Source organism: Stigmatopora argus, chromosome 2 (assembly GCF_051989625.1).
Source record: "Stigmatopora argus isolate UIUO_Sarg chromosome 2, RoL_Sarg_1.0, whole genome shotgun sequence".
In the NCBI taxonomy this organism is placed as follows: Eukaryota; Metazoa; Chordata; class Actinopteri; order Syngnathiformes; family Syngnathidae; genus Stigmatopora; species Stigmatopora argus.
In genome coordinates, this window is record NC_135388.1 from 17,804,065 (window position 1) to 17,948,243 (window position 144,179).

The window sequence follows — 144,179 nt, forward strand, 5'->3', positions numbered from 1 at the left end:
CGTAAACCGTGTTGTTTTACCTTGTTTTGTCGCCAGTCATTTGGTCGCCCATTGTCGCGGTGCGGGCGACCAAAAGACCGCGACCAAAAGACGGCGACCAAAAGACCACGACCAAAAGACGGCGACCAAAAGACCGGCGACCAAAAGACGGCGACCAAAAGACCGGCGACCAAAAGACCGGCGACCAATCGACCGCACACGGGTGCTTCTTGTTTTCTGCAGAAAACTCATTGGTTAAAGTGTCTGTGCTGGATCGGTTGGAACAAAAACCTGCGCCCACAGCGGCCCTCGAGGACCGGTTTGCCCACCCCTGCTCTAGGAAATAACACAATTGCAAATAGCAAAACAGAAGAGAAAATACTGCTACAAATTAGCATTCCAGTATCTGTACTGCTAATCCTCATTGGGGTTATGTGATTGATTTAGCTTTTCTCAGATGAAGATAAGCAGGAGGCTGTGTACACAATTCACTTAATTCAACCCATGACCGAATCTTCCTCCGAGGGCCACAGAATGAAAGGTTAAAAGACACAAGGACCACCTTTAAAAATGTTTTTTTAACCATGTAACACCAAAACTACACACTCACCTTCCCACTAGTGATGTCCTGTTCGATACAGTGTTATCGCCGGATACAACTATTTTTGAACTATCGGATCCGATCCAGTAGTCACGCATTTGAAGAATTATCGTGCTTTTAGGCTGCTGTAAATCAAACCTTTAGGCAAGAATGTCTGCCGAGTGGGGCTACAACTCTTTAGAAACTAATGACAGTAACATATCAGCGTGTTATTGTCGTACATTTGAACTCTCAAGACTTTTAAATAAACTCTGGACTTTAATACAAACAAAGCGATTGATCATTTACCAGTTGTTACATTATACTTTGCATTATTTTTAAAGATCTAAAAATATGGGCTTCGCATCGGGATATCTTGAGAAAAATCAGATCAGTCAGTATCCCTACTTTCCATGCACACACGACTGAATATCTGTCCAAGTTATGATGATGGCTTGGAAATGCCTCAAAAAGCAGGTACAGCATGCACTTTTTAAAAATATTTTTTTCACTTTTTTTAAATTTTTAAATGACAAAATCGCCTTGAAAAAAAGCTCATGTGAGTATGATGAGGCTTTTCCGATATATATGACAATGTGTATTATGCGATTTGGTCCCGGAGCCACAGTAACATTTGATTCATAATGTTTGTCAAAGGTTTGCTGCATTTCTTAAAATAATGGCTTCATAACTTAATTCAAATGCAGTCACATGTAGATGACTACAGTGTCTATGTGCACGGTGTTTGAATATACTTTTTAGAAGAAAAGACCTCACGAGAAATTGTGTGTTGACAGCTAGGACAAAAACCAATTTAGAGACTGGGGAACGAAGCTGGGGAAGGTTCATTTGATTTCAGTCCAGGATATTCCTGCCAGGGGATGTTGAATTTTTAGCTTTAAACAAACAGCCCAAGCGCTAAGACTCATGCACAAAATAAATCTACTTGTACCGTAATTTCTATGGAAATTCTCACCTCCCATCAGCTTCTTTCTTAATTTCTGGCTTTTGTTTGAGTCCCTTTGCAGAATCTCTTGTTCCTCTTTGGTGCAGACCTTGAATCGCAAAGGAATGTGTCAGAAAGTGATCTTTTGGATAAGGGACAATAACTAAAACAATATGGGTTTACCAGGCTACCACAGAAAAGACATGGCCCAGATCCTTCTTGCTCACATACGATGCGACCACAACTGAGGCAATTGTTGATGAGTCGGTGCTTCTGAGCAAGGCAGTCACAGCTTAGTCGTCCAGGTAGTAAAATCGTCAGCTTGTCTTGGCCCTCTTTACCGTAAAGGTTTGTGAATTTTGTTTTCTTCTTTGTTGAATAAGTACTAGGGCTTTCCTGAGTCTGTGAGTGTAGGAAATAGTAACAGAAAAATACATATAATTTAGGCACAAATGTGTTGTATGTAAATCATGGTTAATTTTTTTTCAGTATATGTATACTGACCCTCATTAGGTCAATGGGTGTTTTGACAGCCTCTGGTTCTGGGTCAGTTTGACTCACAGTCAATGCCTCTTGTTTATTCCGACCCTTCCGTTTAGACTTCTTCTGGGAATCTTGGATCATATTTTGTGAGTCTAATTTAGGGAAATATTTCAGAGATGTTTACTAATTATCTGGATTTAACAAATGTTTTAAAAGCCACTTTACCTGTTGTGGACATTGAGTCTGTGAGGAGGAAGAGACCAGCTGTATCTCCGGACTGTTTTTGCGTCTTTTTCCACTTGGATAGAAACTCTTTAATGAACTGTCCTTTCCTCCCATCTGTACCTTGGAGAAGGTCTCCCACATACTCTTCAATCTCCTCTGCATTTTCAATTGATATAATGTATCTAAACAAAGAATGGCATCACTTTAATTCACAATAACAATCATGCTAAAGGTGTCCCTCACTTTTTCAAGGATGTTCGCCTGTGTTTATTATTTGGAAATTTTACTTCTGACATCAGTGATTTAGGAAACACAGGATAAAGTGTGCGGCCCGGCAGATGAGTGGTTAGCACGTTGGCCTCACAATTCTGGGGTCCTGGGTTCGAATCCGGGTTAGTCTAGCTGTGATAAGTTTGCATGTTCTCCCTTGGCCAGTGTGGCTTTTCTCTGGGTACTCCGATTTCCTCGCACATTCTCAAAATCATGCATGGTAGGCTGGTTGGACACTCTAAATTGCCCCTAGGTATGAGTGTGAGGGTGAATGGTTGTTTGTCTCCTTGTGCCCTGCGATTGGCTGACCACCAATTCAGGGTGTCCCCAGCCTTTGGCCCGAAGTCAGCTGGGATAGGCTCCAGCACCCCCCGCAACCCTAGTGAGGATAAAGCGGTTCAGAAAATGAGATGAGATATTCAACACGTCACCATTGTCTATCATTTAATATAAATAATGAACGCGTGAATAAGTGAAAAATGACGTGGGGAAAAAGACCCATTCAGTAGCTAGTTAAGATCTTACAGTAGATCGAGGTATTATTATTTTTTGTTTTAATCGATAATAAAGTTTTATTAAGCGAGGATTTACAGAGTGAATAAGAATTTAGCTCTTTCACTAAGGCCTGTTAGCTGCCATATGTAATGGCATGCTTTCCCAAGTGAATAGAAAAACAGGAAAATTAACAGATCATCGAAGTAGGCATTACTTGATCATATAAATTATAGTATAATAGTCTACTACGGCCAAAAAGCCAGCGTGTCAAACGCAAGTCAGCTTTCGCTTTTGACAGGCTTACTTACTTGACGATGTCTTCAGATGCCTCCAAACCAAATTGCTGTTGTAATTGGTCCAAACTCCATTGCAACAAACCCTCTGCCATTTCAGCACGCCAAAAATATTAAATGAAAAAATACCAGTAAAAGATAGCTCAAAGGTAACAAACTCGACAAATAGATTCGTTTCTACTCGGTTGAATAACACACCGGCACAATGTGTAGTACGTGGGGTGCACCACAAAATGCCTTCCTGACAGAAAATACCACGACTGGATAATAGTTCTGCCCAAAAAAAACCTTCTCATATTATCTCATTTTCTGAACCGCTGCATCCTCATTAGGGTCGCGGGGGGTGCTGGAGCCTATCCCAGCTGACTCCGGGACTGTGACGGGGGACACCCTGAATGGGTGGGCAGCCAATCACAGGGCACAAGGAGACGGACAACCATTCACACTCACACCCATACAAAGGGCAATTCAGTGTCCAATCAGCATACCATGCATGTTTTTGGAATATGGGAGGAAACCGGAGTACCCGGAGGAAACCCACGCAGGGGAGAACATTCAAACTCCACACAGGTGGACATGACCTGGATTTGAACCCTAGAGCTGCGAGGCTGACGCGCTAAGCACTCGCTCCGCTGGGCTGCCCAAAATGATGATAATTTATAATTATTTGGTTGGCGACCAGCGGCCTGGCGGATGAGAGGTTGGCATGTTGGCCTAACAGTTTGGGGTCCTGCGTTCGATCCCAGGTGGGTCCCCTGTGTGGAGTTTTCATGTTCTGCTCGAGCTTGCGTGGGTTTTTTCAGGGTACTCTGGTTTCCTCCCACATTCCAAAAACATGCAGGGTAGTCTGGTTGAACTCTCTAAATTGCTCCTTGGTATGAATGAGTGTCAATGGTTGTTTGTCTCCTTGTGCCCTGCAATTGGCTGGCCACTAATTCAGGGTGGTCCCCTGCCTGGTGCCCATAGTTAGCTGGGATAGGCACCAGCACCCCCTGCGACCAGAGGATAAGCGGTGCAGAAAATGAATTAATGGTGCAAGCATTACTTAAACTAAACAAATGTGTAAAAAAAATATGACAGGACAATTTATCTTGGAAAAGTTATTCATTGAAGTTGCTTTGTGAAATACATACTAAGTCAAAGTGGATCTCTATCCAATCTGTCGCATTCCAAACTCTGAACTTTATTTTATTTTTAAGGTACTCACTGTTACCATACTAAATGTTAAAATACAGATGCAGTATATTGTCGATTATATGAATATAACTGGAGTCTATCTATATTCAACTAAAAAATGATAGACATTTAGTTTTTAAACAATGTCCATTTTAGAAGTTAGCAAAGTACCACTCGTAATCTTACACATTTCCTTAAAAAAGTGATATTGTTAAGTGGTTAATACAGCAAAATATAAAATTCCTGATTTAGTAAAAAGGTATACATGCTAATATTTGCCACATCACGGCAGTACTGGATATGTAAGTGTTAGTTGCACACTGTATTAATTGATAGGGTAAGTTAATTCTCACATATCCCCCAAAACATAGCCTTGCTTGGCAAACCATTGAGCCTTTCAGTTAGCTGCTTAACCCCTTCATTCATGCAAAAGAATAAATTGTTGAGAAAATCTCTTATAGAGATTTATGGCTGCGCTGATCAGATTATAACTCTGTTCTCTTCACTTCATACATTATTTGTCATTACCATAAAAAATAGAGATTGTTCTTTGACTCTTTCATACAATTTGGGCTAATTATACACTAAATATCAACCGACATTTTTTTAAAATCAGACTACACTCTTTAGATCACATGCTAAATTCCGATTTAAATGATACAAATGTTTATGCTGACTGTGTCATTCATTTGAATTCTCATCCTTCTAATTAGTCTCAGTGACATTTGGTACTGCCGTAAAAATCACAAAGGCGCACCCGGCAATTAATAGAAAGAAAATCACAAAGCAAAGACGGTCAATGACAGCAGCAGCAAATTTCCAATCACTGCCTGTGTTCCCTCCCTCCTGCTTGTCATGGAAGCATTTGGCGATGTAACGCACTTCACTAAGGATATTGGCAAGCTCCGGTTGAATGCTGCTGACATTGGAGCTCATAACTTTGGTGAGGAGAAGCTCATCCTCATTAGCTTTTCCAGAATCAGATGAGAGAGGGAGAATGCTCTCCAGTATGGCTTTGGTGTCCATGCTGTTGGGACTGGCCTGCACTCTGTCCTGACCTGGACGCTTCATTCGCAGAAACCAAGCACACCAATTGAAGAGGAAAATACGGACCTTTGGGATTGAACACCAGAGAATTCAATCATTAACACAAAGTACCGTAGTTCACATGAAATGAATTCAAGGAGATTATCCTGACTAGTGGTGGATAAATGCTATATTATTGGTTTAAAAAGAGTTCAAGAGTTCGTAATTTCGCACTACTGTTTTGACTGCATTTTAGGCTATTTTAATTTACAGGGTTGGCATTCAATATAAGCGAACAAATTAACAAATGCACTCTAAAATAACAGTTTGGATCAATAAAAACTAATGATTGGGGATGGGTTTCTGGTATATACATAGTTCATTGAAATGGTCACTTACCCACTTTGGCATCCCTGCACCATTAGGGTCATGGTGGTGAAATCGCAAGACCACGACCGTGGCAACCACGGAGAGTGCAACAATGACCATGGTAATGACAATATACTGAGCTACAAAGTACAGAGATAGTGGGAAAAGTTAGTTTTTCACTAGAATGGTTTGGAGCCAATTCCATATGATTTTGGCATAAAACATTTTTTTGCTTAATTTAATCATGTTATAGCCCAATTTTACTTCAGTAGTAGAAGATACAAATCAACAACCACTGCAGAATCAGGTGCGTGGAAATTTTTGGGTTTGGCATTTTCAGGAATCGGCTCAGTTTCTGAAAAATTGGACATACTTTAAAAATTGATGTTGAGCTATTTATCAGTCTTTATTAAGTCTATGCTTCCTCTAGCGATGTGATGTTGAATATGTTTGAGCACTTAACAGAAAATAGCTTTTAAATCTTCCCCAAAAATTTTTAAATGCACCAGGCAGACACATTGCAGAAATCCCCCAACCCCTTCGAAACACACACTAGCACAGAACAGTATTATGTGATATGCAAATAAGTACACAAACCCAAGCCAAATTTGACAGGGGAAGCAAGAGCAAAGCAAAGCTTTGCATTAATCTTAAATTAATGTGGTTGGCAGCAATTCAAATAAAGAGCTTGCCCTGAACCTGGGTGTTAAAAATATTGTATGGCTGCTGAAGTTATTTAAAATCCTAATAGACAACTTCACACCCCACCTACCTAGTAAAGGTGCAGAATCTGATGTGGCAGGCATCATTTTTGAGAGCAGGAGCATAAGGACTACTGAGGAGAGCAGGACTGTGATTGCTGAAAAGACAACATTCAAGTTAGCATTCAAAACATTCAAAGTCAAAATCTTTGCACCTATCTGCGGACGGAAAACAAATGTATCTCTGAATAATCATCATGATTTCTGAATAAGCCGATAATGAAGTAACAATGATAAACAAAGAAAGATCAATTGATATTTTTTGACCCAGTCTCTCCAAAGTGATACAGGGGAACAATATTTCCTTTGTTGTATGTTGTGAAAAGCCTCCCTGAGGTCATGCATATTATATTGGATTAGATTAGAACTTTATTTCATCCCGTATTTGGGAAATTTCTTGGTTGCAGTAGCAAGACAGACATAAGACACACAAGACATTGTAGACCTAGGTAACTGGATTGACCTCAGGACTTTTAGATTTACGAGTCATATATGGGAAAAGTTACAAAAGAATCTTGTGATGTTCATCAATCGATCGTCAGATGTATTGCCAATGAGTTTTTATATCTCTCCAAGGCTGTCATGTATATAAAGTATGGCTGCTTAGTTCTTTGAGTTGAATTGTTCTTCAGGACATTCATTCATTTTGGTAAAAAAAAAAGAAGAAAAGAAGAATCTTAACAGACTTATAAAAAATGTACCATGTCAAACATTAAAAACGAATATCTTATAGAAATGCTCTATAGAGATAGCTATAAATTACCTAGGCCTTACTTATCAGTCAGATAAGAACGATAGAAATTCAAAGGTTTGTTTAACCTTGATAATGTTTTACTTTGTATTTACCATGAAGTTTATCAATATATTACTGAAGGAGTAAAGTGTAATAGGCCATTCACTTTTTTGTAATATGTTTGTGATAGAAAATTTTAAAAAATACAGTTGTGTTAATCTAACATTGCTTCCTAAGAATCGTTTCGTGTTCATTTCAGGAGTGTTTAAGTAACTAACCTGGAGTGAATATGAACTCACCTAAATATAAGCCTTTTACATTACCCTTAGTCACCTTAAACTGTACATGTATGTACACTATCTTTTCCGTCAAATGTAACAGAGAAGAAAAGTCTGTTAATGCAATTTTTCTTTTAAAAGTCGGAGGAGTTAACATTTTCAGAACATGTGATGTGAATCTTTCTACTACCCAGTGAAATTTTCTCTCTGGAGTCAGCAGGCAGAAGGAAGACAAGCAGGGCCAGAATGGAAATCACGATGCAGGGGATGAGTACGTTCAGTACATAATAGAGAGACCGTCTGCGCATCACTATGGTGAATGTGACATCAGGATAGGGCTCATCTGGACAGCACTCATAATATTGGGTGTTTTTCTTTTCTGAAACCTCTGTGATACAAAACAGAAAAAAACATGTTTGAGTTTATGTGGCAAAAACTGCTTTACAGATCCTTCCCTGCATCATTAATGCATCCCATCTAGTAATCCCAACTAATCAAGGGTCGTGTTGCAGTTGTAGACTTCCCTTTATCCAGCATCTTTTTCCGGCCTACTTGAGGGACAGTTTTCCTACTAAGAACCGTCCTGATGTTGGAAAGTCTGATGGTAATTGTTGTCCAACAAACAGTATGCAAAGAAACCCATTTCAGCTTTTGGCAATTTTACTTTTCGCCATCTAATTACATTTTCAATTTATCTTGTTTGGCAGCTCGGTGGCCAAATGGTTAGCGCATCGGCCTCACAGTTCTGGGATCGAGGGTTTGATCCCACGTTCAGACCTTCCCGTGTGGAGTTTGCATGTTCTCCCCAAGCTTGGGTGGGTTTTATCTGGGTACTCCGGTTTCCTCCCAGATCCCTAAAAATGCAGTATAGGCTATATGAAAGAACACTCTAATTTTCCCCAAGGTGAGTGTGAGCGTGAATGGTTGTCTGCATCCTTGTGCCCTGCAATTGGCTGGCCACCGATTCAGAATGTGCCCTGCCTGGTGCCCATAGTTAGCTGGGATAGGCTCCAGCACCCCCCACGACCCTAATGAAGATAAATCGATTCAGAAAATGAATGAATGAATCTTGCTAAAATACTTACAGCTTTACTGTGATTCCATACCATTTTGGAAAATGAATAAGCACACATAAACTGTATGTGTCATGTCTGTATTAATGATACACAATAAGAATAGTTCTTACCAACAAGGTCCCACTCTAAACTAGGAACATATTCAGTGATCTCTGCCTTTTTCACCGATAAGTCCAGAGTTGAGCCCCCATAAGTCCAAGAGCCAAATTTGAGTTTACATTTCTGGACGTCAAAAGGGAACCAGCGGATATCGATATTGCAGGTGCTTCTGATGATTGCTGTGAAGAAAATAAATAGGAAATACAGACGAAAAAGACAGAATATGGTCATAAGAGAATATATTAATCAACACTAAAGGAAGTGATGACACATTTTGAAATTAGACTGCGTATAAGTAGCACAGGGTTTACCTAAATAATATTTTAATTAATGTATTGAAAACAAACAACAGGGAAAGGTAACTAATGGACATGTAAGAGAAGAAAACAATCAAAACTCAAATTAAAAAGAGAATAATGTGGAAATTTGGAAGTTAAAAAAAGGTACTTTGTTCTTGCAACATACAAAAGATTACAAATACAAAGTAAAGAAGAAATTAAACAGTGAGTGCCTCCAGAAATTGAATTTGACTGCTTTCAGAAAGCTCCTCTATTTATTCACTGGGGCTTTTGTTTCAAAACACAAGCACAAACAACAAAGAATGACATGCATCAGAATCATGTTTTCGTTACTTAATGCACAGTCTGGAAAAGCAAATGAATGGCATTATACTTTTCAGCAAAAGTGAAGGTTGAGTGCAATGTTCCTTACCTGGGGGTATATAAATACAGTTGCCTGAGGAGCTAACCACAATTTTGGTATGGGCAGTAGGATCAAAATTTTCATCTGCACTGTAGATCACATAGAATAACATCATTGCTCCTCGTCAAATATATATACACAGTACATAAATATACACACATACCTAATCAAATGTGTTATTGGTCCTTTAAAACCAATGTAATCAAATGGTTGTGAGCAAAAGGACAGATGCCTAAAATGTTCTAACAATTCAAATTTTGGATCTTGAGGACATCTTGTTAGTAATAAAAAACGACACCTGTTATAGAGCAGAATATCAGGCTTCCATAGGAGATTATCTGGAAATTGTATGGTATCCAATCCGTTATACTCAGATTCGTTCCACTGCAGATGATGGTCTTTCCAGCTCTGTGGAAGACATAATTAAGCCAAACTTTAACATAAAGATGAGCCAAGCCTTTTTCAAGATGTTTTGGGTGCATGAAGACAGGTGTTATTCTAGAATGCATGTTAGAAAGACCCTGAGATGTGGGGTAACTCTGTCAATCTGGTTCCACAGGACAGTAAGAGACATTCCAAAACAGATTGACAGAATGGGTTTATTTTGACATTTGTGATGCAAATCTCTGTTTATTGAAGATGATAAAGGCAACTAGCAAAAATATTTTACCTTAGGGAACAATCTCCTTCAATTGTATATTGAAACTCTTCTTATGCTCAATCAAATCTTACCAATTGCAGCCAAATATTTGTAGTCAAACCCTGGTTCTTCTCATCCTGTGGGAAAACAGACACTGTGTTTGACTGCTGTTATAATCAAAGTTTTAGATATCTAATCATGCTGGCCTAATATTTGTTTTCTTGTCCAAATTGTTTCCAAATATGAGTCCTTTAGAATTTACTTGTAGAGATATTAATAACAATAAACAAGTTACCCACCACATCCATTATCATTCTTAGGTGGATGCCGACTCCCACATTGAGGATCTGAGAATCTTCTGAGACTGGTCTCTCCAGTTTATTATAGTCGCGCAAGAGGTCTTCGAACAGTCTGGCTGTATTCCGTTCTTGCATAGAAACTAATAAACAAAGACATACAGTATTTGATGGACATGAGACAGTTATGGTAACAGTTAAAACTATTTGACATTGTTAAACACTGATTTCAGTCAGTCCAAAAAATTCATTTTCATGGAAACTATGTAAAAACAGCACAATGTGCCAATATGCGATATGTTGGTTGATGAAAAGCAGATATATTAATAAATAAAGGGGTCAGAAATTTTTAATTGAGCAGTGAATGTTCTTTATTGTCTATTTAAACTATGACTCATTGAAGGCATAGGTGTACTGCACAGTAAATGCGGGTGGAAATAGAATAATATAATCTTAAATCGGATCTGATTGATTCTTAAATATTAATGAATTCTTATTAAAATTCCATTGCTCACACGCCTAATTGAGATTCTTTGTCAGCACCCTTTCTTTAAACGATTGTGCTGGGATTCCCACTGTGAAAGGTTTTCATTGTTAATAACTCCATAGAGAGGTTATTTTGAGGTTGGCATCTTCTCATTCCTATGCTCTTTGACACATCCTGTTTCTTAAAGAAAGGAAGGGTCTGTTGCAAAGAGCATAGCTAAATCTGGCTGTATTCATTATTGAATACTATGTGGAATCAAATTTTGCCAAAGACATCTGGAAGATTACGTGATGCTAGATTTGTCAGTCCACATCCCAAGATATTCATAAAACCAGGATTGTTGCTAGTGGTAACAACCTTATATCTCACAAATTACATCTAGCACAATAGCTATACATGTTCATTTTTTTTCCTCAATCTACCAGTTGATAGAATTTGAATTTGTAGAGTATATAGATTATCTCTATCGATTGCTTTTGTTATGCAAGGACACAGAACCTTAAAAGTTAAAATACTAGTTCAATCTACAACAGTACTGCATAGTCAAGATCTGTGTTTGACCGAAAAAAAAAATCTAGTATTCAAAATTATCTCATGGCATACTACCAAATAAAAATATTTCAAAATTTGGATACAAATGTTGTATCTTATGTTGTCTAATGGGTTTAATTGTTCTTTCGGTGGCATTAATGGACAAATAGAGATCAATTTTCTTCAAAGAAAAAAATACATTTTCAAACTGTGTTCATTTCCAAGATTATCTTATAACACACACACACACACACACAAAGACAAACAGTATCTCCTAATAAATAAATAGATAAGTAAAAGTAAGCGCTATTTAACACATGAAGTGCACTACAGTGTCTGCAAGTAATAGTAACCACAAACAATAACAATACTTCTTTACAAAGGCCATTGGCGTGGATAAATAATAATAATAAACAATGAAAAATGGCTGAACAACTTTACTAGCCACCTACCTTGCAGTGTGCATGCACTCATTAATAGAAAGAGCAGAAAATAATGTGAATCCATGTTGATTGGAAATAGGAATTCAAGAAGACTGGACACAACTGAAGTGCCTGGATTACAAATAGTGTGTAAGCGAGTCTACATATTTTTCAATGGACTCCTCCTCTTCAACTTAACATGACACCCGACACAAGGAGGCCCAAAAGTCCCTGATGAAATACCAAATAAATTTCCAGCATGTTGTGTAATAGAGATGTTGTTAAGATACATAGCTAGCCTTGAGAGACTGACAAACTGTTGGAGCAGGATGCAGCTGGTTGACTTAAAGGAAAACAGATGTGGAATTCACATTCACTGTGAACCAGAGTTTATAACCATTAGTTCTGATGGCAACTAGTTATTCAAAATAAATGAAGAGATTTAATGACATAACATTTGAAGAAGGAAAAGCAACCACAATGGACTTTCCCTGACACTAACATGTTCACAATGATCACCACCTGTAACATTCAATTTGGTTAGAGAATTCCTCCCAGATGTCCATCAATCACAGCATCAGGAACCACTCCATATTTGATTTTTTTTAATGACCGGTGAGTGGACTAAAGGGGCACACCCCCAAACTGACTGTGAGTACCCTAACCATTGGGCCATAGGCATTTCATTAAATTTTCTTCATTTTCTGAACCACTTTATCCTCATTAGAGCCACGGGGGGTGCTGGAGCCTATCCCAGCTGACTCCGGGCCAGAGGCCCCAGAGCTGTGAGGCCGCCGATCATCTTTATATTGAGTAAATATTTATGTTCATGTATTATTATTATTATTTTTAATATACTATATTATTCCTGCGGCCCGGCCTGGGTTCGAGTCCAGGTCGGGAGTTTGCATGTTTTCCCTTGGTCTGCATTGGTTTTCTCCGGGTACTCCGGTTTCCTCACACATTCCAAAAACGCATGGTAGGCTGGTTGGACAATCTAAATTACCCCTAGGTATGGGTGTGAGCGTGAATGGTTATTTGTCTCCTCCTGCCCTGTGATTGGCTGACCACCAATTCAGGGTGTCCCCCGCCTCGTGCCCGAAATCAGCTGGGATAGGCTCCGGCACCCCCCGCGACCCTAATGAGGATAAAGCAGTTCAGAAAATGAATGAATGAAAAAAAATATTATTCCTTTGAAATGCTCCGCTGCATCCTTTAGGTCGCACCCGACTGCATCCATACAAACATGAAACGAGTAGAACACTTAAAATAATAATTAGAAAATATTGTACTAAATATAAATAATCACGTTTGTTACATTCAGTTTCAATAATAAGACTGAGTCTTATTGAGTCTGACTCAAGTGAAATGTGGCTCTTTATTGAATGCACTGGGGGTTGCCCTGAATAGGGTGTTTTTACAGTATGTATCGACCAATCATATTGTAAAGGGGCGTGTCCTGCCTAGAACTGCAGTGGGATTCAATCATAAAGCTTTATGACGGCAGGATGTGCGAGTTGTGTAAACTTTATAGAACGTGGTCTTCAACTTTATAATTATAATTACATTTTCATGAAGAGAAACACCAAACATGCGGACAGTCCGGAGACGTCGGGAGAAACATTTGATATGCCGAACAAATAGTCAAGATGGTAGTACCAGTCAAAATAGGTTGGTTCGAATGAAGCATTTGTCTTATGTTACCGTTCGTATAGTACAATTGAACTCACTGCGTGATCGAAGGTCAAAATTATAATACATGTTTGCATTGAATTTACTTCTGTTTTTTGCAGTAACGCAAAACCCTGCAAAGTGTGAACGAGACTAAGAATGTTATGCTAGTGTCGTTAACACAGCTCGAGTAATAAGATTGCAAACCTCTATAAACAGTTGACCATCGTGTAATTGTGCAGCTCTGCTGTTTGTCGTTCAATATGATATTTTAATATGAAGTCGTATTTGTGTCATTTATAAAATTAAAGTCCTTTAGCACGTTTGGAAGTTGACTACTATATCGTGGCCATTTTCTTTGTCTTGACAACTGTCAAGTTCCTTTTACAGGAGGAGCGTATGCAGCCGTAGCCATCGTTGTACTTTAGAATAATAAGCATTTCTTTTGTTAGTGCTTCCTTTTACTTAGCTGATAGTTTAGCTCTTGTTTGTTGTTAAAGATTGTTATTTCATGTTGTAATCACTCAGAACGTCTCATCTCATCTCGTTTTCTGAACCGCTTCATCCTCATTAGGGTCGCAGGGGGTGCTGGAGCCGATCCCAGCTGACTCCGGGCCAGAGGCGGGGGACACCCTGAATCGGTGGCCAGCCGATCGCAGGGCACAAGGAGACGAACAACCATGCACACTCACACCCATACCTAGGGGCAATTTAGAGTGTCCAATCAGCCTATCATACATGTTTTGGAATGTGGGAGGAAACCGGAGTACCTGTAGGAAACCCACGCAGGCCCAGGAACATGCAACCTCCACACAAGTGGACATGAACTGGATTTGAACCCAGGATCCCAGAATTGTGAGGGCGACGCGCTGCCGACGCGCTAACCACTCGCTCCACCGGCTCACCCTCAGAATGACCCATAGTATTTATATGTGTACACTGATCGATAGCTGCCAAAGGGGCTCTTGAGCACTTTCACAATTTCTTGGTTCCTCACAGCTCTGGGGTCCTGGGTTCAAATCCAGGTCGCTCCACCTGTGTGAAGTTTGCATGTTTTCCTTAGGCCTGTGTGGGTTTCCTTCGGGTACTCCGGTTTTCTCCCACATTCCAAAAACATGCATGGTAGGCTGATTGGACACTCTAAATTGACCCTAAGTATGGGTGTGAGTGTGCATGGTTGTCCGTCTCCTTGTGCCCTGCGATCGGCTGACCACCGATTCAGGGCGTCCCCTGCCATCAGCTGTGATAGGCTTCACGCGACCCTAATGAGGATAAAGCGGTTCAGAAAAGAATCAATGAATCTTGCTAAAATACGTACAGCCTTACTGTGATTCCATAACATTTTGGAAAATGAATAAGCACACATAACCATTATGCTTGTTTTTTTTGATACATTTACATCTGAATTTTAGGTTTTAGTTGTCGTCTTTTTGATTTTTATTTACATTGATTTGATTGAAAGCCACCTAATGTTGTAGTGGTTTACTCGCCTGACTTAGGTGTGGGCAGACGTGGGCTCAATTCCCGCTGGTGGTGGTATAAATAGTTGTGGGTGCGAATGGTCATCTGTCCAGTCAAGAGTGTAGTGTGCCTTTTGCCCAGTCATCTGGGATAGGCTCCAGCAACCCTGCCACCTTTACGAGAAGATGAATAAATGATTTGATTTAATTATTGGTCAAAATACTTCCCAACAGAAACAGCGTCACTTAAAACATACATATTTAGTCAATGTCAACTCGATTAGCTCAAAATGATGATAGAGAATGAGAAATATGTTTTAAACCCAAGTTCGTCTAAGGTAATGTATTTCTTCCGTGGCTTCCGAAGTAAAACTACATGAAGGCATTTTTACAAAGCTCAAATCCTCATCAAACCTTGGTGGTCATCTTTTTGCTATTTTTATGCATCCATCAGTTCCCAAATATTTGCCATTTTACAAGATAAACCAAGAATGGATGGGTTGAAATTTAGAGTGTTACCTATATTTGCTTATATAGATGGAAAAGAAGACTTGACATTTTTTGTGTGGAACAAACATTAAGTATGGACCTGAAGAACCAAATATAACCATTGGAATTTGTGTTTTCAGCAGTCCCATTGCTTATGAGCAGAACATGCAAGAGAAGAAAGATTTCCATTTAGACTTGTGGTTCTGCCTGACTCTTCAGAATTGGATTCTAGATTTTGGACGGCCTATTGTTATGGTAAGTAAATGTTAGTTAGTGCATGTTGCAGCAATTTGTATTATTGTTGAATTTTCTAAATTCAGTTTCTTTGTGCAACTGTACATAGATTATGCTCCCACTTGAGTGGTTCCCCCTCAACAAACCAAGTGCTGGGGACTATTTCCACATGGCCTACAATGTCATAACACCTTTCCTCATGCTTCGGGTAGGTTGAACAGATTCTCATCTGTCTTCTGATTGTAAGGTGCTGTTTAAAATGATTGTTGATGTTTTTGGTATTAATTTTCACTTATTCTTGACAGCTGGTTGAGCGCAGTCCAAGGTCGCTGCCTCGCTCAGCAGTCTACCTTTGCATCATCACTTTTGTCATGGGGGCCAGCATCCATCTGGTGGGGGACTCCATCAACCACAGACTCATTTTGAGTGGCTACAAGCTCCATCTTTCAGTCAGAGAAAACCCAATCATTAGGGACCTCAAACCTGCCTCACTGGTAAGACTCTAATTATTACCATTTTCCTATAATCTGCAAATCTTGGCTTGAAGGTGTGCACAATGCGCAATAAAATGTCATATCATTTCAAAAACTAACTATAACTACAGGCGTGCCAATAAACCTTACAGCTGAAAGCGCTAATATGATTTTGACATAACATCACATAAATCATCACAATTGGTTCAATGATGCTCAAAAACTGTGGCGCTATTACCATTACCAGCGCACCAAATAATTATTGTCTATTCAGTGCAGTTTTATGCTCTTTTAAAACGGCCTGACACACAGACCCACACACAAAAACTCGGATGTTCACCAATCCAATTAAAGTAAAAGTGACGGAAGAAAAACATATTCAGAGTATTTGAATCTTAAAACATGCCATTTAAGAAACCATTATGGATTTTTTTTAAATTACGTCTTTTAAATTATGTCCCCCATTATTAATATAAATTTATTCTTGAAATCTGTTGTTGAGTTGAGATTCCTCATTGACCGCTGCAACATATTCGCTGTGATACTGTGAATTTCAGCCTGATTTTACCATGGTGACTAAAACTGCAGATTGTTTACTTGATCAAGGAAACTAACTGCCTTGCCGTACTGACACTAGCTCATGTTGCACAAGTCCAATGTTCTAACTTTAAAACCCCTTACCACTGGCAACTATTAGATTATATTCTATTGCTCAAAGTTGGCACAAACCTGGCCAAACCATATTTATTCATTTTCCGATTCGCTTATCCTCACGAGGATTGCTGGACCCTAATCCAGCCAACTATTTGTAGTAAGCATGGGACATCCTGAAATCGATTGCCAGGCAATTGCTGAGCACAAGGAGACGAACAACCATCAATGCACACGATCATACCGACGTACAATTTGGATTGGTCAATCAGCCAACAATGCTTATTTTTGGGATGTAGGAGGAAGTTGTAGGACCCACAGAAAATCCACACTGGTGGTAGAATTTATGGGTGCATGTATCCCAAGATGCTAAACTGGTTGGCAACAGAAAAAAAGAAAAGCTTTGATGGGAAAGCAAGGAAACCATAACTACAATGTTGCATGTGTAAAAAGAAGAAGAAGCAAAAGCACAACACCCCTTTCTTAAACTAAGTCAGAACATGAGGGCTTTATGGCTTCTAGTCAAGCCTTGCCTTGTACCCTTCGTATCCGACAAATACAGGTTTTGTCCCAGTGTTTTGTTGACTTGTATTATTATTTAGCTTTTTTTTTAATTTTGGGACTTTGAGTGGTGCTTGTGCCCGGTTGCTTTGTGCCACAAATTGTGTTGATTACCAGAATCTACATGTTTAATTTAAAATTGTATTCAATTTTTTTTTGTTAGATGTCCTTGTTTTCTTGAGTTAATGTAGATTTTCCTTACAGGTTTTGATTTTTTTTAATCCAATTAAAATTCTTGTAATACTAATAGAGTGCATATAATGTTGATTAATCATTGGTTTGTCTAAAGACATACTGCAGTACACACTAAAGGACATGTTGTGTTGATTACCAGAATCTACATGTTAAATTTAAAATTGTATTCAATTTTTTTGGTTAGATGTCCTTGTTTTCTTGTGAGTTAATGTAGTAGATTTTCCTTACAAGTTTTGATTTTTTTTAATCCAATTACAATTCTTGTAATACTAATAGGGTGCATATAATGATGATTAATCATTAGCTTGTCTAAAGACATACTGCAGTACATACTAAAGGACAGGTGACAGAAATGCAGGACGCACAAAAGAGAAAGTGCTGTAGGTGTCACTGTTGCTCAAGGGAGAGAGAATGGTACTGCATTCACTTGTATTGTAAATGGGCTTGACTTGAATATATTGCTTTTCCATCTTTCAAAGTACTTTGCCACTGACTGCACATTCACCTATTGATGACACGTTTGGAGCAAAGAGGCATTCAGTATCTTGCTTGAGCATACCAAGGGCAAACATTTTAAGCACGTCTGCAAGTGCAAGGATTAAACATACACCTTGACATTGGGTACTGACCCATCTACCCCTTTGTGACTGTCTTTAATGATTCCAACCTCTTGTTTATTTACAGATTGACTCCTTTGAGCTGTTATATTATTATGATGAACACCTGGGACATTTAATGTGGTAGGTAGATAATTACAGAGAAGGAATGTATTATTCATTTGTGTTTTGACAAGTTAAGGAGACCAAAAATTAATGTACCTTATGTAACAAACATAAACAGTAAAAAACTGTAGATGCTGACAGTGCAAAGCAAAATGTAACATTCCATGTTTCGCAAGGCACAGTATAAATATGTCAAATCTCGGTATATTAGGGTTTACTGTAGTGAAATTTCAATGTTAATGATGAAAGGAATGGTGCATATACTTTATGTAACGCCTGCATTACAGGCATTACGCCTGCTTGTTATTCCCTTTAAGAGGGAAACCCTAAGTTAATTAATCTGTGTAGTTGACCTGAACCATATTTGGTGTTTTAGGTATATTCCCTTCTTTATTATTCTCTTCATCTACTTCACTGGATGTTTCACAACTTCTTCACAGCTGAACATTCCACTCAGCGGCAAGCTTTTACTTGGACCGAGTGCTGTCTATTACTGGTCAGTTGTTCTTAAGAAAAATTATACATTGATTTATCATTGTGCACTGATGTTGAGTTAGATAGACCCTCCACATACGACTATCAAGGTTTTGAATGTTAATGTTTATGACCGAAAAAGTGAGAATGTAAGAAAATGCTCGTATTTTCCATGGTAAAAATTCATCTAGCAAGTGAATTATCTCTATGCGTGCAAGTAACAACAAGAAAATACATTTTTATTTTGCAGTTTACCATTTAAATCGCTTCAGTACTCACTTTCTTTGTGATTGGAAACACCATCTGTACCATTCTTCCGCTTTGGCTGAGACTGACAGCAGTACTACTGGCTCATGTAAATGACAAACAATAAAAAGGTTGAGTTAGGTTTCAATGAATGAATAGATAAATAACTAATTTAATCTCAACTCATTGTGAAAAATGCCTCTACTGAATAATGGAATGGGAGTACTTAAAAAACAACACCATAGATTCATTTTTTATCATTATTTGTGATGGTTTTAAGTGAGTAAAGACTAAAGTAAGAATTTATTTTAATCAGCCAAAACGTATTCTTTTTATTTAGACCATTGAATTCTCACCCAAATGGCATATCTGTCAAGGGTGTAAAAAAAAGTAACCTATGTACATGATTATCCTTCTAACATTTTCACCATTACCATTAAAAACTAACATTGATAGCATGTAGGTTGACAGTGACGTAGTTGGTAGCGCGCGTCATCTTGAAATCGAAGGATCAGCGGTTTGATTCTTGTGTACGACTCCCTGCACTCGAAGGGACTGTGTATGAAGCTGAATCTTAATTTGTTCTTGGTGGCTTGGCAACACCTTACATGGCGTCAGCCATCAGTTGGTGTGGAATGTATGAGTACGAGAGAATAATCCAAAAATAATATAAAGCGCCTTTGAGTGTTTACATAAATCCAATGCATTGTTATTATTATTATTATTATTATTATCAAAAGCGATCTCTAGGATTAACTCCACAATGCTGCACCCATAGCGAGTTTATATGGTGACGCATCATCCACTGACAATTTTCCTACACTTAAAAAAAAGAGCAACATTGTTCTATATTTGTCTTAAGATAAGTGCTTGAGGTCCCCTATCCATTCCGTTTTTCATGTCTCCCTCCACCATCACACCTGAATCAAACAATCATGATTGTTATCAGGCCGGGGGGTGATTTTCCCGGGAAAAGACAGCAATGAACGTCAATGGCGTACCGGCAAACATTGCCAGAAAATGGGGTAAAATCCAGCCGAAAACAGCATTTATTGGTTAAATACAAATACTGGAACTTTTTTAGACATCAGAACCGGGCCCGGAGTATCATTTCCCCGGGAAAAAGACAGTCGATACGTCCATACGCGAAACGGCAAAAATTGCACTAAAATGGGGTAAAATCCACTTCCTAGCAGCATTTATTGATTAAACACAAATACTGGAGCTTTTCAGACATTACAACCGGGCCAGGGGGGTGATTTCCCTGGGAAAAGACAGCGATGGACGTCAATGGCGAAACGGCAAAAATTAAACTGGGGTAAAATCCACATCCTAGCAGCATTTAGTGATTAAATACAAACACTGGATCTTAAATACAAACACTGGAGCTTTTCAGATATCAGAACCAGGCCCACAATTGAAATATTTAGGAATATAGCCATATTATACTCACCAAAAATCCTTTTTAACTGTACACAATTTCCATCCTCCTTTCTTCCTTTTATATCGCCATCAAAGCTAATGTTGAAAGTCGAGCCTGTCCTGTGGTATTTCTGGCAAAGTCCATTTTGAAAATGGCTTTAAATCAACACAACAATATATTTGCTTGTGCAGCCCGCTCCAAATACAGTTTGGTAGCTCTGGCTAATGACTAGCCTCATAGTTGGTGAAAGCGATGACGTATCCCTACGCCTGCGATAAGGCAATGATGTATCCATACGCCTGCGACAATGCATTGTGGTGTTGCCAACTCAAAATCTGATTGGTTAGAGGAACAGTCTTATCAACGCTTGTTTAATGCAGCAGAGCCCGCAGAACTGATTGTGAAGGCCTTGAGGCAGATTTCTGACCCTGGCAACAAATAATGGCTGAAATGTGATTGGTTAAATGCTTCAATATGAAAACCCACATCTGGAAGCAGTGCAACCAGGGAGAAAAGCAATGAAAGGAAGCTAACAGACAATTCGGAATTATTTAATGATTATTGATTGACAAAATATAATATATGATTCAGATATTTCTCAGGACAGCAGAAAAGGCCTTGAAGGCCCTGACGGCCCGCCACTGTAGAATATTATAATTTACATTAGTAAACATTTGAATGTGTGTTTGTTCTCTCTTACGAATATTCAGGTTGACTTTATTTGATGTGATCTTCTAGCCTGAAATTCTTTCTTCCCCACTATAGGTACCTGGTCACGGAAGGACAAATCACGGGAGTCTTTCTCATTACCTTCTTTGCAATGGTAGCCTTGGTGATTCACCAAAGGAATATTGGACTGAGCCCAGACAGCAATGGGCTTTTCTTGTTCTATAGTTTCTCTCTTACTGTGCTTCTAGTAGTTCTCTGGGTTGCTTTCCTTTGGAATGACCCAGTGCTACGCAAAAAGTACTCTGGGGTACTTTATGTTCCAGAACCCTGGTCCTATTACACGTCGCATATCAAGAACATCCTCTGAAACAGATGTACCCAGGTTTGTGTATCTGTTCATTCCAACAGATGACTCAATGCCTGTACTGTACATAACACCATTTACTAAATTAGCTTGAATAATAATCCATAGTTTTTCCCTCTATTTTCAGAAGAAGAAGAAAATGCCTGTGACAAAGGAACAACATGACCTATGTTCTGGAAATTCTGTTACACCAATTTTAAAATATGTCATTTATTTTTGGGACTTTTACAATCCAATATACAATATTACTGACGGGATGTCTACGACTGGCTGGGTCATTCTGATTGTAGTCCTTGACAGGGTCACATCTACAACCCTTAATGATAGGCAACAGTTTAGCACCCCTTTGTTAAGGTATGAACAATTGTGAATACACTGCCCTAGCCGCTCACTACTGTACCGAGATCGTTTAATAAAAGAATGGAATATAAAGTCAGCTTTTTTTGTGGCAATGGAAAGAAAAGGTCCAAAACAGATGCAGACATCTTTGTGGCACACCTGCCACAACGTATTTAATTTCCCCCATTTTAAAATGTTCATGTACTTGCTCATATATTTGATAAATTTGAATTGTGCGATAATTCAGTTTGTTCAAATTAGATATATTTAATCTATTAAATGCCATTGGCACTCACTTATAGAACTACACTCCAAAAACACTAACAAACAAGCATAACATAATATTACATTCATTTTGGAGACTGGCACATCTTTGACACGACACAGGACAAAAAAAATCGAGGTCACAGTAGCTCGCTCACAAATAGTTGCTCTAAAATGATTCTTGTCAAGTAAAAATTGAATACAAATATGGTGGCATATCATCGTCTTGGCAGAAAAAGGAACAAGAACTTTGAATGCACCATAAACTCTGCATAACATTTTGCAGGACTTTTTAAGCACATGACCCATTTACCTCCTGACACTCCTCCTCTCTCGAATTAATGTTAGATAAGAATTTTGAATAGTGTGATAATTCAGTTTGTTCAAATTACATGTATTCCATCAATATGAAATGCCATGGGCACTCAATTATAGAACTACATCCCCAAAACTCTAACAAACAAGCATAACATAATGAATACTTTTTTAGAGACTGGCACATCTTCGACGTGACACAGGGCAACAAAATCGAAGTCAAAGTACCTTGCTCACAAAAAGTTGCTCTAAAATTATTCTTGTCAAGTAAAAATTGAGTACGATGGCATATCAACATCTTGGCAGAAAAAAGGAACAAGAACTTTGAATGCACCATAAACTCTGCATAACATTTATACAGGATTTTCTAAGCACATGACCCATTTAGCTCCCGACACTGTTCATCTCCTGGATTATTATTAGATATATGTATTAGTATAAGGTGAAAAACCTTTTCAAAGGTTTCCTTATTTTTATGCATCAACATTGATTTAATCTCATGGGCAGATTTTCCTTTTAATTTTTCACACAAACATTTACCAAGAACAAATCTATAGATCTCATCAACATTTGTTACACTCAGGCAGCAGAGCTTCCAACAAGACACAACCTTTTGATAAAATGGCATTTTGGGAATACTGTCATGTTGACACTCACTGTTAGGTCTTTTGTAGATTCCACCCTAAGATGCTGATTGCTAGGTGTATATACTGGATAAGGTTTAAACTGGCTTTCAGAGGGTATTTTAGTTTCTTCCAACAAAGAAAAATGGACATAAGGTCAAATTTCAGATCTTTATTGTCAATGTTCTCAAACAGAACATATAGATATGGTCTTAACTCAGTTGCTCACTTACCCTGGTGAAAAGATAAAGGGCAGAAAATATCAAGACGTTTTAAATATACTCTTTCATGTACAGCTGCTGAGAGACTGGGAATAGTGAATCTGATTTACACTCTGGGCTGCAAAAGCTGAATGTTTTGTGGTTTATTATTGATATTTTATTGAGACTACTATGAGATTTATTTTCAGATTTCAATGAATGGTTTTCTTGCTTCAGTTTTGTGGTATAATCTAAGATTTTATTTATTTATTTATTTTTACCAGCCATCGGAAGCCATGAGACTGATCGATATATTCAATATATACCTAGTACACCGGTTTATATTAGAACAGGTAGCCATTCTAGGCTTTATATAATGGTAGTCCAACATGAATGCTATATATATATATATGTATATATATCTAAATATATGTGTATATATATGGATATATATATATATACATATGTATATGTGTGTATATGTATATATGTGTATATATGTATATATGTATGTATGTGTGTGTATATGTATGTATGTATATGTATATATGTGTGTATATGTATATATATGTATATATGTATGTGTATATATATGTGTGTATATATACACACATATACATACACACATACATACATATTGTATGTAAGTACCACTACACAATGATATACACCGTCCAAGCAAGGTCAATTTATCTAAAATACTATTTGTTACTACTTTCAATTTTCTCAATTTTTAAAAACTCTAATCATTATGTTTGCTCATCTGAATTCAGTTTAAATCATTTGCTTAAAGAGAGCACTTTTTCTTGCCCCTGTTGTTTTCAATTGCTTTGAGAGGATAGAGTTAAACTTGGCTTTTATATGGGTCTGATGTGCGTTTCCACAGCAACGCATATTAAATTACACGTAGGCTTGGTTGGACTTTAAACGGGCGGAAGGACAAGCTTGAGGAAACTAATTTTCTTTTTCCTGGAACGCACTGCAAAGTACTTGAAATGGTAGGAAAATTTAAGTTGTGTTACGTTGTTGTTGTTTTTTCCCCCTAAAGACCAAGTTTTGATTTAATGTTATATATTGCAATTTCATTTCACAGGCTAAATTTTTTACACCAGTTCAAATCAACGGTAAGTGCATCACAATATAATTCTAACACCAAAGTGTTTGAATAGGACTTGCTGGTACACCTATTTGAATGTAGTATTCATTTGGCAAGTTCGACGGAGTAAAATTGAAACCAGTGGTTTAAAAAAGCCATACCGAAAAGTTGCCTTCTTCCTGAAAGTTATTTACTATTTGTTTTGATCTTGTTCTTTATAGATATGTATAGTTTACAGACACTTTAGCCTATAGATAAACTATTGATGACATTCATTGCTAAATTGTCTTGTTTACATTTTCAGAATTTAAGGAGTGCTTCTCATTGTACGACAAAAAACAAAAGGGAAGTATTGATGTCTGTGACCTGATCACAGTTATGCGCTGTCTTGGTACAAGCCCCACACTTGGTGAAATTGAAAGACAGCTTCAAGTTCACAAAATTGGTAATTACACAACCAATTCATGACTGAGTGAGTGTTTTTTAAAATATAATCTACCATTTGGATGTAATACAACTAAATATGCCTTCACTTCTAGGAGTACGGCGTAATCACATTGTCATTCATTTTGATCAACACCTTTTTAGAAAACCCACCCCTTAGATTTGCCACATTTTATCAGGAGTAAGTTACTCTTGACATTCTTTATTTAGAGCAACGGATTTGATATACTAATACAACTAAATTATTACACTTGACGTAACGCTAAAAATGTCATATGTCGGTACCGTAACAACCTTTTGATCACATTGCAAATGATTAACACCTGTTGGCAGACCACCCAAAATGACTCCCACTCCCCAGTTCGTGGAAATAAGTGCTCGGAAGTCATTCTGTTAATTATCAAAACATCCTCTTTGGTGGAGGTGTTACACTATAGGGTTAATATTCAGTTTGTTTGCCACCACATACTATTATTTCCAATTTCCAATTAGAAATAATAGTGATTCTTCCAGTCAGAAGTAAATGACACAGCATTACTGACAATTAACATTGATTCACGGCCAGCCATTCTGGTAGGATAAAACGTGTATGGCTCACAAAGTCAGCTAATGAGTTAATTTTGGATAGATGTTATGTTTTAGAAAAGTCAGGAAGCTTGGACTTCTCTACATTCCTGACCATGATGCACCGGCAAATGCAACAAGAAGACCCCAAAACAGAAATTCTTGAAGCTTTCAGGATGACTGACAAACAGAAGAAAGGACACATTCAAGCCTCAGAGCTGAGAGCTAAACTCACCATGTTGGGAGAGAAACTTACTGGCAAAGAAGGTAAAAAAAATAGTCTCCCTCAAGGACATTCCTCTAATATTTAATTTAAATATAATTAGATGCAGGGCAGCCCGGTGACTTGAGTGGTTAGCACGTCAGCTTCATTGCTCTGGGGTCCTGGGTTCAAATCCAGGTCGGTCCAACTATGTGGTGTTTGCATGTTCTCCCCAGGCATGCGTGGGTTTTCTCCGGGTACTCCGGTTTCCTCCCACATTCCAAAAGACATGCTTGGTAGGCTGATTGGACTCTCGACTAAACTGCCCCTGGGTATGAGTGTGAGCGTGAATGGTTGTTCGTCTCCTCGTGCCCCGCGATCGGCTGACCACCGATTCAGGGTGTAACCTGCCTCTGGCCCAGAGTCAGCTGGGATGGGCTCCAGCACACCCTGCGACCCTAGTGTGGATAAAGCAGTACAGAAAATGAATGAATGAATTAGATGCATACTAAAACTGTCTCAATTCAGGGGCTGCGCCCTGTTAAGTGTATATTTCGAAGGGGGGAACACTTAACTGACTTATTTTTGCTAATTTGGCCCAGAATACTATTGCTGCAGTATTGCTTTAAATGGTGGCATCTACTGGCACAATGACTTGTAAATTTATATTAAAATTTTGCAGATATTTTTAATCGTAGGATTGTGACTTCTTTGAAGATCCACACCAATATTCACTCATTATTCAATTGAAATCGGTGACTGATAATGTGTTCACTTGATGCAAAATAAAACACGACTTTCAAATGTCTGATGTTCAGATTTTAGTATTCTGTAAACGAACTACGGCAATATATGTATTTATTTGTATATATGTATGTGTATATATATTATATATGTATATATATATGTATGTATATATATATGTATATATGTACGTATATATATGTATATATATAAATATCTCTATATATAATGTACGTACGTATGTATGTATATATATATAGTATATATATATATGTTTGGTACTCCTTGATTCGACACAGAGGCTCTGTCAATTGATTTTTTGATTACATAATTAGACATTCACTTAATTATGTGAAATAATTCAAGAAGTTCTTAGAAAACTAATCTCTGTGTTCTTTTTCTAGTGGACGAGCTGTTCCAAGAAGCAAACATCAACTCAAGTGGAGTTGTGAACTATGAAGAGTTTACCGAAATGGTGACTTTACCACCCGTCGATTACTGAATTGAGTCATGGGAAGGAATTCTGCTGTGTGCACATTTTTTTTGAACTGTTTTGATACATTTTCAAAACCTTCATGGATTTTCAAGCAAACCCTAACTCAATAGAATTTTCTTTTGGAACATCATGTCTTTGAATAAACTTCAGTTCATTTCGCATTCAACAAAGCATGTCCAACATTGCACATATGAAATATGTACTTACATTCTCTGAGTGACTATATAAGAGCTCTTCAGTGGTGGTCATGGAAATAAGCAAAACATCTTGCCTATTGCTGTGTACCATCTCCATGGTTTTAAAGTTGAATACAAAATAGAATTTTAAAAAAATCTTTAGGAAGAAGTGGAGATAAGAGCAGGGGAGGATATAAACCCTAAAAAAAATGTAGCACAGCATTACAGATTAGGTACATGTCTTTGGGTTGTTTTGCATGGGAATAATTAATTATAGAATGACAATTTGTTATTACATAAGTACCCTTTATTGTAATGAATACATAAAACCAATACCTGATAAAATCATTACTATTGACAGACTTGTCACCGTGTGAGTTTTTTCTACCTTCATTGTTGCTTCATACCTGTGTTGCTTGTTGTATAGGTACCTGAGAACTTCAACCTTAAAGCGACTGACCTGGGGGAATAAAATACAAAAATGCCTATCTAATACATAATGTTAAAAGTCATGGTATCGCACACAGACTATTTGGTTCTCAGTTGACAATACACCTGTTTATTCCTTTCCGATAAAAAAAGTATATTATTGCAGACCTTTTCATTTGACAGTAAGACACATTACTGTGAATATTTGTACTTTATGCTGCATCAAAAAGCTTTGAGTAACATAGAGACGGATAATTGGGTCAGAGGCTTTGCAATTGCCAAGAACCATTTTAGAGAAAATAAAAATGCAATTTGAAAAGACAAACATTAATATGACAAGGTCTATTCATGTTAAAAAACAACAACAACAAAAATCATTCGATTGGAACTTATTTGGTTATCAAAAATTTCAGAATGATATGGAAGTTATTTAAATATGTATTAAAGGCAGTGGGCCCGCCCATACCTCACCAAAATTTAAGTGCCTATATCGCATTAAGCACCAAGTCCCTCGAGCCTAATTTGGTCAATTTGATGTTGTGAAGACATCTTTGACTTTAAAAAAAAAACTTTTATAAGCACCATTAAGCATTACAGTGGTACCTCGACATACGAGCAATTTGAGATAAAAGTAAAATTTCGGGCAAATATTCATCGTAATCCAAGTTTATTTAAATTTGTTTATGTTATGTTACGAGCGCGTTGCCGTTCAAAAAGTGTCCCCTCTCTCTTTCCGTCTCTCTCTCTCTCTTCCGCCAAATCCGTCTAATTTTAGTACTATTAAACACATTTTAGTACTATTAAACCAGCTAAGTTATTTGTTACTTTGTTAGTAGATGGCGAATTAGAACAAATAAAAATGTTTTCCCAATCCAATATCCTGTTTTGGGTGTTTTTTCAGAGGGTTGGAACAAATTAATTTGTTTTTAGTTCATTTCTATGGGAAACGTTCATTTGAGTTACGAGTAAATCGACATACAAGCTCAGTCCCGGAACGAATTAAGCTCGTATCTCGAGGTACCACTGTATTGTGAACTGTATTATTAGATATGCGCAGAACGATAATGTATTACATGAAGTAGAAAAACTGGTTATCACAAGCTGCCGCAGAACACTTTGCACTTCGCCTTTACTGAGATTTGGTTTGAAACAGAATTGTGGATTTAGGAACAAAACATGAGAAAATTTTTGAATTCGAACAAGCTGTCGAACAGGTAATGTTTGTCTCTACAATTGTTTACTGGATTGTTACATATGTGGCGAGTCACCTTTGTTTACCCCATACATTGTTTTAAGTAACTACGTGATGTTAAGGAGACACATTTGGAACATCAACACCTCCCATGGAGTTATCTCCAACAGTAAATATGTGTTTCCATATTTAATGTATGCCTTAATTAGTCTTGTATCTGCCACCAACCACAGTTATATTTGTCTTCTTTCACGTTGTGAATATAGACTGCATATTTTAAGATGGCTGCATTGAACAGTGAGCACTATCTTCTATAGGCTTTTGTCAGGGACAGTTATGCCAAGGTGGGCAATTCATTATCTACAAATCGTGTGCGGTCAATTGGTCGCCGGTCTTTTGGTCGCCCGGATCGCGACAACGGGCGACCAAAAGACCGGCGACAAAACAAGGTAAAACAACACGGTCTACGCATCAATAAAAGCCAACAATGAGCAGTTTCACTGAGCTGACGTGTGAGTGTATAAGAGTTTGTATGTACATGAGTTGTCCCCTTAGGAAGGGACGTCAGTCAGGGTCTTAACAAGTTCTCCTACAAAAAACAATAAAAGTACGGGAAATTTGGAGCTTTTCTTTAGCCTAATAATTAATAGGGCATTAAGTATGACTAAATAGTCATTTGCAGTTTGTATTTAGGGAATTTGAGCAACGATTTAAATGGTAATTATCAATAACCTTCCGGGCGACCAAAAGACCGTCGACCAAACGACTGTGTACCCTACAAATTGATAATAATTTAAATTCCCTCCATTACTAAAGTAGGTTCCAAGTGAGAGTCTGGTGAATTAATTGAATCTACAATATATTGAAGAGTATTGCCTTACTCCAACTTCAGTGGAGACGGCTGCCGCTGGACCGGCCTGACGGTTGGTTGCAGGTTTTGCAGCACTGTGCTCGCACGGTGGCCAGCTGGCAACGGCCCAACCAGCGCAGGGTCTGGCAGAAGTTCGGTGTTAAACGGTCACGGAGGCAAACTGGACCTGTTTGGACGACAGAGACAGAAATGTGCGACACAATCAAACTGAACAGATATGGATTTGGCTGCCTTTTTACGGGGCTTCCTTGTTTAACGAGACATTCAAAACAGTCTGCTGGAAGTCAAACCTGATTCTTATATTTCACCTCTAGGCTGTATCTATCAGAGAGGAAAAGAAAACATCTGTATTTCTTCTTGCTGAATGTCCCTAATGCTTAAGTTGCTGTAAAAGCTATTTTGAAAATATTTGAGGCAGGATCATGATCACAGAGTTAAGGGAGAGTTATTATCAATCCCCGACAATCCCCTGGCTATAGAGTTCTAAATTGCACAAGATTTATTATTGGAAGCAACTAAAACCACATTTTTGTGACAGTAAGCATCAAATATTTACAGTATAGATGCTCATTTGCCAGGACTTTTTTTTGTTTTGTTTACTGCTGTAACTATTCATGGGTTCTAATTTTTTAGAAAATATACCAATCCATAAATGTTTCATTTAGAAGCAATAAATACACAAGGGATCCAATTATGTGGATTCTTAGTTGTCCCTCTCATGCAACCTATATTCAGTACATTGAATATATTATATAGTACTGCAGTTCATATACTGCAGCTGACTTTCATGTGGCAGGATTGCTTGGGAGACTCGCCCGAAACATGATTGATTTTTTCAAAATTGACTCATCATAGTTAATCATGCTATGGTAGAATTGATGTTTTGACAGTTTCTCTAAAGGTGCACATACAATTGGAAATACAGACAGCAAGCCTGGGTGATTTTTTAGGGTATGATTGTGTTCCTTCAAGAATTTCGATGGCCTTTTCTGCACCATTCATTTTGAAGTTGCCGGTATTCACATCAAGTACTTGCCCTCAAAACTGCTTTCAAGAGGGCTAAGAAAAAGAATAAATTTGACTACACTTTTAAAATTCGAACTCAGGAAAGCAGAGATAAATCTTAATAGCTTTGTAAGAAGAAAACCTAGAAACTAGATCCCATTTACTGAGCGATTCTCAGTGAGCTCTGGTTTTGTAAGAAGATATGATTTTTCATTCATCATCGGACATCCGTACCGCACATTCTCGTAAGGGTAGCAGGGGTTGCTGGAGCCTATCCCAGCTGACTTTAGGTGAAAGGCAGATTACACCTTGGATAGGTCGCCACTCAATCGACAGGACACATAAGACAAACAACCATTTGTAACCACAATCTCACTGCCACCGTGTGGGAATCGATCCCATGCTGCCTTGCACCCAAGTCAGGCGAGTGAACCACTACACCATCAGGTGTTTTTTGTTTTTTTTTGATGGAAAGAGCCATAAACTGTTGCTGGAGCCTATCCCAGCTGACTTTAGGTGAAAGGCAGATTACACCTTGGATAGGTCGCCACTCAATCGACAGGACACATAAGACAAACAACCATTTGTAACCACAATCTCACTGCCACCGTGTGGGAATCGATCCCATGCTGCCTTGCACCCAAGTCAGGCGAGTGAACCACTACACCATCAGGTGTTTTTTGTTTTTTTAATGAATATTTTTATTCAATGCTCCTGCACAGATTGCAGACTTTTTTTCTTTTCATATTTCTATACAAACATTCCAAATGTAAACTATGTAAAATATGTTTCCATGAGTCTAGATGTGGTGTTTATTGAATAGCAGTTAGAACATTCTAGTGCAGTGGTCGGGAACCTTTTTGATGGAAAGAGCCATAAACTGTTCACATTTTTTAATGTTAATCCTTGAGAGCATGCTCTGAATTTAAAAGTCAACATACATGAAAATGTGTGCCTTTTCTAGTCACTTCACCACTTTTAAAGTACAAAAAGTCTCTGAATTCTTTTGACAACATTTTTACGTTGTTGCTAATCAATCAGTATCAATGAAAATATTCATGCAGAAGAGTGTAATGAAAAAAAAAGATTATAGGGCGCTCGAGGTAGTGTCAATGCCATAATACCAACATAATGCTCCTATTCCAGGCACTTTCTCACTAGCAGTTTCCATAGTTTACCACACAGGTTAGCGGAAAGCCATATGCACCCATCAAAAGAGCCATGTGTGACTCCCGAGCCATAGGTTCCCTACCCCTGTTCTAGTGTGTCACTTTATAAGTGTAATCCTGCATTAACACAACATACAACAACCCACTGACATGACATAACCACACTGAGAATTTTAGCATGGAATTTGCGACCACCAACAGACAATAAAAATTCTGACTGGGCAAACGACTGCTCTCAACGACTGAGTCGTTAGGCGTGTTCACTCTAGCAAAGTCCATAGTTCACTTTCTTTGGTCCTTGTTTTGGCCTATTCTGTTTTGAAGTTGTTCCTTTTCACAATTTTCACAAGATTCACGGGATTTTATGATAAATGCACACATGCAAAAATCGTGGCAGAGTAACTCTGACGTTTAAATTGGGCCAAGAAACACATTAGGTTGCTTCACCCCTCAATCTTATTTCACTAACTCATTTCCTCATTTTACAACAAGCCCCAGCTTTTTGATAGCGGGTCTTAAAGATACACAAACACATTTAAAGCCGAATTGAATTACATAAATTCACTATACTATTACAGACGTACAAAATCATGCAACTCCAACATGCTGCCCTCGTGCTCATAGGCTTTTCTCCTACATCCTAGTGCTAAATATCTTTAGTCTAATAAGTAATTGTATGCGGATATTCCAGCATAATTTTTATGTTGGCGTATGGCCCAACATCACGTAGAGATTCTATCTCCTCATTGCTCAGTGTTGAACCCAGACTCCTGTTAGCCAACAAAAAGTCAAAAGAATACTACTTTCTAATGCAGGGTGCTCCAAACTGGTCATCCAACACAGACAATTCAACCCAGTGGTGGGTGGGCAATTACTCCACAAAGGGCCCTGGTATGCTCTGCGTTTTCTTCCAACAGAAGCACCATGCCCAATTTAACCAATAACATGTCTGCTGTAACAAGCAACACCTGGCTGCAAAGATCTGATTACAGTGGTACCTCTACATACGAGCAGCCCTACCTACGAGCAGCTCGAGATACGAGGAAAATTTCGAGCAAATAATTATCTATAGATACGAGAAAGCCAGGTGGCCAAGACATGAGAGGCTGTTTATCATTGTAGCGCACTGTCTTTTTTGCCGCATCTGTTTCGTGTATAACAGATATCTACGAGCACTGAACGGTTTCTTCACACGTGATTCTCCTACACATGGACCAGAAAACGCAAAACGCGCATGCGCGGGCAAAAAGAGGGCTTTCTGGGTAATGAAATATACTCGTGCACACAACACCGATAGGCAATGGCACCCTTTCTCAGAATAAAACTTCATTATCCACAATCAATACGTGGGTAGGCTGAGCTGTTGTATTTTTTTAGTGTTTTTGGTGTTTTTTCAGAGGGTTGGAACGAATTAAATTGTTTTTAGTTCATTTCAATGCGAAACGTTCATTCGAGTTGCGAGAAGATCGACATACGAGCTCAGTCCCGGAACAAATTAAGCTCGTATGTAGAGGTACCACTGTATACTTGTAAGACACTGGATTGGTGAAAAGGTGTCGTATTGATCGGTTGGGCTAAAAACCTGTTCCCATTGTGGCCTTTTGTGGACTGATTGCTCACTTCTGGATTAACCAATTCCTGCTAAAAAGAGCAGCACCTGATTACATAAAAAAGAAACCTTTGAGAAAAGTTTTCAGCTTGTTTAGGTGGAATGAAATTTTGCTCCCAATATGTAATAGTTTCAAAGCCCCTGCCACAGACTATATGATATTTTATTACATAGCGTGGTGAAAGGTAGGACAAGAAATTTTCATTAGTTGTGACCATCAAGGCAGTTGGTATCAAAAAGTAGCGCTCGTCTGCTTTGATGAACACATTTGCTATGAACAAGAAAACAAATGTTTTAGTATGATTAAGTTTGTTTGCATGAGTGCATACATCTTTTCCTCGGTATGCAGGCAATGTGTAGGCCTCACACGCTGCAGGTAAAAAACGAGAGCAAGGGAGCACACATAAGAGAAAGGACACAAAGTTAAACTATTAGTCAATATTCATTAACAAATAGCAGGGGCACTATTCACCACGGCAAGCAGAAATTCTGGCACACCAGACTCCCTTGCGATATGGTCATGAGGCTTCGAGACGCCAGACTGGCTGTCAGTGTAGTATATGTCAATCAACACGAAACAACTTGAAACCCCCACCACCCAACCCACTTACCAAAATATCAGCAATGACAGTCAGCAAAGCTAGACTTAGTAGTGTAGTCTAGCATTTGTCTTTATACATGTCTATGCCTATGACAGTCGATGGCAGCAGTCGATGTGTTAAATGAGTGCTCTTATTTCTCCTAGAGAGAATGAAGGTTGCTAGAATTTGTAAGTTTTACTGCTTCAATAAAAACACCATCTGTGAATTTGCTTTGTTTCTTTTTAATAAATTGACAGTAGATGGCAGCAGCCGATCATTTGGGCGACCAAACCGCGACCAAAAGACCGGCGACCAAAAATACCGGCGACCAAAAAGACCGGCGACCACAAAAAGACCGGCGACCAATCGACCGCACACGCCAGACATGGCCGCGATAATCGAAAAATCGCGTAGTAGGGTCACCCCTTTTATAACTACTTTTTTTCTTTTCAATGCTGAGTCCTAGTAGCAAGCCGAAGACAGGGGAGTGGCTTCCGCTCACAAATTTCAACGTGGATTTTCACATTTTTACAAAGTTGAATATTTGGGGGGGGGGTTGTTGGTGAAAACTAGTCTACCAGTGAGCTATGTCGCGATGTTTTTAATTAGGTACGTTGTTGAATCATCTCAGTTCATACCAACAATGATCTATTTATTGATAATGGTCCACACTCATGGAAACAAATAAAAACATTTATACTAGTCAATAATTTAGGCTCTAACAGCAACCACTGCAATACTATATTTTACTACCGTATTTTCACGACAATAAGGCACACTTAAAAGTCTTAAATTTTCTCCAAAATAGACAGGGCGCCTTATAATCCAGTGCGCTTTATATATGGATCAATACTAAAATTGTTATCACGATAAAATAAAATAAATCAGTTGATAGGGTACACCATCCTCTACAGCTCTCACAACTACGGCAAGCAGCCCCCTACTATTTTTCCCGTAGAAAAAGTACTGCGCAGTGACTGCTGGGATATATAGTTCTTTTGTCAATACACCCAGTATGACAGCGAACACACTAATTTGGTGCTCACGGTCATTTCGGCTGTATTTACAAAAGAAATCCTGCCGCTAGATGTTGGCGTCAACAGAGCATTGAAAGCTAGACTGCGAACTATATATATCTATATTATATATGGATGAATATTGAACCGCAACATGAGATTATGGCTACGTGAGGCGTATGTCAAGCGACCGGATGGCTTTTTTCACGGCTCGCCGTCACTTTTGATTTGCGACCAAGTCACGAAAATGAACTCAGAGGTTGCCGTCATTCCCGGAGGCTTGACTAAAGAACTCTACGCTACGATTTGCGAATGGATTGTGGCCGCCTGGGCGACTGTACCTGCTTGCACGGTTGTTCGAGCTTTTGGTGGAGCCACATGGCAATGACGGTGACTCTGAGAACGAAGAGACGGGACGTTTTGGAAGACTCATTTGGACAATTGTTCAATTCGGACACAGAAAATGAGGACTTTGATGGATTTGTGGGTGATGATGACGTGAGTAAAATGGCTAAATAAAGTACAACCGAACTCAGTTTTGCTTCCGTTGCCTTTTTAAAAACATGTTTTTAGCGTGTGGGTGTAGCGTGCATGTTTAAGCTGGTGTATGTTTTGCCATGCCTGGCTGCGTCTATAAAAACAGTGCATCCTTTGTGTGTTTAAAATACAGAAATAGCACTCGTTACTGACACTGCGGCTAAAAATATGATGCGCTGTATAGTCGTGAAAATACGGTACTTCCATGAAGTAGGCACTTGAAATTATAGAAATTCATTAATAAAACCTAGCAATTATAATAAATGGCAAAAAAATAAATAGAAATAATCACCGTATTAGTGAACGGCAGTTGACTAAATCCTAAATTGTGTGTGTAGTGTGCACAAGGCGATTCACTGTCATACCAGAAGGGTCCTGGTGACATTCTTCCAGATTACACTTTTGTGTATTCTCTGGCTGCATTTCATGATCACATTGAGTTTGGTCCACCTCTTCTTCGGTCTCAGCCTTTGTATTGACACACTTGATGAGTCGCTGCTGCAGTCCACCGCCACAGGATGCTGAACACTAAAGGGAAAATGTGTCACTCAATTCTTACACAATGCTCTGAAATGATTGCAGAAAGTGCTAATTGAATTGATTATAAAAAATGTTGTGATGCCTTTCTTGTAGTTTCAATGTCATGTTAGTGCTAGTCATTCGTTGCAGTTTGATTTAAGATCCAGCTCCAAGGGAAGAAAAAAGACAACTTCAGATTCCCTACATTAGCATAGCTATTCCTGGGAGTATGGGATTTTATCTGTCGCATTGTCTGCGGAATTCAATTAATTAACTGCAGTTTACATACTGTGGAATATGGTGGATGTAAACAGCGCTTTGGGCAAAAAATAATGAACACAGACAAAAAACAACTGTTCACTCTATTTCAAATTTGTGAGTACATTATCAATAGAATGTGTTTTGCCATAATAAATTGATGTTTCAAAAGTCAAAGTTTTATCACAAATGTGTTTATGTATTCATAATAGGCACAATTCACTAAACAGGGAAACTTTGTGATACATTTCTCCAGAGCCAACAATTTATGACTGCTCCCTCACATTTGGGGGTCATAGTTAGTTGTATCTAAACCTTAGGTTGCAATGCAAAAGTTTTAAAGTTTTTAGTGTGCACAATCTTCACATAAAATGAAATGCAATCATGTTTTTGCTCATCCTGACACCATAACAATCTAAGCAGTGGCCCAGGGTCTAATTAAATGACTCATTGATTAGGATGATTATATAAAGGCCTTTCTTTGCGTGAGCTCTGGTATAAGGAGTCATGTGGAGAGGTGACGAAAAGAGCAGTGATTGAGGAAGCAGTCTTAACGGTTAGTATGCATGTGACAATCCATGCCTCAAAATGAATGAATATGAAAGATGCAGCTGGTGGACATGTATTCATGCCGTTAGAGGATTAGAAAATTGCTACAAAAACTGTTTTGCCACTGTGTTTACTCCTTGTCAAATGATCGGTTTTCAACATTCATTTTATTAACTGTTTCTATTCACTGTTCCAAGCTGTCTTTTCATAGTATTTCTTCCATACAAAAACTAATGACATTGTGAGTAGTATGTAGTGCAGGCCAGATGGTCATTATTGCTAAGTGTATCTGGTGTGCATTTCTCAGGAGTCTACCTGTTCCCAAGATCCAGTGAGCCACTGAGCACAAGGCTGAGTATTGCAGGGACGGATGTTGGTGGGTCGAAGGTCAGTGTCGCAAAGGTCCTCCTCTGGGCAGGTGACAAGTCGTTGCTGTCCTCCACCTCCACACACCTCTGAGCACTTATCACAACGAATACGTAACAATATGGTGTTTGATTAGTGTCCATGTGCTTAATGAGAAATAGCACGTATGTAATATTAAATGTCGAGAACAAAATTTGTTTTAGAAATTCACAACTACAGTAATCCCTCGAATATCACGTTTAATGTAGACCAGACATGGCCGCAATAATCGCTTCAGTGGGGAGTTCTAGCAATAAGTGAAGTCACGATAATCGAGGGAAGACTATATATTTTGTGTAAAACACAATTTTCTGCCATTTTTGCTCACGTACAACTCGGCTTTCCCTGCCAGGCGAAACTCACTTCAAATCGCACTTAAGACTTAATTCCATTTTAAATGGCTGCAGCGTTGCCTGTTTGGACACTCAAAATTGCCACTAAATATGAGTGTGAGCGTGAATGGTTGTCTGTCTCCTGTGATTGGCTAGTCACCGATTGAGCGTGTCCTCCGCCTGGTGCCCGAAGTCAGCTGGGATAGGCTCCAGCACCCTCTGCGACCCCTGTGATGATATATGGGGAAGCAAAGCTGGAGCGCGTATGTGAGATAAGCGCAGAAAATTACATTTTACACCGAATATAATTGTGAATTTCTACAAAAAAATAGCGAGAACATCTGTTCACTCGAAACGTACTTGTGAGCACTTTTGTGCTCACTAATTCATATTACATACATAGTATTTCCCATTTCACACATACGTTTGGATAAATCTAATGCCATATGATAACACGCCATGATAGTAGGTAGACACGATACAAGGCGAAAGGTAAAAAGCGGCACCCATGAAAGTTTCTATTAAAATCTTTTCTATAAGGTTGGTGGAAAAATAAGCCCTGCTCTTTCAGCGTACCTGGATGAAATGAGGCGAAAACTCATGATAGGCTCTATTCAGGCAGTAAAAAAGATCACAAGATGTCACAAAGACTTAAAAGTGATGTGATTACATGTTGACAGATACATTCGATGTTATTAAACCGCCTTTGAGGCAGATAGAGAGGGTCGTAGAGCAGGAGCAAAGTTGAATTGAATTGAACGCTATTATTTTCACTGTAAAAGTATAGTGAGATTTAAAGATTCACTATGAAGTGCACAAACAAAGACTTGGTCTGCTTTTTGTTAGTCTGTTTTGTTAGTCACCTGGCCCCAGGAAGAAGTGTACCAGTCGAGACAAGGCTGCAGGTGACAGGGCATTTGGCTTTGCGGCCTAGAGGACATTGCCCGACAATGGAAAGGCCGTAGGGTTCTGTTATCCCGCACGTCAAAACACTGCACCTCTCTGGATTTTACACCGCCTCCACATTTCGTAGAGCACTGCAAAAAAGACATGCAGTCTTAAGTTCTGAAGAGTGTCTTTGGTTTTGTAGTCCATGTCTTTCACCGGTTTATATAATATTCAGTTGGCTTTTTCCAAATACCAATGAAAGAAACCTTAGGGAGTGCTGAAGCGATAAGGAATTGGAAAAAAATAGAACAAAAAAATAAGAAGATTCTCCAGTTGAGGAATGTTACATTCAAGGATTCCAACACCTGGTGAGGAAATTATTTTAACAGCAATTCACTATCATGCTACTGAAACAATATCGCTGGTTCTGAATGGATAATAGATAATACTATATAGAGGTTAGTCAAGTAAAAATCAGCGTACTTCATAATATTCTTAAAGTCAAAGTGAGACGTAAAATACCCAACTGGCAACCAGCAAGCAGGTATACCTTCTGTACTGCATACTGAGCGACATTGTGTCTATCTACTATAATTAGTGCCTTTCTAACCTCTTAAGCAACTATTACCCAAAAAGTAAGTAACATAACATAATTTTACCAAATCGAAAATGTCAGAAATGTCAAAAATTTAAAATGGCAAAGGACGACAGAAAAATTAATGCCATATTAAATTAAGACCCATCTCACCCTCGTCCATTCACCAACTTTCCACATGGAACAGGGTCGCAGATAACAGCGCTGGGCGGGCGTAGGCCTCTTTGCTTGGTCACAATCAGACTCTGAGCCAGTGCTGCAGGCCAAAGACCTCCAGATGGCACCCAGACCACAGCTTGTGGAACACTGGCCAGAAATACAAGAATATTTTACAGAAAACAGGTGCAAGAACAGTGTGGAATTAAATGATGAAGACTCACTGAGCTCCAGTTTCCAGTGATCCAAAAGGCAGCAACTTGAGGGGCAGCTGGTGTTTGTTCTGAAATTTTCAGAACTAATGGCCAAAGATATGAAAGTTTGGTTGGTGAGACATTTGTGGTTATTTTTTGGGGGTTGGTAGGTTGAAGAGTGGCTGCAGCCTTCAACAATGGGGCCACATATGTAGAGTCTGGATCAATCCTAATACCAGATTTCACGGTCGGAAGAATTGGGATTTGATTGTAGTCATAGTGACTGAATGGAAATGATGATGGAAATGAAGAAAAATCTGTAGTAGTGCTTTCAGTAGAACCTTTAGTTAGAATCTGTTTTGATGTTGTCTGGTGTAAATCACCTTGAGGGCGCTGAAGGTATCCTGTCTTGTTTGTATGCCGCCAAAATGGAGTTACACCTGGCGAGGTGATGTCACCTGGGGCATTTCGATTACCTGACATGAGCAGATATGAAGAAAAGAGAGGAGAAGAACTCTCGGAGGGAGGTAGGGATGTCGTACTGAGGTTATTTTCTGACATTGTCGAAGCATCTTTAGAGGTAACCATGTCTGAACTGAGATGAGTCGGATGCATGTTTTCCAGTCTCAGGTCAGGTGAAAATGTAGATTCTTTACTAGTTTGAGTAAAATAGAAATCTCCTCTGGTTACTGGAACTGTGGTGCTCACAGCCTTAGCAGCAGAGATCAGTGGCATAGTGCTAGTTTGATGCCACTGTTTGGCATCCTCATCTTTACTTGTAATCGTTGAAGCAGCATATAGGGAATATACTGTGAATTCCTTTGTGGGACTTTCATCCTGTGTGGAATTGTGGTCGGTCTCTTTATCTTGCGCCTGCTTTTTACTTTTTGCAGGCACTGTGTTAGTATGATCGTGAGGAGCTCCTGTTTGATTGTTTTCAGACCACAGGGGATCACCGTATCCATATTTTTCCGAAGCATTCTCTGGTGATTGAGTGCTGGTCACAGGCAAAAGATAATCCTCAGCGAGTTCAATGTCAATATTTATAGAATGCTTTTCAGTGGGTTGTCCTCCTGCAGGGTTTGCAACGTCATGCACGTTTTCTTTGATAATGATCTGTGATTTAAAAGGTCTTGAAGAATTAAGGGGATTGTCCGCAATGGCAGTTGGCTTTCCGTCTAGCACAAGATCTTTTACTTGACTGTTCCCTGAATCGATTTCAGCACTCTCATTTGATAAGTCTTCATGAAAGTTGATGAAGTTGTAGTCATAGTAAAAGTCATCCACTTTAGGAGCATTATCTTCACTATCTAGCTTATTGTGATAATGAAAGTCTTCGAATATATTATTTAAGTTGTTTGGCTCATCGTTTTTTGATTGCAGTCTGGTGGGACTATACATTTGAGATGGTTTGGCCACAGGTAAGGAGTTAATTTCATTAACCACCTCTTTGCTTGTCCATCCACTTCCAGACCAGTCAAAGTCACCAAAATTGTCCAAAACAGGTGGACAGTCCTGGATTGAACAAGTACTAAGACTGTCAGGCTTGTTTTGTAGGTCACAGTCCACCCCAGTGTTTCTGGAGCAGGTAACAGTACGTCGACGTATTCCTCCTCCACATGTAAGTGAACACTGCATGAAAAAGGCAGTTACAGAAAACATTAGCTCAATCTCAATTTATGACAATTATTTTGGGCAAAGTGGAAGCGCATGGCGGTCACATAACCACTGGGAGTTATTATGCAAATATTTTTTTTGTGGAGAAAACAATAAAACGTTTCCTATGTCAATACTGGGAAGAAATTGTAATATTTTATTAGTGATATTACCATTAAAACTCAGACCAAGTTCAGAACGGTGATAAACATGGGGACAAGTTATCATATCTCAGTAAAAAAAAATCCTCTTTCAAAGAGCATAGAAGGGAACTGTTATATGATCTGAAGAAACTGCAGAAGAGCTTTTTCATTCCTGGGGGTGAAAGCGCTGTAGTTAAGGGCAAAGACATTTCGAAAAGCTCCGAACACGGAACTTTTTGGTTCGAAACATTAAGGCATCTGCCAGAAGAATGAGAGGCATACTTGAAAGTTACAGCATGCTGAACCATACAAAATATAAAACAATAAAAAGAAAAAATAATTCACCAGAAGGAGTAGCTCAGACATGAATGTATCATTGAACCTAATGAGATGAAGTCCTTCTAAGTCTCCAATGGGACCGAAAAATTTAACATGCTTGAATTCTCTTTGCTGACCTACATGTACGTACATTTATTTATTCTATCCCCTGCAATTATTATCAAATGTTAAAAAAAATCCCTAGGAAAGATATACATATATATACATATACATATATATATAAATATATATATATATAAATATATGTATATATATATATACACACATATACACATACATATATATACACATATACATATATATATATATATATATATATATATATATATATATATATTCAGAGCAAATTTTTGAGCTGAGATACGACACAAATTTGACATACGAGCATACGTTGCGGCCGCTAGATGGTCCTTTTCAAGCTGTGTATTTATGAAGAAAGGGAGGGGCTTCTTTTAATATGGATAAAGGAGAAACAATTAGCGGAATCTGCGAGGACTTGAAAGTAAATCAAGCAGTTGAGAAAGGGGATAGTTCAACGCCAGTCGAAACCTTCAACACGAGTTGTGGCTGGTTCAATAACTTTAAAAAACAAACTGGGGTACACTAGTTCGTGAGGCACAGGGAAGCAGCTAGTTCCGATTCGAAAGCTGCAGTGGAATACATTAACACCTTTGCCCCGGTTATAGCACAACAAAGTTACATCCCTTTTAAGTGTGTGTATAGTAAGCGAAGTTCATTTAAGTTAAAGCTTATGTTATGTTACGTAGTATCACAAAAGTGTAGCGAACAGAACGCGTCAAGTCTCTTTCCTCTGCCGTCAGCCGCTACATTTGTTTCAAAGGTAAGAACTCTGTACAATACTGCACACAATAATGTCACATTTTATTGCAGATCATAACCACTAGATATGTATTTGTTACTTTGTGAGGGTAAGTGGTGAATTAGAACAATTAAAAACGTGTTCCCATTGTAATATCCTATTTTTAGTTGTTTTTTTTCAGAGGGTGGGAACAAATTAATTTGTATTTAGTTATTTTATATAGGAAAAATTGATTTAAGATACGAGTAAATTGAAACACAAGCTCGGTACCGGAATGCATTAAGCTTGAATCTCAAGGTATTACTGAAACTAATTTCTAACTTCAATGTCGGCCAGTCAATCAACCCAGCACTTTTACAGCAGTGTATGAGGAGAGGCAAGATTTTCAACCACAGAATAGAAATCTCTGCTTCTAAGAGAGGTGATCTGAAGATGTGGAGGAATACAAAAGAATCCCATCAGCAATGCATGAAATAATTAGACACTAAGGGGATGAGTTTGATGTGGAAAAATTGTCATTTAAATTCAAAATATATGATGAAACAGGTATTGAAAATATGGTATTTTTCTAGATGATGCTCTCACTTTCAAACCTGCTTTTCTTTGGTTTATTATCAACTGCATGTTGCGAGCCATTATTGTGAAACATATTCTCGAATGCAATGGATTTCTTTGTTCAACCCAAGGTCGGCTCACACGCACTTTTATCCAATCATCTATTCTGCGACTATACTGTGCTTTGAGACTAACACCTTGCGTTTCCAACAACATTTTGCAGCCAACTGTTCAATTAGCCTGCAAAGTTTTTCCCTTTCTGTGCTATCTTCAAAACTGGAGGACACCACATAATGGAAATTCACATCCAGAGTGAGAGTACTTCAGTAAATGAACTGTTTTATCTATAATTTGATTGAAATTTTATTGCATTGAAGCTGCGACAATTTGCTGTCAAATCATTTGAACCGTAATGTAATTGTAGTAACTCTTTGCTGCCTCTCAGCCAGGACTGAGGAAAAAAGGGTAAGCAATCTCAATGGGACATTTCCTCGGTAAGACAAAAACAAAACAAAACAAAAAAAACCTATCACATGTGGTAGCAGTCCTGTAATCTTTCTGGGATAATTTTAGTATGCATAGTGAAAAACCGGACAAGGTGAATACAAAAGACGAGTAGTTAATCCTCCTTTTTCACAAGGTTAAGCGCAATATTAATACTATAATTTTTAAAGACTCAAATCCAAAAGCAGATGATAGTTAGAATAAATCAGTCTGTATTAGTAAATTCAATTCCAATTTGAAATCTTGAATGTCAAGACACAATCAAGCAGACAAAAGGAATTGTTTTGATGGCATTTTTATATTCACAGCCATATGTGAGGCCAACTTACCTTGGACCAACTGCCAGTGGTCCAATCTGATGGGCATGGGATGTGTGTGTTGCAGGACAATACAGACCCAGGTTTTGGGATGTGTTCACATTGGCTGGGCTGCAAGGCTTTCTGATCATCCACGCTGATGGGTTGTATGCACAGAACTGTCCTTTCAGCCAATCCGAGGCTGCCGCAGCTCGCCGAGCATTTCTGCCACTCACCAACCCACCACCTGTGCTCAGAGACACAGATGTAGTAAATCTGTGATAGAAACAGTCAAATTTCACAAAACACCTGAAGAGGGTGACTCATGTATTTGAAGTTCAGCAGCAAATAATTTATTCAGGAATATGAATGCTCTAGGCTAATTGCCCAATCAGTGGCGGTTCATACTGGACTTTGCATATTTCAATATATAATGTCAGTTGTGAGATAAATCTGTAGACACGACCCAAGCTCCAAATCACCCCTTTTCATACTTCTTTTGAAATGTGTCCTTATCTCCTTTGTCTTTTTAAAATGTTTTTGTCTTATGTTTTAGTATATTTCCAGCCGATGACAAATTAGAATTTACAAATCTAATTTAACAGCAAAATTGAGTACTGCAGTGTCCTTATCATAGACAAATGGAATAATGAACATTACATGCGCCACTTGTTTATAATTCCAAATTACAATGAAATTGTTCTTGACGGTTAAAAGTTGTTGCTTATCACACAACATAATTGAAATACAATAGTAAATAAAGTCATTTGGACAACTGCAAACCTGTGCAGGTTGTTTACGGCAAGTACTGAACTAAATAGAAGGGGATAGCTGAGGGGCAAACTCACGTGGCTGGACAAGGCTCTTTGTTACAGTTGTTTTGATTGTCATCTGGTCGGGTGAAAGGGTCGCAAAATGACTCATCCACTATCCCGTTAGTTCTCTCCACACAGTAAAGCATGTGCCTCTTAACACCTGGAGTAATAATAAAATAAAAGGTTTTTATGCTAGCAAGCAAATACACGTAGACGCTATTGTAAGCTCATCAAAATATCATGTTAATATTGTGAATGAGATGAAAAGACAACAAAAACCTGAATACTATTGTAATTCGTGACCAATGCACAATTAGCTTACTTCGTATTTAGTACTTAAATGGAGGCTCAACATTAAATACAATTAAATAAATAAATGAATACATATATGATTAAATAATGAGAATCATTATTTTTCAGCATTTGATCAATTCAAGATGAACTACAATATTATTTCTTACATTCCCGTATTTTAGGAACTATTCGCCACTTCTTCATATCGTCTCATTAGAAATAAATAAATCACATTTTCAGTTCATTTTGCTGCATGCATAACAATAACATTCCCACTTAGGATGCGTTCGAAGTCTCCAAAAACTAGCTGTGAGTGTTCCATTTCTTATGACACTCTTGAGTTTCGTTGGGGAAATGTCCGTGCTAGTTGTGTAGTGTTTCTTTTATTCGTTTGTGCATAAACTATTTAAATTCAGGTACATGCAAACTTGCTCTTAAGAAAAAGCCACTATACAAGGGCCATTTAAGCCTAACCACTGATTTAAACACATTTTAAAAGAATGGAAATCCCAATTTTACCATGACTCATAATAATAAAAATGCTTTATAGATGAATTGTACTATATCTGATGCTATATCTGGCTACAAAAGGAATGATTTTAAATGTATGCACTGTTTGCTGTGAGAAGAGAATGCGATGCTCATAAGGCATTTTCAACCAGAACTCAGAGAACTTAATTGTCCAGGCTGTTTCTGTCCGTTGCTTTAACCCATTGCAGAAGAACATCTAGGGCGGGTTGGGATGCTCAAACTTTATTTGCTCAAGATCAACTTTTTAAGAAGCCAACCTGCTGCAATCTACTTTTTATCAGGACCAAATCCACAGCTCATCAGTTATGTATATGTATGTTGACATACTTTTCAGCACTGCATGAGCCAATGTGTGTCTATGTCTGTGTTTACAAAAAAAACCTTCAGAACAAAGAATAAACACAATAATAGCTGCTAACCAATTTAGACACTTTTGTACTTGTGTATTTTTGTGACCACTTATTCACGTTGACTACTTATCTATATTGGTACCCGGACGTTTCGTCAACGGACACTTGGTCGACGGACACTTCGTCCCCGGACGTTTGGTCGGACGGATGTTTGGTCGCCGGACAGTTCGTCAAACAGACATTTCGTCGCCGGACAATTCGTCGCCGGACATTTCGTTGAACGGACATTTCGTCGAACGGACAATTCGTCGCCGGATTCGCTCGCTCTCAAAATTATAATCATGAGAGAGAGAGAGAGAGAGTTTACTGTTGAAAGCGATCAACCAGGTAATCTCTCGCTCTCAAAATTATAAGCATGAGAGAGAGAGAGTTTGTCATTGATTGCATTGACAATGTCAGAGCATTAATATCTAAATATCTAATATCAAAATTATCAATAAGTTGCGTATTATTGGCGTGTGTGTACATGTTATTCGTCGCCGGATTCGCTCGCTCCCGGATTCGCTCGCTCTCAAAATTATAATCATGAGAGAGAGAGAGTTTGTCATTGATTGCATTGACAATGTCAGAGCATTAATATCTAAATATCTAATATCAAAATTATCAATAAGTTGCGTATTACTGGCGTTGTGTGTACATGTTTTTCAAACTACGGCCTGCGGGCCATATACGGCCCGTTAGGCTTTTTAATCCGGCCCGCCGACGTTGTCCAAATTATAGTAAAAATCAATGACCTCATTCATTTCCCTTTTCCCTGCAATACCCTCGTTTCCCCGATAGATGAAGCACTAGTCTAGACCTTTGTTGGAGTGTAACTTGGAGAACAACAACACAGTTCCCACTGAAATGTGAGTTTCTCCACTGTTTTAAAAATAGCAACTTGCACATGTAGGCACAGCAGCAGTACAGTAGCTTAATTAACATGCCGCTCATCACTCTCAATTTAAAGACTGCTTTCTTTCGTTGAATAATAATATGCTCTTAATGTTGAATGTAAATTTGAAAATACATTTTCACCTTCAATTGTGTCTTTTTTCTTACATTTCAATCCACAGGTGAAAATCTTTTAATTTAAAACTATGTCGCCTATATTAACAATAGTCATTGTCATCAAAATTTTATCAGCAGGAATCACATAAACCTCCAAAATGATTCTAAAATCTATTTTTTCACACTGACCTAATATCACCAAGAGTTGATGTTTGGGGACCCTGAGCAACTTTCGGCTCGAGTGATGCAAAAATATATAATGTCATGTTTTTAATCGCATAATTGGCACAAATGGGACCGAGACACCTAAGCCACCACACGCTCTGAGAGCCTTAGGGAAGCTCACCGCAAATCTAAACGGGAGAGAGGCAGTAGCAAAAACCCAGAGCCTAGACAGATAGGAGGAGGCAGGCAAAGGGGAGCAGAGGATAACCCGTGAACACCCCCTGGATGAAAAGAAAGCACCTGGTATGGCACCTCCTTAGCACCTAAGAACTACTGGCCTTGAGATTAGTCGAGGAGGACAGTCAACCCGCCACCCACACACTGCTCGGGAAGGGAATTTGCACAACACTTCTAGGTATTCGCACCATTAAACAAAGATATCATTAGGAGCAACGTGGGTTTGAGTATCTTGCTCGAGCACACGTCTACAATTTCTACATGGTCACAGGGGTGACGGAGATAGTGGAATCCTGTACTTTTATTATTCAGATAGAATGAATGAAAATCCTTTGATTCATCAGCTGCAGTCCAAAAAAGTGTTTTTGATCCGCCCATGCTCATGCGCAATGTTTAGGCTAAATGTTGAGCTGCTTACAAGAGTTAAAATTATATTAATGCTTTCATGCGTGCTAGTTTTTTCCCACACTTTGAGCTCTACCTGGGGAAAGAAGGGGGAAACGTTGCACATTCGCTGACATTAGACAGCCCACTGAGTGATGCTGTGATATACTGACCTGCTGAAATCAAGCCGATGTCACACACACTTGCATAACACCTAATGGACCTATGAAATGGTCCAACTTCTAACAAGATAGGAAAAGTTTATGTATAAAGTGCAATGGTTGCCGGTCCATGGGCTATTTTAACAGAACTGTTATAAAAACCCTTAGAACCCTTTACAATAATAATATTAAAAACTTGCATAAGCGGTCTTATTTAATTGACATCTCGACAAACAAGGATTTTTTTCACCTACCCGCTCCACAGGTGGCACTACATTCAGTCCATGAACCGTATTTCCAAAAGAATACTGAAGCAAGGGTGTTATTTTCTTCAGAAACACTTTGACTGATTGTGTATTCATAGCGCACTCCTGGATTTGCCTCTTGAAAAAGGAGCTGAGAAAATGAATAACAAAAACAGTGGCAAGTCAGACAAAATTAATGGAACTGATTAAGTGAAGAAAACCCGCCTTGTACATTTTTTGAACAACAAAACACCAACACAACAATTGATAAACACTGTAATGTTCTGTATGAATAAGTGGTTCAGTACCAAATAAATTGATGCTTGATTAGGGCCCTGAGACATTTTAAGATCATAAAATAATGTATGTAATCCAACTATATCATCAAAAACAAACTGAACAAATACACAAAGAACACAATTGATATGTGTTGAGCATATTGAAAACATATGTTGCTTATTTTATGTTCACCCAGTTGTCCTCATTAAATAGGGAAATGTTATGATAAATGAAGTGAATAAAACACTAAAACCTGGACCTTTTGTCTTTTTTTTCACCCAAAATTATTAATGTCCCTTAGTGAGATTGGCACCCACATCATACAAATCTCTAAATGGCCTCTCTGGTGACAGAACTCAATTAGTCGGCAATCTTCCTTCATTCTCTATGTTGAGTATGCTAGAATCAAACAAACACCGTCTTTCATTTTCTGCTTTTCGGCTAGTCTGCTCCAATCTGCTTTTCACGTACAACTATATCTACAAAAATCCATCCTAGCGACAGCACCATTTCTGATTTCATTTGACATTGAACAATCCATTATTTCATCTTCCGTATCGTGCATCCTTGCAAAGGTTGCAGCGGTTGCCGGAACCTATCTCAGGTGACTTGGGACGAAAGGCAGATTACACCCTAGACTGGTCGCCAATCAGCCGTAAGGCACACAGAGAGACAGACATCCACTCGAACTCACAATCATACCGCCACCGAGCGGGAATCATAGTGATCAAAAATACATTGATGAGGAGAATTTCATTAATTGTAATTTTGAACCAAACACATCTATTGACAAGTAGTATTGGATTTTATGATCAGTCCCACCTGAATCCACAGTGGCTCCAAAGTAGGCCCAGGTGAAGTTAGGTTCTCCAGATGTCCTGTCCGTTCATAGGTAAATACGGCCCCAGCTGCTTTGTACTCGCCATTCCATTGTATAGTCCATCCGCCATTCAGATAATAATTGTCGGGACCGTCGCCTCGAAGGGCTAGAAAATTTCTAGCTTCAGCCATCTCTTCAATCCTGATGTCCCATGATCCCTCTGGGATTAGCCCAATGTCCACGTAACCTTGGTGACAACACATCTTGTCTAAGTGACAATGCTTGTGGAATCACAGATTATGCATTTTGTGTGAAACAGAATTCAAAGGATTCTGGACAGATTGATCGATGAAGTTTCTTTGAAGGTGTTTGAACATAAAACAAAATGTTCACGAAGGGTCGTTGTAAACTATTTCTTTGTAACGATGGTTCTCACTAGCAAATTTATTATTGTACAGTAATACTATGACATACGAGTGTCCCAACATTCGAGAAATTTGAGATACGAGGAAAATTCAGAGCAAATTTTTGCCTTGAGGTACGAACCAAATTTTAGATATGAGCATAAGAGCTGGTTCCCAATGCGGCCGTCCGGGTGGCACATTTACCGTGAGGACATAGACGGCCCAGAAATGCATCCCCTTCACAATTGTGTTAAAATACTACATTAACAATAGAAATATTTTTCAACCAAATCACATTAATGTTTGAGAGTATCTGAAAAAACATGGGAAAAAATCTATCATTTAGAAAATAAGGTGATTTGAGGAACATGTCCAAAACTAATCCTTTTTCATTCATTCATTTTCTTGAACCGCTTTATCCTCACAAGGGCCACGGGGGGTGCTGGCGCATGTCCCAGCTGACTTCCGGCCACAGGCGGGGGACTCCTTGAATCAGTGACCAGCCGTTCGCAGGGCACAAGGAGATGGACAACCATTCACACCCGTACCTAGGGGCAATGTAGAGCGTCCAATCAGCCTACCATACATGTTTTTTGGAATGTGGGAGGAAACCGAAGTACCCGGAGAAAACCCACACAGGCCTAGGGAGAACACGCAAATTCCAAACCGGTGGACAAACTTGTATTTGAAACCAGGAGCCCAGAGCTGAGGGGCCGATGCGCTAACCACGCCGCCGCCGGGCCACGCTCAAAACTAATACTTGCTTTGTATTATTCTTTTCAGTTGTGTAATCAATTGTAATTTCTCTCGAAAACATACCAAGTCCTTCACTCTCCTCGAATGTTTTCCTCAGTGTTGCACAGGTGGAGCCGTTACCAAGACACACCCCGCAGCGATCCTCCATGGCATTTGACTCAATCACGTAGTCACAGCCAACATTCTGTATGACAGCAGATAACAATAACAAGAACAACTGAGACATTTTTTTATATCAAACTGGAGACAGAAAACTGACTTTGTGGCTGCATGGCTGATTAAATGGCAGATTGCAAGCATGTTTGGAAGGATAACTCTTCAGGATCTTTTAAAAAATCAATTCTGCGCTACATCGATAGATTGATTACTTTGTACAAGAACAAAAAGCTTTTGCTAAAGTTGGAATGTTTTACTGAATGCAATTTTATTGTGCTTGTTAAGTTAAATCATCACACTGATTTAACAATGTGCTCAGCAACTGACTGGTAATCATTTGAAGTTTGCAGGGTAGAATACCTAAAGCAACTGCTAGTCTGTGACCCTTATGGTGACAAGCAAAAAGGAGGAAAAAATGGTTGCATGGATAATAACATTCCTAAAACTGCGAAATTGGGAAATAAGAGTGTTGCACAAAAATGTCAGAAAATGCCACGAAATCTGGAGTCTACTCCATAGGCAAAGAGCGTATCAGTAACTGGCATTTTGTCCCAGATAGTCAAGTGGTTGTTATCTTGGGGAGAGGATTGGGATAACCACAGTATATTAAATGACATGAAATGAAAAATGTCAACTGCATAACAGCTGTCGCAGATTACCCTTCCCAGACAACAAAAAGAAGACTGTACAGCATATTTCAGTTCAACTGATTAATGGATGAAATCATACTTTTCCTTTGAGATATTAGATGTGGTACTACCTTACAGATGCCATTGATGCACATCTCTCTGCTTTTGTTGCCTTCAGAGCACGGAGTGCCATCAACGACAGCGTCACGCATCTTTTCGGAGAAATGTTCATTCAATGGGCGGCAGTGGAGCTCGCAAGGACTGACTGAAGCAAAACAGACACACAATGTGACTAAGTGTGACAGAACACGGGAATCGTGGCAGGCACAGTTCACATCTTGTCAACTTGAATCAAAATATTTTTGCTCACCCTTGCTGATCACTGCCACCCACTTGTAGAATTTGCCCTTGTAAAGCGCACTATTGAAGTGACTACACTGGATATCTCGAAAACTGGGGTCGTTGTTTGGACACGGTGTTGTGTTGCAGATGCGATATCGCCGTCTTTCTCCTAGGCAGTACTTCCCTCTGTTCCTTGGACTAAAGGACAAGGTTAACACAGTTCATTGCTTTGGCATTTGAGGAACTCATTGAAGAGTAATACCTTAATTGCTGTTTAAAAGATAAGAAAATAGAAATATGAGCTTTTCTTTTTTTTATCTCAGTGTCCACAACTAATTTGAAGCTCAGAGGTTGAATGCACATTTAACACTCAAAAACAAACCTGGGGGGAAAGAAGTTAAATGCTTTGGGACCATAGACATACAATACATGAATAAACACCTGCTAATACAGAAACCCAAACAGTGCCGGCGTCAAGCAGCCTCAGTAAGACGAATAAAATACTAAAACTATACCTTGGCATAAGATTTTGTCCTCATCAGGGGAGCACATTATCCCTAGGCTAAATGTGAAGGAAAAACATCTGAAATAGCTGATATTTCTGTTGGCAATAATGTGCAAGTGTCTAATTATCACACTTCAACAATGTTCTTTAGGCACTCCTTGTAATTTACTGCCAACCAAAAGAACCACACAATCTTAGATTGTTTGTAACCAGCCTTGTATTTGCCAAAATACTCATCCTGCTCAGTTTTTTTTTGTTATTAAGACATTCGGACACAATCTGGATTTGCTTGTCAACAACTCTGCGTCACGGCGTCTACCCCATGCTGGCCAAGAAGTAGCAAATACACCTTTGGGGATAATCTGTATTAATGGCATCTCGGGTAGACTTTAATCCAACCTGTGCAATTTTCTTCTTTTTTTTTTCTCATCTGACCACCAGAGGTAAAATTTGAATAGGTTGCCAAATTTGAATGTTTAAACAAACTATGATGCCATTCCATGAAATTTTTACCACAACAATTGGTTAGCTTTCTATGCCTATACAGCAAATATGCATCTTATAAAACAGTTTGTCTCTATTTATAGTAAATACATATTCTTAATTACTGTTATTCAGGCTCTATTAATGGTGGAAGCCAAGGCATTATATAAGACGCAGAATCTATGCTCTGAAAGTATATGTTCAAATCTCTGTCGTGTCAACTGCAAAAAATCCGCATGATGAAAACACAAAGCCAGGAAGTAAAGCTGGAACAAGGGAGAAAGGTTACTATCGATATAAAAGCAGAAAAGCCTGAGGAGAACCTCAGCAACTTCATCTTTGCCACTTCTAGCCTCGCCTCCTGTCTTTTCCTCAGAGCTACTGTTTCTATCCAGGCCATACATCATGGCTGCCCTTGCCACTGCTCTGTCTTTAGAACTTTGTCACTGACACTCTCCTATCACATAACACTCCTGATACTTTCCTCCAGCTATTCAAGTCTGCCTGCAAATGATAACAAGCCTACGTGAAAGGTTGACAAAAATGAAAACCAAACAAGAACGATAGTACATGACAACCGCACACCACATTCTTTTCTTCTGTTTTGCCTCAATAGATAGCAGGGCCCGCTTATTCATTTCGTTCACACCAATAATTTAAAAAAAAAAGACAAATGGCAGTCAAAAGAGAGTTTTTGTGGTGGTGGGAGGCTCCAAGAGGAACTAAAGGAGGACGCAATGTAACCAGGACAATTTCAATATAAATAAACGGACCCAGGAAATGCATTTACGTTTTGGGGGATTGTGTAACTTGGATCTTGTATCTCAAAGGGTTTTCATAACCTGAACATTTCGTACCTATAAGTATTCATAAGTAGAGGTACGACTGTATATGTGTATATACATAGTCCAGTTTTTTAAAATGTATTTAATATAGCAATTTATAATGCTTGTCTGTGAAGCACTGTGTTTTTTTGGTACTATACAGAGTAAGATTGACTTAAATGTAAATGAATTTAAAAACATTTAAAAAGTCTTGATAGTCATAAATCCATAAATATTCAGTGTTAGATTATCTTCAAGGTAACATTGCCCAACCACCACTGAGCATGAGTCACTTTCTGCTGACTCACTAGGAGCTGAGCCCAGTTTATTTGTGTTTAAAGCAGAATCAATAACCCCAATATAACAAAGGACTCCTTGAATCCAATTACTTAGAATCACCTTCTAAATAAAGAACCTGTTTTCGCTTAACCATTCCATCTGACCCATCATGACAAAGTAAAGTCGATTGGTTATGTTCGATACCTCTACCTACACTACTTTTCTCCATACAGAGTTTGAACATCTGCTGACCTCGTGACCCTAAAGAGCTACTCTGTAATGTCGTGTTTGTTAAAGGATTCCAGATTTCACAGATATCCTCAAATTAAAGTTTTGGACATTCTTTGTTATTTTAGAACCTTGGTTCCGACGCTACCAGGTATGTATGACATTCTGCGTTTAAAGTGCCCAGAATGTCATTTGGCACGATGGAGACGATTGCGGACCAGGCAAGAAGCCTAACTGAGAAAAGTGCCTTTCAGGTGCAACAAAGACAAAGTTTGTAGTAGAACAAACAGTGGCACGGAAAATACCTGGGAGGATAGATCTTGAATGTAAAATGTCAAATAATTCTTTATTTATACACCATAACCTAATGTGGTACATTTTAGATTAAAAAATAAATTGAAAATCCAGGTCGGTCATTACAGTATTTATATATGCATATTTGGGTAATGTTTCATATCTACACTTCATGATATCGTATGGAAGCGAAAAGCTGTACATATGGTAGAAATAACAAATTTTCGATTATTGCGGCTTTTTCGATTTTTTGATTATCTGGTCTACATTAGACGCAAATTTCGAGGGAATACTGTACTCCTCTTTTGGATTTAATGAGGTAGTCTGTGTGATGTGCCTGATAAAATGCCTTATTAGTATGAATGTAAAAACATGGACATTGAACTTACACTGGGTTATCACAGTCCCGCTGTGCACTCTCAATTCCAGCCCCACACGACCTTGAACATGCTGACCACTCGCTCCACGTACCCCAGCCTCCATTGACACGCTCTGGGTAATGTCCAGCAGTGATACACTGCCCACTGAAACACCACTGGCAAAAAAAGCACAATTTAGAATACTGCATTCATTAACACTTGATGTCCTTGGCTGATTGGAGGACAAAGTCATTACAGTGGTACCTCGAGATACGAGCTTAATGCGTTTCGAGACTGAGCTCCTATGTCGATTTTCTCGTAACTCAAACGAACGTTTCCCATAGAAATGAACTGAAAACAAAATAATTTGTTCCAACCCTCTGAAAAAACACCCAAAACAGGATATTGGATTGGAAAAACATTTTTATTTGTTCTAATTCGCCATATATTAACAAAGTAACAAATAACTAGTGGTTTAATACTATTAAAATGTGTTTAATATTATTAAAATTAGACGGATTTCGCGGAGGGGAGAGAGACGGACAGAGAGAGAGGGGGGAGACTTTTTGCACGGCAACGCGTTCGTAACATAACATAAACAAATTTAAATGAACTTGGATTACGATGCAGACACACTCAAAAATAAGTTTAATCTAACATTACACTAAACTTAATTCTAATTTTGTTTTAAATTTTGATACCTTTCTTCTCCTGGCCGGGTTGGCTCTATTTGCCCTGCCTCCACCCTGACTTTGACGCAACCTATCGAGGGTTGTTTGCTTTTGTATTCCCTTAAGAATACTCCCAAAATGATGCACACAAATGTCCTCACAATAGGATAACGCACGACCACTTGCCAACTTGCCCGGGAAGTAGTACTCCTCTCGTATTAGCGACGGGGGGAAAAACACTGAAAAAATGCAACGCTCTGCCCAGTTCTCGCAGAGACATTACACGAGGGAGTTGCTCGCAGAGACATTACACGAGGGAGTTGCTCGCAGAGACATTACACGAGGGAGTTGCTCGCAGAGACATTACACGAGGGAGTTGCGACCAGAGAGACATTACACGAGGGAGTTGCTCGCAGAGACATTACACGAGGGGGTTGCGGGGAGAGAGACAGTGCCCATGATGTTCTCATGAGCAGCCTCTTGCGTCCGGTGTCTGCTCGTATATCAAAATTTGTCTCGTATCTCAAGATAAATATTTGCTCAAAATTTTACTCGTGTCTCAAATTGCTCGTATGTCGAGGTACCACTGTAGGGTAAAATATCATATCCATTATGAATAAATTCTATCTTACAAATTAAACATTTTTTGGGATAACTGGGCTTTACATAGGAGTAGAGATAAGTTTAGTCATTCATTCTGTTTTTAATTACTTTCCGTTTTGAAAAATAAACTGCAAAGATCCCTGCCTGATGATGGAGTGGTTCACTCGCCTGAATTTGTTGCGGGCAGGCGCAGCCTCGATTCCCGCTGTTAGCGGTATGATTGTGAGTGCAAATAGTTGTTTGTCTTTCAGTGTGCCTTACGGCTGACTGGCGACCAGTCTAGGACGTAGTCTGCCTTTCGCCCGAAGTCAGCTTGGAAAGGCTCCGGCAACCCCCGCAACTCTTAGGTGGACGTGCGGTACAGAAGATAAATGGATGAAATTGCAAATACATTTGCATTTTTACATACATAGATACATACATACACACACACACACACATATATGGTAAAATAATATGTATCTAACTACTGCACATATTTGAATTTTCCTGCATTTCCTCTAGCAGGTCCTCAGCATGTCCCCAGATGAAAAATGACAAGTTTACAGAGTGTAGTCTAGCAACAGTTATGCTTTTACAAAAGAAAATATTCTGATGTATCATGTAGTGTGTTTGTTAAAGCAAATATATGCTGAAGGTAATGTTAATTTTTTGTGGCAAGAATGTGTCATCACATGGACTGTTTTCCATATGAATTCTTTATAATTGTGGCCTTGAAATTTTGTGGCAGTTGTTGACATTGTTAGATTGGAACATCAAAATACACCATGGAATCCTCTAAAATGAAATTGATTTTTACAAAACATTCATGAAGACATTTCTATTTGCGTCATCACAGGTCGCATCGAAGTTGTTTTCTGCCAGAGGGCTGTTATGACTGTGTATCACCAATTAGCTTTAATTAATTTTGATATATATTTTTTTAACTTGAATTCAGAAATCATGGAGGATTTTTGCTAATAAATAGTTACGACTGAAATATACATATATTCAAAAGATTTTAAGGGAATTGGCGAAACTCAACCCTCTATAATGTGGTAAAATTAATTCATCTTCCATACCGCGCTTCCTCGAAAGGGTTGCAAGGGTTGCTGGAGCATAACTCAGCTGACTCCGTGCGAAAGGCAGACTACACCCTAAACTGGTCGCCAGTCAGCCGTAGGGCACACAGAGAGACAAACAACCATCCACACATAGTCATAACGCCAACAGCAGGATTTGAGCCCGCGCCTGCCCGTGCGAAGTCAGGCGAGTGAACCTCTACACCAAGAGGCGGCCCTGATGTGGTAAAATTGAAAACTTTTAACAGATTTTCTTACCACAATGAAAATAACAAATCCAATTTTGCTAAAAACCTAAAGTAGCGACACTTTATTTGTTTGATTGCGCCATTTGAATTGCTACGGAAAACCAGATAAATCTGACACCCACGAGCTGTGTCATGACTGATAAACAAAAAACTCACCTTATCTTGGCCACAACTGGTTCCATCCACAGCCCCGTCCAGTTTGGAGTGGCATGCTGCGCCCGCAGTACACCACAGTGTGCTGCACACATTCTTAAAGACAAAAATATTTGTTTCATCTTTCAAATATCCAACTCTGCGCTTGTTATTTTTACCAGGGAAGATTTATGCAGAAGAAAGTACAAACATTGGTGTGAAATAGTGGGCCTAACCCACAAAAAAAAAATCTTATCTTGAATTTTCTTTCATAAACAGCAAAGAGAGAACTGAGGTCGCTGTAATAATTGGTTTTGTTGAACGATAACACAAAAGGTCAAATGTGTTGTTTATCGAGGAGTTTTTCTCATTCAGTGATTGATTCATTGAACTGCGGGTGCGGGTTTGCTGTTGGCAAATCCCTGTCATTTCGCCTTGACATTCCGCAGAATGTGCGGGTGTCAAAATGCCTTTTGGCCTAGTGCATTGATGATTGAAGTAAAATCTTAATCCGGTATAAATAAAAATTATTTGTCTCCTAATATAAATAGCTACACAAAATTACAAATAATTTGGATGAAGATTTTATACTTTGTACGTGGGACTGCTTTTTTGCATGGGGGTCGCCGGGAGCACCTAGGCTTACCGCATTTGACTTTGGGCGAGCGGCAGAGGTCAACCTTTGGCAACTATTCACTAACCAATATGAGGCAGCAGGTGAAGAAACAAGCTCACACATTCACACCTACAGACAATGTAGAGTGTTCCATTAACCTGGCATTCATGTTTTTGGGATGTTCGATGATACTCAGGTACCAGGAGAAATGCTAATCAAGCACAGGGGGAAAACTGAAACCAGGAAGGCTAGAGATCAAGTTCGAATCTTTGCGTGTACATGCTAACCACTCAGTCACCATGCCATCGAAGATGTCATGCAGTATGCATTTGTCTAATTTTGCAGAATAGAGTAAAAAAAATCTACTGTATTATAAGAAATTTAGTTGTAGTCATACTATATCTACGAACTAACTAAGAAAGCTGTCAGCAAAATTCTCATTAATATTACTGATTACTGTACCTCCTATTTGAATGCAAATATTTCTCAATTCAAGTCCGGTTAAAATTTTGGATCAAAGGAGTACTGTTCATTTGTATAAGCAGATCCAGGTATGCAAAAGGAAAAAAGAAACAGGTGATGTGGTCCACGTGTTTGTCTTACATCCATGTCATCACACAGCAGGGATCCTGATCCATACTGTAACCGGCATTGATGGGCAGCATTGTACAAAACCCCAGGAAGCAGCGAGCCTTGTGGAATAGTATCTTTTGCCGGAGCGTCATCAAGGCACCAACCCCAGCCACGACTGCAAATCATAAAAGAGCCCTGTGATCCATATCTGATTTAGTGCAGGATTCAGATTATCAAAGTACACTAATCCCTCATTTTTCGCGGATAATGTAGACCAAACATGGTCGTGACAATCGAAAAACCACGAAGTATGATCACCCCTACGTATTATTACTACATACCATTTTTGTTTTCACCCCTATACTAAAGTACACAAGTACAATTATCAAGAAGTGTATTTATTACATTTATTAAATGTAGTTTTAGGATCATGCAACTCAATTTTATTTTTACAAAGGTCAAGTTATAATATTAGGGAATGTGAAGTGTAAGTTGTGCTGTAGATGGTGAGAATGGCCTGAATGGGTGTGTCTCACGCTCAAAAGCATGGACTCTGTGTATTGCATCATCCTATATAGCATCCGTTCTTGCTCTCTGTTATCTTTTTGGTCACCAGGCACCTTGTAAAAGTACCTTAACCTGTAGTTAAGTGTTTGATCACTTGGTGTTAAGAGAAACAATTACTTTACTGATGACTTGATTTGAAAAAGTTAAATTCCAAGTTACTCATGTAGATTGATTATCTGTCAGGTGACAGGAATAACCTTTAATCAGAGTAAAAAAAGTGCCATAGCTTAAATGCAGCCATATTTTGAAAAATGCATCCCACACAGAAAGACACCAACATGAGATTTAATTTAATTAAATGTGTATCTGCATTTATTAGCTCATTTGAAGGTCGACTCGACTGCTGCAGGCATTGTGTAATGAAATGCAGACTTGACTTACATGCCAAATACTTAAGCATGCAAATAGTCAAACTGATCTCAAGTTCTCATTTAACAGATATATGACCACCATGTAGTTAATAAGTTGTGCTCAAGTCACTACACACAAAATGAACATTTAAGCATTTAACAAGAGCTGTCAAACAAATCATGGATTTTGAGTGATGACTTGCATTTGCAAGTTTTTCATCAAAACTGGAAAGTACAAGTGGAATAGGTTGACTTATTTTTAAGTTTTGTAGGCAACATGAAATCAAGTTGAATATTTTAAAAAGTTGTTTTAAAAAACATTTTTTTTCAAAGTGATTGATTTGTTCAGCCTGGCTCGCAAGCCATGGCCAAGAAACGCAATGTGAATTGAGTTTTAGCAAAAGAAAGTCTGTCTTATTGTATCGTTATTATTTCCAGTGATTTGGGATGAGTTGCTAAGTGGCTTGCTCATGTCACATTTTCAGAACTATGCATATAATAAAGTTTGACTTCATCAGTGGGCAAGTAATGCATAGAAGCCCAATTTATATACTGACAAGACAATTTTAAATTAATCACTATATCTTGCACGCCTATTGCAGTCTACTCTTTGATGAATTATATTCATTTACATATATGAATGGAATCACATGAACCTGCAGTGACCTGGTATTTACGAATCTTGAACAAGGACCCAATAAAAATTATTGACCATAGTATAACGGAAGTCCATGACATTTTAAAGGTCTTTGGTCTTGTTTAAAGCATGAAATTATATGTGCACAAAGGCCATTTCTTGGTTTAGTTTAATATGATTGAGAAAAAAGGTCTCATACACACTAAGCCTCGATGAAATGCCATTTTTGAAATACAGTGGTACTTCTTACGAATGCTTGTATGCATTAGGAAATTTTCAGGTTATGAAACCCTTTGGTTTGCAAATTACTGTGCCGAGTACCAATATATGAAAACATGATCCAAGTCATGAAATCCCCCAAAGTGTCAATACATTTCCTGTATGCACAATTTTATTTTCAAATTGTCATGGTAGCGTTGCATCCTGCTAGAAATCTCCCAACAACAACTCTCCATGTTTTTTTTATATATTAGAGATTTTTTAGTTTTTCGAGTGTGGTTAAAGCAACTTGGTTCTTTATTTAAAATTGCAGGTAATACAGCTATAACCCACTTGCCACCTCTACGATATTGAAGCAGAAGGAAGCATAAATGTTACAAATCCTTGGCATGGCCTCTGGCATTTCAAAAAAGAGATGGAGAGACTGTTACTCCTTTGAATAGAGGAGGAAGAATGGACATAGTGACAGAGTCGATTATTTATGAAAAAGCAGTGGTGAAGAGGAACGTTAACCCAAACAGGTAAGAAGCAATGGCTATTAATAAAACGACTAAAAAATTAATCATAAAACAGAAAAATGTTAATAAAAAGGATAAGTTCTAATTTTGATGTTAGTTTGTGGATGTGTTCGTATGCTAACGTTTTTTTATTCTTTACAGTGCACTGTACTCTTGCACAAATAGAAAATATTTTTTGAATGCTTCATCATTTTCTCTAATTTTTGTGTGTTTCTCATATCTTCTGCTCCACTTTCAAAAAATTCAAGTTACAAAACAAATTCTGGAACCAAATAATAATAGAGGTACCACTTGACCCTAAAATGTCACTTTTCACTGCCAGAGTTGGCAGTTAATATATAGCATGGGGGTCCAAGTCCCAGTTTGGACACCCTTTATGTACAGGTTTCTGCATTTCACACCACCAAACAATTGAATACTACTGCCAAGCCCTGTGGTCTCGATGATATATTTACATCCACCATTAGTGAAATTCATCCTGACTCACATTATCAGAAATAACAGGTAAAAGATTACTTGGTTGTTCAATTTCATGCTTGATGGGTGGCCTGACACTACAGAGAATCAAATATTCATTTAGAAGTAATTAAAGGTGAATTATCCATAATTTTCAATTAAAATTTCTCAAAAGTCAACAATACGACAAGCATCTGTTTACACCCCGTTACCCCGATAAATTTTCTAGTTTGTTAAGCATGTAGAAAACTGTGGTCTGACAATGCAGGTGATGGTTTACACAATTTAATTACTCTCAGAAGTAGATGCGATATAAATAAATAAAATTAATAAATAAAATCAGACATAGGCTTGTCATCATCATTGACTTGACAAAAGCCTAATTGCCTCATCATACCCAGCTGCGTATGACGAAATTGGTAGTGCTTCTCCACAAAGTGTGCTTTCCCAGGCAAAGGCCCAAACAAGTGATAGTTTCAGACTCGCTGGCACTCTGCCATGATGGACAAATCGCATCAGCTCCCGAGCGCAACCAAATCCCGGCGACTGCGAAAAGGTTTGCCTCGCCGATGCCAACAAAGAATAAAATGGATCACTTACCTCACACTGTCTTCTCACTTACCTTCAGTCAGCCAGCAGGAGGCGGATCACCGCCCAACGTCCTTCATGTTTCCTCACCCCGAAGTTATAAGGACCCATACCACCCTGGTCACAATCTGTTCCAGCTGCTGCCCTCTGGCAGACGCTATAGCATACCTGTCAACCTCTGCCGATAACTGGTGTTTGTAAGGTTTTTTGGGGGTTTGTAAGGGGAATCATAATCATTTATAAGGGCAGTTATCGGCAGAGGTTGACAGGTATGCTATAGGTCCCACAAAGTACGGACAAATAGGCTTAAGGAAAGTTTTTTCCCCACATCCATCAGGACTCTAAACTTGCGGTAACACAACACACAATCCCTTTCGTGTAATAACTTCGGGGTGAGGTAATATGAAAAGACGTTTGGGCGGTGATCTGCCTCCTACTGGCTGACTGAAGGTGAGTGAAAGACAGTGAGAGGTAAGTGATCCGCTCGGGGGGGGGGGGTGATGCGATGTATCCATAACATAATAATAATAATAATAATCGGACATAGGCCCTGTCGTCATCATCAACAACAAAAGCCTACTTGTCATCACACCCAGAAACTGCGCATGACAAAATTGGCAGAATGCCAATTTACGAGTCCAAAATTATCACTTATTTGGGTCTTTTGCCGAGAAAACGCACCTTATGGAGAAGCACTACCAATTTCGTCATACGCAGTTTCTGGGTGTGATGACAATTAGGCTTTTGTTGTTGATGATGACGACAGGGCCTATGTCCGATTATATTTATTATTATATTATATAATTGCGTGAGCACTCCACATGTTTTTTATGTATCTGTAGTTATAATCCTCATATGGCAATTTTTACACAATAGCCTATTGAAAGCATATATTAGCTAAGGGGAAAAAAGGCATGAGTAAAAAGATTAATAAATTCAATATATAAATGTGTGAAACTCACTCAAGGAAGCGTGTGATATATTGACGACTGCATCGGGACCATCTGGGTAGTAAGGTGCCATAGAGCAGCTGCGGAGACATGATGAAAGGTTTTTTCCCAATGGGTTCGCAGTCATTTCCATTGCCATCATGCTGAATTCCAAAACTGTGAAGTAACACAACATCATTACACTTTTTTGCAAGCACAGATATATCAACAGTGTCTTCTCAATTGTAAACTCTTAGCAGTCATACAGTCACTAAATTAATGATAATTACAGCAATTTTTATGGTAGTAGGCTGCATTAGTTTAAGTTTACAGGGTGACCAAAAATGAAAAAAAGGCAATTTTTGTAGTGTGCATTGTCAGACATGAGCAAGTGCACTGCTAGACAGCCACCTTGAGCAAGTAAACTCTCAAGATCACTTTAGTAGTGAACTTCACAGTATCCCAATTGAGATGTGCAGTGGTCACCGAGTAATCTCAAAAGCAGATTATAAGAATGCATTCCTAGAGGAAGACGCCATCTGAAATGTCTGCAACACACCCACACAGTTTAATATCTGGGGATTATAGGAAAGATGCGTGGGTCGAGTCGTGGGCACATGAGAGTGGGTTGTTGGTATGTAAAGCAGTGGTTAAGAATGCCAGGCTTGTAACTATACCCAGATTGTCAAAATGTTCCCGTACATATAAATAATTTCCCTTGTGACTTCACTCGATTATAATTTAATTAGATTCATTCATTCATTTTCAACACCGCTCATCCTTGTCAGGTTCGCGGGGTGCTGGAGCCTATCCCTGTTGACTTAAGCGAAAGACAAACTACACTGGAGAGGCCATTTCAGATTATACAGAGAAGATAATTGAGAAGATGCTTTTGAAACCGCATTGGGGTATTAGCTTTCAACAAAACAGTACTTCCTTTGATTTGATTTAAGTTAGCTTTGTTGTAAGACATGTGATTGTAATTGAAAACTGGAGTGGAAGGAAATTGCTTTACGTATGTGATGTCAAACAGAATATGTGCAATACAATATGCAACCCATGTACTGACAAGAATGAGTGTGAGCAGTTTAATAAGATCCCATTCAAAAGCGGCATCATCTTCAAAAGTGTTTTTGGAAGCAAGTAAATGACAGTAAGTTTTATTCATTGCAACTGACTGATTTTTTTTTTTGGCAAGAGAAAAAAAAAAGATATGCAAGAGATCTAATTTCAGTTTTTCTATAGGAATTAGTTTCAACATACCTATTATTCATCCCCGTACCGTGCATCTTTGTAAGGATTGCGGGGTTGCTGGAGCCTATCCCAGTAGAGTTAAGGCATACTACACTCTAGATTGGACGCCAGTCAGCTGTAGGGCACACGGAGAGACAGACGACCATTCGCACTCACAATCATACCACCACGTGCGGAAATCGGGCCCGCACCTGTTAGCACCAAAGTCAGGCAAGTGAACCACGACACCGTGATTTTTGAAGCAGATACAATTTTGCTATATTTCTTCACAGGTTGTTTTGTGTTTCCCGGAGTATACTCACTTTCAACCAACGTGAAAACCAGAATGTCCCCTGTTTGAAGTGAGGACCAAAAACCTTTTTCTTGTGACAAAATAAGGAATACATATTTTTTTTATACTTTTATACTACTATTTATGTTTTTTTTACTGGGAAAACACACTTTGAAAAGCTTGGAGTAGCACCACCAATTTCGTTATACGCGGCTGTGTATGATGACACTAAAGGCTTTTGAATTGAATTTGAATTGAATACAAATGTATGCCCAAGAAAAGAAAAATTGTCATTGCCAATTTCAAAATTTGGAAACACCTGAAGTAAAATGGTTTCCTGGTTAAGAGAAATACAACTACTAAATCAAAGACAACTAAAATATTACAAGCTTAAAACAACAGATCGTGACATCAGTAACAACCATCAGGGGGCATACATGAATGTCATGCTAAAACAAACACTAGTGCGCTATACAGGCGAAAGGCTACTCTCGGCCGGCAAATTCCCAACCTATCAGGATGGGGCCCTCCACTGTCTAATTGCTAAATGTAGATTTGCTGCGAATTAGTTATGATCTTAGATTATTGATAGTTACTCCCAAGTGCAAGTGTAAAGACAATTGGTTCCAGATAGAGTACGATTCAGTAAATTCTTATGACCATGAAGAACAACAACTACTGGAGTTGCACCATGACAGGCCTTGAGCATGTAATAATCACAACATTAATTAATAGGATCTCACTTGGGAGTGGAATCGGCAGGAAAAAAACAACACAGTTTCGATGCTCATGGAAACACAAGATAGCGTAATGCCTTGGCCTTGCATTCTTTTTCTGGCATGTCTCACTAATTATGGTGAAACATAAAATGGGATTTGGAAAGTGGAAGGAAACCGGAGTACCCGGAGAAAACCCACACGGGCCCGGGGAGAACATGCAACCTCCACACAGGTGGGGACCGAACTGGATTTGAACCTATAGCTCTCCCACTGTGAGGCCGACGCTCTAACCCACAGGTGTCAAAGTGGCAGCCCAGGGGCCAAATCTGGCCCGCCGCATCATTTTGTGCGCCCCGAGAAAGTAAATCATGAGTGCCGACTTTCTGTTTTATGATCAAATTAATATGGAGTATAGATGTATATTAAATTTCCTGATTTTCCCCCTTTTAAATCAATAATTGTAATTTTTGAATCATTTTTTTCTGTGTTTTTAGTTCAAAACTCATTTTGTAAAATCTAATAATATATTTAAAAAAGCTAAAATAAACATTGTTTTAGATCTATAAAAAATGAATATTCAGGGCTTTTAATCCATTTATAAAAAAATATCTAAATATTATATCTAAAATGGTCCGGCACACATGAAACCGAGTTGACGTTAATGCGGCCCACGAACCAACCCGAGTCTGACACCCTTGCGCTAACCTCTCAGCCTCCGGGCCACCTTAATAATTGATTTAAGTTTATTATTTTCATTGTCATACTTTTTATGAAATCAGTGTATTTCAGCAGCCTAGTAACTGGAGAGCTGTGTTAGTCCTTCACACCATGTATACTTTATGAAATTTATCTGGAGGGTATTTGAAAAAGGGTGTGTAATGTGGAATCTTACTTGTGTCCGAGCTCATGTGCAACAGTGAATGCCAATGGGAGGCCAGTGTCTTCACTTATGCTGCAGCTGCGATGTGATTGACACATTCCCACCACGTGGGATAAACCAAGTGTTTCACAAGGCTTATTGATAGAAGCACAAATGTCCCTCCTGTGGAAACAGAGAACACAATTTCAGTTAAAAGTTAAAAGTCCCAATGGAGAAATAGGTTTCTAAAATTTAAAATACCATATATGTTTTTGATAGACTTAAGTTCCCTATATCAAATTTGGATGACCACATTCAATAATACTTTCTTTAAGCCAGTGACAAAAAACACTCATGACATGAAAATGTTTACAATTGGTTAAAACTAATGACTCTGTCATGCATCTCGCACATTAGAGTTCCGTTGATGAATTTACTTGCATGCAAAATTTAAAGGTGTGTACATGATTCAAAAAAAAAAATGATCAGGAAAAACTGGGTTTTTTTTTAATCAAAACTATTATCCAAGACCCTGTCTTATTTATAAGAAAAATTAAAGCAAAACCATAAAAAATGAATCATCTCTCATTGTTAAATCAAGCCATAGAGAGGTAAATGAATAAACAAGACGATGCTCTTAAAAGTGAGCTGCCTCGCCGATACGAGAGGAACACCTGGACAAATTGGCAAGTGGTCGTGCCTTATCCTGTGGTGAGGACATTTGTCTGCGTCATTTCCGTAATATTTTGAAGGGGAGACAAAAGCAAACAATCCTAAATAGGTTCTTTTTAAAAACTCCGGCTAAAAGGCAAGGTGGAAGCGAGGCAAGAAGAGCCAAGCCCGAAGAAAAAAAGGTAAAAAAAAATAAAATAAAATTAGAATTAAGTTTAGTGTAAAGTAAGATTAAAATGTATTTTTAAGTGTGTCTGTATCGTAATCCAAGTTGATTTACTTAAGTTAAATTTATGTTTATGTTATGTTACGAAATAAAAAAATAATCCTTAATTTCACTGAGGTCTATAAATATAATCAAATAAGAGCACGGATGGTAATTTTATGTTAGTAAAAATACATGAAAAATAAATTTAAAAAATACTAATAAACGCAGGAATTATGGGACTGAAATACATTAGCAATGTTGGCCCAGGGACACTGAAGATTTTTCCCAAATGTGAAATAGTTTTTTTTCTTTTGCCTACCATTAAGGATTATTTTATTTTTGTTGATGTTTTTTTTTTTAAATCTTATTTTTCTAGAGCTACTCTGTTGTCGTCCATATCTTACAGCTGTGTAACGGCTTAAAAGAATGTAACATTTGTTTCTATTTAGGATGGTAGTTCTTTGAGTTCTCTCTCTCTCTTGTGACATGTCTTTTTGGTTGTGAAACAGATTTCTACCCCTCTTTCTCTTATTTTTATGCGGTCCCAGTTTTTGCATTTACGATATTTGACACAAACATCATGGGTGGGCAGGATTTATGGGAAGTGTGTACTTATTAGTCAAATAGATTTCCCATGCCCCTGAAAGTTATTACGGGCTTGCTGCTCTGTTTGGCACGATATAACTTGCCTGTACAAGTGGAATCTACATTTTGGGTGCCAGTGTCAAGAGCTTTCTACTAAATCTAATCAAGTGCTATATTGTAATGGAATATTCCCATTTAGACACTGTTGCAAGAATGCAAAAAAAGCCAGCACACACAGTTTAAATTACAATTAGCCAGCAGCATAATTGTTCCCTGATAACTGGGAAAGAACACAGAGAATAACTGTAGCTCTTTTTTGTTTAAACAAAATTAATTTCAGTCAAAGCTTTTGAAGCAAATGATGGGGTAGAAATAAACTAGGGAGGATAATCAGAATAAAAGATTAAAAAAGACATGCTCTGAGTATAATGATTCCACTAGCAAAGGAATGAAGTACAGTGGAATATGGAAGAGCTCTGTTGCATCAGTAACTTATTTTGCAGTTGAAAAGGTGAATCAAAGAGATGCCTAAAATATTTTACATCAAAGTCACTGCTCATTTAAATGTATATATTTACTGACTAACATTCCACTTTGATCTACACATACTTTTTCCTACATAAACAAAGCTGCTCATCATTTTCCTGCCTATCTAACACAGTTCTCATTTACCTTGTTAGGAGAACAGCTACATCGTGGTGCAGAGGATGTTCGTCTCCCTTCATATTGAGTCGTTTTTGCCACTTGCAGAAGCTATTCAAGCTGTTATCAGCATGGTGTGTAATCTTTAAGTCTTCCTAGACATCAAATGTCACAACAGAACAGATGGTAAGAAACATAACATAGAAAATAGGTAAATGAATACTAAGCACGTGCATTCAAAATACATTGTCACTGGAAGAAAGAAAAAAATGTTTGATTTGATTGAAAAGAAGCAACACGTAATTAAGAAATATTCGACCTCTATAGCTTCCACTATCCACTTCCATAGATGTTAAGTGTCTTGTTGGTATTCTATTCGTGTTTAAAGATAAATTGATGATAGCATAGAAAATAACACTTTCCAGATATAATTGTTAAAAAAAAGTCAACACATAGGCAAAAGAGATCTCCTTGAGATTCATGGTGGAGTAAATTCACATTGAATGGAAATCGATGGAGACAAACCACTTCAAAAAGAAAAATCAACAACGTCTCTTTATTCGTTTTGCTCATTCTGTTTCCAGCACGCCACTCAGCAATGCATCAGGAAGGTTGTTTTTTTTTTTTTCTCCCCATCAGGTGGATAAATGAAGGTTGACATATTGGAAAATATATACAAAATAAATAGACCTCTCGGGACAACCTTCAATCAAGGTCGTTCTAATGGACAGAGTATGCCGGGCTTGAGTAAACATGAAGTTAACATATTTGTAAACCCCAAATCAAGTCAATATATTTTACCTCATCTTGCTCCAGTAGGATGAGTCGAACCACTACAATATTGATGGCGTTTCCAATACTCGGATCTTGAAAAAGACCTGCTACCTAGAAAACAAAAAAATAAAGAGAAGAAAAGAAAACAAGGATGCATGTTATCATCCTGAACTGAATAGAAAACAATGTGGTCGCTGGCCCTCAGCTTGTTGGTTGGATCATAAAAGAATGTAAGAATATTGAAAATATGTCCATTGCAGTCATGAGTAATAAACATGCTTAAAATGGTCATGATCAGTGTTTTTCATAGAATTCTATCCACATTTAGCATGTATGATATCATTGCCATGATGCATGCCTTCCTTCAATTGGAGGAATTCTTTACAATTTCAAATATTTCAGCTTATAAAAGGACATCATTTAAGTTGTTTATATTGAAAAATTCAAATACAGCTGAGAGCAAGGTCAAATTATTGTAAAAAGTTTCTATCATTGTGTTTTGCTTCATTCAGCTTGCTTACATGGAGAGCTGTCACTTTGTCAACAATACCTGTCAGTAAAATACATTCAATATGATGGAAAATATTTTCATACCTAAAATGTAGGAGCCCCAAAAATTTTCGATCAAGAAATAAATTAGAAAAAAAATCAACGCGGAATATTGTTTTATTTCATAATCACAAATGTACAATCATTCTCAATGATTACTTTGATTTGCTTTGTACTTTGTGCTTTTGCTTTGTTGTTCTGTCTAATCACCCTCTTGCTACTGCCACAATGAAATTTCCTGAATACGGGATGAATAAAGTTATCCAATCCAATCCAATTTCCTTTATGTGTTCCGAAATGGTGTTGCCTGCACGTAGACAAATTCAAAAAAGGAAGTAACGTAAGCGGTACTATTAGTGTTCACCAATTCTTTGGGTGCAATAATAGCATGGGATACACATGCATGTATCAAGGCTGATATGTTAACGATTGACCGCAAGACCTTCGATCAGCCTTAACAACATGGCAAACAATACGAACACTTATTTAGGCGTCTGGCCAGTCAGAGCACATTTAACTATGGTAATATGGCGACGCCCTGAGCTAGCAATGACAGGCACAAGAGAGGTTTTTTTCACGTTTTATGCAAGACTTTTTTTTCTTGAATTTCATTCATAGACGTCAAAATATTTCTTTTGCGTTTTATCTGTTTATCTTTTCTCTATTTTGAATGACCGTATCGGCTGCATTGTCTTGCGTTATGGCGTTTTGTCTTTGTCACCTTGCAGTTTCGTGCATGTCGTCTTTGTATGCACATAAGCCGTACCCTGGATTCAGTCATCATTTTTTTAGCGACAATTACGGCTTGTATGCCAGTAAATACAGTAAGACACGCTGGTTCACCTGTGGCTGAAAAGATGTGTCGCATTAGTGCAGAGTCCGAGTTTTTATTCAACAAAAGACTGCTTGTCCCACCTCCAATACCTCCTAGCTCCCATAAACTGTTTTTGAATGAATCCGTCACAGCACTGTGGTTGGCAGGTGATACATTTACTTCACATTCTATACCAACAGAGAAACTCTGACGTTGATACAGTTTAACTGATTTTAAGAACACAAATCAAATTTTTATGCTGAAACGCTTATATTTATGCTATATGTAATTTTATAGGATCACTTACATTCTTTTCTTGTACTTACAATGTTCATAACAGCAAGAATGTAGTTTTCAACACTTTTGCTGCTGTGGTATTCCACCATTTTAGGGTCAGCCACAACCAGGGTTTCCACCCACTTTTCTTTGCTGATAGAACGCTGATGGATTCTCCTTTTCTTCCTGTGCTGGCGCTGCTCCCAGTTTTCCCGCTTTCTCTCAATTTCTTCCAAGCTCTCATAGGAATCTACCACTGGATGGAGCAAATAAAAATATTTAATATATATAGATACAAGATTTTTAATCTGCCCCTTTCTAGCAACGCTAATATAGCAAGTTCCTGCTTTAGTTAGTAGACAACGATGTACCTTGCGTTCAACATTCATGTCAGTGGAAACAATACAAACCCAAAATGATGCTGTACTAAACTCCTGAATGATGCAATTAATGCGAGTAGGCGAAACATTGATGCTATTGAAAAGAAAAAGTGTACTTTTTTTTCCTACTGGAGAGTATCCCAACTATTTACAGGCAGTGGGAAAAGGTAGACACTGAATGGCTGGCATTCAATTGTAGGTAAGAAAGAGATTTTTAAAAAGAAAGAATGAAAAATAAAAAATTTCTGTTGTTGTTGTTGATATATGTTATTTCTTTAGTAAACCAGAGTATTTTTATCAGGGCAAATGTCAAAATGGATTTATAGAAGCTGTTGAAAATGCATGAAAAAATAGCAATGACAGAAAGAGTTTTGGTTAAAAAATAAGTCAAACTCACCGTAATACATTCAAGCAACTCTCTGACTTAAACCACTGGCAATAAGGAAACTGTTAAATAAATAAATGTACTACTCCACCTATTATCTCAAATAAATTCCTTCTGTTATGCAAGTGTTAAGCCACCAATTCAATTATACAGTCATGTTTAATGTGCTAGAAAACCTGTCATTTAAAGTGATGTGTGGACAACGGGCGAAAAATGGGGGACAGTTACTTTTAACTCCACAGGAACCGCTGACTGTTTTTCTGCCTGAGATGGACGGCACAACGGGACTCCATGCTGGTACGGGAGCATGGCGCTTGAAGATGGCGTGGGCCTGCGGTGCGGAGGGCTCATCATGTGGCCTCTCCAGGGGCTGGATGAAGAACTCGTCATTTAACAACTGGAAGCGCCCTGTCTGAAGATTGAAGGGTGGCACGTCAGTTCTCAAAACATAATGGTGACTTTTCCTTTCTGTAAACCCCATTCGTTTATTTTCATCCTATTTTTTGCAATATTGTAAACTGGCCTGTTTTACGAAACAACTCTCCAGTGTGCACATCATCTAGGTTAACAGGGTGCATTGAATTGAACTATGTAATCGAGCTGTACAATTCAGTAAACAATTCCATTCTATTCGATGTATCAATCAATAAAGCTTTTCAAAAGGTATGTGTTGTTTGGTACACTGTGAACTGTAACTCCGTGCACTAGCATGGTGGACTGAATAGTGAAATACCAATCTACTGAGTGTAGTTACTGGGTAGTGTTATGTTATTATTACATTCAGATTCCATTCTTTGACGGAGTGAGTTGCAGCTTGTAGATTAAGAAAGAAAACCCTAGACCAGGGGTAGGGAACCTATGGCTCGGGAGCCATATGTGGCTCTATTGATGGGTGTATATGGCTCTCCGCTAACCTATGGTAAAATATGGGAACCGCTGGTGAGAGAGCTAAGTCCCGAACACACCAATGGGAGCGTCACGCCGGCAATGTGGCGCCGACACCGATCTCTAGCACCTTTTTAATCATAATTTTCTTCATTAGACTCTTCTGCATGCATACTCTGATTGATACTCATTGATTAGCAACAGTTGAAAAAATGTACTCAAAAGAATTCAGAGATTTATTTTTTACTTCCAAAGTGGTGAAATGATTAATAAATTGCACACATTTCATGTATTTTTACTTTTAAATTCTTAGTATGGCTCTCAAGGAATAATGTTTGAAAATATGAATTGTTTATGGCTCTCTTCGTCAAAAAGGTTCCCGACCCCTGCCCTAGACTAATACAAGCAAAGCTTGCTTGGGCGAGGTTGTTAGTGGTAATGTATTTGCATAAGGAATCCATGAATGGGTGACACCAGATTTAAATAATGCAGTTGACCTGAACAAATTGTCTGAATCAAACCAGGAGGGACCTGCCTTTTGCCCAGAAGATGGCACTGCCCTTGCCACAATCAGAATCCTCTTTCAGAAGAAAACGGTCTTTTCTAGTGTGGAGAGGCGTGTGAGTGGGCTGCATAGTTTTATCACTGCATCAACATATCTCATGTGCGTAAAAAAAAGCAGCTCGACTCAGTGAGACTGTACCGCAACATGCTTTAAATGTAAGCATGGGGAAATTCTCACTTCTCTACCGCGTATACAAACACAACAATCTCTTTCACACCGACACAGATTCACAGATGGGTCTTCTGAGTTGCGTGGACACGCTTGACTTCCCTGACAATTAACCAAATCCGTGATCTGTTGACCGTGCATGTTAACCATGTCTCGTGAATCAAAAAAGGTTGAAAACCAGACCTGGGGAATTAATTCCACGAAAGGCCGCATTAGGTGCAGGTTTTCGTTCCAACCCATAAGAGGAGACCTTTCCACCAATCTGGTATTTTAGACGTGCAATCGATGGATTGAAGTCAGGTGCTTCTTGTTATAGCAGAAATCTAATTAGTTCAACTGTCTGTGCTGGATCGGTTGGAACAAAAACCTGCACCCACAGCGGCCCTCAAGGACCGGATTGCCCAGGTCTATTGAAAACCCATTCACACTGTTCGCCCCACTTTACATACAAACAGTACACTAAACCAGTGTTTCCCAAACTTTTTTGAGCTGTGGCTCAGCATTTTCTTGCCAGTCTCAAAAGTTCTGCTGCCCTGGTATTGCGTGATGCAAGTTGTCTTGCAATCTAATCTAGATTCACACTCAGAAATAAAGAGAATAAAAACTGTCTCCTTGTGAGACCCAGCTCAGAGTAATTACATTCTTTGACATTCAATGACAAATTTCAATTGTTAATTCCACCTATAATTTTCTCTTTTATCGCAAATGTGTCAGGACACCACACAAAGTAGTGCACAGGATCGTGCCAGGACTGTGCTAAAGTGGAGATTGCTACTTTTAGAGACAGTCTCTTCGTCTTAAGCCTTGCTCTTGCCGATTGTTTAGAGTGCCAAGAGATAGAGATAAGACATTGTCCCTAAATTGTGAGGTTACTTAATACTGCTACGTTGTCAACACTGACAGTGTGCATGTTATCGGTAGGTAGACATGACAAATGTTTACACTCCTGCCATGCCATCTTGTGTCAAATAAGTGTTACTATTAGTAATTGCTTTTTAATTGTAATTTGTCTGCCAGTTCACTGGTAAAGGTAAGATCGATTCTTTAAAGTGACTAATATTTTTTCAATTATTCATCAAAAATGTTAGTAAGACTAACAATTCTCTTATTCATGTTTATGTTAAGACATGCTAGACTGTGGCTGCAATTTCATTCATCATGTTTCCGACAATATAGCCATTTTTGTTTGATCCATCACAACCAGAATAGAATTCTGAACCAGAAGATAATCATCATCCTTCCTCCCAGTCTGCAACGGAATGGCTTTTATTTATCCTTCTTAAATTATCAATACACATTAGTAGTAAATAAATCATACAATCTCAATTCTCCCCACACAGATATTTATCAGCCACTATTGTAAATTTAATTAGAGTTTAGACTAACAGCATGGTTCATAATTTATTTGAATTCGATTTATCGTTGTATTGCAATGATATATATTGATCGGACATCGTGTCATCTTTTTCAAACTGAATTTCCACTTATACATATACATACACATATACACATATATTTACATACACATATATACACACATATATATACATATATACATACATACACATATATACACACACATACATACACACATATATACATACACACATATATACATACATACACATATATATACATATATACACACATACACATACATATACATATATACACATATACATACATATTCATATATACACACATATACATACGTATATATACATATATATACCTATATACATACATATACACACACATACATACATACATATACATATATACACACATACATACATATACATATATACACACATACATTCATACATACATACATACATATACATACATACACACATACATAGTATATAGCGTGGTGGCTGCCGACACTATCTTTTTCAAATGATCGTACAACTCTTATTGGGATTTATACATAAGATACACAGATATCCTTTACCAACCCTTAGTTAAAGAGTCAAAAATTACGTCTTCAAAGATAGTACTTTATTCGACGTCTTCATAGATAGTACTTTACATGTGCCCTACGACTGACTGGCGACCAGTCTAGGGTGTGGTCTGCCTTTTGCCATAAATAAGCTGGGTTAGGCTCCAGCAAGCCCCGCAGCCCTTTGGAGGATGCGCGGTATGGAAGATGAATCAATGAATGAATATTAATAACATTACTTGCTGGGCCTTGAACAAGAACAAGTGGGCCCGCTGGGTGAGTGGTGAAAGCGTTGGCCTAATAGTTCTGAGGCCGAGGCTTTGATGACAGGTGTGTCCTCGCTGTGTGGAGTTTGTATGTTCTCCGTGGCCTCGGGTGGGTTTTCTCCGGGTACTCCGGTTTCCTCCCACATCTCAAAAACATGTGGAACACTGTAAATTGTCCCTAGATATGAGTGTGAATGGTTGTCCGTCTTCTTGTAATTCAGATTATCCATTTCCATGACTAATGGACCTCTCACTCAAAGCCCCCCTGTGTTACTACGTGTGTGAATTGGTTCTTTGTCGTGTGCTACTTGCAATGAAAGTAGAAATGAATAGTTCATTGAATGAAAAATTAAATTTCATTGCAGACACTCCCAACAATTGCATAGCAAATCAGATGGTGGCATTACAGAGTACTGGTGCAAGCAAATTTTATGTCTGGCATTGGTTCATTTTAGTCACAGGTGAACAACTTACCAATCCATCACAGGTACTTATTGCTGCGGTCCCTTTGACAGCAAGCCCATCCCTCACTTCACCGAGAAAATGACACTGGTTGGATCCAGGGGGACGTATATTACTGCCTTTAAGACCTCCATGACGTCTCTCCGTAATGAAACCTGGGGCTAGCAGGTGTGGGTTGAGAGTCAAGTTAAAGCGCAACCTGCGATCAGAATGCCACAATTGATAGAAGACTTTCCCAGAGTCTGCCGACTCCTCTGAGGCATGGCGACGCTTTAAGTGGTGAGTCCGATGAGACAGGAAGTTGGACAGGAAGTGACCTCTGGCATTCACTCTAGTGGGGTGAACCACTTTGTATGAAGGAAGATCCTGGAGGATTCTATCTGTCGGAGCCACAGTGGGAAGAGAACATGGGAAAGACAAGGAGAAATAATTGGGGCACAAGAAGAATATATTTTAGTTTCTGTGGCGACCAGCAGATGTGCACAGTATAACCATTTAGATATGTGACAAACAACAAGCGAGCTTCTGTATAAAGTGTATGCAGAGCCAAGGGATGGGGGCGGGAGTGTGGGGGTGGTGGACAATGATTTATAAACCAAATTAATATACTTGGGGCAGCCTGGTGGCACGAGTGGTTAGCACGTCGGCCTCACAGCTCTAAGGTCCTGGGTTCAAATCCAGGTCATGTCCAACTGTGTGGAGTTTGCATGTTCCCCCGGGCTTGCGTGGGTTTCCTCCAGGTACTCCGCTTTCCTCCCACATTCCAAAGACATGCATGGTAGGCTGATTCGACACTCTAAATTGCCCCTAGGTATGGCTGTAAGTGTGCATGGATGTCCGTCTCCTTGTACCCTGCGATCGGCTGGCCACCGATTCAGGGTGTCCCCTGCCTGAGTCAGCTGGGATAGGCACCAGCACCCCCCGTGGCCCTATTGAGGATAAAGCGGTTCAGAAAATGAGATGAAAGATGAGATGAGATGAATATAATTTCGTCTTCAATCTTTCAATAAAAATATACAAACTACAGGGCTCAAGGGCATCACCAGTAAACATAATCAAAGAAATCGCGAGGGAGATGTGCTAAAAACTGCTTTCTACTGTGGTGTAAGATGCTGGCCATTGAACAGAGAACTAAATGCAATGTGACATTTGCATAGCTTAAATCTCAAAGCATTAAACTAACTTTTCCATGCCTCACTTGGAAGTCCATGAAAATCCTTGGCACTGTAGCAAAAACTAAATTAGTTTTTTTTTCTCTTTTTTAATGCTCCATTTCTTTGCTAAAACCAAGCAGAGAAGTGCTTTTCTGGTTTTAAGCTTTCATGCCTTTTTTCTACACTTATAATCCAATCTAGTGTGACTGGGAGGTGTGAACTTAAAGTTTATTTGCGCATCCCAGTCTAAATGTATTGACAGTCTGGCGCCATCTGTGGCAGTGAAAGATGAGCATTCAAAGCCACTTCCTGTCTTCCCAGTTTATGAATAGCTTGGATTTCTATTCCTGTAAATGGCATGCTATGAGTTAAATGCAATGAGGGGCTTTGAGTGTTACTTGGGGCAGGTATTTCAGTCTAAATTTGTTTTGATTTCATAATTTAACTTTTAAAAAACTTTGTATTCATTAATCATGAAGTAATATAAAATTAAATTTAAAAAAAAAGCAATACGTCCACCTCACAGCTCTGAGATCAAGGGTCGGATCACTGGTGGGTACCAGCCCTCCTTCCTGTGGATGTTTACATGTTTTCCCTGTGCATGCATGGGTTATTTATGGGTACTGCGGTGTACTCGCACATCCCAAAAAGATGCATGGTCTGCTGATTGATGATTCACAATTTTCTCAAGAGTGAGTGTGCATGTATGGTTGTTTGTCTCCTTGTGCCCTGCGAATGGGTGGAAGCCAAGTCAGGGTGTACCCCACCTAATGCCCCTTGTTGGTTGACTTCAGCACCCCAAGACCCTTGTGAGGATAAGCGGCTCAGAGAATGAACGAATGAATTTGAAAATGTACCGAGTAAAATTTCACGAAAAAGAAGAAATGCAGGCAGCCCAGCAGCTGAGTGGTTAGCACAATTTTGTGGTCCCGAGTTCGAATATAGGTCAGCCCACCTGTGTGGAGTTTGCATGATCTCCCCAGGCCTGTGTGGGTTTTCTCCAGATACTCCGGTTTCCTCCCACATTCCAAAAACATGCATGGTAGGCTCGTTGGACACTCCAAATTGCTCCTAGAGATGAGTGTGGGCGTGAATGGTTGTCTGTCTCCTCGTGCTCTGTGATTGGCTGGCCACCAATTTAGGATGTCCCCTGCCCCAGCCCCGAAGCTGGGATTGGATCCAGCACCCCTGACGACCCTTGTGAGGATGAAGTGGTTCAGAAAATGAATGAAAAATGAAGAACTTTTGAGTAGATCCCACTGTGTTTGACTACTGTCAGATTTAAATTAAAAAAAACATGCTCCTCGTGCTGTGTATTCATGGATACGCGGAACATCTTTTCATTATCCCGCTATTTGGAGAACTCAACTGACCTGATTGTTTTAGTATTCCCAGTCCAGATCTGCACTGGTCCAGCACGGTCACAAGTATGAAGAAGAAGCCGATGTGGAAAGTACAGTGTCCATCGTGAAGCCTCCGGTCCAAACGAGTCATTTTGTAAGCTGTTTACCTTCATTAATGATCGTACTTCTCAAACACGTTGCGGAATGACAAGTCAAACAAAGTGCATCGCGGCCACATGCACAACGACTTGTTGTAGTTCAAGGCTCATCTTTATCTTCTACTTTTCAGCCATTCCCCGTGTTTGTTTGATGTTAGTCGGCCGTCGCTTACAAACAAACGCTTGAGCCTCCATCCGCCTCTGGACGACAGCTAGTGACAATTTGCAAACTTTGTAAAGTTTTGCAGCCGAACCACCCCCACAGATGGGTGGAACCAAGACAATAGCTTTTCTCTTCAGCGACTGCAAGGCGTTTTAAAGGAGACTCAGCGTAATCGGACCCGATCCTGCTCAGACCCAGCTGTGACGCCCGGTGCCTTTACTGGGTCATTTCAGTACTTCCGGTTTCACGCAACAAACACATTTTATGTCCAAACACGCCAATAAGCACTATAATTACTGAAAGCAAGTTACTACGTTACATATATATTTCTTAATTTGCACCAGCCCCCCAAGCGACTCGGACGCGCATGTGTGGGTTTTCTCGGGTTCACTCGCACACGCATACATAAAAATAAATAAATGTATTATTAGAAAAATATGTACGCCACGGTGACTGAGTGGTTATCACCTCGGACTCACAGTTCTGGGATGCTGAGTAGGAATCCAGGTCGGTTCACTTTTGTGGAGTTTGCATGTTCTCCCCGGACCTGTATGGGTTTTCTTTGGGTACTCCGGTTTCCCCCCACATTCCAAAGACATGCATGGTTGGGGCAGCCCGGCGGCTGAGTGGTTAGTCTGTCGGCTTCAAAGTGGGTGTCTTGGGTTCAAATCCTGGTCGGTCCACCAGTGTGGAGTTTGCATGTTCTCTCCGGGCCAGCGTGGATTTCCTCCGGGTACTCCGGTTTCCTCCCACATTCCAAAGACATGCATGGTAGGCTGATTGGACACTCTGAATCGCCCCTAGATATGAGTGTGAGGGTGAATGTTTGTCTGTCTCCTCGTGCCCTGCGATTGGCTGACCACCAATTCAAGGTGTCCCCCACTTTTGGCCAAAAGTCAGCTGGGATAGGCACCAGCACCCCCCGCGACCCTAATGAGGATAACGTGGTTGAGAAAATGAGATGAGATGAGAGGCATCTTAGGCTGGCTGGACACTCTAAATTGCACCTAGGTATGAGTGTGAGGGTGAATGTTTGTCTGTCTCCTCGTGCCCTGCGATTGGCTGGCGACCAATTCAGGCTGTCCCCCACCTCGTGCCAGCTGGGATAGGCTCCAGTACCCCCCACGACCCTAGTGAAGATAATTCAATTCAGAAAACACATGGATGAATAAAACAAAAATATGCATGGTAGATTATTTGGAGACTGCAAGGTATCTGGAGGCCTGAATGTGAGTGGGCGTTTGACATGTATTAATGACCTGCTATTTCAGCTAACAACCGCTTCTGTGTAGATCCTCTCCTCACCCTGAAAAGAGATGCAGCACAACTGCTACCCACGGGGGATAAACAGTAGCTGACAAAGAATTCATCAAAACCAAATAAAAAACATAGTGTTCATGTGCCATCTATTAGATGGGTACTACTACCTATCTATGTATGTACGTATCTATGTAGTATCTGTCTGCCTCCCCCTACCCCTTTATCTCTATCTATCATCATCTGTCTGTACGCCCGTCGATCTAATTTGTTGTTTTAAATCAGGGGGGACGAACCATGGCATGAACGTAAACTATTATTGGCCCATAGAAAAAAAAATTATTTAATATGACCTGCACAAGAAGCTTAAATTCAGCCTGCATTATAACTTTATATTATAACATTATAACATAACTTGGGGCAATTTTGAGGTTTCAACCAGCCTACAAAGCATGTTTTTGGGATGTGGGAGGAAACCAGGGTGCCTGTGTGGGAATCAATCCAGCACGGCTCTCTTAGAAATTTAATGAAACGATGAATTGACCTGAGGGATCAGGAGTATTTTTTGACAGAGAGAGCCATTAACAATTCATATTTTCAAATTGTTATTCCTTGAGAGCCATACTCAGAATGTAAAAGTTAAATTACATTAAAATGTGTGGCTTTTGTAGTAATAGCCCCACTTTTGAAGTACACAAAAAGTCTCTGAATTCTTTTGAGAACATTGTCGCACAGTTGCTACAAATGAATATCAATGAGGAGTATTCATTCATTTTCTTTGTTGTTATAAGGGTCACGGGAGGTGCTGGAGCCTATAGCAGCTGACTCCGGGCCAGAGGCGGGGGAAACCCTGAATCGGTGACCAGCCAATCGCAGGGCACAAGGACACCCATACCCATACCAATGGGCAATTTAGAGTGTCCAATCAGCCTACCATGCATGTTTTTGGAATGTGGGAGGAAAACGGAGTACCCAGAGGAAATCCATGCAGGCCCGAGGAGAACATGCAAACAGCGGTTTCCATATTTCACCTCACAGCTGAGCGGAGAATCTTATGCACCCATCAGAAGAGCCGCATATGGCTCCCATGGTTCCTCTGAGCTAGATATATAGATACTCAGATGAATAGAATGCTTTTATTGTCATTATACAAGTATAATGAAATCAAAAGCTTTACCATGAATTGCACAAATAAATAAGTAGTCAACAACTTATACAAATATACAATAGCTTCCCAGATTTTTTTTGCTAGATGCTGGACAATTTCTCACAGTTCTGCAAAGTTTATTTCATTCGTTTAAATACATTGTATATAAAGCAATATTGTAAATTTTCTGTATTATTTTGTTGCTAGTTCTAAACATCAATCAAATATCATCCGCGAAGGCTGGCATCAATTCCCACTTTCACTGAAGGCCATAGGTTTGAGTTTAATTTATTTAATAAAGGAACAGCACATATTAATGAACATATATTCGTATTCAACCCATTTGCAGTGAGTGCAGCACTGCTGGATTCCGGCCAGCTCCCCAGGCAAATTGGCGATTTACACTGGGAATTAAAAAAAGATAATAATCTAATAGGTTATAGGTTTTCAATGATTTAAAAAAATGTTCCAGTCAGTGTGTTGTTAATGTTGACAACATGGAAAAAACATGAAAATCTATTGTTTGCCTAAAACAGTTGGGTGGATCTACACAATCTGTGCGTATGTTATTATTGAGTTGTTGCTTATTTGAGTTTTTTTCCCCTTCCTTTTCTTCATGCTTTGCTCCTCCAGGGGGGCTAAGCCTCCACTATCCTCAGAACCTATTGACGCCTCTGGAAATGAGGAAAGCGACTCCCCCCGAACTATATAATCAAAAGCCTTTATATTGTCATCATACACCGCTGCGTATAACCCGTACATATTTCCCGAAGTAGGTACCTCTGGAAAAAATACAGAGCCATCCGTTGTTTTTCATTTCTCTATTATTTCAACACATTTCCCAGTAACTCTTTTACATTCAGTTTTATTTTCCTGGCTTTCCTAATTCTTGCGCACCTTTTACAGACGTCCCCCCCAAGGTTGATCACCTTGGTAACGACCACCCTTACCCCTCGTTGGATCATCCGGAACGAAGTGAGTTGTTGATGCTTCAAATATGTTTATGAAAGCAGCTATGGAATTAATTTTCCCAGCCAATAGCGGCCCGGCAGTGACACGACCCTATAATAACGACGCTGTCGTCATGCGCCTTTTCAAAGAGGAATAGGATGGACACCGATCCTGAGACCCCCTGAGTCGCACGCTCGCCCCCCGTTTCGTGTTTTTGCTCGGAGATGGAGGATACGGTCAACCAAAGCGAGGCGTCGAACCGCAGCGCGTCCGACGAGAAGACGTTCGAAGCGGACGCGGACGCGGACGCGGATGGGAGCCGCTTCCTGAGGATCTTCATCTCGGTGGTCTACTCGGTGGTCTGCGCCGTGGGTTTGGTGGGGAATCTGCTGGTCTTTTACCTGATGAGACTCAGACAAGGTCGGAAGAAGTCAGCCATCAACTTTTTCATCATCAACCTGGCCGTGACCGACTTCCAGTTCGTGTTGACGCTGCCCTTCTGGGCCGTGGACACGGCGCTGGACTTCAGCTGGCCCTTCGGGGACGCCATGTGCAGAGCCGTGCTGTCCGTCACCGTGATGAACATGTACGCCAGCGTCTTCTTCCTCACGGCCATGAGCGTCACCAGGTATTTGTCGGTGACCAACGCGCTCAAGAGATCGGCGCACAGATGGTGGTCGCGGTGCGTCAAATGGGTGTGCGCCTCCTTGTGGGTCGCGGCCACGGCTTGCACGGCTCCCACCGCCGTCTACTCCGCCGTCACGGTGGTCGCCGGGGAGAAACTCTGCCTCCTGAAATTCCCAGAAGGACACGACTGGCTCGCTCTTTATCACATTCAGAAAATCCTGGTGGCTTTCATCATCCCTCTGCTCATCGTGTCCGTAAACTACCTGCTGCTCCTGCGCTTCATCAAACGCAAGAGCATGTGCGGCAGCAACCCGCGGAAGCGCTCCAAAGTCACCAAATCGGTGGCCATTGTGGTTTTGTCCTTTTTCTGCTGCTGGATGCCCAACCACGCCATCACTTTCTGGGGCGTCCTGGTCAAATTCAACGCGGCCAACTGGGATCGCTCCTACTATTTGGTGCAGTCGTACATATTTCCAGTCACCGTGTGCCTGGCGCACGCCAATAGCTGCTTGAATCCCGTCCTCTACTGTCTAATGAGGCCCGAGATCCGAAAGATGTTAAGTGCGTTATTTTGGAGGGCACCCACTCCTTGCAAAGACGCCTGCAAGGCGCAGTCTGATAAGCACGGCCACATCCAAGCATCCCGGACTCCTGCTGATGGCGACTTCACTTTATGTGTCGTCAATCATTAAGCACTTTAAAGAAAGGACTCCCCCCAACCCGATCACTCTATTTCTTGAAGTTTAAAGCTTAATCAAATGCCTCAAGTGAAAACTGTGAATGCAATGCGTTTAATTTTTTTAATATATTTTTATTATTGTATTTATTTTCCAATTATTATTATTCGTTTTTCAAATCTTTTTATTATGGTATTTATTTTTTAATTATTATTATTCGTTTTTCAAATCTTTGTATTATTGTATTTATTTTACTAATTTTACTTATTATAATTATTATTGTTATTATTATAATAATTACAAATATAATTACAAATATAATAATAATGAGTACTATAACTATTATTATAATTATCACTATGAATGTTATTATATTTATCATTATTATTATTGGTATTATTATTATTACTATTATTATTATTATTACTATTATTATTATTAGTAGTAGTAGTATTAGTAGTATTATTATTACTATTATTATTATGATTATGATGATTATTGTTATTTTGCATTGACACATGGCACATTCATTCCATGTTGACAAACTGTTGTTTGTGTCCATCTTGCACAGTCCCAAGAGATTGTATGGGATTTTAGCTCTGAAAACTGGATTTGATTGGCATTCAAATGTCTGGATTTCATAATGGCTGGGTGATTCATGTCCTGTATATTTGTAGTCTGTAGATCATGTATATTTTACAATAAAGACATTTTTCATCAGTGCAAGGCAGTGCTTTTTTAAAATATGATTAATTATTAAAGATTGTTCTAGAAATGCTTAACGGAATGTTCAATCATTCAATTGAAAATCCATAAATTAACACCAAAACTATAAAATTAACAAAATATTGGACAACAAAGCGGAATGACAATAATTTGAACATACGTACTGTGTTCCTTTTCCTTCTCAGGCGTGCAGATGCTGAAGACTGGGGGTTAATCAAATACAGGGCAGGATGATATAAGCCGGGTCCCGAGACATGAGCAGACATAAAACATAAGATCTGACGTGGCAGACACTGACGAAGGATTTAAATTGACACACATGGGTTGACTAGACAGGTGGGTGACATGAAAGGCAGCAGGTTCTTTGAGATGGAAGAGGGCAGATCACAACAGGTCAAATCACTGGGAAGTCACAAAGACAAGCCATACAGGAGAAATAAACAAGACCATAAAAATGGTAAATAACCCCAAACCTAGCACCTCTTTGTTTAAAGAGAAAATAGAGCATTGTTTCCAAAGTAGATGGTTACATAACACCTTACTTAGTTTTTTTTCAGATCACACCCTAATACGCCATGCTGGACTATACACGGCTGCCAATGTCTCACCGTACCACGGCATTGGCTGGTCACGGTCTTAGCTCAGCATGTAACCACAAGCTAATCATAACAAGCTCTGTACTTGCTCACATACCCGATCAATTATTGAAAAAGTGTTTTATCTAGTAGCCACAAAGACGGCGGTATGAAGTGAATCACCACTAATAATCATGTGCATAGTTTCCTTCTAAAAGGTCACTCCTAATTGGGCTGAAAAACAGCCAGTTGAAAAAGAGGCGCTTTTGAGAGAAAAGTAATAATTATGACAACGAAAGAATTGCGTTGTGGCAACAGTGGTACTTAAACAAAAAGTATAATCGTAATAGTAATGTAAATTAAGTAACAAAATTTAAAAAACTGCAATATTCTTACTTTTTTCAAGAGTAATGCCTAACAACGACTCGATACAGAAAAAAAGAAATATTTCTTAAAGTAATGCCTTATACTCAACATGGATGAAAAGCACCAAAATTCAAAGGGAAAGCCATTAAACAGGTCGATGTGAGCAGCCAATTAAACTGTTTGCCTCAAAAGGAATACAAGTTATGTCTTCTTATATATTCATATTTTGTTCCTTATTTATCTTTTTTTTTTTTAAATTGCTCCAGCGACTGGAAGTCAGTGGTACTGAAGGTCGAATGGACAAATCAGTAATTTGCTTGTCAGTACTTTAGTCACAATGTTGTTGAGCTCAGTGAACCCCATTATTTCTGAGATAAATCTTCATTTGGACTTTCAGACATAGTTTAAAAGGTAAAATCGAGTTGAAGTCTGCTGAATGTGAAGTCCATTACAATGTTTAGTCATCTTAAAGTAAAGTCATCCAAAAACTCACTAACTACTTTCCCTGATCAAATTTATTTGCATTTAATTTATCATCTTTATGAAGTGAAGGTCATCAAATTAGGTTACCTTGGGCCACGTGAGGCTGATATAGTCCCTATGTAATTTATTCAAACATTCAGACAGTATTTAGTTTTATTATGCAGGCAATGTCCTTCCCTATAATTTGTTTGTCTTTGTCTTCTTGACCCCCTCTTCCAGATAAACACTCAAGTCCTGTATATCTCTATGTCATCAATGCATAATCAATGTAAATAAGCATATGCTCCCTTATGAGCACTATGCTGGTTTATCTTAGTGCTGGTCTTGCAGGCACTGTATACGACTAGCACAAAAAAACAAAGCATTTCTCACCAGCCTAGTTTTTTTTTGAGTTGTTAGCAGTGATGTCTAATTCGTATCGCTGCACAATATGGCTATTCTTGGAATATCATACATTATCGGCTTTGGTCACCAGATCCGATCCACTAATGGAGTGTGAGTGTGTGTTTACAGTACCATCGAGCTTTTCAAATGCAGTAAATTAAACCACTACGTGAAAAAGTCTGCTCAGTGGGACAATTTCTCTTTTCAAATAAATGATGGTAACAGGCATTGTGTAAACAGAGCATCTTTTGAGGCGTTACAACCAGGGCTCACTCTAATACTAAAAATATTTGCCATTTAATGGTGGGTGACATTATACTTTGCATTATTTTTACTGGATGAAAAGTTCTGGAATGGAATAAGTACCAGATCCCTATTGGCAAAACATATCAGATCAGACCGGAAGCCAAAAAAATCAGTCTCTGACAGCCCTAGTCGTTAGCAGGGATGCTTTGGTGTTCATACAGCGCAGCATAAATGCTTCCAAAATAGAGCATACATATCTTGATCAGCATGAGTTTGTGCCAAGAAATATTTTAGAACAGGTTTTTTTCCATTACTGAGCTTATCGAGGGCGCAATGCGATGTGTAAACGATTGAACAATAATGACTCATACGAACCAAAATGTAGTCATTATTCCATTGGCTTTAAAAAGTTTCTTTGCCACTAAAGTTTGTGTCACATTTAGCATCCAGGCACATGGGCGTAGTTTACACAAATAGGAACCTTAATCAAAAGAAATTAGCACAGTTTTTTCTATTTTCACTTGAATCAGAACAAACTTCATATTTTTTTGCATGTAACAATGTGTGTTTAAGTGTGTGAGCTGACTATTTTTAGTAGCTGTGTTTTCGGTCATTATCCAGTTTCACAACCCATGACATGCAACTGAGACCAATCCTTCCGGCATTAGGCAGTACATTTATCTCTAAAAAATGTTATGATAATGTTCAGCTAAAATTGCAGCCCCAGGAAATGCTAGAGCCTCCTTCATATAGCAATGTAAGTACAGTTCATTTTTCTGTGAGCACGGTTGGTCAGGTATTAACAAAGACTTTTGAAAACCTGTTTAAAAAACAAAAATAAAAGACCCAGAACAACAACCCTCATATTAGATGAATTTCTCTGAGGTTCTGTTTCTAATATAAAGTAGTATGATACTGTATGCCTGACTATTTTCTGTTAATACAATGAGACTAAGTAATGAGGCAAAGTAACCTTAGGCATGTTTCATCTCTTGCTCTTAAATTTGAGACATCCCGCTACTTGTTTCAGGTTGTGCGTGTATATTTTCTTCTTTGTTTTGGTTGAGTATAAGAGTGGACAGAGCTCATTGATATGATGTCCACACAGTACAATGGCATCATTTTTGGATTCCAATTTAACCTTGTTTGAAATAGAAACTATGATCTTGGGTCAGCATGCATCAGAAAATCTCTTTTCTGTTAACAAATATTCTCCACACAAAGAGAACCAAATGTGCTGGTATCGATCTTGTTATTTTTCAAGAGCAGTTTTTTGCACACTATTTTCTCAAGCTGTTGATTGAATAAAAGATGCTCACACTAATACAGAGAAGTAATATAGAGTGCTGTGTTTATTCATTGTTTATTTTTTTCTCCTTTGAGGACTATGTTCTGTTTTTCACTAATATTCAAAATGCAATATTTAAGCATTAAAATGTTCAAAAGCTTTACACAGATAATTTACATGTGATATGCTCTCCCTACCTGTTACGTCTTTCGCAAGACGTGGAGGTGAGGAAGCAGGGAATTAGGACCCAATCGCAGGGAAGCAGGCGAGGACGAGGGAGGTGGCGTGACCAGACGCTTCGTCGAAAGACGTTTGGTCCCCGGACATTTGGTAGAACAGACGTTTGGTAGAAAGGTCGTTTGGTCGCCGGGTTCGCTCGCTGTCAAATTATGACAGAGAGTTTACTGTTGATATTTTGATATTAGATATTAAACTCGCTCTCTCTCTCATGATTATAATTTTGAGAGCTGGTTTCAACAGTAACAACCCAGCGACCAAACGTCCGTTCGACCAAACGTCCGTTCGACCAAACGTCCGTTCGACCAAACGTCCGTTCGACCAAACGTCCGTTCGACCAAACGTCTGGTCGACCAAACGTCCGTTCGACCAAACGTCCGGTCGACCAAACGTCCGGGGACCAAACGTCTTTCGACGAAACGTCCGAGTGCCGGGAGGTGGTGCTCAAACCAAAACTTTAATAACTTAAAAAGGATCTTAGAAAATAACAAATACTTAGAAACCAAATCACATAACCAAATCTGACAAAGGGGAGATGCGGGAAAGCGAGGAACGAAGCACATGGAACGTGGATCAATGTAACGAGGAAACGGGGCGAGGACAAACGAAAGCAGATGAGCCGACCAATGACATAACAATCAGTGGGGTGTAAATGACTGACATGGGTTGACGAGACAATTAGGGACACCTGGGAAACACACAAGGGAGCAGGCAGGGAATACACCAGGGGTGGAGAAACAACAACTGAACACAATGGGCAATTACTGTTTCTGTTAGCCTGGCTTTTTTCGGTTACTTCTTTTTTTGGAACCATTCAGCCATGCCTACGCTGTCACACACATGGGACTAGCTGTTACAATACGCAGCAGAAGGAGCAACACCTCGGTGCCGCTGGAGTTTCGGAGCTGGACAAAAGTGCCGGGAAGAGGGGCAACGCTTCTGACCAACCATTCCATCGTGGGATAAGATGGAAGAGCTGTCGGCGCTTACCAGCAACGGAGTCGAGGAGTTCTGCCCTGCTGTTTTTTTCTTCAGCTCCAGACTACTGAGGAACTGTGCGGATAAGCTTGGAAGAGTGACTCTGCATATTCTCTACCTCGGTCACAGTCTGCAGAATTTCCCCATCTCGTGGAAGACTTCCTGTGTGTGGTTCCAGTTTTTGTCCAACTTTACGTCTTTTTGAGTCTATCCGTTTTTGCTACCGAAACTCGTAGCTCGTTTTGTGTTTTTGATGCTTTTCTGTCTTAATGATTTGGTGATTCTTAATGATCCCATTGACTTTGATTTGCTTTGTACTTTGTGCTTTTTGCTTTTGCTTTGTTGTTCTGCGGCCTTTGACTGTACTGTCTAACTTATAACTATGCCTTTTCTTGCTACTGTCACAATGAAATTTCCCGAATACAGGATGAATAAAGTTATCCAATCCAATCCAATAAAAAAATAAAACCAAGCAACACTACCGTTATTGACCATGGACTAATGATTGAATTATTTATTTATTTTAACACTTCTGTACACAATATGGTTAGGGCAATGTACATGTTATTAGGACGGTCTCAATTTCATGTTATTATTATTATTTTACAGTATTTTTCCTTTTTTAATTGGCCATAATCATGGTGACACAGCTTGAGAATGGACTTTTACCTGTTTTGAAACTTGAAATGAAATGTTCGCGTTAAAGGATGCAATAAAAATAAAGAAGTGAAAATTGCTGTCTGACTGCTCCTTGAGGGTAAACACTGCATCATATCTCCTGAAATGTTTCCTTACTTCCCGAAACACAAATGAAAGCAACGGAGCATCAAAATGTCATTAAAATTTAGGAAATTAATTCCATAGCGGTTGCCAGTGAACTATTAAAAGATAATTAATTTTGTGCTTAATCAAATTTGTTTGGTCTGTTGAAATGTCAGTACCGTATATTTAATGTTTTTTTTTAATTCCAAATATTTGGAATCGATATTCAACTTAAAAAACAGAAAAATAATTGGCTCGATTACGTCTTAAATAATAGATATAAGACACGTATAAATATGTATAACTCAAATGTTGAATAATAACGATTTTGTGCTATTCAGGTTTTGCTTTTCAGCAACAATTTTTATTTCATTGTATCCTTATCAAAATGAGTTGCTATTGTGATGGGATACATTTTTTTTCTTGACTGCTGGATATGATAGCCTCCTTAGTGCTTCCCCTAAAGTGAATAAGTAGCAAGCTGATGCTTTAATAAAAGAGCAAAAACATGATTTCAGATTATCAACAACTAGTACTTTCCTTAGTATGCAAAATACCTTGAACACAAACACCAGTATGGAATAAATTCTGTCACATGTAAACAGTTCACCTCAGGTCTCAAGCAGAAATATTTTAATTAGAATAAAAAATAAACATTGCATGTAAACCTGGCTAATGACAATTTCATGTTGCCCCCCTCTTTAAATAATTGCTCTTGTTCAGACATGGGCAAACTACGGCCCGCGGGCCATATACGGCCCGATAGGCTTTTTAATCCGGCCCGCCGACGTAGTCCAAATTATAGTAAAAATCAATGACCTCATTCATTACCCTTTCCCCTGCAATACCCTCGTTTCCCCGATAGATTTTGATGCACTGGCAAAAAAGGGAGAACAACAACACAGTTCCCACTGAAATGTGAGTTTCTCTACTGTGTTAAAAATAGCAACTTGCACATGTACGCACAGCAGCAGTACAGTACCTTAATTCACATGCCGCTCATCACTCTCAATTTAAAGACTGCTTTCTTTCGTTGAATAATAATATGTTCTTAATGTTGAAAGTAAATTTGAAAATAAATTTTCACCTTCAATTGTGTCTTTTTTCTTATATTTCAATCCCCAGGTTTGATAAATTACATTGCGTGTCCAAATGCTCCTGGCCTGGCCCCTCTGTCAAATTTTAGTATCCATACTGGCCCGCAACTCAAAAAGTTTGCCCACCCCTGCTCTAGTTATTCTTTTAAGAATACATTTTTTAACCAAATATAAAAAATAAGCCTAATGGTTTCACATTTTTTTGTGAGAAAGAGTCAGGGGATTATTTTAAGAAGGTGTTGATATTAAAGAGCTCCGTCTACTTTCCATCCTGATTAGTGTGAAAAGCCTGTAGGCTACTTGTAAAGCCATTAAGCAACCACATCTTAAATATGCACTGTCCGGTGATAAACAAGGAGAAAAAAGCCTTAAAAGCTCAGTTTGTCTTAGCATCTGACTATGTTTTGAAAGGATGCCAAGGACATATTATTGATCAAGAATCTCTCTTTACGCATACACGTTGCCTGTAAGCAGGCCAAAAAGTTATTTAACTTATCTGCCCTTTCAAAACTCAACTGTCAGTGGTAGAAATATGCGATGTTTCTTTCCTCATGCCTCATCTTGGCTTTTCAACTCATTAATTTCTGTCAGTTCGAGGCATACAGCGTATTTTGGACAAGTTGAAAGTGTAATAGTAGCTGTACATGTTGCAATGTCCGAAGGTTGTACGTGTTACAACAGAGCCAAGATGCCGAGTTTGGCTAGAGTCAGTCAGTTGAGGTTGAATAGTAGTGCAACCTCATTTTGAAGAATTCTTAACACGCACCTGCCTGGTCGCTGTAATATTTTGTTCACTTGATTGAAACCTCTTGCAAATGGTTTTGACACTAATAACCCTAACAACACCCCTGCAATGCACCCTGAAGGAAGGAGACAAATATACATGAGGATTTGTTTTCTATTTACATCTTACAGCTCTTTAAACTTCTCCCAACAGGACAGTGACATTCGTTGGCAATACCGAAAGGGATAGTTGCACATTGTCTTAATCCATGTTATCGTCCTCACAACATTTACTCCAGCAGGAGAAAACAATGCTGCAGCATGTTTTTCTTCTTCTTGTTGTACTGCATGGGAAAAGGTGCACAACCATGTGAAACAGTCACATTCTAATTTTTCTTATCCTCGTTTCTTTTCACATGTAAGGCCATGTGGATAAAAATGACATTCTATGATATCTGAAAGGGTATAAAAAGTACATATCTATGTACAAATTCAAGTTAAATTTGTACGAAGTAAAAGTGCATCAAATAAAACAAGACTATCCTGCATGTTTTCGAAGTTGAATTGGAAAAAAAAACAGGCATTTCAGATAAAATAAAGGTCTCTTAGTGATATCAATATTTTTTCTTTCAACTTGACTTTTTAGCCAAATGTATGATTTCATTTTGAAAAGTCAATTGCCACATTTAAATATCAAATTTACCTTACAGCATTACATCTTTACTCAAGTGACAGCTTTCCAGGGTGGCAGGCTACCCTTGAGGTTGTTATGTAGCATACGTTTAATAAAAGAGTTAAATAAATATTTTGATAAAAGAAAAAAAGAGTTTGGCAAGGAATTCCCTTCCGCAAAAAAACGAATCAACACTTTCTCAATTGTTCCTTAAACCTGACTAAAGAAAAGTCCAAAGAAACACGAGCCCGAGACCAAGCATTGGCACAGTAGGACAGTGGAATATACGGACGAACAGGGCCCCTATGTCCGAACAGTGCAGTTAAATTAACTGTGTTTGGCAGTGCAGACTTGTGGCATTGGACAGATCATATCCTATGCGCTCAAAGTGCCTCGCCTCAGTGATCACACTGAGGTGTCTAGGTGGCGCTGCTGCGGTTGTTGCAGAAAGAGAGGAAAGAAGAGTGGTCCCTGAGTGTCGATTTCCCAGTGGGAAATGTATCTGCTAGGGGCACCTAGCCTGCGTTACCGTTCCTCTGCCACTTTTCCATTCATTTCCCTCTCGTCTTCCTCTCTCCGTTTCTGCCTCTGGAAGAATCCCAACTAGAAAGAGAAAGAACAGAAACAATCTTTTCAAACTTAATTTGTAAATACTTAAAACTAAAAATAGTTAATGACTTGATGTGCATCCCCAACCCCGGTAATTTATTTATTCACTACTTCAAAGATCACTTTAAATCAAAACGGACAGGGCGTCGACCGGACGTTTGGTAGAACGGACGGGGCGTCGACCGGACGTTTGGTAGAACGGACGGGGCGTCGACCGGACGTTTGGTAGAACGGACGAGGCGTCGACCGGATGTTTGGTAGAACGGACTCTCTCTCTCTCTCATGATTATAATTTTGAGAGCGAGAGATTACCTGGTTGCTCGCTTTCAACAGTAAACTCTCTATCTCTCTCTCTCATAATTTGACAGCGAGCGAACCCGGTGACCAAACGTCCGGTTGACGGCCCGTCCGTTCTACCAAACGTCCAGTCGACCAAACGTCCGGGGACCAAACGTCCGGGGACCAAACGTCCGGGGACCAAACGTCCGGGGACCAAACGTCCGGGAACCAAACGTCCGGTCGACCAAACGTCCGGGGACCAAACGTCTTTCGACGAAACGTCCGGTCACGGTGCTGGCAATATCAGACATCCCAAGTCTGTAACAGCCGTGAATCTCTCTGATATATGGTTCTTTGATGGCAACAAGTTAGATCAAATATCCTGGATTTTGTGTCTACGCGAGGGAATTTTTAATTTTTTTAAAGATTGAGGTGTGCATGATGTGTGTCTGTCAACGTGAGTGATTGGCAGAGAGTTAATAATTAGAATAATATTATAACAACACCCGAACGGAGGATGAAGCTGGGTGTGATAATTGAAACAGGTATGTTTTGAGTTTTGATGCATGTAAATGTAGGCTAAATTAATAATAAAAACAAGTCCTACTTGCTATCATTATTATTAATGAAATAAGAATAACAGTAGAATAAATTCATATAATTACATTTAATTACTAGTAATTAATTTATTAAATGTATATATGAATTAATTCTACTGTTATTCTAAATTTATTAATAATAATGACAGCAAGTAGGACTGTTGTTTTTCTCCCCAACAAAAACAACCTCATATTGCCATCATCAATTGTTGACATAATTCCCTTTTAACTTACTTCAAGATTGTATCATGTTTTTTTTTCATTTTTTAACATAAGACGTAGTCAAAAGGAATACATTTTAATTTTTTGGCATCATTTAGTCATCTTTTTTCTTTCATAGCTTTTACAGTTTTCTTTTCCAAAACACTCCCACTGAGCATTGTCTTAATTATATCAATTTTAAAACAAGTACCTGTCTTCATTCAATGCATCTGAAACTACAATCCTTTGTTACTAAACTCGACCTCGACAATGTGTAAAATTTGTTTATGTTATTACCTTTAAGTCTCCTGATGGTGGATGACTTCAGTATAAGCAAAGTAGGTTTGATTCACACTCAGTGGTGGTGCTATTGTCAATGGAAATGGTTTTCAGTTTTTTGTGGGCGGACTACGACTGACTGGCAACCAGTTTAGTGAGTAATCTGCCTCTCGCCACTGCTATAATGTCTGTATGAGGACATTGTACTGACTGGTGGAGAAAAATGTAAAAGAACATTGAGTTCCCAACAGATGCATGAAGAAACATTTATCAATCTGTGGTTGGCAATTTACCAGAGGCAACAAGCCTTCATTTATGTGGATTATCTTCAGCCAGTTCCCATTCAATCTCGCCCTTAGTCAGGCATTGCCCTCAACTTTACCCATTCCCCTCTCTTGTAGAACTCTGTAATCCTCACTTTGGCAGGGTGCTTTACTCTAATAGCTCACTTCATAGACTTCCCAAGTTGCACTCAAAACAGGTACATTTGAACTGTTAGCCTTTTTTTTCTTCTCCCCTAAACTGATTACTCTCCTTGGTAAGCCAAGTTTGAACCTGAATATCTGGCTGCTATTGAAAGCTTCTGCTCTATCCCCATGAATTATTGGTCTTTTGTGTGGAGGAAGTTTGTTTCTCTGCATAAATGATGGCCCCAAAAAAACAGTCTTTGGAGTGAGATCAAATCTCATGACGTCATTAGATTTGTGAAAGACTTTAGTTGGTAGTAAAAAGTATCGGAGTAGAAACGATTTTGAAAAGGCTCTGTGCTTGAATTTGTCATGCATAGAATATATTGATTTATTTATGACCCTTACAAATGTCAAAGGGATTTGACACGAATATCAGCTGCACATAAACAGTTTACTATGCTAAATATTATATTCTTTGCGAAAAATCATCTCGAACCGGTATGTTTACACTTCAATTACATATTTTGCAAATCACTTTTTGTCCAGAGTATTCTGAGCCCCTTAGTGTTGTGTCCTCAATCCCTTGTTCTACACCGTTTACAATCATTATGTATAAATACTATATATACAAACTACACATACTCTGATGACATTGGGTTGTCTCTCTCCAATAATAAACATGTATTAGTCATTCACTTCACACAATGTTGAATGCGCAATTATCATTTCATGAACAAAGGAAAGAAATAGTCATCAATCTCCATCACTCCAGCAATAATTTCACCTTTCAGCGCCACTTCACAGAGATCTAGAAACGGTCACAACAAAGGTTTGACGTTCTCCATACCCTCAGCACCCTCCTTGTCCCCCTCATTTTCTGCTGCTGGACAAGGTAATTAATTATTCTGTTAGTCTATTCTTGTTTTAACACCATGCCGATAAAAACAACCCTTAAAAATCGCTGGCACTGGCTCTAAAATCATCTGCACCCATTCAGTACCCTCTTCTGATCTTTTCCAGTTCCTTCCCGCTTGCCAAAGATATCCAGATGAAAGGGGCTTCAGCCTTTGTCAGTCCTTCTTAGCAAATTGTTTCGCTGATGTCCTTGCAATGTCGAAATTCAAATTAAAATGAAGAGTATAGTTGTAAATTAAATTTTCTGATTTTCCCCCTTTTAAATCAATAATTGTCATTTTTTAATCCATTTTTTTCTGTGTTTTTAGTTCCAAAATCATTTTGTAAAATCTAAAAATATATATAAAAAGGTAAAATAAACATTGTTTTAGATCTATAAAAAACCTGAATATTCAGGGCTTTTAATCCATTTATTATATATATATATATATATATATATATATATATATATATATATATATATATATATATATATATATATATATATATATATATATATATATATATATATATATATATATATATATATATATATATATATATATATATATATATATATATATATATATATATATATATATATATATATATATATATATATATATATATATATATATATTATACCTAAAATGGTCCGGCCCACGTGAAATCAAGTTGACGTTAAAGCGGCCCGCGAACCAACCAGAGTCTGACACCCTTGATTTAAGCTTTTTAGAACCCATCTGTAGCTGTCGCTGAGGGGGTGTGCCTATTTATTTGTTCCATTGATATTTTTGTGTATTTTGTTTATACAATGTTTTGAGTTATATGTATTCTTTTTCTTTCTATATTTCACACAATGTAAACCGTGAAGTGCAATTTTGAGTTTCGAAAAGACGTCAGGACATGCAAGTGTGGTCCTGTGACCAAGACAAAGGGCTGATAGGAAGGACATGCTTTCAGTTGAGGCTTGCAATACACTTGAAAGAAGATGCGTGCAACAATTTGTTAAGGCCTTAGGACGCACATGGTAAGGGAAATTGTAGTTGTTGTCTGTTGTCTATTTCATAAGAAGGTTTCTTTAAGAAGTAAAATATTCAAGCTACCACGAAGGCCACATCAACATTTACGGACGGTAAAGGAAAAATATTGGCCAAAGATATTCCTTTGTTGTAAATATAACAATGTTAAGTTAAAATATTTATTTTGTTTCAGTTTTTTACGTTGTTTGAAGCTTGGAGGAAATAAAAACATCACTTCCATCATACATCAGTTGATGCATGGTTTAATTCTGACCAGAAGTAAAGCGTTAGGGGTAGCGAAACCATCTCAGTTTTACGATGATCTGATTTATACATTTTGTGTCTGTGCTGTGCTTACAAGTGAAGAACCTTAAAATTTACACCTTCTTTCTCCGATTGGTTAATTTTCTCAATCTGTGGTCGTAAAAATAATATTAAAAAATCCAAAAAAACACCCACTTAAAAAACACCCTTACACAGTATTTGTTTAATTCGCAAAAGAACGATCCATTCAGGTGCGATTAAAAAAACGTTTCAAAATAATATATTAGCAGTACCTAATACTATGGAAAATGTATACTTTGTGACTGGATTGTTGCTATTTTTTTCTTTATTGCGAATTGCACAGTACTTACCTTCCAGAGAGCCAAGCAGAGCAGAGCTAGCAGTAAGAGACCTCCCAACGTGCTTCCAAGGATTATCCAGGTTGGGATTCTGTAATCCCCCTCTTTTCTCACTTCCAGTATTATCTATCAATTGGACACAATAAAAGATGCTTTGTCAGTTTGTACATTAGTGAGTTCAGGAAAATCTCATAGAACTGAAACCCAATTTTTCATCAAAAACAGAATATGCAAATGTACAAGATGAGCAGAAAAATATTCTGACATTTTGATTTTTGAATTATTTGTCTAAATAAAGTCAAATGTAGGACAAAATCTTGCTGTCTATATTTCATAGGATTTTTTTTAACTCTACTACAAAAGTGGTGTGGAAAGAATTGCAGCATTGTTTTTTGTGGGTATATTGACCAATAGATGGCAGCACATACTTCAGCATATAAAACCTGATTTAGACACGTTGTGCTGGTGGTCCTTTCGGTCCCTGAGCACCACACAGAACTCCTGTGAACTTGTATACCCTCGTGCACAAGGTCATACGCCTGTACTTTAGATAAGCAGTTCACTACACAATTGTTTGAGTCCTTAAACAGGGTGAAAAAAAAGGTTCAAAACATTTTGAATGCAAGATAGACTAACACGACCATAAACAAAGACTTAAGATGTCTTGGCATGCATAAATAAAAGAATATTCATTCGTTCATTCATTATCCGAATCGGTTATCCTCACAAGGTTCGCAATGGGTGCTGGAGCCTATCCCAGCTAACTATGGGCACCAGGAGACAGACAACCAAATCTCATCTCATCTCATTTTCTGAACCGCTTTATTCTCACTAGGATCGCGGGGGTGCTGGAGCCTGTCCCAGCTGACTTTGGGCTAGAGGTGTGGGACACCCTGAATTGGAGACAAACGCTCACACTGACACCTAGGGCCAATTTAGAGTGTCCGATCAGCCTACCATGCATGTCTTTGGAATGTGGGAGGAAGCCGGAGCACCCGGAAAAAACCCACACAGGCCCGGGGAGAACATGCAAACTCCTCACAGGTGGACAGACCTGTATTTGAACCCAGGTCCCCCACTGTGAGGCCGACGCGCCCAGACAACCAGATAAACAAAGGAATAAAAAATTTTTATGAATAAACTCTCCATTCCATCTACTATTCTCTCTCACATTCTCACATTAATGCTGATCAGAAATCAACCCCAGCCTGCCTGCAATACCAACATACAAATCAAACAAAATACATCTTCGGATTATGATCTGATACATTTTTCCCCTTGTGTTGAATTCTGCGGTTTTTCAGTAAATTTATGGATTTTTACTGGCTAATAAGATGGATGTCTTGTGGTATAAATATTAGTGATCCCAATTCGATATTCAACAAGATTTTTTCTCCATGTAAAATAGAAGCTATGGTTCAAAAGGGTTAGGATTGTTGGTTCACAATGAAAAAATAATATTCAATGAAAAGAAAACTCGCCACAGGAAGACAATATAATGTTTTTTTTACATTAACACAACATTTGCTGTGTTAAAATGTGTAAACATCTATTTTTATTTGTCAGGCGATCTGTTATTCTACTCCGAGGGTGTCAGACTCGGGATGGTTCGCGGGCCGCATTAACGTCAACTCGATTTGATGTGGGCTGGACCATTTTAGATACAGACGCTCCCCTACTTACGAACGCAATTGGTTCCGAGCGATTGTTCATAAGTTGAATTTGTTTGTAAGTTGATTCAGTGCTATATTTTGTATTATAATTTATGTTTAAGGCCGATATAAGTATATTGAAGGTTTATACAAGTGCATTTGTATGTTTAAGGCTTGTATAAGTAACACGCATTGGTTTGTACTGAAAAAAAAACATTTAATAAAATGGAGAGAATATGTACAGTACTGTAGAGAGAGAGATTTATGTATTAGAAACTGGCCAAAAGAAGCGATCTAATGACGATTGCACAGTTTTCTTCTTTTTTTCATCATAAATGATGAGGTAGCACTGTATGGCATCATTCAATTGATTTGCAAACTTTGTGCAACGTTCAATATTTGGGTCCTGCTGCTCGATCTTTCTGTTTATAAATGGTACTGAATGTGCAACGCTCACCACTCTCACGCGCATCAAGCTTCGTTATTATTGCCACTCGTTTCAAATGAAATGGCTTGCCTCTTCCTTCCAACTCCCTCAATAGAAGCCTTTAGCTTTTTACCAACCATATTCAATATTGGATGCATGAGATATTTAATGATACAAATGAAAAAGGTTCTTTGCACACTGGAGATACATTCACGCACTTCCGCATTGCAACGAAGAAGAAGGTAGATGCTGGGTGAGCTGAGCTCTCACAGCGCCAGGCGTCGGTATTAGCGGCGGAAAGAAGTACTACTCCGAAAAAGGGGCGAAATACAAAATTGGACTTGCGAACATTTTTGGACTTAAACGCAATTTGCAGACATGTTCGTATGTACCGTTGTTCGTAAGTTGAATGTTCGTAAGTAGGGGAGCGTCTGTATAATATTTAGATATTTTTTTAAATAAATGGATTAAAAGAACTGGATCAAAACCCCTAACTATTCCATTTTTTATAGATCTAAAACAATGTTTATTTGAGCTTTTTTTCTTAGTAAAGGAAAATCTCTTCTAATCATTATGTTCCATATTAAAGTGGAAAACAGAAAATATTTTATATATATTTTTAGATTTTACAAAATGATTTTTGAACTAAAAACACAGAAAAAATGATTAAAAATTTACAATTATTGATTTAAAAGGGGGAAAATCAGGAAATATAATATACATCTATAATCTTCATTTTAATTTGATCCTAAAACAGAAAGTCGGCACTCATGGTTTATTTTCCCGGGCCACACAAAATGATGCGGCGGGCCAGATTTGGCCCCCGGGCCGCCACTTTGACACCTGTGTTCTACTCTGTCAGAATAACAAACAACTTTGGATATGACAAAGGCTCTGCATTTTTTTGGACTATAAATTGCACCAGCCAATGCAAAATAATCCACAATGATGAGGGGGAAAAGTATATATATATATATATATATATATATATATATATATATATATATATATATATATATATATATATATATATATATATATATATATATATATATATATATATATATATAAGTTGTACTGGAATATAAGTCGCATTTTAAAGAGGGTATTTATCTATTTGATCAGAAACAAAGAACAAACATATTTATACTTTTAAGTAAAATAGTTAAATGGAAAACAACAGGCTAAATAGTCACCGGTTAAATGTAACATTTACAGGTTTTTGGATAACTATATCATAATAAAACAGACTTTAAGTGGTCAGGAAGAAAAAAAACATAATTGGAACTTGAGTATTAGTCGCAGGCAAACTATGAAAAAGAGTCCAACTTATAGTCTGGAAAATACATTAATTGTCACCTCCACATTTGATTTATGTTTTGTTTTGTAAGGGTGTTCCTCCAAAAATATAGGCAACTGTTCGGACAGCATTCTGTATTGACTCACTTGTCTGACAGGTCTTTCCTCATGAAGAAACATGGGACTTGTTGTAGGGAGTTCCACTGATGCAGTGGTCACCAGTTCGAGAATTTTAAACTTAAGCTGTAGTGGGGAAAAACACACAAAAAACAGTTTTATTTTTCCTTGAATAAAATTTCTCAAGAGACAATTTATAAGAATAATTGAGTAAATTGTATCTCACAATAAATGGTGTCTTGAATGGGATACTCACTGCATGTAAAGTGTGTACACGTAGAACTCCTGTAATTCTAACCGAGATTTCCCTATAGGCGGCCAAGTTGACTGTGCACTGGATTGGCAGAATAAGGGTGTTGGATCGATTCTGTGACAAGAATAATGCAATATGAGGGAACAAGGTCTCATGTTACATCTCCAAATTTGGTGAATGAGTCTGGAATGTACCAAGCGAGAGAAGCGGCTAAGGTCCTCAGGTGACGCTCTGCTCTGTGCCACATGTTGTGGTGGTACACAATGAGTCCCATCTCTCTGTGAGATATGGAAAAGAGATCTGTTGCTTTTATGTATCTTATTGTTTCTCTAAATGTCTATGCCAACTACCATCTAAAAAAAATGACTCAGCTCTTCACATGGCCAACAATAAAATACACAATCGTAAAAGGTTAGACTTAAAACAAATAAAAAAAATAAATGAGCATTTTGATATAATTTGGTGTTATAAGGCAGAAGTGAACTGTTATTGTACTTGACATAAAAAAAACTAAAAAATATATAATTTAAAATTGCATTACACATAAAAGTACAATTGAAAAACTGCCTTAGCAGTAAAAAACACACAGTTTGAATATTTCCTTCATTAATTATTTTACATACATAGAGAGAGTGAGCCCATGTACCCCTAGGGGTACCCCTACTACATTTTGAAAATCAGGGATGTACAGATCTGTAAATTAATTTGGCTCTACTCTTGATTTAGCAAATAAACAAGAGAAAAAAAACTTCAAATGAGTTAATGAATGTTGTTATCATCTGCTTTCAGGTTGTATTATTATCATTTTTTTTTTATATTTCCTTTAAAAATGACCATGTGTTCTCTGCAGTCACCTGGTCAATGTGCAAATGAGATATTTGCAGAAGCTGGTTTCCATTTTTCGTCATTTCTGGGACCTCAATATTCAGCTGTAGATCTTTCACAGGAAAATAACCGAGGTTCTGGATCTGAGAAATGACAGCGAGTTGATTTGGCAATTGCTGACAAGGTGGTCAGGCACCAGGAACAGTAATTAACTGGTGATTTCATTTAAGCTTACCTGAAATGTGAAGTTAAAAGGAGGACCGATGACTCCAGGCTCTTCCAGCGATAACTCTGATTTGATCTCATATCGGGTTGGATCAGAATCCCTTTTGAAGTGAATGATGAATGCAATATATGAAAGTGCCAAAAAATGAGAAGCAATTAGCTCAGATCAAGTGCACTCAGTATGTCAGGAATACATCAAGTACAATTAATTGTACCTTGTGAAAAGAAGATCTGCTTCATACTGCAGTGAGTAATATATGTCATTAAAGTTGTCAGCTGTACTTATTTCCTCGCCATTACTGTCGCAAGAAACAAAACAAAAAAATAGATTGAAATTCGAGACCAATCTATTCACAGACAACTTATTTACAGACAGTACAGTTTCTGAAGAGAATTCCCACACCTGTTTGCCTCCAATATGACTCTGAGATGATCTAGGAATATACTGCGACTGAACTCAAACTCCAAACGGAATGATACCTATAAATACACAAAACGAAGGCACGGTCAATAATTGTTGTGAGTTTATAAAAGTACACTTACATGTGTGGCAGAAACCAGACAAAGACAAAGGAAATCAGAAATATACATTTACTGGATGTTGTTATGTTGCAGGCAAATAAACCACTCTTTTTGTTCAGTATTTTACTTATTGCTTTACCTATTATTGAGAAAATCTTAGATACTATGTCATTAATCTTCTTGCTTTTTAATCTTTTTTATAGTTTGGCCATTGAAACCAGGTGCTAATACAATGAAAATATATAGTATAAGGCTGTACTGGCTGTAGAGTGGTTAGTGCTGCAAGAAGAGCTTTGACTAGTGGTGTTTAAACACTTTCCCTGTCGCTTAAGTAGTCCAACTTATTTTCTCCGCCAGTGGAAAAACATTAGGTAAGTGAGCATTTGAAATTGACCGTAAAAGTGAGTGTTCATGGTTGTCCGTCAATATGAATGAGCAATGTTGTCAATGTATTTTCACAGTATGCATGCTAAAGAAACATTTCTGTAATAGTACCTGCCACCAATAAACAGAATGAATATGTTGCTCTTTTCTTGATTGTTGTAAAATAATTATATAGTAATTAATAAACAATACAAAACCTGCAGTATTCATTTGACAAATGAAATTGAATTGAATAGAAATTGGCATTCAGCGCTACGAAAAAGGTTTAGTGACAGTAAAGTGCAGGCAGGCATAGAAGAAAATATGGGACAGACATTACCATTGCTGCAAGAAAAGGAAACTTATGGAAGAACAAAATGAAATCTGAAGTTCACTTTACAAAAGTAGAGAAAGAAAAGGAGGGGTGGATCGTGTTTTATCAGGAGTGCAATGCTGCGTGGTCAAGGTTCTTTATACCCCAATGAAACGGAAACCACAAAAAGCTTTAAAAAACTGAACAGAGAAGAGGCGAGGTGCGTGCCTTTGTATCAGGAGCGCAAAGCTGCGCTCTCGGTCCTTTGTACCGTAACGAAACGTAGAACACTTCCATTTGAGCAACAAGGAATGTAAAACAATATTTACTGTAGCTTCCCTCCTCCACATAGCATGACTCATCTCTGACAGACCACAGACATAAACAATAGAACTATTTTTCCTTCCAAACCCATCCATGCAGTGGAAAATGACCCTTGATACCCTGGAAATAGGCCGCTTATCTTTGCCTTTTCATGGCTCCTTTCATCAGACTTGAATAAATGGGTACTGACTTTTGTGGGGGCTTTTGTGTCTTGTGGCATTTGTGACAATACAACTTTTCCTACATATAAACAGATGTAGTGTGTTCAAGACCAAAATATTCCAAACCAAGACTTGCCCAAGACCAAGACCGTGATAAGACCACGAAAACCAACTCTCCATTATTTACATCTCGATGTTTAAACATTATTTATGATTTTACACATTAACAAACAACAAGTGTTCTTTTTTTATTTTTTTCCGATAGACATGATTACACAGAGTTGAGTGTTGGGTAAAATATTGGTGAATATAAACAATAGCTATTTCTTAGCCACTGGTTCTTCTGGTCTTTGATGCTATTATCATAATACCATGTTAAAAATATTTCACACAAAGATAATTTGTTAATATTATGTTGTTGTTTTTTGTTTTGTTTTGAAGCAATAGAAAACCAAAACGAAATGGAAAAATGTAAATGTGTAAATGTAATATTCTGCTGTATATGCTCTCTGGGTTATTTTTTGGGGGATAAATATATCAGAGAGTCTGTGACACTTCTGGAGACGCTATGAAAGATGAATATATATTAGAAAGTTAAATAAATATGGCGAACCCTCAAAGAATCATTTATATAGAAATATTCCTAGATAAATTCAATGGGGTCATAAATGAGCCAACATGTACATGCTCACAATGGGTGCTGAAATTGCTTGGTCGCTTGAGTGATGAGGTCACTGTAATTTAATGTTGTATCATTTAAATATGTTCAAAGCATTTGTGCTTCTCCATATTATCTAGTTTGTCAGGTAAGTGAAATGAAGTTAAAGATGAGTGCGTTTTTTTTCCATTTTTTATATAAAACCCCTGCCAATCCAAGGCAAAATCAGTACTTTGGAGAGTCGAGACAAACAAGAAAATATAACCTTCAAAATGTGCTCTTGAGAACAAGAACAGTGTTTGGCAGTGTAATAACACTAAACGCATGTATCCCAGAGTTTAGCGGGTTAATCCAATCTATATTCATTATGAAATGATGATTTGTGGTGTGGGCGGCTCGGCGATTAAGTGGCTAGCACATCGGCCTCACAGTCCTGGGGTCCTGGGTTTAAATCCAGGTCACTCCACCTGTGTGGGGCTTGCATGTTCTCCACGGGGCCTATATGTTTTTTCTCCGGGTAGTCCGGTTTCCTCCCACATCCCAAAACATGCATGGTAGGCTGTTTGGACACTCTAAATTGCCCCTAGGTATGAGAGTGAGTATGAATGGTTGTCTGTCTCTTCATGCCCTGCGATCAACTGGCCACCAATTCAGGGTGTCCCCTGCCTCGTGCACGAGGTCTGCTGCGGCCCTTGTGAGGATAAAGTGGTTCAGAAAATAAATGAATGAATTAATACATTTGTGGTGTATACCTATCATTAATCATATCCGTGCATGTAACAAATTGATCTAGGCTTAGTAGCATTTTTCCCCCCTCTTTTTATCATAGTTATTAAGATCGGGAGAAACATGCCACAACAAACATGTCATTTTTACTTAGTCCCCTGCAGTGGCGCCTCTGTAAATTTTTCATTGGGGTGGTCAGAAGGGACCTATTAAAATTTTGGGGTGACAACCCAAAACAAAAACCCTAATTTCCCAGGCGATGTCAATCTAATTATCTAGGGGTTGCTAGTCAGTTTTTCCTCACAGTGGTCAAGAGCAGCAACGGCTTGCCTGGCTGTGCATTTGGGATGAAATTCATAAGTATTGGTATTACGAGCGTACAATCAAACGTTATACTGGCGATTCGGGTGGCCAACAAATTTTCAGGGTTAGCAGCGGCAATAAACGCATAGGTTTTACAATAAGCCCTATTTGAACCTGTGTTGCACTCAGGTTCTCCTGACTAAAGCAGAACCGCATTGTGACTCTGAATGCTGTTTAGAGTGAATAAGTAGGCATGAATTACTGGGAGATTTGACCACTGACATGAGTCCACTTGGTTGAGTTTGTTGCGGAGCGCTTACAGAGAAATGTGATATATTTTGTTACCTAGGGGATGACTGCTGTTTGTGATAATAGTGCGGTAAGAACATTGTGAAAACTATTTCAATCACTGTCTGTACTTCATTCCTAGAGCCTTCGTCAACACTTTGGTAATCATGCGTAGTCGTCGGTGGGGTAAAATGACTTGCACTTAATCTGCTTTCGTTTTATTACCAATTTAATTGCTCCATTTGGAGTACCATCAGTGTCATCCTTATCAAAGCTAATTCAAACATCGCCTACTTGAAAGCGAAACCCGACACTGTGCTGAAAAGTGCATTAGAGAAAACAGTGTCACATAAATATATCACAGGCATTAGAAGCTTCAGACTGAGTTGGAAAAAGCAAGAAATGATGGTGTGAATAAGAAACAGATGACAGAGGAGATTCCATTCACTCTCACCTGCAGGCTAAAGAGGAGAGAAAGGTTTGAAAATCCAGTCAATTGAGTTGAGGGATGTACAAAAATGTTATATTATAAAAGGTTGGTAAAGGAAATATCATTTTCACGGATGGTACATTTTAATTCGGGAATTCAGTCAGACCCACATGCCTACAAATTTCTGAAAAATTATCGCAATATGTCAGACATATGCTATGTATGGCCTGTATCCCAGAAATTCTTCAAGTTACATAAAGCAAGGAATTTTGTGTATCACTGATCATATGTCTTTGGCACACAATTATAAACAGGAATAAATGTAATGAATTCCGTTCTGACCAAGACAAAATCACTTTTTTCTTCTTTCCCTTTATCTCTAAAAAAATTAAAATATGGAAACTTGCTACCAAGTTACAAGGTGGTTAGATGTCCTGTATTGCTATGCAGTACAAATTACCATTATTGACTGAAAAAAAATGCACAGTTAAAGTATTCTCAACGGATTATTTCTAAGGTCATGCATCTTATGAATAAATTTATTATTAAATATTGCTGCGGCGGCCCGGCAGCTGAGTGGTTAGTGCGTCAGCCTGCGTGGGTTTCCTCTGGGTACTCTGGTTTCCTCCCCCATTCCAAAAACATGCATGGTAGGCTGACTGAACACTATAAATTGCCTCTAGGTATGGGTGTGAGTGTGCATGGTAGTCCGTCTCCTTGTGCCCTGCGATCGGCTGGTCACCGATTCAGGGTGTCCCCAACCTCTGGTTCTGAGCCCGTTGGGATGGGCTCCAGCACCCTCCGCGACCCTTATGAGGATAAAGCGGTTCAGATAATGAATGAATGAAGAATATTGCTGCTGCATTGTTTGTAAAGAGATTCACTTTTCTGTGTTCTATACTGACGTTTCAAAGTGTCATTCCCATCTGAGATAAACAGCGGCCAGTCAACAGTTCATTAAAAATGCTACTAGGAGCATAATTTGTGTGTGTGTGTGTTTTTTTTTGGGGGGGGGGGCTGTTTGTTAACAGAAATGATTAAGCGACAACAGTTTCACTGATGTCAGAGGACATAAATTATATCTTCAAGTCTTGCCTGTGGTTTTGGCCCTTTGTCCCAAATTACAATGTCAGGGGCTTGAGCTGAATTGACGCACAATGTTTTTTAATTTTAATTTTAAGTTTGGCGTCTGACTAAACAGTATTCTTATACTTGTGAATGAAAATAATTCAATTTTGGTTGCTTTTTAGTCAGTTCAAGAAATATTGGCCTTCATAAAACAATTGTGTTGTGAGTTTATATTACGGCAGTTTATCTTCATACAAAACTTTAAAAAGAAAACACATTCCAGTGGTACACTATTTATGAAATGAATGTATTACAGAAGTGATTCCCTAACTTGTTTTGTAAGTAGAGACATTTTATCCATAACAGCAGAATGCCAAATTACAAGTCCGTAACTATCACTTATTTAGGTCTTTTGCCGAGTAAACGGACCTTATGGAGAAGCACTACCAATTTCGTCATACGCAGTTTCTGGGTGTGATGACAAGTAGGCTTTTGTTGTTGATGATGACGACAGGGCCTATGTCCGATTATTATTATTTTTCCATGGTAAAGCTTTAATTTGTTCCAACATGTTTTAAAATCCCAATAGTAACCCCAAACCCTTTTAAAAAGGATACAATTATAGCAATTGTGTAGGAGATAAAAGACAAGATAATTATTTATAAAGCCATTAAAACTAATAAGACATGCAAAGACATTTTCCATTAGGGTGGGATGGGTGAGTGCATACGTGAGAGCGAAGGAGAAGGCAAATGTTTGGCAGCTGAGTAAACATATATTCACATGCACATCAACTCACTTTTATTTATTATATTTTAAAAAATATGCGTATTGTTGGATTGATATTTATTGAGAATTAAATACCTGTGCTTTGGACTTCATAAATGGAGCACTGACGTTGCAGATTTTTTCACATTTCAGCTTGTCTTCAGGGTAACAATCAATTTTGATATCAGCATTATCCTGGGATTAATACCAACACAGTCAAACCTTTTTCAATGTGCGTGCTTCTTTAGTTAGTAGACTTGCATGATCAGCACAGACCTTCAATATGAGGCTGGAAAAACGCAGATTTGGGGAGTAGCTGATATTGAGTCGAGCGTTGTAAGCATTTTCTCCTTTGTTCTCTAGTCGGACGTCTATGACCAGCCTTCTCCTGTTTGCTTCAAGCACCCGAAGTGATCCCTCCGACCTGCTTTCACTTAGATGACGACAGAATGCACCACGAGACTGAACACCCTCTGAGCAGAACTGCCTAGGAGACAGGGAGGTTGGAAAAAAAATGGAAATGATACTGTCACTAAATCATATGTTCCTAGCATGCAATGATGTATTGTAGGTACTTGCATGCATATATATATATGATTCCTTCACTACGTACTTTTGAGTCAGCAGGTCAGTTACACTATGCAATGCCAGGTCTGGGATACACCGGTCATCCTCATCACAGCCGTTCCAGAAAGGCAGCTAAGCAGAAATGACAATGTTTTTCTTTAAATAAAAATAACAAATAAAAAAAATTTCATGGGCGGCCCGGCAACTGAGTAGTTAGAATGTTGACCTTACAGTTCTGGGGTGTGGGTTCAATCCCAGGTGGGTCCTCACGGTGTGGAGTTTGCATGTTCTCCATTGGCTTGCATGGGTTTTCACCGGGTACTCCGGTTTCCTCCCACATCCCAAAAAACACATTCTAGGCTGGTTGAACACTATAAAATTGCCCCTAGGTATGCGTGTGAGCGTGAATGGTTGTATGTCTTTTTATGCCCTGCGATTGGCTGCCCACCGAATTAGGGTGTCCCCTGCCTAGTGCACGCAAGTAGCTAGGATAGGCTCCAGCACCCAACCCCCCCATAACCCTTGTAGTAAGCAGTTCAGAAAATGAATGAATGACATTTAGGTCATGACCATTGCTTGGCTCTCACCTCAGTTCTTGACAAAATTGGCCAGCTGTCATCTAAAACTGGTCCGCTTTCTGAATCTTGCAGCCCGACTTGTACTGCAAACACGATGGGCCTCGCATAGTCAGTCGTCTCCTACACATGACACAGCATTAGTACTTGAAAAAAGGTTTTCTATAGAAATTGCTGGAGCAATGTTTTGTCATTTGATGTGAAACATTTTGGTCTGGCAACAAGTCACTCAGACCAAGCAGTCCTCGCGGTGTTTTGGAAAATTTGACACCTGAAGTTCGGGTATTTTAGGATTAAATACAGTGGGACTAATTTTCATGTTGGGAAAAGAAAACACTTTGCATAAGTTTTATGTTTCAATTTTCAATTTTACTCTTGACTCACATTGTACATCATTTAAGGGTGTAGCCTATGTTATTTATACATAGGTGGTGGAGTATACGTTTTTTTGTATTTTATTTAAACCAAACTGATTCCGCAAAGCTCTGCAGTGGGTCTTGGTTTTAGTTAAAATAAGCAGCACTTGACTGCAACCCACTGATTACACTTGCAAAAAGGTATCCTCTTGGTCAGTTTGAATGAAAACCTGCACCCACTGCAGCCTTTTGAGGACCGGTTTGACACCCTGCTTTAAATCAATGACCACTGCATTTTGAAAATGTTAATTATTTAATTATATGTGCAATGTGTTGAACAGAATTAATAGAGTAAAAAATATGTTAAAACCCAATTAAGAAATAGCTTACAGAGTTATTTTAAGCTCTCTTCCTGGTCAGTATGTTCAGCATCATGTCCTTTATCCGGAATACCAACTGGGCGTATGGGATTTTTTTCATTTTTATTTTTTTAATGCAACATATGGGGTATGTGGGGGATTTGTACAATCTAAACACAACCCGATAACTAGAGGATGACAGGGCTAACACTATAACGGCAAAAATAGCTTTAATAAAAAAAATTGTAGTCCTCCAAATGAGCTTTTGGAGTCTATTCGTGATTATAACCATTGGACAGATAATCTACTAATAGAGGGGGGAAAAATCATCATGCATTGTGATCTGATGTATCATATCTATTTTTTTGTCTGTTTGTATGTTTGAATTTTCTTTTAAAGTTCATTAACAGTAGTTGTCGTCTTCCCCTTTAAGCTTTAGTTATTCAGCTATCTAATGTATTTATTGTGCCTTGCTAAATCGTAGTTTTATAAAAACATTCTTAAAACAGCTGGATAGGATTAACAAGTGAAATACTATCAATTGTCACACTTGCAATAAAACTTTAGACCCTTTAAAAATGAACCATTGCAATAGTATCACATAACTCGTTACCTTTCGAACTCTTCTTGCGATAATTTGGCCTTACCATGACATGGAAGTAGAATGGTTCACAGCTTTCCTCACCAGGACGAAGGGTGAGGTTTTGAGGCTGGGATTTGGCCGGGTTGTCCAGTAAAGCTCGAGGATTAAAACGTCGCTCCACAATAGAGACGTTATATTTAATCCCTAATGGGTAATAAGAGAAATTTAAACGAATTAATATGGCCATGGAAAACTATTTTGAGAAAAAATGATATGTACAAAAAAGTTCCATTACATATGTAACATTTCCCCCCCAAAAATCATAAATTTGTTAATTGAATGTCAAAATTTTACTTGTAATGCGATAGTACAATACAAATAATCAATGACTAGAGAGAAGCCACTTATTATTAAGAAAAAACAAACAAAAAAACAATTTGTTGCGGTATTGCTCACAAATTCAGGAAAATTGGCATCTTCCTCAGACGCAAACATATTTGCACAATCTTATTAAATCTGTTTATGCTGGTGATATGCCAAAACTTTTACTTGCGACACCTAAGTGTAACTTTACAAGATCAACGCTATATAATCCTTATTTTCGCAAGTGTGGTAAAAAGGGGCGCTGCTGTAGATGAGCTCCTATTAGTAGATCTAAAAGTTTAAAAATGGCCAGATTGTGGCAAAACCTATTGACATCACTGCGGTGGTTCACTGCAATTTTAGCTTAACACGAGATGACTATGAGAACAATTTATTTCACAATCTAAATCCTTAACTTTGGAATGGATTCCTTTCCAAGCCACATTGTTTTAGACAATTTCCACGTATCGCTTTAACTTTACTTTGTGAATGGAAAAAGTGACTGCCACTAAAGCTGAAACTAGGCATGACCCAAAAAATGAAAAGCGGTACACAAACATTGACTATTAAAGCATTTGCCGTTGGCAATGCTTTTCAGAACATTAGTAACTTTGTTTACAACATCACTTTGAAATACCTTTGATACAAACTTGCCTGAAAATTTCAGCACCATAGTTTACAATATAACTAAAGAGTCACATCTGCCAAGCATTACCGGCGAGACATATCAATGAGCGGAAAATTAAAGGAATATGTTTCACTGTATGCGCTTAGAAGACAAGATAACTCCATCTGTTCTGCTTTTCCTTTGTTTTTCTTTGTTTCTGATTTGTTTGATGAAGCTGTATGGATAAAAAAGTTAACTAAGAACACCAGCTTAACTTCAACGTCCTTGGACTCTGTTCCATAGAGAAACAGGAATTTGAGACAATATCTCTTTGAATAAACTTTACGGAGAGAAGCTCAGGACGTGTGGAGGTAGTCACCCATCAACGGGTTGACAGATTGAAACATCAGTTAACAGTTAACATCTTCCAAATACCATGGTACCAATGTCCACACTCTAAAAACATTGGATAAAACCATGTGCTTCATCAGTTTTAAATGCAGTGTCAGTAGACTTGAGAAACAGCAGACAAATTAGAAGTGAAGACCCTTTTTTATGCCACTTTTAGAGACAGTGAACAGGAAAGCACACCCTGAAAAGGCAGATTCACCTCACAGGACATAAAGGGTATATTGTACTGCGTTTTATGGCTTTTTCCGCTTCAAACCAACCATGTTTCTTCCTGCCATGTTTCATCAAGTAGCGAAAAAAACAGCTGACCATTGTACTATTGCAATGTTACTCTCAGACCTCAGCATTTTGAGTTTTTGTTTGGGTGCAGAAGCAGTGTGTTATTTTATGATTGAACTCAAAAGGTCTATCAGTGTTTTACGCAGTTATAAATGAAATTGAAAAAAAAAACTTTACTACTGCTTTGACAGGAGTTGATTATTACACTGGCTTACCAATTTCCTCTGTGGCAGAAATGGCTGTCCTCGCTGTGATGTTGAAGCAAACAATCGCAGACATGCAGGTCACGTCTTTGCCACCCCTCTGACAGTCTTTCACAAAAATGTTGATTTTACTGGGCTCAAACCTGACGCTAGTATAAATCCGGACAACACTCCTTGACCTGTGAACACATACAGAACATGTAAAAAAAAAAAGAAATAAAAACAGAATGTTTCCAGAATAACTTCTATATTATTATTTTAAATAATTTTGTTTTAAAAAAGCTAAACCATTAATTCCACAAATTACTCATTTAACTCATTTACGACTCTAGATGCCCAAGCCATGTTGACTGGGAGGGGCAAGTGACCCCTTCCAGTAAAAATGGATTGGACGTCAAGCGGTGCTAGCGGCACTGAAAGAGGATCATTCGTGCCCAGTCCTCCCCGTTTAAAGTAATTAGACGCCTATACAAATCAATTACACACAATGAAGTAAATACATTGTCATTTTTTTTTACAACAAATAAAAAATACTTTAGATTAATAATTGTGGTTTGCAGGATGGCCTCACAGTTCTCGGGTCTAGGGTTCGATCCCAAGTGGGTCCTCACTGTGTGGAGTTTGCATGTTCTTCCGGACACGTGTGTACCTTCTCCAGGTATTCCGGTTTCCTCCCACATCCCAAAACATGCAGGGTAGGCTGGTTGAAAACTCTAAATTGCCCCTAGGTATGAGTGTGGGTGTAAATGGCTGTCTGTCTCATTGTGTCCTGTGATTGGCTGGCCACCAGTTCAGGGTGTCCCCCGCCTCGTGCCCAAAGTCGGTTGGGATAGGCTCCTGAACACCCCCGCGACCTTTGTGAGGACAAAGCGATTCGGAAAATGAATGAATGCTTCTTGTACCATTTACGGCTACAAAAAAGAAAGCCTTTCTGGGAGGGCAATCAGTAATAAGAACTGTCTATAATGACTCTGTTTTTGTGAGTGTAGTTAGACTGCACGTGGTAATTTCGAACAAGTGCTGGCAATTTCTTGGGCATGATGAGGCAGGTGCATTTAGAAAGAGCCATTTTGTGCTCCTGTGGATATGAGAAACTGGCAATCAATGATTGCAGGGCCCTGACCTCCCCTTTAATTGTGGCACATCGTACATGGAACCAAACATTGTAACATTTAAAAACTATAAAAATGACAAAAATGTGCTAAGTTCTTTGATTTCTAAAATGACTTATAGAGTTTGGAATCTAGATTATGTCTGCTTGTGCCCTGATAAAATTCACAAATACCATATTGGAATACCTGCACGGCAAATTTGACCTTCTTTTAGTGATGTGTTTTGTAGAGCAAGGGCGTCACTTCTACAAAAAGGCGAGGGGGTCCTGAATTTCATAATGCAGACAGTTGAGTCCAATTTTCTGCTGAACCATACGACACCAGGGCGCTTCGTGGTGTAGTGGATCACTCGCCTGACTTTGGTGCGGGCAGGCGCAGGCTCAATTCCTACTGGTGGTGGTATGCATTGGGGGTGCGGATAGTCGTTTGTCTCTGTGTGCCCTACGGCTGACTGGCGACCAGTCTAGGGTGTGTCTGCCTTTCGCCCGAAGACAGCTGGGTTAAATTGCCAATCCGATGGTGATATTTTCAAGGAAACTGTGAATGGTTTGGTGTGGAGCCTTCTGTTGAATTCCCAAACATATGCAGCGAATAGTAGGAAGATCTTTTTATACTTGAGTGCTGCTGAGCAGCCTACAAAAATGGAGCCCAAGGAGTCAATGACATCAAGGCTTTATGAGATCAAGGATTTATGTAAGGGTTGGTGAATTGTTTTGCCTTGTAGATATTTTTTTTAAGTGTTGGATGGTGAAAGTATAACAAAATGAAGTCATACCTCCTAGGGTATATCGATTTTTTTTAAAATCACAATATCTAGATGAGACACTAACCAGAGGACAACAGCCGCACCAAGGGATCCCACTGCCAAGTCCACTAACCCATCATCATTCATATCCATCATTCCGTGGATACTGCGACCAAAGTACTGCAGGCCAACTGCCAAGTCTGCTGCTGCTATCCTCTAAGAAGGAAAAGGAAAAGCAATTATACATACAATAGGAGAGGCATGTTGTGCAATGCTTTCCTCTGCTTAATACATGGTCCAAAAAAGTAAGGATGAAATATAGATACAAAGAAAATTAACAAATGAAATCAAGAAATTGCTTAAAAATTAAGGTCTAACAAAAGTATTTAAAGAGTAAATTTCCCTTAGGTATGAGTGTGAAAGTGAATGGGTGTCCATCTTCCTGTGCCTGCGATTGGTTGGCAATCAATTCATGGTGTCGCTTGCCTACTGGCTGATAGGCTTGAACACCCCTGCGACGCTCGTAAGTAAAAGTGCTACGGAAAATGAATACTCTCATAAGATTAGACATAAGTGAGGGTACCCATGACTTAATCTATAGTGCAATTTTTATTTTATTTTAAAGATTTAATCGTTTTTTTGTGCAGATTCACTACAACCTTTTCTGATTACACCAAAGAAGCTTCAGCATGGAAGCAAGGGGTCTCAATTTTAATGAGGTGGTGCAATATTTTTCATTCTTTTTCTTTGTAGAAGAAAATTTAAAGGTTCTTCCCACCAATTTATCCAAAAGACCTCTCCGAAGCATTGTGGTTTGTCAATTTGGCAATTCCACTACTGTCGGTTTCAAATCATTTCAGCGAACATTGTGGTCTTTTTGACAGAACCACGATACCAAACTATTTTGCAAATAATACCTCTATTGTCATAATCCCATCTGGAATGGCATTTTGGTTGGACTTCATTTCATTGCAGTTGAATATATTTCGCTGTTTTTCCTTTGTGAGTTATGCTTGGATTATGTGCTTGTGATTTCACCAAATTTCTCTTAAAATCCTTTTACATAGGCAAACAGGAATGGTGCTGTTGAGCTGCAGAAGATAGGGTTTTTTTAAGATGACTAATGGCACCTAGTGGGGGACACCTTGAATCGGCGGCCAGCCAATCCCACAGCACCAGGACACTGACAAATATTTACTCCCACAGTTATACTTAGGGGCAATTCAGAGTGTTCAACCAGCCATGTCTTTGGGATGTGGGTGGAAACCGGAGTACCCAGAGAAAACCTACACGAGCCCATGAGAACATGCAAACTCCACACAGTGAGGACCAGCCTGGGATCGAACCCTTGACCTCTGAACTATGAGGCCAAGGCCATCCTAATGCAACTCTAATGTAATGTATTCACCAGCCATTTTTGGTTGTTTGTTTATTTATATTTCTCTGTGTTATTTTATCTTTCTTGTTCATTTCCTCATTTATCAAACTATCATTCTGTCTGACTGCAATTTTCAAATAGTATCTAAAATTTGTGATTTGCTTAGTCCCCAAATGGGAGTACATTTTACAATTTATATGACTGAAGCAAACTCTAGAAAAGTGCTTGTGTGTTGAGACGAGGGAATGGAAATGCTTTTTACTGTGTCTTGAAAAAGTGATGGTTTTGGAGATAGGAGACTTCTACCAGATGCCAGTGTTATGTCAAATGTTAACAGGTAACATGACAACCTACCTGTTTGTATTTGCGCAGTATTCTGTTCTGCTGACTGAAGAAAACGTAGATAGCCCCTTTGTGATCATCTTCCAATGGAGCCCCTACGACCAGGTCATTGAAGCCATCACCATTTAAATCCGGGACAGGTGCAAGTGAGGAACCAAAGCGGGCATTCTGGCCACCGTTAAGGATCTCTAATACACCCTCAAAAATGAAGCGATTCTGAAAGATTTTTAAAATGACATTCATATGTCAGTTTTTTTTTAAACAATAATTTCAAGTCAATACAAAAATGGCATTTGCGAAAGCATAGACAGGATCAATTATTCATTCGTTCATTTTCTGTACCGCAGTGCTAAAATGATATTGAGCACGCAGTGCATGTTAGCATACCAGGATTGCTTGAGTAAAACAGGTTTATATAATTAGAGTTCAGTGAAACAGATTAGACTTTACACTGCACTTTTAAATTATTTTCATTGTAAGAATAAAGTCGCAAACCTAGTTTTTAGTATTCAAACGTGCATTGATAATTGGATTCATATGACCTTAATTCACGTTTTAGCATTTGCATTAATATCTCAAATTTTACCATATTATTAACTCAATTTACAGTACACTTGTTCAGGGAAAGTAGCTACTGGGTAAATTAATCAAATTAAAAGGTATACTGCTGAGTTTTATGTATGAGCCAGTTGACTCCGGGCCAGTACCCTGAATTGGTGGCCAGCCAATCGCAGGGCACAAGGAGACAGACAACCATTCACGCTCACACTCATACCTAAGGGCAATTTATAGTGTTCAATTCATAGTGTTCAATCAGCCTACCATGCATGTTTTTGGAATGTAGGAGGGAACCGGAGTACCCGGAGGAAACCCATGCAGGCCGGGGAAAACATGCAAACTCCATAGAGTGAGGACACATCTGGGACCTCAGAGCTGTGAGGCCGATGCCCTAACCACTTGTTCCACAGGGCCGCCTCGAAATTATATGTGAGAGACGTAAAAAATAATTATTAAAAAAAAAAAAAAAAAAAATTGCGATGGAATACCTTCATAGCCATAGAACATGTTTTTTTCTTTCATCAGCAGATTGTGTACATATCTCATTAATCATCAAAACAGAAGAACAGGAAATAAGACTCATGGAAAAAGTCACATTCCACTTTGAAAAGCACTTATGTCAGCGTCTGTGGTTTGCATGTCATTAGTGATATGAATTAAAGCTACTACTGATCATAACAGGGATGAGGAAATACTTGGAGGGGTTCTAAATAATCAAATCCCTAGTAATACCATATCTGTCTAGGTTCTACTTCACTCCTTACTCAACTTTTCCATAACAAAATAAGTCAACAACTTTTAGCATTGACAGAATACAATGATTTCTTCTCGGCTTTCTAATGATCATATCGGATTGGAATGTAGAAAGCAGAAGATTTAAACAGTTGCAAAATCTAGATAGAATTTGCTGACTTAACGAAGGGACTGTTAAATCCTGGGAGATAAAAACAGTCCAGTATACCTCGCAGATAAAGGTCATATGGAATATACCCAAGTTTATGGAAGCAATTAACTGTCTGGAAAATTTTTCAAAGAAAGCATTCTGACTGAATGGAGAAAAATTCAACTCTAGCAGTAGTCATGCATATCATTGCTCTACTTGGCAGTGCATTTAACTTCATAATAAAATTTAGACCATACGAAATATGAGATGACCATTTTTGCAGTTGGATAAATGCGAATGGATTTGATTTAGGAGAGACTTTTCTCCTTTCCCAGCTACCTGATGAGTATGCCGACAGCAGAGTGAAAGTTATATTCTGAGTTGGTTGAGTCAAACCCAGTTAAAAACGCAACAAATACAAATGTTAAAACTTAATATTAAGGTATTCTTAACCATCTATCAAATTCAACACAATTATACTTAAAATGTTCACATTGTTTCTTGATGGATGATTTCAACATTACATTGACACTGCCGTCAAAGTCACAGACCCACCATTCATTACTTATACAAATACAGGTACTAGTTCTAGCATGAAAATTAAACCAAATACTAGATGATTGCTTACCACACAACCCAAAAAATATATTGGATTGGCAATGGACTGCCATATGGATATCTGTTTCTCTGTATCTGTGTAGTCTGTTCGGTCACGTGTGGTTGACCTATACCATAAAGTGCCCCTTTCCTTTTATTTTTCCAATGAGCAAGACAGACCTAGAATACCGGAAAATTTCCTTCAACTACAGAAAGTTCTCGCCTGAAATGATTAGTTGGGAACAGGTTTAGAAGGGACAAAATACTTTCCTACTGACTTAATTCTACACTGGCGTGTCAAAGTTTTTCCCTTTTGATCCTGGTGTTTGATCTGGTCAAAATCATGGTGCAAAGGTCTGCCTGCACTTAACTGCAAGCTGGAATGCAACAATCTGCTTCTTTGTGTGGTTACTGGGCACCTATGCTGAGGTGTGTGTTGAAATTAAGGGGGACATTTGGAGTTTGAACAGGTGTTGAAGCAATTTAGTTAAAACGGTTTACTTGGCCTTTACTAGATTAATGCCAGTACAGTATGAGGTTCGCCTCTTTATTTCTTTAGGAATGAAGATTTTAAATTTACCAGTTCTGTCACTCTGTAGATGTATACTTTCCCTTTCTCCATGCCTCCACTAAAGAACATTGGTGCTGCTACCAAAAGGTTATCGGTAATCCCATCTCCATCAATATCCAGAGGTGCAATCTCACTGCCGTAGTAGGAGCCAATCTGTAAATAGAACACATTTAAAAAAAATGCCAAACTATATTTAATTTTCTTCAGTTCAATCTAATAGGCAACCCATTTTATGTCTGGCTACACTGTTGTCTAACTAACTATTTTGGCTCCACGTCCTCAATATTCCAAACAAATGTGAATGTGTTTTCTGAATTTAACTATTCTGACATCTTTGTCACTGTTCCGACTAAGGGAGCCATTCTGGAAAAGCCACTGCACGGAACACAATATATCTTGCTTTAGATTAGAAACATCTGCCACTGAGGGGAAAAAAAAGTGATGAGGAATTGAAAAGGCTACATCGAAAAGTATCTGCTGTTTGTGATGAGCTGTCGCTGCCAAGGTCAAATGTAAACTACTACAGGAAAGCTGCAGGCTCGTGGTCACAGGCCAGTTTCCAGCGGTGTGCGTAGTGATCAAAAAGGCATTGCCACATGATCTTTAAAGTTCATTGGGACTGGTTTTCTTATACTGATGATTGTATTGTATTAATGTCAACATTTCCAACAACCAACTCTACAAATAACATTGGATTAACAAAAAGCATTGCCACATGATCTTCAAAATTCATTGGCACTGATTTTCTTATAGTGATTTTTTTTTGCGTTATATGTCAACATTTCCAACAACCAACTCTACAAATAACATTGGGTTAACAAGAGACATTTCCACATGAACTTTAAAATTCATTGGGACTGGTTTTCGTATACTTATGATTGTGTTAGCGTTTAATGTCAACATTTCCAACAACCAACTCTACAAATAACATTGGGTTAACGCGAGGCATTTCCACATGATCTTTAAAATTAATTGGGACTGGTTTTCTTATAGTGATGATTTTTTTAGCGTTTAATGTTAACATTTCCAACAACTAACTCTACAAATAAGATTGGGATAACAAGAACAACATTTAGCCCTTCAATCCCTTTTATTTTCCAAATATTAATCTGGCAGTCATGTTATTGTTAGGTTTTAGGGCTTTTGGTGTTTTTTGAAAATACTCTAGAAATTGATAAACACTATTTTTTCAAGCAAGCAAGTTCCCCACAAAGAAAATGTTTGCACAAAGGGCCCGATAACTGCAGTATTTCAAAACGGATCAAACTGTCAACAGTTGTACTTTGTGCTTTTTGCTTTGTTGTTCTGTGGCCTTTGACTGTACTGTCTAACTTATAACTATGCCTTTTCTTGCTACTGTCACAATGAAATTTCCCGAATACGGGATGAATAAAGTTATCCAATCCAATCCAATCCAATGTACGTATTACACTGTCAATGTTTTCATTCACAGTTTTGTTAAAATTGAAAATGCTAGATGGCAAGTATGAACAACAATTTAATTGTGTTCAAGAAAGGTGTATAAGAATCAGATTGTTATTGATTCAGATTCAGATTCAGTTGTATGAAAAAAGTTATTTATAGATTTTGTTTTATTTTAAATTTCTTTCACAAAATCTCATTAAATTATTTTTGGGCTTATGCCTCAAAGAAGGCAAATGCAGACATACAATATCAATGTGACTGCGAGAGGGACCTTATTCTAATTTGTGAATCAATTTCTATAGTATAATAGGAATAATACTATATTTAGGTTGCATTCACAGTGAATTGTTGTGTGTAAAACGCAATAACAAGTAGTATTACCTGCTGGCCCTTGAGGGAATGAAGAATAGTGAGATTTCCGGGGGATGTCAAAGTGAAAATGATCACTTTGCCAGTATGATTAAAGCGTGGTGCTCCAGAGACAAGTAGACGGCCGTTTTTGGCTGATATCAGTGATGTCACTGTATAACCTGATCAAAAACACAAAACAAAATTGAAGTCAACTTTTTCACTAGCTGTGAGATGTTCACATAAGTACGAATAAATTATTGTTATTAGCTTTGAGGTTTCATTTAATTAAAACTTAACAGGATCCCAATAGAGCAGCTCTGAAATTTGATGAATACTGTTTCTTGTACATAATTTTATTTTTTATATTCCCTTTGAAAATTCCACTTGATCAACATATGCTTTTCCATCTCAATAATAATCCGTGTCTAGAATTTTACTTCCACCTCATATTATGACTCAACCGGATTTAGCTGGCAGCCTGTTGGATAAACATAGTCAAATAAACCACTGATGGTAAAAACACAAGTTTTGTGGTGGAGAAGATAGATGGTGCTAGATGGGATGGAAAAGACTGAGTAGTTGAGTACAGGGGTTCGTAATCAAGACAATCCTACCCAACTCATTAATGTTGGCTTTTTCATTAGTGTGTATGCAAAAAAAAGAACCAAATTGGATACCCTATTAGACTGAAAATGAAATGTGCTGTGAGAATTTATACTAAATTCCCTTCCTGTGTGCAAAGATGTCAGTCAAGGCCTTCTACACCTTTAAGAGAAAGATTAAAAAACATTCAGGACCATTTAAAAAGGTGTATAAAAGGTTAGTGTCACCAACTTTAGGTGACAGCCAAGTCTTTGCCGATTCTCAACACTTCGTAAATAATAAACACCTTTTAAAAACTATGAAAAGTCAAGTTGTTTCCATTAATCGACCCAGAAGAAAAGAAAAAAAGGAGTGAGAAGGACACCACTCAGACAAACTCCCTAGACGGGCATGGTGACAGGCCATCAATCTGATTTGTGCACGTTACATCGTAAGGCACTTGTGAGGTCACACCTTTGGAGTACTTAGGTTGCTGCTTGATTTAGTGAGAACACTAGTAATTGTACTGATTGTACACTAGTCAGAGCCAAGGGTATTGGCCAGGATCCTGCATTTGGTGTTTCTCAATATCTTTGGAAATAGTAGACTCGGACCAAATTGCGTCTTGTGTGAGTTCTTGTGTTTCCTGACGAATTAAAAAGAAAAATTGCTGACGAGGATGAGCTAGTATTAATGTGATTTACCTTGGCTGGATTTCAGCCCCAAAGGGGCGTTTAAGCGATGCTGTGAATTCCAACAGTACTGGACTTCAACACATTTCTTCTTATCTGTGATATAGTCGTGTCTATTGTCAAGGTCAGATAAGCAACTACTGCTACTGCGTTATGGTGTTTAATCCTGGTTGTCAGGTGAAACCTAACTTTAGACTTTGTTGGCCAAAATTGAAACACATGGAAGCTCTTCGCCATGACTTATTATGGTATCTTTGGGATGAAAATACACTTTAGCACCTCCCGGTACTACGCTGTGCTCTCGTGGCTGCCCGCGATGCACCATCTTGGGCATGCTTGCGAAAATAATGTGTCAAATGCTCATTCCGTAGCAAAGTGAAACTTCATAATTTGGCACTTTGACTTGGTTTGACTCAGGCATCCACCTAGGTGATTATGCTGTGCTAAAATGCAAAGATAAACTGTACTACCAGCCATTGATATATTCTAGAGGAATAGAAAACTAATGGATTTTATGTTGAAATAATTGCTTTGGGGTATAGCTATTTTTTGTGAATGGAATCATTTGATCTAATGTTTCATATAAATTTCAAGTCAAATTTCAAATTAGATGTAAGGTGGTGAAAAGCACTCTATTTTAATCAAGGCTCATGTGCCAAAATAACATATTAGCGATGAGATTCTGAAAATTGAATTGAACATACAGCTGCTCTGGTCTTCTCTGGTCGAGTAGTAGCTCTAAATCTAAACTGTTGACAATGTATTTTTTTGACAGTGATGCTGTTGAAGGCCCATTTGTTCTCACGTTTCACTACTGATAAATGATATGAACATAAAATTAGCAACCTAACTTATATACACTTGAAAAACTAAAATAATAGCATAAAACTATACATCCATTTATATTTATTTGTCAATGGCAGATTTTCTTTGAGTCCCTTGGAAAAAAAATACTGGAGTTCATATGTTAATTCATCGTTTTGGAGGGACTTACCCAAGTAAGCACCATGGTTTTTGAGCTCTTCTGGAAACTCCTGCATGTAGGAAGCTTTTGGCGGAACCACTTTTCCTTGCCGTGTTTCTTTTAGCACTGCCCCATTCCAATCATACGCCCCGACAGCTCCCACCAGAGTTCCATCCTAGAGGAAATGCAGTTATATAGTATAGATTGATAAAAAAATACAAACTTACAAGACAGTCAATGTACTGTGCACCATTACTAGATACTACAAGTTGGGTCTTGTGTGAAAATTGAATGTGAGTAATTGAAGCAATTGGATCTAAACCATTTCATTTTGTAAGAGTTTAGGCTTTTAATTGAGCCAAATAAGGCTTTATTATAAAGTTAGGGATTTGTATTGTATGTTGATAAGATCATGTTTTAATCGCTACATTGATTTGTTTCTTGTCTCTCTTTAAACATGTAGTAATCAAACTATAATGATTACGTTTGACTTAGATTTTTCCATTTTTTATTTTTTTTTAATTTAACCAGTTTATGTGAACCTTACTACCCAGGCTACTAAGCTTTTAGCAGCATGTGTCACATCTAATTATTTGTTAATTTTGTTGTTTAAACGTTTTGCCTTTCAATAACATTATGGAGCATTATCTGACGGTCGGTTATTTACATTATGTATACAGCACTTCATTGCAACTGTGGATAAAGTACTTAAAATTCAGTTGAGTTGCATCATTAATACTATATATAAAAAAAGAAAACAAATGGAGTTCATTTTATCCATCAATTTTTTTTCTACAACAACATTCTTGGAAAGCTAATGTTCCCGTAACACATGTTGAATGTCAGCAAACAACATTTTACTACACTAGATTCATGCATGCTAAACAAACAACAGCTGCGCAAATAATAAAACCTGATGTATAAAATGGCTGGTAGTATATGACATAAGCAGCTTGCAGTCTCCGAAAAACATCTGGACCTTCAGGACATTCTTTCTCTTTTAAATCCCAACATTCCTTCCAATAAGTTACCCTATTTTCAACCCTCAGGTTGACTGCTGTGGAGCATCTATGGAATCTGGCCTCGCGGACACAATTTCCAACCTTTTCTGTCACTCATCTGCAAATCCTCTGCTATTTTCAGCCTAAGTGGGATAAATGGATTTGTCTTTTGATAAATCAAATTGTGAAGGGAAACTTCAAAGGCCAAGGAACATTCATACGGAAAAAATTGCATTTTGCTGTATCATCCATATACGATCGCAAATGGGATTGCAAAACAAAAGGAAAACAAACAAAACTGCAGGAAAACTGACTAAATTGGTCTGGACTTCAAGTAATATGTCCCCCTTGAGAGAAGCAGTGTTTTATTTCCCATCCCTGCATGACTGTAGTGAAAGGAAAATCTGCATTTTCTGCCAGGAACCCTTAAATCAAGAACACCTAGAACTTTAGGACCCTCTGGCATTGCTTAAAGGGAGTGAAACGTGATAAATTGTGTATTATGAAGAGGTGTTATGATGCAATAAAGAGGGAGACAATGTGTTGTTCTGTATGATGACAGATAGTTCAAGACAATGCATAAATAGCAGGAGGGCGACTCACCTCGACGTTGTGAGCTGAGAATCCAGCTTGAGACATCTGGAGACCAAAAGCCGTTCCATTTTTACTGGTTCCTGTGTAAACAAATAAGTCTTCAAGCTCTTTGAAGCACAGAAAGTTAATCTGTCATGCCAGACTCATGGAAAGCGATACCACTGAAGGTGCATTATGTGCATCTTTTCCTTAATATTTACAATGTGGTAGACATGTTAGCTCAATAATAATTGAGAAAGACAACAATGTGTTTCTGCAATCAATGGTATGAGACTGAAATCAGATTATTACCCACCAAACCCTAACATCTGCTTGTGTATCACTGTGCAAACAAGGACTCAAATAATTACGACACTACCTACTTCATCCATTCTTGAGAAACTTAATACAGTATTGTATGTAAAAAAGAGTGCCTAAAAAAGTAACACCATTATACTAAACACTCTCAGGTGAAATGACACATTAGTTAGTAATTATACTATATATATTTTTTTCTTTCTTTGATGTTTAGATAGTAACAAGGAATAAAATTCCGTTTCAGAGGCAAATCAGATGACAATCACTCAAGTTTTTGTTTTAATCCATAAAGAAAAATATGTTTGAAAAAGAGAGGACTATCAAGCAAACCTTCTAAACTGAAGATGCGTTCACCAAGTGCATCAACAATGTCTTTTAGCGCAGACTCATCCGTCACATTGAAAAAGTGTTTGTCGTCTGGGTCGCTGGCAATATATTTAATCTCATTGAGGAAGGCCTCAGGGTTAATTCTTCTCCTGTTGTAGTAGCCAAGAACCTGTGAAGATGAGCTAAGGTAAATAATGAGCATAAAAACCAATAACACGCTCAGATAATAATGTCTTATAATTATTTTCCCTCAGGAATTCTAGTTTTTGACCATTAGCTCAAAGAGAGCATGGTTGCAATAAACAATGAGCAAGATGCAGAATAAAAACAAAAGAAGTATTATGTGGTCTGCCCGACATCATTTAAACCTTTGATTGCACTTCCGCCTTGCAGCATTTGGGATTGATTTTTTTTTGGCTGCACAATAAACATGAAGTGATTCCTGTTAACACTCCATTACTGCTTTAAAGCTGCACTGGAAAACTCAGTAGCAACTGAAAAAAGAAGCCTTGTAAAATAGCAGCCTAAACGCAGGTGAATAAAAGCTTTAACAGACTCACAGCAATGGCGTAACGGGTGATGCCATCCTTCTCACACTCTTCTATGGCTGGTTGGAGGTCAGCACTGTCATGGGACTCTCCGTCAGTAATCACTATCATCACTTTCTTGGCCCCACGTCTACCTCCTTGTTTGAAGGCTTCAGATCTGTGACAGCAACATAATTGCGCTAAATGACAATCCAAAAAAATCACTGAAGGATAGCGGTGAGTGAGCATACCGTGCTATTTTGATGCCAAGAGCCGTGTTAGTCTCCTCTCCTCCCCGCTGGTCGATACTGCGTGCTCTCTTTACAACTTCCTCAACAGATTTAAAATCGTTGAGTTTGAACTCGTGCACAACTTTCTCACCGTACTGCACAACTCCAACCTGGACAAATAGACACAGCAAGACAATTAGTATGGCTCGACTTAGTTAACATCTGCTGGAAATAAGAAAAGGAAACACCTGAATTTGACCCGGTCCAATATAGAACTTCTGAAGAATATTGATGAGGAAAGCTTGGACTTCATACCAAGGGTAGATGGAGTTGGAGCCATCCAGAACAATCACTATATCCATATAGGTCTCACATCCTAAAAAAATCATTTAAAAATCATAATAATAATAATCTGGTCCAGTATTTATTTAAAACTTACTCTGAAAGGCTGGTGCAATCGTTCTGGAGAACTTGAAGCTAGCATTGACTCTGGAGCATATACCAGTGCTGTAGTAAGAGCTCCCACACTCATAGGACCAGAGTGGGCCACAGGCCTGAAATATCAAATAAAGAGGTGAAATTGGAATTGTAAATGCATTATTGCTGTTTTTTTAAAGACCAGATACATTTATCCTGATGTTTTCCTAATTTGCTTGTTTCACACCCTAAAACCTTAACAAACACCATTATAAGCATTAATCATTTACTTGGAATTGATTTTCCTAATCTCAGTTGACTTGAACAAACAACATGAGTTTATTCCTATATTTCTTAATCCATTTTTGATAATGTCTGAACTGGAAACTTGATTCTGTGCCAGATTAGGAAAGATCTTGGTCAGCATGCAACAGTGGAATTTTGAGATGACAAAAAGACACATGAACATCATTAAGCTTGGTAAATCTCGAATTTTGCAAGGAAAAACACTCACCACAAAACTGTTGTCTTTAGGATTGGTTGTCAGTGTCATTCCCAACCTCATCTTGTCTTTGCGCTCAGATACATTGGTCAAAGATATCTTTCCTTGATGGAAAACGAGACATGATCTTAGATGATCTTTTGCAATCAAATCATAATGTACATACGAGAGTATTTTCACATATTTAGACTTGCGGTGTCTGTCTGACCACACGCAGACTAATGATAACCAGATTGAGTTGACAAAACTGCATATGTCTAATTAACAATCCAGACAAGTGAAATTTGCGTAATTTGGCATGCTGTGCGGTGACATTAGTGGCACTAAACACATGAAAATGTAAAGAAGCCATAAAACTGTGAGGTGAGGAATGAATAGTTTAGTACCTACTATATGTCTGTCTCACACATGCCGCTATGTTTAATGACACACATGCAGGCTGTCATACCACTTCTGAGCACTGTGTTGTATATTAGTGATACATTTCGCAACGTTACCTAAGTTCAGCTTTGTGCAACCATTTCCATTGGTTCGTTTGGTCAGTGAACATTTATATACATCCCCTGTCTGGTAAGCACCAGTCATTTCATATGGTGCCCCAACCAATAACCTGCAAAAAACAAGTCACCATTAAGACAATTACCCAAAACAATAACGGTGTCCTTTCCTTTATGAGATTATACTGCCAGTTATGCTAACGATAGATCATTTTCTAAGGGAAATTTTCATGAATTTTAAGCATTGATAGATTAAACTAGAGGCAATCTATGGGTGGCCTGCATTTTTTAATTCTTACCTCTGTAAAGCATGTTAATGCAGCCCAAAGCATTGAGCTATTGAAACCAGGGCAATGAAATCAAATCTGCCCCCTACATTCTAATCCAGAATTTGATTTTTATTTATTTATTTTATGTTTTACAATATCTTAAACATAGTAGTTCAATAATTCTACTTTCAGGAAACAAAGATGTTTAAAAAAACAGTTATAGTCCTTGAAGAGATGGAATGCTTGCAATCATTCTACTTTGACCCCATTGTTGAAATTTGGATATGATTTCTAAGAGAGGAGGAAAAAAGGGAACATTTTCCCACGGTATTGTCCAGTCACTTTGGGATTTTGAATTTACACATTGTAGCAAAATACAAGGCATGATGCATAGTCCTTATGTGTCTGCCATTCCACTTTACTGCTGTTTTACTATACAGTATGTAAACTCACTAGCTGTCTTTACGTTCTCAATTTTATTTTGGGATAGTTGCGAACGACAGGACACATTGCAAAATCCTCAAAGTTGATTTGATAACCAATCGGCATAGGGGAGGGAAGTGGCTTGAGCACATTTATTGGACATGCCCACAGTTCAAAAAATAAATCTGGTAGATTTTGAAGATTTTTCTTTGGTTCATGACCGGTGCACATTGAGTTCCAATGATACCAAACCAAATGTGGTATTAATCTATAAAAATGTTATTTCTGAAACGATTAACCAATGTTTCTATACTATATACGTAATGCTATCCCAGCCACTATGGGCATGAGGCGGGAGACACCCTGAATCAGTGGCCAGCCAATCGCAGGGCATGAGGATACGGACAGCCATTCACACCCACACACATATCTAGGGGCAAGGATGTTCACCCAGCCTACCATGTATGTCTTTGGGATGTGGGAGGAAACCAGAGTACCCAGAGAAAACCCACTCAAGCCCAGGAAAGCATGCAAACTCCACACAGTGAGGACCCACAGGAATTTAATGTCTCTAATGTCTTGGCACTATGTACTAAACTACATTAAAACACTCGGCTATTCGTTATCAAGCTCAGTTTAATTTATTACTATATAATGTGAGTTGTGGTCGGCGCGGCGGCCTCACAGTTCTGGGGTCCTGGGTTCAAATCCAGGTCGGTCCTCCTGTGTGGAGTTTGCATGTTCTCCCGGGCCTGCATGTTTTTTTCCGGGTATTTCGGTATCCTCCCACATTCTAAAAACATGCATGGTAAACTGGTTGGACACCCTAAATTGCACCCAGGTATGAGTGTGAGCGTGAATGGTTATCCGTCTCCTCGTGCCCTGCGATTGGTTGCCCACCAATTCAAAGTCAGTTGGGATAGACTCCAGCAACCCCCACGAGCCTTGTGAAGATAAGCGGTTCAGAAAATGAATGAATGATAATGTGAGTTGATTAAATCTATAGTTCTAATGCAATAATTAGTTTCTTTCACATTCCAAAGGAAGGTCTATTCTGTGGGGTTTCTGTGCAACTTTGTAATTAGAGTCAAACAAAGCTAAAAAGACTATTAAACTCCGGGGTAGAAGATTTTATGAGCTACTAGAAGTTATTTCTGGCATACGAGACTGGAGCGGAGTAAAAGGTTAAAAGGTGTAGTCTCCAATGAGATGCCCCTGTTCAACAGTAGAAAAATAAAATCGGACAGAAAGGAATGTGCCCAGGTGTATATTTCAAGCAAACCCTTTTATGTATTTTTTTCAAATTCAAACTCTTTTCAGTCAAATATGTTCAAGCCTCCAAACAGCTCCCCACAGAGAGTTCAGAACCAAACAGTTCATGGTGTGTGTATGAGCACGTCATGACACAGTCTTGAGAGGGTGACTTCTTTTGAGTACAAACTAATCCACCCTTGGGCCTGCCATTTTTTCCTGAATCTCAATAATTCATTTACTGAGACTGTTTGGGTAATATTTGATCTCTAACTTGTGGCACTGTTTTGGGAAGGCTCACACTGAACACATCGTTGTTATGGAAGAACTTGATAGCTCACAAGGAACCCCAGTCTTAACTCTAACAAATGTTCAGGATCAATTAAATCAAATTCGACTACACAATGTTGTGCAACAAAGTCAACTCTAAATTTGGATACAATTTGTCTTATTGTTAGCGATGGTCATTTGACTGAACAGCCTTTCTCCATGGCTAAAATTAGCAATAAATTAATTCATTAATATTTTAAAGAGTATTTTGAATGTGCAGGAACGATCCCACTTTGGAAAGTTTTTGAAATCTTATCTCTGTTTATTCATAACGATAGACAGTGTTTGAGGGCACAAATTGTCAATGCAGGTGAATCTATCGACAAAACCAATGTTTCACACACAATGCTCATTACTTCAGCAATGATGCAGATATTCTGACATATTTTAAGAATGCCTAGAACTAATTTTGCCCAACCGACTGTGCCAATTATTGGATTCTGCTTTCTTTATGAGGTAATGCGACAACGGTGAGTATTTTTGTATATTCGTCCAAATGAGTTCGGCAAAGTGATACAAAATCAATTATGAGTCAAAGTAAACTATACTTAGGTAAGCTAGACATAAATAACTAACTAATTAGGATCATACAGTGCTTTTTTAATGAATGAATAGTTTACCATTTTTCTCCTCCCGCTGCCACATGTTGTTGAACAGTGTACCCAAATTGGGCTTGCTTCGGGCCTTTGATGATCCGGTGTTTAATTGTGTCGATATTAAAACAGTCATGGTAACCTAAAAATAAGAAGAAAAAGACATATGATATATATACTTTTAATAAACAACATATTCAGGATAGTTTATTGACCCCACTTTCCCAGTAGTAGTTGTGCAGTTTTTATTTTCTCCGACATTCTTTGTCTGTTGGTCTGTCTGGCCGAAGTCACATTGCAAAAGAACTTCTAATATGCCCCAACGGTCTTACAGTTTGCATTTCAGGAATGTGTATTCACAGCCATAAACTTTACGTGGGTCGACTTTGCATGTTTTGTTTTTTCTATGCTTTTATGGAACTTTTGCAGCGGTATATTCATTAAAGATGAGTCTCAAGCAGGATCTTAAGGATAGTGTATATAGAATTGGATACCTTATGTACGTACGTAGAGTATACAATGTGAGTTAGGTGTTGCTGTAACCATCAAATCAGGCATTTAAGTAGCGAGAGACTAGCTGTAAGGATGTTAAAGTGAATCTGAATTTTTTTTTTTTTTTTTTAGGTTATTGGGGGGGAATGACAAGAACAGGAACTGATCGTGTGACAAAATGATCTTACTAAATCACAGCAAAGGTCCAAGTATAAAGTTAAATAATGCTTTATTTATTCACTATATATTTAATGCAGCACATTTTAGAAGCAGGAAATGTCCACCTCCAGGTGCCTTTTCTCAGTGTTCCGTGCTCTCAATATTAATGGCCATGTAGGAAGAAGGAAAAGGGCAAGGACTTGCATAATAAGCCATGGTGTGATGTCACACTATATGACCGATTTCAAAACTATCCATTTGCAGAATGATAAATTTATAAACACGATTGCAAGCAAATGAAAAACTACGCAGATCACACACTTCAACCAGGGCACGCTGCCACCTTAACCTATCTTGGCCATGAAACATGTTATGATATTGGGAAATGAGTTTAGTGTTTTTTTGTTAATGTTATCTTGAACCAGGAGTTGCCCTACAGTAGCAAAATTAAGAACTGAGTAAGATGAAGATGCACTGAAAATAAACTGAATTCAGAGGCTGGTGACTGACTGAATAATATTGTAAGCAACTCTGGCATTGAATATTGTAATTATTCATTTATTCATTCACAATATTTTTTACACCACCAAATTTTCCATTAAACCAAACCTGCACAGCAAAAACAAAATACACTGAACTCAATAACTAGATCAAATATTGTAGAATAGACACACAGGTATGCTTTTCTGTGATGTCAAGTTTTTGAATCTCTGTAGGTTTACAATGAAGTAAAAGTAAAGATTCTTTCATATGTCCATTGACCATGTCAATGTTACAAATCTATTCTGTGCTTACCGGTAATGTGACAACATGTTCGCGTTTGTAAACCAGAACAACTGTAACTACTGGCCATCCTCATAGTATTACATTTTCTTAGTACACAATTCACACAATAATGTCCAAACTATCCAACAAACAATGGTCTTTGGCTTAATGTCAATGGTTTTCTCAAGTTGTAGTTAGAAATGTTTGGGGAAACATTTTGTAGATTCATAGTGCAAAATAACAAAACTCAAACTTAGAGAAAGAATAGAAATCTCAAAAGCAATTAGGCTTGTGCTGGCGTTATTGCAGAGCAGACAAATATCAGTGAACAGGTTTGGTGGTGGTAGAAGAGAGCAGTGAGCCTGGTTTAATTGAAATCTTGAGACAGAGAGTAAACATTTACAATTAAAATAAATGCCTTTGCATTTGACAACGTGCATTTTCGTAATATTTTTTTATTGGTCTGTGAAGGAGTAGAAAATAGCCAACAATAAAGACAATGGTGCTCTTAGTCCAACTCGCAAACATCTGCCATCATCACTGGTTGTCAGATCTTATCGAAAATGTTCACAAGAGGTCAAGGATGCTAATAACTTTGACAGTTGGCCGGACCACCAGAAATTTCCCCTTGTTACATCTCAGCAGTTCTTGTCCACTCACTGTGATGCTTTTTCAATCATTCATCCACATGCTAAACTTCCTTTCAGATTTTTTTCCCAGTGTGAACACCAAGGGTCAAGTCAAGTAGAGGGATCTTTTTTATCCTGCTAGGGGACTTTATGCTGAATGCAAATAATGCAGAAGAATGAAAATGTGCATGTCAAATTAAACAACAACACACTCAAGCAGGAGAAACAGTTTGGATGAGGGTATTTTGTATTCATTATTAGTATACCCAGCCACCTGATGGTGTAGTTGTTCTCTCGCCTGACTTTGGTGCGGGCATGTGTGGGATCGATTCCCGCTCGATGGCTGTGTGATTGTGAGTGCAAACGGTTGTCTGTCTCTATGTGAGCCCTGTCGACAGAGTGGCGACCATTCTGGGGTGCCCAAAGTCACTCTAGCGCCCTGTGACCCTAACTAGGACAAGCGGCCAACAATTTTTAGCAAATGACATTAGTTCGTATATCGTATAAGTCGTACTATGAGGCGCAGACATCCACATTATATTATGGGATGTATGCCAAAAGACATGCAGTTCACTGTCCAGTAAAATCCCCAAATCAGCGATACTGGACTATAAAACACAGGGATCAAAGTGGGCAAAATAGTAACAGTTTAATGTCCAGAAATGACAGTAATAATAATTGCAAACAACGTTGTGTGTTGATCTCCTTCATGCCAAAAATTGCATGGTTTGCATTTTCACCTAAGTCAGTATTCCCAGGTACAAGGAAATCCACCAAGTCAACAAACAGGTCATTTCTGATGGAGCTTGGGTAAACATTGCACTGACTCCAGGAAACGCTCTAAAGCTGAACAAATGTTGCAAATGATCAACCTTGCAATGGATAACTCACAATTAATAGGTTGATATAGTGGGATTTTTGTGTTTGTTTCGTTTTCCACCAAAGTTCCAAAACAGGTGTGTAAAGTTTAACATAGCAACTTTGCAAATGATAAAATTGGAGCCGTACTCATTTGTTGTGACAAATGATGTATCATTTACAAGGGATTTTTTTTAAAATCCAAATAGAAGCAATTTTTTAAAAATGGCATAAGTGAGGTGTAGTTTTGGCACAGTCAGCGGACGCGCCTACAATGTCTGAGACCTGACCTGAGCCTTATTTTTCATCATTTTGAACCCTAATGCACTTAGTATAATATTTTTATTGATGCAAATTCAGCAGGATTGTCTTTTTATGAACTAGTTAAATCATTTATTGATTTTGACTCATGTAATTTTTAATTGGTTTGTCTTGTTATTTGTGGCTCGGTCTCAATAAAATGCTATGGGTAAATTCTCTGAACGTATGAATTCAGCCCATTTTTGGTCTCATTGCTGATTAAATCGATGTATTTATTGGATATGGAAATTGCTAGTTTTCTGTTACTCGAACACTGATCACAATGACATTTAGTAGTTATATTCTAAGGTATATACACAGCCCAAATGACTTTTGTTGTCTCAGGTCAGATTATTTACATTAATTGATTTCCTGTAGGTACTAAATTGGTCAATACAGGGAATGAGTGCTTTTCATTTCTCTGAACTCTTCAGGCATTTAGGCATCTCAGCCAGGCCATTGTATTTCATTTTGAACTGTTCATGCCTCACTTCCTGTTTGTGTTGGGATTATGTCACATCACATTCAGATCTATGTTTGTTATTTGATTTGCACTGGGCATTGGTACTATGGCCTGACCATGAAAAAAATCTCAGGAATTATTTTAATACTACATGCTGCACAACATAAATAGTTACAGTTCTAATTCATTTTGAGGTTTGATAATGAAGTATTTGTTTTTCATTCACCAAAACCACTGTCAAAATACGATAAACTGGATTATAAAAACTAGGCACTCATTCCATCTTTTTCTATCTCAGTCTGTCATCACGCTTTAAAAAAGAAACCATTAGTTACATAGATTAGATGAAGGCGAGGCCAGGATTGTGAAATCATTTATATATTATATCTGAGCAAATGTAGCTGTGTGGCAATAAACATTTGAAATAGGCATCGCGCATAATGCTGTTTAACACGATCGAATGAAAGGCCTTTTGTCTTTGATCTCCATCTGAGAAGGTCTACAGCTGTGCAACAGTTTTTAAGGTTCACTGAAAAGTTGTTTAACACAGATTGCATTCCTTAGCTACACCAGATTTAGTTATTAGTGTTGTAAACAAACAGAAAACCAAACATCAACTTCCCTGTTTTTTTGGCAAGTGTTGGGTTACTTCTACTCTCAGGTATCTACATGATTAGCAGCTACTGAGTCGATAGGGGATTGATGCCGGTTAAATTGGTCATCCTGTCGCAAATTATAAATATAAACACTTAAATATCACAAAATCAAAATCGCTACAAAAATAAATAGGCCTAGTATCTTACAGGGACCACTCTGATCTCTTCATGTCAATATTGAGTCTTCACACACATTTCCTGTTGTATGAACGTTTCCCGGTGTTTGATCTATCTGCCAAAATGAGGTTGTGTTTATCGAAAAACAACATTTCCTTGACAGAAATCAAGAAATGGTGGTAAACTTGCACAGGAAAAAATGCATACAAAACCAGACACCTTAAAAGGTTTTGTGTTGGTTCAGTGACTTTGGTCATAACCGCTCTTAAGAATCTCTTTCCACGGTGAAAATGACCAGATGTCCAGCAAGAACTTGAATAGAACTTGAACTATGACAAGAGACAGGAATTTCCACAGGAACATAAATGTCCTACCATGAACTGAGTGAAAACTTACGGGAAAAGAAAGCACAAGTGTAAATATGAGAATTGATGGGGATTCCAGTTTCCATTTCAAGTAGCTAAAGTGGCACGGCAATTTAATATTCCAAGAAATGTCAGCATGTGTGAAATGCCAGGTCAGGGATTTGCTGGATATCCCGTGTACCTGCATTCATGCCCAAACAAATAAATCTAAAGCTCGTACTGCCTGTGTGATCAACATTAGTTCAACGTTGCATTTGGCCCAAAATCAAGCTGTAGGAGCTCTACCACAAACTAACTGATGCAAAACAGCCACCGGAGTTCGTGTCGCCATTTAGACCAGACATGCATGATTGTGTTGCGCGTAATTGTGGTTTAACATTGAGCATATGGTTCACAGCTTTCTATTGTTAAGTGGATGTTTACTTCCTGTCCTGGGATGTTTACGTGGGTGAGCATGCTTCTGACATAAGGTTAAAATATAATGAGACAATTCACCATCTTAACTGAGTATCAAAATCTACAGGGTGCACACAGTTTTTCCATTGATGAGTTGGGTCTTCTATTTCAACGTTTTTCACTGGGGAAAAAAAACTATGGACAATACTGTGCATCAAACATTTTGGAAACTTATGTTACTATTAATCTCCGCCAACGTAAATACTGTGAGAAATGGCGAATCTGAAACCAGATGTTCCTGACACACAACAGCCAACTGTGCTTGGCTTAACAGGCTATAAATGCTGTAAACCAGCAAAAGAGTCTCCAGCCAGTTCACTCTTGTTTTCACTATGTGTAACAACACATCCTTGAACCCAAATGAAAGATGAGGTCAAATACAAATTGCCACTGTCACAACACAAAGAATATGAAAGTCCTTAATACACCCATAGCAGTTGGTTATGGTCAGGGTTAGGATTGCTCTCCAAAAACAATTGCCACGTGGGATCATGAAGGCTTCAAATAAAATACAGTTTAAAAAATGACAAAAGATTGCAAACTGAGGTCTAAATTTTGATCATTTGAAATTGTTATCTTCATATATTTCATAATAAAATGAACAGACTGAAAGTGATGATTTTATCAGATATACAGTTTGGATTTAGATAGAAGCATGCAGCGGCACTGTGGATAGCAAATTATCGTTTATTTTCTCCCAATGAAATATTTGGAAAAGTGCGTGCTGGAAAAAAAAATCAAGGCTATTGTCACAATTGAGCATTACACTGGCAACTTTTAATTGGCATTTAAAGTTGTGGTTGGAAGAATGAGCAAAGAGGAAAAGAATATCTAGCCGTTTGGCTTCCTGCCCTCAGTAAGGGTTAAGAAGGACGAGAAGAAAATAATGTCGCGGGACAAAGGTCACTGACGTTCAGAATCATTTGAGCCTGAGAACTTGCCTCCTTCCAGATGGTGTTGTATGTTCACACTTGATATTATCTAATAGGTTCATCAGACCCTGAACCCCAGAACACACAAACAGTGTATTTACATACGGTATCTCTCTCATTTGATGAATATAGCTGACAAAACAACCATCCTCCCACCACATCCAACATCCTCTTCTTCTCCACATGCTCTTGTAGGTCAGATTCTCTCCCACTGGCAAAATTCCAATTCCTAGTCCGCAGAAATTCCAATTTTAATCCAAATATTTGGAAGAGAGATTTTTTAGTTTGTCTATTCCACTCTTAAGTCTGTATTATTTACCCAATGTTTTAAGTCAAAATCCTCAAGTTCTAACCTGCTCTTGGATCAACATTGACATTGGATTGATTCTACTTAAGGTACTGCAATCAGAAAGTATGTCAGGTAAAAATGTATGGGTAGTGACTGCTAGTATATCAGCTGTGCCATCGCGTGTAGGCCTTGTGTTTGAAACTGGTATATGTAGACGTCTTTCGTCATATTCTTTCATACTCACTGTCTTTTGCTGTGTCTAGATATGTTACTGCTGCAGTGATTTAACTGGTAGTTGACCACAGTGCTGGATGAGAACCAGAAACTACACTGTCACTGGAAACTTGACTGTGAGAAGAAGAGCATCAACTTTCTCTTTAAGGAGAGATGTCTGCTTTCAATGAGACACGGGGCATCTCTGTCCAAGTGAAACAGTCAATACAGTCTGAGTAGTCTCTGAACTCTCCTCCCTCCTGCTACCATAACACAAGGTCAAGATGTCAGGAAGGGATGAGAGATGATAAATGTTATACTGCTATATTCCTAAAGTACATTGCTTGTGCTGCGGTATGCGCACCCAGATTCATAATTCCTTTCGCAATCGAAAGTTATTTTAGATTATTGTGTCCTTAAAAAGTTATTCGCATTTATGACAACTTCACATACAAAGCAAGAGTCATTTTGGAATGAATGAATGGGCCAATCAAATCAACTTTCACAGATTTCACATCACCGTTAAAAATATGTTCAATTAATAATAAGGCAATGACATACACATGACTCTTAGGCAAGTTTCACTCACCTAACAGCTGGCTGTAGATCCAGAGCATAAGTAAGTAGTAGTACTCCATATCTTGTCGCGTGCATGCATGCATAACTTCTGTCAGTGTGAGTGAGGTGAACAGAGGCAAAGAACCCCACTGGAAAGCCCTGTTGAAAATCCCACTCTGATTGACTGCAACTCTTAGTTAAAGGGCTGCATATGTCTCAGAGAAGTAGGAGGGTCTGCAGCTGCAGGAGGAGGAGGTTCACATCTGCAGACAAATGTCAGGAAAAGTCATTCAGCATTTTCCTAAAATGAACCATGTGAGGGTATGGGAAATGACTTATTGGGAATATCATATGAATGAATATATCACCAGTTAGTTGGCTAAAGTAAACATATAAAAGTAATAATTTTGGGTGGGGTTCTTTTCCTAAATCAGTGATTCTCAAAGAGTATGCAGATGAGATATCATCACATTCCAAGTGTACTCCTTGAGTTTCAATAATTAGTAACATCTCACGCCTGCTCTGTATCAAATTTGGTGACTGGTTGGAATGGAATTAAAAAAAATAAAACTTCTGACATTGCATTGCCTCATTGAGACAAAGCGCCATGCATTGAAACCTAACTGCCGCAGTTAAAAAAAGTCCCTGCATAGTCCATATAAACAATCCATAAAAAAACTTGAGGGCCACTGGTCTCGAAAATAGAGCACAGATTAGAGACATTATATTTCCAGGGTCAATTAACTTTGCAACTATATGAGGAAATCAAGTCAAAGTATTAGTTCATCAACATTGCCACAGTCTTCTCTTGTCACAAATGTTAAGTCTTCGCTCTGACTCAAGCTATTCAACATGTTCCAACCACAGCCTAATCAGAGTATTAACAGTGGAACACAAACGTCGGCTTTGTATGTTACCTCATCCCTTGCAGTTAGACCATCCAGTCTAACTACAGAACACATAATGATCCATATTAGGTACCAGTGCATACTCTGTGCACATTAGTTCCCCTCAAATACACTTGTGGTTATCTAAAATATCATCATGTCTCAATCTGCAAAAGTCTTATGGAAAGAGACCCCTAATTGAATTAAAATGACTCTTTCAATACCTGGTAAAATAACAATTTCTATACTTTCCATGGACACTCTTTAAAACAGATATCCCACTCATAGTAAGTGGCATGTAGTGTGTTCTTGACGTGGTCCTTCAATCAGGGACCCCAATCTCGATCATTCGGACAATCGTTCTGAGATTAACAGAAATTGAATTGGGCATGTGTGGAAATATGATTGTTGTTTTGGGACATTAAGCAACTTTAAGACTTTTTCCAAAGCTTAGACACTGTCTGAAATTATGAGAGATCAAAATGCTGATTGGCCTGATTTTAACTCACGGAAACCTGAAGTCACAGTTCCTAGCTGAGCAGTAATATTAATCTCCGCATTTTGACATGACATATCACAAACATTATGCCATTTATAAAATCTGAAATGCTTCATACTCAGCACAGATGCTGATGATTTACAGACAATCTCTGCCAGCTTTAGCCACTTGCTGTTTTGGACATTAGTAACGTGTTACCACTGTTGTTTGTTTTGGCGAGCCGTGACCTATTTCACTTGTTGATGACCTACGGATTGGATATGTATAGACGAGCATTCACAGTGCTTAGACATCGTATTCATATCTACTTATGAAAGAGCCTATTTGAGATTTGAAAAGGACTGTTCATACTGCATGAGAATATCAGGTGTGTTGCACAAGGTCAAAGAAATCACAATTGACCTGCTAAGTGAACATTGCCATTGATGCTAAAATGAAAAACTGGCATTGTGATTTTAAGTTTTAAAAAAAAACTACAAGGACTCAAGTTTTATTCATCTACAGCTTCTACTCTTAGAATTAAAAATCTAAATGAAGAGAAACTAAATGAGGCAGCCGAGGACGAGAGGTTAGCGCATCAGCCTCACAGTTCTGATATAAAGGGTTCGATCCTTCCTGTAGGGAGTTTGCATGTTCTCCCCAGGCTTTCATGGGTTTTCTCTGGGTACTCTGGCTCCCTCCCACATTCCAAAAAATTGCAGCAAAGGCTGGGTGAACAATCTAAATAGCCTAGGTATGAGTGTGAACGTGAATGTTAGTCCGTCTCCTTGTGCCCTGCGATTGGCTGAAGTCATCAGCATCGATGGTGCAAAAGATGAATAAATAAAATTAAATGACAAGTCATGTGCAAAATGTCATTAAGAAAAATCTATTCAAATAAAATCTTGACATTGGGATTATACATGCCAAAGAACAGTCTAAAAGTATAGCAAGAATGCACAAGGGACGATTACTTTACATTAGATCTTGTAAAAGGCAGAACTGATTCAACTCAAATAGGGTAAATATTCCTAAATTGGAGGAGAGTTCTCACGGTTGTTTATAATTAAAACATAAAAGCATTCTTCATGTTCTTCATGATCAAAAGAATGTTTCATAATAAGGATTTTTGTCAGCTTTTGTGGGTACATGAACTATCTTAAGAGCCCCCCTGGAGCTTTCAAAACAGATGATGAATTTGATCAAATAAGTGCTGTGAATGAAGGCCATGTGCCTTTGCCTTTCAAGGATCTGTCAGTGATCAGAGAGAATACTAAGCAATTCTCTTTATTGTCTTTCTGCAAAAAACAAAATTGCCATGGAGACTGTTAAGTTACTGAAAGGCGATAGCTAGTGAATGAATACTAGACCAAGTGATTCTCATTTTTTCTATAGAGAATCGCAAGGAACGCAATCCAGTGTGAGTGCCAAAGTGTAGGGTAAACAGAAATCAATACCATAAGAATCATACTTATAATACTGACTTCATCTTTTAAGACCTGGTCCAACATCAAACCACAACTGCCAGCAATTACCTCAATCGCCGTGGATTATCTGTTTGAGTATGATTTGACTGTATCCTCAGGCGAAAACAGTAGCTTTATCCAGACACAAGACACGTCCTCGGGGATCAAACGCAAGTGCTAATCCTCATCAGGATTCAGGCTGGATGTGCATCTGCCTCAAATTGAGGTTTAGCACCTACTACCTATGGAAATCTTGTCAGGTGTGAGACCTCCAAGTCTGGTGACTGTAATTTTGACTCAAATGCTTCTGTGTTTTTTTTATATTTTAAATGAGATGTCATCGCTCAAGCGTTTGGAATATCTCAAGGGGTGGAGCTAGATTCCCCTGTAAATTCCATTTCCTATAGTTTTAACTTTTTCAGTATTTTTGGAATAATTTTGAGTACGCTGAGTTGAATGTTTAGTACATTTTTAAATAAGTAGCATTCTTAACCTGAGTCAAATCTTTCAAGTTACACAGATAAACACAAATAAACCAATGTCTCAGTGCCATGGAACATTACATTGAATCTTCAGGTATGTCACAATAAATTATCCACTCGCTAATTTGGACAAAAATATATTTATTTAGCGGTCCACTGGCCAACTGGTTAGTGAATTAGGCTCTCAGATCTGAGATTGAGGGTCCAGAGCCTTCCTATTGTTTCCTCCCACATTCCAAAAGCAGGCATGGTTGGCTGTTTGAACTGTCTAAATTCCCCTTGAGTGTGAATGTGAGTGTGCTTGGTTATTCATCTCCATGTGCAATGAACTTGGTTGGTCACCAATCCAGGGTGTCCACCGCCTGGGGCCCAGATTAGGCTGGGAGAGGCTCCAGCTTTGTGAGGATCACCAGTATAGAAAATAATTGAATATATTTATTCGAAATAACAGCAAAATGTTTAATTCATCTATTTGAACCTATGTAAATAAATAAAAAATATCAGTCAGTCACTCTTTCTACAAAAAAAATACCAAATTAACCTTTATGCATCATTTTGATTTTAAAAAAGACATTAAATTTGTTTGGAAATGTTAAACATGGGAACAAGCTGAAAACAAGTGAGTTCTGAATCTCTGAATTATAGGGAGGAATTCTTTTGATCTGATTTTAGTTTTTTGTTTTAGGGGTTTATAAAAAGGTGCATTGTTATCATTATGATTCCCTAGCCGAGTGTTCTCACTGCTTACTGGCCCATCCCTACCGTTATATAAATGAGTTGGTTTTCCATTTCAGCAAAGACAAATACCGGAATGCTTTTTGTGAGATGAAAAAAAAAATAACTCCATTGAGAGCCACACAATTGGAGACGTATTTCTACACACACACACACCCACACACCTTGTGCTGGCCATTTGCTAAACGTATGCCTTATGCCCTAAACGTACTATTGTCTAAATTAAACTGCCCCTAGGTATGAGTGTGTGCGTAAATGGTACTCCGTCACCTTGTACCCTGCGATTGGGTGGGGGGATCATCTCCAGCACCCCGGTGACTCTTGTGAGGCCAAGCGGTACGGAAAATGAATGAATATATTAGACCTTTAAGAGACAACACAGTCCTGAGAAATTATTTCCCGCCAGACGAACAATATATAATATCTTATCTGGTCTTCTGATTGTGTCATACCCATAGACGGCAGGGCGGAAAATTAAATATTGATTGTCTTATAGAATACTTTTACATTGACATTCTCTTGCCTTTGTGAGGACAATGCTCAAATTTTCAAACTTACCTTTTTCCTATTATGCGGCGGAAAACATTGTGTACATGACTTCGACCCTTCTTCCATTTTGCCCCATCTAGATTAGATAACTTTATTTATCCCAAGAACATAAGAAATTTCACTGTCACAGTAGCAAGAGGCTGAGAATACAGACACAGGAAAATACATTTTAGACATAAATAAGTAGGTAATAAATAAATAAATAAGCGTGTTGCTGAAATATATACATATATACGTGCATATACATATACACCAGTGGCAGGCCGTCAGGGCCTTCAAGGCCTTCTCTGCTGGCCTAAGAAATATCTGAATCATATATTATATTTTGTCCATCAGTACTTATTAAATAATTCCAAATTGTCTGTTAGCTTCCTTTCATTGCTTTTCCCCCTGGTTGCACTGCTTCCAGATGTGTGTTTTCATATTGAAGCATTTAACCAATCACATTTCAGCCATTATTTTTTTGCCAGGGTCAGAAATCTGCCTCGAGGCCTTCACAATCAGTTCTGCAGGCTCTGCTGCATTAAACAAGCGTGGATAAGACTGTTGCTTTAACCAATCAGATTTCGAGTATGCAATACCACAAGGCCTTGTTGCAAGTGTAGGGATACGTCATCGCCTTCTCGCTGGCGTAGGTATACGTCATCGCTTTCACCAACTTTGATTGGCTGGTGATAGAGTAGGCGGGCCAAAGCTACCAAACTGTATCTGGAGCAAGCTGCACAAGCAAATATATTGTTGTGTTGATTTAAAGCCATTTTCAAGACGGACTTTTCAAGAGAAAAAAGCTGGACATCATTAAGAAAGGTCGGACAACTCCAAAGCAAGCAATCCTGTCACTACCGGGAACGAACATTTTCAGCACTAAATCAAATAAATACGTATGCCAGAAATACAACAGGACAGGCTCGACTTTCACCATTAGCTTCGATGGCGATATAAAAGAAGGAAGAAAGAGAGGAGGATGGACATTGTGTACAGTTAAAAAGGATTTTTGGTGAGTAAAATATGGCTATATTCCTAAATAATATTTTAATTGTATGAGGTTATTATTGATTATTTTTTATGTGTCGCAGCTGTAGATGCAGGAGGTTTTATAGCCACAAAATAGTTTTTGAGGGTTGGATTGAAGGCGTCGCTAGAAAATGCACGGACCGCCGCTGGTATACACATATACACACATTCCCCTCTGCGGTATATGAACAGATGTTTGGTTGGTGATCTGCCTCCTACTAGCTGACTGAGGAAAGGTAAGTGGAAGACAGTGAGAGGTAAGCGAGAGGTAAGCGACCTGTATCCTCAACAGCGGAATGACAAATTACAAGTCCGTAACTTACACTTATTAGGTCTTTTGCCGATTAAACGTAGCTTATGGAGAAGCACCATCAATTTCGTCACACGCAGTTTCTGCGTGTGATGACAAGTAGGCTTTTGTGTTGTGATAATGACGACAGGGCCTATGTCCGATTATTATTATTATTATTATATACAGACACATATACACACACACACACACATGCACATGCACATGCACATGCACATGCACATGCACATGCACATGCACATGCACATGCACATGCACATGCACATGCACATGCACATGTATACATACGGTTTGATCTTACTAACATTCAGCCATTTCATTGATCCTTCATATGATGGTATGTGACTGCTCACGCTTCACAAACCTTTTACTTTTTCCCAATCGATTCCCAACAGAGATTAAGTGCTATCTTCTTTAACCTTTTACTATTGATTCAGTGGAAAACATGCAAAATATGGCACCCAATACATAATGCTCCATCCAAATGTGTTTCTTATCTGATGACCTTATACAAGATCGGGAAAATGGACTACCGGTATGAGGTAATATTAGGGGAACCATGGGAGGGATAAAAGGAAATGAAAAAGAGAGAAAACGAGTAAAGCTTGCACGAATTCTATTTGTTTTTGTTTCATCATCTCAATATTGATTTCACTCACCAGTATTTGTTGTGTTGCCATTTTAAAAGCGAGATTTCCAGTGAAACTCGAACTAACAACATTCTGATCCAAAAACCAGTACACGAGATCTACCACTGCTAGTGAAAAAACAACAACAGTGTTGAGCAGGAGTCCCCAAAACATTCCACGAAGGGCCACAGTGGTTGCAAGATTTCATTCCAACCAAACAAAAAAAACCATTCAGCAATCTTGTGTCCTACAAGTGTAATCAGTTGATTGCAGTCAGGTGCCATTTCTCATAGCAGAAATCTTATTGGTGAAAATGTCTGTGTTGACCCAAAGTGGCCCTTGAGGACCAGTTTGGAGAACGTTGGTGTACCGCATCTGTGTCTGAATTGGTCCCTAAGGACTGCAATGAGTGCATCTTATCATTCCAATTCATTTGGAGAATACATTCTCAACAGTCTGGTGTCTTAAAAGGGTAATCAATTGATTGCTGCCAGGTGCTGCTGGTTTAAGAATCAATCTCATTGGTTAAACTGTCTGTGCTGGGTCAGTTGGAACAAAACCCCGCACTTAACTGTGGCCATTTTGTGGAATACTAGTTTGGACACCCCTTGTTGATGTGATCATTTTTGTCTTTTGTCTTTTATTTATTTATGATGTATTGCTGCTGAATGACCATATTTAAATCTAAATACAGAAAAAATGAGCAAACATATTTGAAGCAAATGTCCTACCAGTAACTATTTGGGTTCCCTGAAAATAAAATACACATAATAGGACAGCTTCATTTCAAATTTTGCATTCAAATTGTTAAGTTCATGTTAAAAATATTATCTGATATTAAATATAACAATTGAATAACAATTGTTTTACAAAGTTTATGGTACTGGTTAATACAATGGCAATAGTAACATTGAAAAGATGAAGATTTAATTAAATGTAATTTGAAGACTATAAACGAAAGCTCATGCAAGCCCACGGAGAACCTTTAAAAAAAAAAAAAAAGGAAAAAAAGGGCTGAATAAACCTGGATGTGTAAAATCCCACTCTGAAAAATGATCTGGGACATCCATACATACGCACAAATAATGAGAAAACATTTGAGAGAAATATACACCGAATGTGAATGTTTCTGTCTACATTCGAGTGAGTCATTTTAACTTTTCCAGATCTCTCGCACGTTGACTTGCGCCAGTAGAAATAGTGTGGAACGAGACTTATATGGAAATATAAAGCCACACACCTCAAGTTGGATGACAGTGGAATGTATCAGAGCACACACAATCAATGATCAGGGCACAATAATGTCTCTATCTGCAAAGATAGAAAAATACAACAATTGAAGATGAAATCTGCATGGAAATACAATTTCATGCAAGTCAGATGTACAAAACATCTTTCAAAGAATAATGATAAATAGATTTTTTATCTTCATACTGATTGAAAATCATTCATTATCCTCACACACGTCGGAGGAAAAGAAATCCGACTTTGAATTATTATTATTTTTTTCTCGTCATTATATTGTGTTGTCGATGGATGCTGAAACCAGGGAATGTCACCTTTGCTGGATCCATATTTAACTTTCTTTTTCTACACTTAATTCTTTCTCAATTTACTAAATTGCAAGAAGTCAATATGAATCGTTTCCTGGTCTTTGTCGCAAAATCAGGTATAATATAAAAACATAAATGAAACATATGTCCAAACTGAGTTTATACGTGTCCTTACGCGTCTTACTGCTTTACAGGGCAAATCTGTTGAAAAAAACTTAGAATGCTACCACATTAATTTATCCAATTATACTGCTCATAACAGATGCTTATGTTATGCCGTCATGTGGTCTAACATAAATGTTTTCTTGAGTCATGCTTAATCATTGGGAACACACTATCTTCATTTCTTACATTTTGATGAGACAGATGGAAAAATTGTCACATAATTGTTTGCCC

General features: G+C 38.4%; 7 protein-coding genes across 11 annotated transcripts in view; 3 read left to right on the forward strand and 4 right to left on the reverse strand.

Moving 5' to 3' along the window:
• Positions 1-3,535, reverse strand: part of trip4 (thyroid hormone receptor interactor 4) — a 61,427-nt gene extending 57,892 nt beyond the window's left edge. Inside the window, exons 1-5 of the mRNA XM_077594895.1 lie at positions 3,287-3,535; positions 2,214-2,395; positions 2,010-2,140; positions 1,689-1,907; positions 1,536-1,614 (exon numbers count right to left, since the gene is read on the reverse strand). Coding sequence (XP_077451021.1) covers positions 1,536-1,614; positions 1,689-1,907; positions 2,010-2,140; positions 2,214-2,395; positions 3,287-3,366 — 691 coding nt within the window. The 5' untranslated portion in view covers positions 3,367-3,535. The remainder of the gene's footprint in view (positions 1-1,535; positions 1,615-1,688; positions 1,908-2,009; positions 2,141-2,213; positions 2,396-3,286) is intronic.
• An 827-nt stretch (positions 3,536-4,362) lies between these two features.
• Positions 4,363-12,039, reverse strand: LOC144064654 (neuronal acetylcholine receptor subunit alpha-7-like). Its single transcript, XM_077587345.1, has 10 exons — positions 11,898-12,039; positions 10,431-10,570; positions 10,224-10,268; positions 9,790-9,899; positions 9,501-9,580; positions 8,801-8,968; positions 7,805-8,002; positions 6,615-6,701; positions 5,873-5,982; positions 4,363-5,560 (listed from the first exon to the last, which is right to left on the reverse strand). The coding sequence occupies exons 1-10, from the start codon at positions 11,950-11,952 to the stop codon at positions 5,153-5,155; spliced, it is 1,401 nt and encodes a 466-aa protein (XP_077443471.1). The 5' UTR covers positions 11,953-12,039; the 3' UTR covers positions 4,363-5,152.
• A 1,299-nt stretch (positions 12,040-13,338) lies between these two features.
• On the forward strand, positions 13,339-21,931 carry LOC144070647 (ceroid-lipofuscinosis neuronal protein 6 homolog). Its single transcript, XM_077595023.1, has 8 exons — positions 13,339-13,538; positions 15,628-15,742; positions 15,831-15,929; positions 16,027-16,215; positions 18,286-18,341; positions 18,700-18,819; positions 21,232-21,517; positions 21,627-21,931. The coding sequence occupies exons 1-7, from the start codon at positions 13,459-13,461 to the stop codon at positions 21,500-21,502; spliced, it is 930 nt and encodes a 309-aa protein (XP_077451149.1). The 5' UTR covers positions 13,339-13,458; the 3' UTR covers positions 21,503-21,517; positions 21,627-21,931.
• Positions 21,932-24,074: 2,143 nt separating this feature from the next.
• Positions 24,075-27,320, forward strand: calml4a (calmodulin-like 4a). Of its 2 annotated transcripts, XM_077589821.1 has the most exons (5): positions 24,075-24,238; positions 24,334-24,364; positions 24,641-24,781; positions 25,423-25,611; positions 26,695-27,320. In XM_077589821.1, exons 1-5 carry the CDS (start codon positions 24,236-24,238, stop codon positions 26,790-26,792), a joined length of 462 nt encoding a protein of 153 aa, XP_077445947.1. In that variant the 5' UTR covers positions 24,075-24,235; the 3' UTR covers positions 26,793-27,320. The 2 variants fall into 2 exon arrangements, with proteins under 2 accessions (XP_077445947.1, XP_077445948.1); XM_077589822.1 differs by lacking the exons at positions 24,075-24,238; positions 24,334-24,364 and having other exon boundaries at positions 24,685-24,781; positions 25,409-25,611.
• Positions 26,812-78,046, reverse strand: adamts7 (a disintegrin-like and metallopeptidase (reprolysin type) with thrombospondin type 1 motif, 7). Of its 3 annotated transcripts, XR_013297670.1 has the most exons (26): positions 77,542-78,046; positions 75,027-75,390; positions 70,955-71,138; positions 70,012-70,217; positions 68,350-68,433; positions 67,579-67,703; positions 65,475-65,624; positions 62,372-62,515; positions 58,105-58,249; positions 56,910-57,002; positions 54,201-54,346; positions 51,227-51,396; positions 50,988-51,121; positions 50,135-50,255; positions 48,914-49,158; positions 47,822-47,963; positions 44,429-44,555; positions 43,614-43,827; positions 39,298-40,899; positions 39,071-39,223; positions 38,298-38,471; positions 37,013-37,159; positions 35,737-35,899; positions 29,465-29,620; positions 27,370-27,422; positions 26,812-27,162 (listed from the first exon to the last, which is right to left on the reverse strand). XR_013297670.1 is itself a non-coding variant. In XM_077589818.1 (25 exons), exons 1-24 carry the CDS (start codon positions 77,682-77,684, stop codon positions 29,472-29,474), a joined length of 5,325 nt encoding a protein of 1,774 aa, XP_077445944.1. In that variant the 5' UTR covers positions 77,685-78,046; the 3' UTR covers positions 26,812-27,422; positions 29,465-29,471. The 3 variants fall into 3 exon arrangements, 2 of the variants coding, with proteins under 2 accessions (XP_077445944.1, XP_077445946.1); XM_077589818.1 differs by having other exon boundaries at positions 26,812-27,422; XM_077589820.1 differs by having other exon boundaries at positions 26,812-27,422; positions 75,027-75,394.
• A 2,862-nt stretch (positions 78,047-80,908) lies between these two features.
• Positions 80,909-82,702, forward strand: LOC144065482 (relaxin-3 receptor 1-like). The gene has a single exon (XM_077588362.1). The coding sequence runs from the start codon at positions 81,412-81,414 to the stop codon at positions 82,504-82,506; it is 1,095 nt and encodes a 364-aa protein (XP_077444488.1). The 5' UTR covers positions 80,909-81,411; the 3' UTR covers positions 82,507-82,702.
• Positions 82,703-88,971: 6,269 nt separating this feature from the next.
• On the reverse strand, positions 88,972-142,430 carry itga11a (integrin, alpha 11a). Of its 2 annotated transcripts, XM_077588010.1 has the most exons (31): positions 142,261-142,430; positions 135,712-135,943; positions 128,456-128,570; positions 125,563-125,675; positions 125,078-125,169; positions 124,586-124,700; positions 124,395-124,522; positions 124,168-124,316; positions 123,950-124,094; positions 123,393-123,558; positions 122,775-122,845; positions 121,201-121,345; positions 118,963-119,111; positions 117,166-117,309; positions 114,560-114,763; positions 112,913-113,043; positions 110,983-111,149; positions 109,172-109,311; positions 107,822-107,932; positions 107,281-107,366; positions 106,944-107,154; positions 106,764-106,862; positions 101,147-101,223; positions 100,959-101,042; positions 100,754-100,844; positions 100,548-100,661; positions 99,888-99,971; positions 99,697-99,807; positions 99,471-99,566; positions 95,958-96,071; positions 88,972-91,632 (listed from the first exon to the last, which is right to left on the reverse strand). In XM_077588010.1, the coding sequence occupies exons 2-31, from the start codon at positions 135,782-135,784 to the stop codon at positions 91,555-91,557; spliced, it is 3,603 nt and encodes a 1,200-aa protein (XP_077444136.1). In that variant the 5' UTR covers positions 135,785-135,943; positions 142,261-142,430; the 3' UTR covers positions 88,972-91,554. The 2 variants fall into 2 exon arrangements, with proteins under 2 accessions (XP_077444136.1, XP_077444137.1); XM_077588011.1 differs by lacking the exon at positions 135,712-135,943.
• Between the last annotated feature and the right edge of the window lie 1,749 nt (positions 142,431-144,179).

Excerpts from the sequence above, each read along its gene's own strand:
- itga11a (XM_077588010.1), bottom strand. The coding sequence starts at position 135,784 with ATGCATGCATGCACGCGACAAGATATGGAGTACTACTACTTACTTATG. Across the intron at positions 125,170-125,562 it reads TTGCACAAAGCTGAACTTAG|GAAAGATATCTTTGACCAAT; the intron begins GTAACGTTGCGA and ends TTTTCCATCAAG. Across the intron at positions 107,367-107,821 it reads CAATTTTGTCAAGAACTGAG|CTGCCTTTCTGGAACGGCTG; the intron begins GTGAGAGCCAAG and ends ATTTCTGCTTAG.
- LOC144070647 (XM_077595023.1), top strand. The coding sequence starts at position 13,459 with ATGCGGACAGTCCGGAGACGTCGGGAGAAACATTTGATATGCCGAACA. Across the intron at positions 15,743-15,830 it reads TTGGACGGCCTATTGTTATG|ATTATGCTCCCACTTGAGTG; the intron begins GTAAGTAAATGT and ends AACTGTACATAG. Across the intron at positions 18,342-18,699 it reads CACCTGGGACATTTAATGTG|GTATATTCCCTTCTTTATTA; the intron begins GTAGGTAGATAA and ends TTGGTGTTTTAG.
- calml4a (XM_077589821.1), top strand. Across the intron at positions 24,365-24,640 it reads TACACCAGTTCAAATCAACG|AATTTAAGGAGTGCTTCTCA; the intron begins GTAAGTGCATCA and ends TTACATTTTCAG. Across the intron at positions 25,612-26,694 it reads GAAACTTACTGGCAAAGAAG|TGGACGAGCTGTTCCAAGAA; the intron begins GTAAAAAAAATA and ends TTCTTTTTCTAG.
- LOC144065482 (XM_077588362.1), top strand. The coding sequence starts at position 81,412 with ATGGAGGATACGGTCAACCAAAGCGAGGCGTCGAACCGCAGCGCGTCC.
- adamts7 (XM_077589818.1), bottom strand. The coding sequence starts at position 77,684 with ATGAAGGTAAACAGCTTACAAAATGACTCGTTTGGACCGGAGGCTTCA. Across the intron at positions 65,625-67,578 it reads GTAGCTGTTCTCCTAACAAG|GAGGGACATTTGTGCTTCTA; the intron begins GTAAATGAGAAC and ends CTGTTTCCACAG. Across the intron at positions 39,224-39,297 it reads TCACTGGAAACTGGAGCTCA|TGTTCCACAAGCTGTGGTCT; the intron begins GTGAGTCTTCAT and ends ATTTCTGGCCAG.
- LOC144064654 (XM_077587345.1), bottom strand. The coding sequence starts at position 11,952 with ATGGATTCACATTATTTTCTGCTCTTTCTATTAATGAGTGCATGCACA. Across the intron at positions 6,702-7,804 it reads CAGAGAGAAAATTTCACTGG|CAATCACAGTCCTGCTCTCC; the intron begins GTAGTAGAAAGA and ends TTGTCTTTTCAG. Across the intron at positions 5,561-5,872 it reads GTGCAGGGATGCCAAAGTGG|GTCCGTATTTTCCTCTTCAA; the intron begins GTAAGTGACCAT and ends TCAATCCCAAAG.